General features: G+C 50.3%; 2 protein-coding genes across 10 annotated transcripts in view; both read right to left on the bottom strand.

The window, feature by feature from the left end:
* Nucleotides 1-14,530: 14,530 nt before the first annotated feature.
* TNK1 (tyrosine kinase non receptor 1) lies at nucleotides 14,531-99,089 on the bottom strand. 4 transcript variants are annotated; one of them, XM_083185881.1, is made up of 15 exons: nucleotides 68,354-68,369; nucleotides 68,201-68,302; nucleotides 25,686-25,856; nucleotides 22,460-22,530; nucleotides 21,485-21,694; nucleotides 21,042-21,194; nucleotides 20,664-20,941; nucleotides 20,122-20,248; nucleotides 19,893-20,039; nucleotides 18,645-18,739; nucleotides 18,325-18,489; nucleotides 18,119-18,240; nucleotides 17,521-17,921; nucleotides 17,320-17,415; nucleotides 14,531-16,502 (listed from the first exon to the last, which is right to left on the bottom strand). In XM_083185881.1, exons 3-15 carry the CDS (start codon nucleotides 25,846-25,848, stop codon nucleotides 16,380-16,382), a joined length of 2,151 nt encoding a protein of 716 aa, XP_083042007.1. In that variant the 5' UTR covers nucleotides 25,849-25,856; nucleotides 68,201-68,302; nucleotides 68,354-68,369; the 3' UTR covers nucleotides 14,531-16,379. The 4 variants fall into 4 exon arrangements, with proteins under 4 accessions (XP_083042007.1, XP_083042008.1, XP_083042011.1 ...); XM_083185882.1 differs by lacking the exons at nucleotides 68,201-68,302; nucleotides 68,354-68,369 and adding an exon at nucleotides 98,910-99,089; XM_083185885.1 differs by having other exon boundaries at nucleotides 68,201-68,564.
* Nucleotides 99,090-121,686: 22,597 nt separating this feature from the next.
* TMEM95 (transmembrane protein 95) overlaps nucleotides 121,687-144,179 on the bottom strand; it is a 72,119-nt gene continuing 49,626 nt past the window's right edge. The window contains exons 3-8 of one of the 6 annotated variants that reach the window (XM_083185889.1): nucleotides 141,751-141,807; nucleotides 136,009-136,089; nucleotides 134,727-134,747; nucleotides 133,901-133,981; nucleotides 123,688-123,775; nucleotides 121,687-121,790 (exon numbers count right to left, since the gene is read on the bottom strand). In XM_083185889.1, the coding sequence (XP_083042015.1) occupies nucleotides 121,736-121,790; nucleotides 123,688-123,775; nucleotides 133,901-133,981; nucleotides 134,727-134,747; nucleotides 136,009-136,089; nucleotides 141,751-141,807 (383 nt within the window). In that variant the 3' untranslated portion in view covers nucleotides 121,687-121,735. Of the gene's footprint in view, nucleotides 121,791-123,687; nucleotides 123,776-133,900; nucleotides 133,982-134,726; nucleotides 134,748-135,073; nucleotides 135,095-136,008; nucleotides 136,090-141,750; nucleotides 141,808-144,179 lie in introns of all 6 variants that reach the window. The other 5 variants (XM_083185888.1, XM_083185891.1, XM_083185890.1 and 2 more) reach the window with 5 other exon arrangements.

Raw genomic sequence — 144,179 nt, forward strand, 5'->3', positions numbered from 1 at the left:
AGTGACTGCATGTTTATCAGCCCGGCCCAGCCTCATGTTTGTGCTGTACCGGAGAGCTGTTGTCTAGTGTGTGATTGGGAGATGCGGGGACATGTGACAGGTGACCGGGCTCTCCTGTCCTGCTCCCAGTGACTGCATGTTTATCAGCCCGGCCCGGCCTCATGTTTGTGCTGTACCGGAGAGCTGCTGTCTAGTGTGTGATTGGGAGATGTGGGGACATGTAAGTGACAGGTGACCGGGCTCTCCTGTCCTGCTCCCAGTGACTGCATGTTTATCAGCCCGGCCCGGCCTCATGTTTGTGCTGTACCGGAGAGCTGCTGTCTAGTGTGTGATTGGGAGATGTGGGGACATGTAAGTGACAGGTGACCGGGCTCTCCTGTCCTGCTGCCAGTGACTGCATGTTTATCAGCCCGGCCCAGCCTCATGTTAGTGCTGTACCGGAGAGCTGCTGTCTAGTGTGTGATTGGGAGATGTGGGGACATGTGACAGGTGACCGGGCTCTCCTGTCCTGCTCCCAGTGACTGCATGTTTATCAGTCCGGCCCGGCCTCATGTTTGTGCTGTACCGGAGAGCTGCTGTCTAGTGTGTGATTGGGAGATGTGGGGACATGTAAGTGACAGGTGACCGGGCTCTCCTGTCCTGCTCCCAGTGACTGCATGTTTATCAGCCCGGCCCAGCCTCATGTTTGTGCTGTACCGGAGAGCTGCTGTCTAGTGTGTGATTGGGAGATGCGGGGACATGTGACAGGTGACCGGGCTCTCCTGTCCTGCTCCCAGTGACTGCATGTTTATCAGCCCGGCCCAGCCTCATGTTTGTGCTGTACCGGAGAGCTGTTGTCTAGTGTGTGATTGGGAGATGCGGGGACATGTGACAGGTGACCGGGCTCTCCTGTCCTGCTCCCAGTGACTGCATGTTTATCAGCCCGGCCCGGCCTCATGTTTGTGCTGTACCGGAGAGCTGCTGTCTAGTGTGTGATTGGGAGATGTGGGGACATGTAAGTGACAGGTGACCGGGCTCTCCTGTCCTGCTCCCAGTGACTGCATGTTTATCAGCCCGGCCCAGCCTCATGTTTGTGCTGTACCGGAGAGCTGCTGTCTAGTGTGTGATTGGGAGATGTGGGGACATGTAAGTGACAGGTGACCGGGCTCTCCTGTCCTGCTCCCAGTGACTGCATGTTTATCAGCCCGGCCCGGCCTCATGTTTGTGCTGTACCGGAGAGCTGTTGTCTAGTGTGTGATTGGGAGATGTGGGGACATGTAAGTCCCTCGCACAACGCCTGGCGGATACTGGAATGTGGGCCCGATATATGATATCATCAATCACTAATTGTAATGTCAAACGCATTGACAAATTGTCGACATTTCGATAGGGCGACATACAGTTATTAGCGTCACCATAGAAATAAACGACAAACTGCAATGAGAAACCTAATTCTAAGCCTAGCAGCATGCAAGTAGCAGAGTCAGGGTACACAGTCAGTGGTCAGTGCAGGCAGCATACAAGTAGCAGAGTCAGGGTACACAGTCAGTGGTCAGTGCAGGCAGCATACAAGTAGCAGGGTCAGGGTATACAGTCAGTGGTCAGTGCAGGAAGCATACAAGTAGCAGCGTCAGGGTACACAGGCAGTGGTCAGTGCAGGCAGCATACAAGTAGCAGGGTCAGGGTACACAGTCAGTGGTCAGTGCTGGCAGCATACAAGTAGCAGCGTCAGGGTATACAGTCAGTGGTCAGTGCAGGAAGCATACAAGTAGCAGGGTCAGGGTACATAGTCAGTGGTCAGTGCAGGCAGCATACAAGTAGCAGAGTCAGGGTACACAGTCAGTGGTCAGTGCAGGCAGCATACAAGTAGCAGGGTCAGGGTACACAGTCAGTGGTCAGTGCTGGCAGCATACAAGTAGCAGGGTCAGGGTACACAGTCAGTGGTCAGTGCAGGCAGCATACAAGTAGCAGCGTCAGGGTATACAGTCAGTGGTCAGTGCAGGAAGCATACAAGTAGCAGGGTCAGGGTACATAGTCAGTGGTCAGTGCAGGCAGCATACAAGTAGCAGAGTCAGGGTACACAGTCAGTGGTCAGTGCAGGCAGCATACAAGTAGCAGGGTCAGGGTACACAGTCAGTGGTCAGTGCTGGCAGCATACAAGTAGCAGGGTCAGGGTACACAGTCAGTGGTCAGTGCTGGCAGCATACAAGTAGCAGAGTCAGGGTACACAGTCAGTGGTCAGTGCTGGCAGCATACAAGTAGCAGAGTCAGGGTACACAGTCAGTGGTCAGTGCTGGCAGCATACAAGTAGCAGAGTCAGGGTACATAGTCAGTGGTCAGTGCAGGCAGCATACAAGTAGCAGGGTCAGGGTACACAGTCAGCGGTCAGTGCAGGCAGCATACAAGTATCAGTGTCAGGGTACACAGTCAGTGGTCAGTGCAGGCAGCATACAAGTAGCAGAGTCAGGGTACACAGTCAGTGGTCAGTGCAGGCAGCATACAAGTAGCAGAGTCAGGGTACACAGTCAGTGGTCAGTGCAGGCAGCATGCAAGTAGCAGAGTCAGGGTACACAGTCAGAGGTCAGTGCAGGCAGCATACAAGTAGCAGAGTCAGGGTACACAGTCAGTGGTCAGTGCTGGCAGCATACAAGTAGCAGAGTTAGGGTACACAGTCAGTGGTCAGTGCAGGCAGCATACAAGTAGCAGAGTCAGGGTACACAGTCAGTGGTCAGTGCTGGCAGCATACAAGTATCAGAGTCAGGGTACACAGTCAGTGGTCAGTGCTGGCAGCATACAAGTAGCAGGGTCAGGGTACACAGTCAGTGGTCAGTGCAGGCAGCATACAAGTAGCAGAGTCAGGGTACACAGTCAGTGGTCAGTGCAGGCAGCATACAAGTAGCAGAGTCAGGGTACACAGTCAGTGGTCAGTGCAGGTAGCATACAAGTAGCAGAGTCAGGGTACACAGTCAGTGGTCAGTGCAGGCAGCATACAAGTAGCAGAGTCAGGGTACACAGTCAGTGGTCAGTGCTGGCAGCATACAAGTAGCAGGGTCAGGGTACACAGTCAGTGGTCAGTGCTGGCAGCATACAAGTAGCAGGGTCAGGGTACACAGTCAGTGGTCAGTGCTGGCAGCATACAAGTAGAGGGTCAGGGTACATAGTCAGTGGTCAGTGCAGGCAGCATACAAGTAGCAGAGTCCGGGTACACAGTCAGTGGTCAGTGCTGGCAGCATGCAAGTAGCAGAGTCAGGGTACACAGTCAGTGGTCAGTGCAGGCAGCATACACGTAGCAGAGTCAGGGTACACAGGCAGTGGTCAGTGCTGGCAGCATACAAGTAGCAGAGTCAGGGTACACAGTCAGTGGTCAGTGCAGGCAGCATACAAGTAGCAGAGTCAGGGTACACAGTCAGTGGTCAGTGCAGGTAGCATACAAGTAGCAGAGTCAGGGTACACAGTCAGTGGTCAGTGCAGGCAGCATACAAGTAGCAGAGTCAGGGTACACAGTCAGTGGTCAGTGCTGGCAGCATACAAGTAGCAGGGTCAGGGTACACAGTCAGTGGTCAGTGCTGGCAGCATACAAGTAGCAGGGTCAGGGTACACAGTCAGTGGTCAGTGCTGGCAGCATACAAGTAGAGGGTCAGGGTACATAGTCAGTGGTCAGTGCAGGCAGCATACAAGTAGCAGAGTCCGGGTACACAGTCAGTGGTCAGTGCTGGCAGCATGCAAGTAGCAGAGTCAGGGTACACAGTCAGTGGTCAGTGCAGGCAGCATACACGTAGCAGAGTCAGGGTACACAGGCAGTGGTCAGTGCTGGCAGCATACAAGTAGCAGGGTCAGGGTACACAGTCAGTGGTCAGTGCTGGCAGCATACAAGTAGCAGAGTCAGGGTACACAGTCAGTGGTCAGTGAAGGCAGCATACAAGTAGCAGAGTCAGGGTACACAGTCAGTGGTTAGTGCTGGCAGCATACAAGTAGCAGAGTCGGGGTACACAGGCAGTGGTCAGTGAAGGCAGCATACAAGTAGCAGGGTCAGGGTACACAGTCAGTGGTCAGTGCTGGCAGCATACAAGTAGCAGAGTAATTGTACATAGTCAGTGGTCAGTGCAGGCAGCATACAAGTAGCAGGGTCAGGGTACACAGTCAGTGGTCAGTGCAGGCAGCATACAAGTAGCAGAGTCATTGTACATAGTCAGTGGTCAGTGCAGGCAGCATACAAGTAGCAGGGTCAGGGTACACAGTCAGTGGTCAGTGCAGGCAGCATACAAGTAGCAGAGTCAGGGTACACAGTCAGTGGTCAGTGCAGGCAGCATGCAAGTAGCAGGGTCAGGGTACACAGTCAGTAGTCAGTGCAGGCAGCATACAAGTAGCAGGGTCAGGGTACACAGTCAGTGGTCAGTGCAGGCAGCATACAAGTAGCAGAGTCAGGGTACACAGTCAGTGGTCAGTGCAGGCAGCATACAAGTAGCAGAGTCAGGGTACACAGTCAGTGGTCAGTGCAGGCAGCATACAAGTAGCAGAGTCAGGGTACACAGTCAGTGGTCAGTGCAGGCAGCATACAAGTAGCAGAGTCAGGGTACACAGTCAGTGGTCAGTGCTGGCAGCATACAAGTAGCAGAGTCAGGGTACACAGTCAGTGGTCAGTGCAGGCAGCATACAAGTAGCAGAGTCAGGGTACACAGTCAGTGGTCAGTGCTGGCAGCATACAAGTAGCAGGGTCAGGGTACACAGTCAGTGGTCAGTGCTGGCAGCATACAAGTAGTAGAGTCAGGGTACACAGTCAGTGGTCAGTGCAGGCAGCATACAAGTAGCAGGGTCAGGGTACACAGTCAGTATTCAGTGCAGGCAGCATACAAGTAGCAGAGTCAGGGTACACAGTCAGTGGTCAGTGCAGGCAGCATACAAGTAGCAGGGTCAGGGTACATAGTCAGTATTCAATGCAGGCAGCATACAAGTAGCAGAGTCAGGGAACACAGTCAGTGGTCAGTGCTGGCAGCATACAAGTAGCAGGGTCAGGGTACACAGTCAGTGGTCAGTGCTGGCAGCATACAAGTAGCAGAGTCAGGGTACACAGTCAGTGGTCAGTGCTGGCAGCATACAAGTAGCAGAGTCAGGGTACACAGTCAGTGGTCAGTGAAGGCAGCATACAAGTAGCAGAGTCAGGGTACACAGTCAGTGGTTAGTGCTGGCAGCATACAAGTAGCAGAGTCAGGGTACACAGTCAGTGGTCAGTGAAGGCAGCATACAAGTAGCAGAGTCAGGGTACACAGTCAGTGGTTAGTGCTGGCAGCATACAAGTAGCAGAGTCAGGGTACACAGGCAGTGGTCAGTGAAGGCAGCATACAAGTAGCAGGGTCAGGGTACACAGTCAGTGGTCAGTGCTGGCAGCATACAAGTAGCAGAGTAATTGTACATAGTCAGTGGTCAGTGCAGGCAGCATACAAGTAGCAGGGTCAGGGTACACAGTCAGTGGTCAGTGCAGGCAGCATACAAGTAGCAGAGTCATTGTACATAGTCAGTGGTCAGTGCAGGCAGCATACAAGTAGCAGGGTCAGGGTACACAGTCAGTGGTCAGTGCAGGCAGCATACAAGTAGCAGAGTCAGGGTACACAGTCAGTGGTCAGTGCAGGCAGCATGCAAGTAGCAGGGTCAGGGTACACAGTCAGTAGTCAGTGCAGGCAGCATACAAGTAGCAGGGTCAGGGTACACAGTCAGTGGTCAGTGCAGGCAGCATACAAGTAGCAGAGTCAGGGTACACAGTCAGTGGTCAGTGCAGGCAGCATACAAGTAGCAGAGTCAGGGTACACAGTCAGTGGTCAGTGCTGGCAGCATACAAGTAGCAGAGTCAGGGTACACAGTCAGTGGTCAGTGCAGGCAGCATACAAGTAGCAGAGTCAGGGTACACAGTCAGTGGTCAGTGCTGGCAGCATACAAGTAGCAGGGTCAGGGTACACAGTCAGTGGTCAGTTCAGGCAGCATACAAGTATCAGGGTCAGGGTACACAGTCAGTGGTCAGTGCTGGCAGCATACAAGTAGCAGAGTCAGGGTTCACAGTCAGTAGTCAGTGCAGGCAGCATACAAGTAGCAGAGTCAGGGTACACAGTCAGTGGTCAGTGCTGTCAGCATACAAGTAGCAGAGTAAGGGTACACAGTCAGTGGTCAGTGCTGGCAGCATACAAGTAGCAGAGTCAGGGTACACAGTCAGTGGTCAGTGCTGGCAGCATACAAGTAGCAGAGTCATTGTACACAGTCAGTGGTCAGTGCAGGCAGCATACAAGTAGCAGGGTCAGGGTACACAGTCAGGGGTTAGTGCTGGCAACATACAAGTAGCAGAGTCAGGGTACACAGTCAGTGGTCAGTGCAGGCAGCATACAAGTAGCAGAGTCAGGGTAATAGTCAGTGGTCAGTGCAGGCAGCATACAAGTAGCAGAGTCAGGGGGCGTGGCCTGGCCGGCGACGGGAGCGGGCGCCGAGGGTGAGAGCTCCTGCAAAATCATTTTATAATATCCTGCCTCGGGCCCCCTGGACACCTTACACTTACCCCCACCTGCTCCGAAGCTGCTCCTGCACCCCTTGCTTGACTGCCGCTGTTCCTGTGAGAGTGCCAGAGCTGTGTCTTGAACTGGGCCCGCTGTCGTCTGTGCCTTTTCTCCTCCAGCGCGGGCGCCATCTTGGATTCTCGGGCGGTGCTTGCTGGGCTCCGGCGATTCCGAGGTGGGATCCCGCTAGCTGGCTGCGCTGGTGTCCTGCCTGACGTCTGGGTGGGTGAGGAAGCCCGGTGACCCTCCGGAAATTGGCGGTTGGAAGCGGGAGACACCTCAACTGGGGTGCGCTGCTGTGCCGCACGGAGAAGCCGGCGCCATCTTGCCGATCGAGCGCCAGGGCTGGAACTCCTGTGCTGAACTCTACTCTGCATCCATTGAACTCCACAGACGCCCTGTTGTACCTGGGGACTGTGAGGTGAGGACTGAGCTGCTAAGCAGTGTGCTTCGTGTGTCAGTGTCCAGCCACCTGTTATACTACATTACAGTGGATCTGCCTGGCTATACTGGGGTTGGCTATACCCTGTGGATCTCTTGCTGGTGAACACATGTAGCAGTGAACTGCTCCATCTATCACCCCCATTTGAATATCCTGTTACCGGGGTGGTGTGTGTGGTGTGCTGGCCGCCACTATCCTATCCCCATAACCTCTTTGGAGCGAGCTCTCAGTATATTTCTCCAGTTATGTCTGACCCTTGGCTACAAATCCTGCAGGCCATTGACACTTCCACTCAGAGGATTCTGGCTGCTTTTGACGCTGACAGCACTACCCCCCTATATCCTGTGCCAGAGATACAGGCTGCCTCCACAAAGCCTCAGCCTCTGGACTCATCCTACCAAATAGTGGGCTCCCCTGGAAACCCTTCTGAATTCTCAGTTTCTATGTCGATCAAGATGAAGCCCCGGTTTACACCCCTACTACTGATGTTGTTGGCAGGGGACCCCTTTTCTGCTTGCCTCTCCCTATACATATCGATGGAGGAGTTGACCCTGGAATACGCATCCCTATGTAGCCAACTGCAGTTTATATGCTTGTGGACCTATGATGGTGGGACTTTTCTGCCTATAACTTTGGTTGGAGAGAGAGCCTGGCCGGATTGATGCCCTTTGGGTTCTATATTTGCTAACATTGATATGCCTTTTCGGGTTAACAACATTTTTGCATTCAGTACATCTCTCTCACTATCTGATGTGTGACGTTGCTCTACTATGTTGTTTTTTTCTTTTAATTTTTATTTTGGTGTTTCCCTATCTTCTCACTAGGATGTGGATAGGATATATTGCTGAGGCAACAGTGTTTTATGGATATATGCTTCCCCTTTCTGACGTATGTTTCAGTGAGTTATATGTTTCATACGGCAGGAAGAAATCTGCTGTCTCCGCAGGTGGGACAATTGGGTCATGATCCGATTGCGATTAGAATCTACAGGCCACTACCCCACTATTCATCCTGGGTAGTATACCCTGAAGTTTGATGGGGGGGAGGGGGGAGGGTAGTTAGCTGGGTTAGCTAGTGGGATAGTTACTATGAGGGTTTAGTGATAGTATGGTTACAGGGCTCCAGGTACACCTAAGTTGGGGATGGGCAGTACAGGGTGGGGGGTTATGTGGTGGGTTGTTTTGGGTCCTTTGGGTGGGATGTTTTTCTGTTTCTTTTTTTAGGGCACGTTTAGATAGCTAGGCAGCAACCCTCTTGCTAGTTGACTGTTCCTGTCTGACGTAGATCACTTATACGTAAAGAACTGTGTGATGCGACCAAGCGCTATTATCATCCTTTCATGTATTGGCTACTGGGGACCCGGATGGCGCCTCCGAGGTCCAAGCCAAATATATGCTTTCCTATCTCCTGTGTAGTAAGAGCCTACTTTGTATATGCTATGTCGGATATGAGTATATATGGTCATGCCCACTGTTATACATATATATGCTTGTTTGTACGATATCCTGTCTGCTATATCCTTTTGATATCTCTCTGTTGATCTACCGCTAAAATGCTGTACATAGGGTTGTATACCTGTTATTGTTATTTTAAAAGCAATAAAAATTACGCAATTAAAAAAAAAAAAAGTAGCAGAGTCAGGGTACACAGTCAGTGGTCAGTGCTGGCAGCATACAAGTAGCAGGGTCAGGGTACACAGTCAGTGGTCAGTGCAGGCAGCATACAAGTAGCAGAGTCAGGGTACACAGTCAGTGGTCAGTGCAGGCAACATACAAGTAGCAGAGTCATTGTACACAGTCAGTGGTCAGTGCAGGCAGCATACAAGTAGCAGAGTCAGGGTACACAGTCAGTGGTCAGTGCATGCAGCATACAAGTAGCAGAGTCAGGGTACACAGTCAGTGGTCAGTGCAGGCAGCATACAAGTAGCAGAGTCAGGTACACAGTCAGTGGTCAGTGCAGGCAGCATACAAGTAGCAGAGTCAGGGTACACCGTCAGTGGTCAGTGCTGGCAGCATACAAGTATCAGGGTCACGGTACACAGTCAGTGGTCAGTGCAGGCAGCATACAAGTAGCAGAGTCAGGGTACACAGTCAGCGGTCACTGCAGGCAGCATACAAGTAGCAGAGTCAGGGTACACAGTCAGTGGTCAGTGCTGGCAGCATACAAGTAGCAGAGTCAGGTACACAGTCAGTGGTCAGTGCAGGCAGCATACAAGTATCAGGGTCAGGGTACACAGTCAGTGGTCAGTGCAGGCAGCATACAAGTAGCAGAGTCAGGGTACACAGTCAGTGGTCAGTGCTGGCAGCATACAAGTATCAGGGTCAGGGTACACAGTCAGTGGTCAGTGCAGGCAGCATGCAAGTATCAGAGTCAGGGTACACAGTCAGTGGTCAGTGCAGGCAGCATACAAGTAGCAGAGTCAGGGTACACAGTCAGTGGTCAGTGCTGGCAGCATACAAGTAGCAGAGTCAGGGTACACAGTCAGTGGTCAGTGCAGGCAGCATACAAGTAGCAGAGTCAGGGTACATAGTCAGTGGTCAGTGCTGGCAGCATACAAGTAGCAGAGTCAGGGTACACAGTCAGTAGTCAGTGCTGGCAGCATACAAGTAGCAGAGTCAGGGTACACAGTCAGTGGTCAGTGCAGGCAGCATACAAGTAGCAGAGTCATTGTACATAGTCAGTGGTCAGTGCTGGCAGCATACAAGTAGCAGAGTCAGGGTACACAGTCAGTGGTCAGTGCAGGCAGCATACAAGTAGCAGGGTCAGGGTACACAGTCAGTGGTCAGTGCAGGCAGCATACAAGTAGCAGAGTCAGGGTACACAGTCAGTGGTCAGTGCAGGCAGCATACAAGTAGCAGAGTCAGGGTACACAGGCAGTGGTCAGTGCTGGCAGCATACAAGTAGCAGAGTCAGGGTACACAGTCAGTGGTCAGTGCAGGCAGCATACAAGTAGCAGAGTCAGGGTACACAGGCAGTGGTCACTGCTGGCAACATACACGTAGCAGAGTCAGGGTACACAGTAAGTGCTCAGTGCAGGCAGCATACAAGTAGCAGAGTCAGGGTACACAGTCAGTGGTCAGTGCTGGCAGCATACAAGTAGCAGGGTCAGGGTACACAGTCAGTGGTCAGTGCAGGCAGCATACAAGTAACAGGGTCAGGGTACACAGTCAGTGGTCAGTGCAGGCAGCATACAAGTAGCAGGGTCAGGGTACACAGTCAGTGGTCAGTGCATGCAGCATACAAGTATCAGGGTCAGGACACACACTCAGTGGTCAGTGCAGGCAGCATACAAGTAACAGGGTCAGGGTACACAGTCAGTGGTCAGTGCAGGCAGCATACAAGTAGCAGAGTCAGGGTACACAGTCAGTGGTCAGTGCATGCAGCATACAAGTAGCAGGGTCATTGTACACAGTCAGTGGTCAGTGCAGGCAGCATACAAGTAGCAGAGTCAGGGTACACAGTCAGTGGTCAGTGCATGCAGCATACAAGTATCAGGGTCAGGGTACACAGTCAGTGGTCAGTGCAGGCAGCATACAAGTAGCAGAGTCAGGGCACACAGTCAGTGGTCAGTGCAGGCAGCATACAAGTAGCAGAGTCAGGGTACACAGTCAGTGGTCAGTGCAGGCAGCATACAAGTAGCAGAGTCAGGGTACACAGTCAGTGGTCAGTGCTGGCAGCATACAAGTAGCAGGGTCAGGGTACACAGTCAGTGGTCAGTGCTGGCAGCATACAAGTAGCAGGGTCAGGGTACACGGTCAGTGCAGGCAGCATACAAGTAGCAGAGTCAGGGTACACAGTCAGTGGTCAGTGCAGGCAGCATACAAGTAGCAGAGTCAGGGTACACAGTCAGTAGTCAGTGCTGGCAGCATACAAGTAGCAGAGTCAGGTTACACAGTCAGTGGTCAGTGCAGGCAGCATACAAGTAGCAGAGTCATTGTACATAGTCAGTGGTCAGTGCTGGCAGCATACAAGTAGCAGAGTCAGGGTACACAGTCAGTGGTCAGTGCAGGCAGCATACAAGTAGCAGGGTCAGGGTACATAGTCAGTGGTCAGTGCAGGCAGCATACAAGTAGCAGAGTCAGGGTATACAGGCAGTGGTCACTGCTGGCAACATACACGTAGCAGAGTCAGGGTACACAGTAAGTGCTCAGTGCAGGCAGCATACAAGTAGCAGAGTCAGGGTACACAGTCAGTGGTCAGTGCTGGCAGCATACAAGTAGCAGGGTCAGGGTACACAGTCAGTGGTCAGTGCAGGCAGCATACAAGTAACAGGGTCAGGGTACACAGTCAGTGGTCAGTGCAGGCAGCATACAAGTAGCAGAGTCAGGGTACACAGTCAGTGGTCAGTGCATGCAGCATACAAGTATCAGGGTCAGGACACACACTCAGTGGTCAGTGCAGGCAGCATACAAGTAACAGGGTCAGGGTACACAGTCAGTGGTCAGTGCAGGCAGCATACAAGTAGCAGGGTCAGGGTACACAGGTAGTGGTCAGTGCTGGCAGCATACAAGTAGCAGGGTCAGCGTACACAGTCAGTGGTTAGTGCAGGCAGCATACAAGTAGCAGAGTCAGCGTACACAGTCAGTGGTCAGTGCAGGCAGCATACAGGTAGCAGAGTCAGGGTACACAGTCAGTGGTCAGTGCTGGCAGCATACAAGTAGCAGAGTCAGGGTACACAGTCAGTGGTCAGTGCATGCAGCATACAAGTATCAGGGTCAGGGTACACAGTCAGTGATCAGTGCTGGCGGCATACAAGTAGCAGGGTCAGGGTACACAGTCAGTGGTCAGTGCTGGCAGCATACAAGTAGCAGGGTCAGGGTACACAGTCAGTGGTCAGTGCAGGCAGCATACAAGTAGCAGAGTCATTGTACATAGTCAGTGGTCAGTGCAGGCAGCATACAAGTAGCAGAGTCAGGGTACACAGTCAGTGGTCAGTGCAGGCAGCATACAAGTAGCAGAGTCATTGTACATAGTCAGTGGTCAGTGCAGGCAGCATACAAGTAGCAGAGTCAGGGTACACAATCAGTGGTCAGTGCAGGCAGCATACAAGTAGCAGGGTCAGGGTACACAGTCAGTGGTCAGTGCAGGCAGCATACAAGTAGCAGAGTCAGGGTACATAGTCAGTGGTCAGTGCAGGCAGCATACAAGTAGCAGAGTCAGGGTACACAATCAGTGGTCAGTGCAGGCAGCATACAAGTAGCAGAGTCAGGGTACATAGTCAGTGGTCAGTGCAGGCAGCATACAAGTAGCAGGGTCAGGGTACACAGTCAGTGGTCAGTGCTGGCAGCATACAAGCAGCAGGGTCAGGGTACACAGTCAGTGGTCAGTGCAGGCAGCATACAAGTAGCAGGGTCAGGGTACACAGGTAATGGTCAGTGCTGGCAGCATACAAGTAGCAGAGTCAGGGTACACAGTCAGTGGTCAGTGCAGGCAGCATACAAGTAGCAGGGTCAGGGTACACAGTCAGTGGTCAGTGCTGGCAGCATACAAGCAGCAGGGTCAGGGTACACAGTCAGTGGTCAGTGCAGGCAGCATACAAGTAGCAGAGTCAGGGTACACAGTCAGTGGTCAGTGCAGGCAGCATACAAGTAGCAGAGTCAGGGTACACAGTCAGTGGTCAGTGCTGGCAGCATACAAGTAGCAGGGTCAGGGTACACAGTCAGTGGTCAGTGCTGGCAGCATACAAGTAGCAGGGTCAGGGTACACAGTCAGTGGTCAGTGCAGGCAGCATACAAGTAGCAGAGTCAGGGTACATAGTCAGTGGTCAGTGCAGGAAGCATACAAGTAGCAGGGTCAGGGTACACAGTCAGTGGTCAGTGCTGGCAGCATACAAGTAGCAGGGTCAGGGTACACAGTCAGTGGTCAGTGCAGGCAGCATACAAGTAGCAGAGTCAGGGTACACAGTCAGTGGTCAGTGCAGGCAGCATACAAGTAGCAGGGTCAGGGTACACAGTCAGTGGTCAGTGCTGGCAGCATACAAGTAGCAGGGTCAGGGTACACAGTCAGTGGTCAGTGCAGGCAGCATACAAGTAGCAGAGTCAGGTACACAGTCAGTGGTCAGTTCAGGAAGCATACAAGTAGCAGAGTCAGGGTACACAGTCAGAGGTCAGTGCAGGCAGCATACAAGTAGCAGGGTCAGGGTACACAGTCAGTGGTCAGTGCAGGCAGCATACAAGTAGCAGGGTCAGGGTACACAGTCAGTGGTCAGTGCTGGCAGCATACAAGTAGCAGGGTCAGGGTACACAGTCAGTGGTCAGTGCAGGCAGCATACAAGTAGCAGAGTCAGGGTACACAGTCAGTGGTCAGTGCTGGCAGCATACAGGTAGCAGAGTCAGGGTACACAGTCAGTGGTCAGTGCAGGCAGCATACAAGTAGCAGAGTCAGGGTACATAGTCAGTGGTCAGTGCAGGAAGCATACAAGTAGCAGGGTCAGGGTACACAGTCAGTGGTCAGTGCTGGCAGCATACAAGTAGCAGGGTCAGGGTACACAGTCAGTGGTCAGTGCAGGCAGCATACAAGTAGCAGGGTCAGGGTACACAGTCAGTGGTCAGTGCAGGCAGCATACAAGTAGCAGGGTCAGGGTAATAGTCAGTGGTGGCAGCATACAAGTAGCAGGGTCAGGGTACACAGTCAGTGGTCAGTGCTGGCAACATACACGTAGCAGAGACTGGCAGATAGCGCTACAAGCTCCCAGCCCCCGAAGCCCAGATTCCTGCTGCCTGGACGACGATACTGCAGCACATAGGTGCGTGGTTGGGGCCCATAATTTATTTTGACCAGGGGCCCTCTCTAATGTTAAGACAGCCCTGGGAAGAACAATGTGCCCCTGAGACTGCAGCTAATCCTCAGGAACTACCACCTCCTGTGCACTGTGACATGTCACTAAATAAATGGACACAACAAGCGCTGTTCCTCCACTCGATACAAGACAAGATACTTTTCCTTCAGTGGGCAGAACGGGCCTTTATGTTGTATTCCTCCCAGACAGGCAATCCGTGATACTCGTCCATATAGATTTAGTATTTTATTGGAGATCACATATACACAGTATCACAAAAAGCAATAAACATATATACAAAAATTATTTTTCTTTCTGGCACTTTGTCCCTCTTTGTCCTCTTCCGGATGAGGTATTGAGGGTGCTCCTACTTTTTCATTGAGTTTTTTACATATGTATATGTGATCTCCAATAAAATACTTAATATGGACGGGTTTTACGGGAGGAATACTGAAGGACTGCTAAAGAAACCTCTATGTACATATAGGGCCTTGTCCCTAGGCGAGTTATCCGTTTTATGGGAGTAACGTTTGGCGGAAGTTCCCATTGTGAATTACTGATAGAGAAATTCCTGGATAAAGAAACCCCTATGGGGTTGGACTAGGTGGCAAAAAGGGGCCTCATGAAAGAAACCCTTATGTGTCCATAGGGCTCTGACCTAAGGTCAGTTCTTTCCTACCTATTGCCTCGTCTAGACCAGGGATTCACCCACTGAAGGAATTGTGCTCTCCTTTGTCCCTGTTTTATCGGTCACCCACTTGCTCATCATTTCCCCAACAATAACGAGATGCGGAATATTGTAAAATCTTTATTACTTCTCAGCAGTAACAGTATAAAGTGTAATAATGTACAATATATATTCACAGCCCTATACACATATATACACCTGTACACACACTGGGTAGGTGTGTACATACCGGATGGAGTCAGACCGGTTTTTGGAGATAACAGACAGATGGGAACGTCACACTGCAGTTCCCCTGAAGGTTCTAGAACTGGTCTATCATGTCTGGCAGTAACAGCGATATAGAGACCTCACCTCTCTCGTACCCTCAGAGCAAACTTAAAACACTATTGATATGAAGAACAAGAACCATCCTGAAAGTACCACCATGGACCATAAGCCACGGACCATAAACCACGGACCATAAACCATGAACCATAAGCCACGGACCATAAACCACGGACCATAAGCCACGGACCATAAACCACGGACCATAAGCCACTGACAATAAACCATGAACCATAAACCACGGACCATAAACCATGAACCATAAGCCACGGACCATAAACCACGGCTATTATGTTCACTGCTCCTTAATAATAACAAAATATTCAAATACTGTTTTGCAGTGTAAATTTATAGGTGATATATGTAACCCAATGACTCTCATTCATCACTGTAACAGTCTCTTCTCCGCAAAATAAAATCATCCCACCAAACTCCAACATGACCGCTCTCATATCTCCCAAACTGATCCCACCAAACTCCAACATGGCCGCTCTTATATCTCCCTGAATAATCCCACCAAACTTCAACATGGCCGCTCTCATATCTCCCCGAATAATCCCACCAAACTCCAACATTGCCGCTCTCAAATATCCCCGAATAATCCCACCAAACTCCACCATGGCCGCTCTCATATCACCCAGACTGATCCCACCAAACTCCAACATGGCCGCTCTCATTCCTCCCAGACTGATCCTACCAAACTCCACCATGGCCGCTCTCATATCACCCAGACTGATCCCACCAAACTCCAACATGGCCGCTCTTATATCTCCCTGAATAATCCCACCAAACTTCAACATGGCCGCTCTCATATCTCCCCGAATAATCCCACCAAACTCCAACATTGCCGCTCTCAAATATCCCCGAATAATCCCACCAAACTCCACCATGGCCGCTCTCATATCACCCAGACTGATCCCACCAAACTCCAACATGGCCGCTCTCATTCCTCCCAGACTGATCCTACCAAACTCCACCATGGCCGCTCTCATATCACCCAGACTGATCCCACCAAACTCCAACATGGCCGCTCTCATTCCTCCCAGACTGATCCCACCAAACTCCAACATGGCCGCTCTCATATCTCCCCGAATAATCCCACCAAACTCCACCATGGCCACTATCAATCCTCACAGAGGCATCTCATAAAACTCCACCATGGCCTCTCCCATGGATCTCAGGGATGTCCAGCATCCACTACAATCAGATAATTGTTGCCAGTAAGTATTGTGACATTGACAATACAAGCATTATGCCAGTCCCACAATGGTGGGCCTCATGTAAAGGAGTACCCCCACTGTTTGCTATATCCTCTGCCTTTTGATCATTATTCAGGTTTCGGGTCCCAGAGTTCATCATTAGAGTAAAAATTCTGTTGAACACCCGAGACTTTCTGTGCATGTGATTGGAGGGAAGAGACGACCAGCGCCCCAAGACTTCCAACCATTCTGTAGATAGACTTCAACTTGAGGTTTCCTATGCGCCCATTATCATAGTCCTGTAAATGGCGCAAACATTCCGCAATCCGAACACGGAGCTGCAGCACTTGGCCAATCCTCAGTCTCCTCATAATGGAAGCTTTGTTCAGCCACCAAGGAAATAATCTTCTATTGGAAAATGTCAATGATCCCATCACAACGGAAGCACGCGTCGTAGGACATAGCGGGAAGCAGCCTCCAGGTTCCACTGGCACTTTTCCAGGATTCGGCGGCATTCCTCCTTACTGTGGCGGCTCACATTGTACAGCTGCTCCACCTAGGGGGGAGAGAGGGTATTATAGGAGGCCATACGCAAAAACACATAGCAGATGACACAGGGCACTGTTATTCCCCTTTCATATCGCTACGCTGGGTCAGACACAGGATCTAGATCCCGGGTTCGACCCGGCCACATACAGAGTATGACCCAGGTTTAACCCTTCTTATAACCCAGGTCAAATTGGCGGGATGGTCAGCCCGGGTTATAATCTTTGGCGCTACTATTATGGCGTCAATATGCTCAACCACGTCAATATCAGCATTTCACATGGACCATGCGAGGCTCTAAAACTGGATCTGGTACACAAAAGCTGCCAAATGAGAGGTTTCACCATACTGGGTGAAAGAAGTGGAATATGTAAAACATGTCTCGTTCATATAAAAAAGGAGATGTTGGGTTTAGACAATGTGTAGGTAGTCAGTCAATAGGTCAACAGACACTAAAGGTCAACAAGTACAAACACGTGGTATATAAAAGGTCGATGGGTAAAAAAGGTCAATAGGATTGACATGAGAATGGTCAATACAAAAATAGTCAATGTTTTTTTTTTTTAGGCCACATCATGTATATTCCATGTTAAGTGACCACCAACAGTGCGAACGTCTACCCTTGCCACGCTACGGCCAAGGTTACTATTCCCAATAGATATAATATATAATAATATAGATCCCGCAGATGCTGGTATAACATGTGTCACGTTGACCTCTTGAAACTGCTGACCATCTGTACTTTCGGTGTAGACCTATTGATTGTATTTACTTAGACACCTGAGATCTATGGTCCACATACCCGGGGACCAGATATATGTCCTCACCTTTAGAGCGTGGACAGCACGTGTGATGTCTCCGGAATAAGTGCGCAGAGCGTCCCTGCACTCGTCTGTCGTTACGCCGTGCACTCGCTCCTCTACCTGTAACGTGGACACATAAAGTCATACAGAGAACATACGGACTAAATCACTAGTCATCATACATGTCAGATCCTCAGCTGTCTTGACCACTATTCATGTTCTCACCTCCTTGACCTTTCTCTGTGTATCGCTCTCTCCTGCTCCTCTCTGTCCTGTCGTTTTCCCGTCCTGTGCTAAGCGAGGGACTAGGCCGGCATCCCCACCACATAAAACTGGGGTGGAAGAGAACTTCTCTTTGTTGGACCGGGACACCTGCTGAGCAGGGTAGTCCATGTTTGGCAGGTGAAGGAACCTTTCCTTAGGAGCTGGCGGTTTTGGTTTCGGAAGAATCTGGGGGCGAAGATTTGCAAGAATCCGGCGTGGGGGAAGGTCGCTCATTCTTCTTGGGGATGGGTCACGGGGTGGTGAACTCTCTAGATCTCGCCCGCGGCTTCTGGCCGGTGGAGGATTTTGTGGGCTGCTTTGAGGACCAAAGTTAGAGAGGGATTCAAGGCTCTTGGAGAGACCTGGGGTGGGAAGAGATAGAGTTGTGAGGTGAGAGAAAGCCAAGAAAACCCAGTGGACAAAGACATGTAAAATATTACTATAAGTTCTGCTAAAGAAACAGTTGGATCTATGAAGGAAAGGAGCATATGTCTAATATATAAGGAACCGAGGAAGCCACCACATTGGTGAGAGACCGTATAGTCACGCCAACACTCACGTTGCATACGGAGCAGTTTCACTCCTCCACTCCCAGATCCTCCATTCCCAGCTCCTCCATTCCCAGCTCCTCCACTCCCAGCTCCACCTTTCCGCACAACTTCCTTAACTCTGTTCCGTCTCCTGAAAGAAACACAAATTCATGAGCTCGGTGGTGGAGCATGAGGTGCTATCACCATTGTATCTATGGGGTAACAAGACACTTACTCGCTGTCCGCTTCCACATCGCCAAGAGACAACTTCCCCAGATTGCTGGACAAATGAACTGAGCTCCGAGACTGGGCTAAGTCCTCTGGGCAGACAACAGAAGGAGGAAACTGCCCCACCTTCAGAGTCCGGCGGTTCTGCCCTCTCCACAACTGAGAGTCTGGCCTATAAGACAAGAGAAAATCAGGGGTAAGAAGACCGATTCCTTGATGAGAAGGAGCTGCCTCAATGCATTCTAGACCTCACAGGATTGTAATGGGGAACTAATGACATCCTTCTGCTGGATATATAGGACCTTCCCAGAGATAATGAGTACTTACCCAGCATCTATGACCGTAACAATGTCCCCGACATCTAGTCGCAGCAATGCAGGGTCAGTCACCTCTTGCTGTACTCGGACCTCTAGCGGTCTCACCTGTAACAGGAGAAAATAAGTGAAGTGAGCAAAAGATAGTGATATAGTAGCATCAGTTCAGGGAAGAAGGGATAGATAAACAGTTTAGTACCCACTAGACCAGGGGTGGGCAAACTACGGCCCGCAACCCGATCTTGACTGGCCCGCGGTGTCGCTGAGGACATGTTTTTCACTCCACATGGGAAGCCACTGGCTCCGCACAGCAGTGCAGGGCAGCTGAGCGACGGCTCTGCTGTCCCGTAATCTGCTAGGTAGATGCCAGAGGCTCAGTGATTGGCTGAGCCACGGGCTGTGCAGGACTGCAGGAGGCGGGATCCCAGGCAGCGTGCGCCCTGTGGATGGAGGCTGCTTGGAGGAAAGACAGAGAGAGAGTATCTGCTCTCCTCTTGTCTCAGTGCTACGGGATGGCTGCTCCCTACAAAACAAGTAAGACGGCCTGTTTTTCTATATATAGAATTTTAGCTCATACCGTGTGGAGTAATATGAATTTTGTGTGCGGCCCGTGAATATTTACTGAAATTGTTATGTAGCCCCCAGCCAAAGTAATTGTCCCCCCTGCACTAGACCCTTTGGACATGAGAGACACTAGGAAGAAGGTGGCCATGAAAAACTCATCCCACACACATCAGCAGTAGAACGTAGGAAGAATGTGGCCACGAGAGAGGTCTCCTAGATCAAAAGAGGAAGGTGGCCATGAGTGACGCATCCCAGACATATCAGGAGGACAGTGTAGGAAGAAGGTGGCCATGAGATATATCCCAGACACATCAGAAGAAGGTGTCCATGAGATAGATCCAATACACATCAGTAGAAGGAGGCCATGAGAGAGATCCCAGACACATAAGAAGAACTTAGGAAGAAGGTGGACATGAGATAGATCCCAGACACATCAGAAGAAGGTGGACATGAGATACATCCCAGACACATCAGAAGAAGGTGGACATGAGATAGATCCCAGACACATCAGAAGAAGGTGGCCATGAGATAGATCCCAGACACATCAGAAGAAGGTGGACATGAGATAGATCCCAGACACATCAGAAGCAGGTGGACATGAGATAGATCCCAGACACATCAGAAGAAGGTGGACATGAGATAGATCCCAGACACATCAGAAGAAGGTGCGATGAGAGAGATCAGACTGCTCCCTCACCTCTTGTAGAAGGGTCATCAGACTGCTAAAGTTTGGGCGGTGCTCCGGTTTTCCCGCCCAGCACTTCATTATGACAGAATAAAAGGCTTGGGGACAATCATCCGGCCGTTCCAGCCGCTCGCCCTCTCGGTCAATCTTACTCAATATCTGTTGAGACAGAGAATGTTACAAGTCTATCCCGGCTTTGGACACAGGTTGTTCATGATAATGCTAATTTTCAACAATTTACCTGTCGCCCGCTCAGGCCCAGCCATGGCTCCTGCCCATATGTAAACATCTCCCATAGGGTGACTCCAAACATCCAGACATCAGATGGGTGAGAGAACGTGCCAATTTTTAAGCTTTCTGGTGAACACCTAAAAGGTAAATGGAATTTTGTTTGTCAGTGATCCCTGAACAATAGGTGATCCCTCTCCCTCTGGGAACAACCCACCCCCTGTGATTCTTGAGACATCGGTGATCCCTCTCCCTCTGGGAACAACCCACCCCCTGTGATTCCAGAGTCACCGGTGATCCCTCTCCCTCTGGGAATAACCCACCCCCTGTGATTCTTGAGACACCGGTGATCCCTCTCCCTCTGGGAACAACCCACCCCCTGTGATTCCAGAGTCACCGGTGATCCCTCTCCCTCTGGGAACAACCCACCCCCTGTGATTCTTGAGACACCGGTGATCCCTCTCCCTCTGGGAATAACCCACCCCCTGTGATTCCCGAGTCACTGATGATCCCTCTGGGAATTAACCCACCCTCTCTTATTCCTGATTCACTCACCATGCAAAGGGTATTTTTCGGTGGGCAGACATGATGTAATGGTCATTGTGACCTGCCAGCGCCCTCATCAGGCCGAAATCTCCAATCTTTACCACCTCTTCACTGGTCATTAAAATGTTTCGAGCTGCCAGGTCCCGGTGAATGAACTTGTGGGACTCCAGGTAGCTCATCCCCGATGCAATCTGCATGGAGTATGACCACAGGAGTGGCAGAGGGAACGCGCCGTATCGAGAACGCAGGGTATCGTGCAGGGATCCAAGGGGTGCCAGCTCCGTGACCTGAGGAAGAGAGAGAAAGGGTGAGTTCCAAATGAAAAGCCCTTTCCTTTCAGTCACCCACAGTACCGGCCAATCAGCTCCTAGCTGCCCTCCTACTCACCATTTTCAGTGGCTGGGCCAGGACGACGCCGTACAGGCGGATGAGATGCGGGTGGTCCAAGGCGTACATGGAATTTACTTCCTGCAGGAAATCTACCAGAGCGTCTGGGTCCGAGCTGGCGTCAGTGCGGAGGGATTTCACTGCGACATTCACCTGATGGGATACAGGAACATGCATATTATACACTGGGCTCCTCTACAATCGCCAACACCTATAGTCAATGACCTGTGTCTGGGGGTGCTCAGAGGTACGGGGTTTCCCTTGCCTCACGCTAATGTCCTATAACTAAGGGAACGCATTAGTGAATCATTTCCTAAATAAATACATTAAGTATCAGACACTTTTCCAGAGCGTTGAAATATTGTATCCACTTGTAACTGTAATTGCGTAGGCTGCAGAGCTAACACTCAACCCCCCCCTTCCCCATTCCCAGGGATACTTACAATCCTGCCGCTTGGTATCCTCCACTCCCCTCTCCTGACCACCCCGAAGCAGCCGTCCCCCAACCGCTCATACAGGTTCAGATCCCGCTCATTGATCAGGCACTTCAGGGAGCAGTCGGGGTCCCCTCGGGAGAAGCCGGGTGGTGGGGACGTTGAGGTTATGGAGTCCGTGGGGGAGTCGGGACTGTCCGGGCCTCTGGCGGAGAACATCTGTGAAGAAAGAGAAGTTGAGCGTTAGTCTGATATGGCGGTTGTGGTGCACGCCTGGGCACATTGGTGCCACCACAAAAACACCAGTAGGGTGGCAGATTCGTGGCTCATTCTTACATCTAATAAACAGCTGATATATGGCACAAGACATAAAGCAGTCCTCATTTTATTCGTTGTGATGAATGACTGACAGCTGGTCACGTAGATCTGAAGTAGCCAATCACAGACCACCTTACTGATCTTATGTCCACACCGATGTAATCCTCTCACAATGAACCTCATTGTTCTGTGCAACAATACTCTATGCCCCCCCCCATCATCAGGCCAAGGACAACCTGGCAAGGCCCCCAACGCACACTGCGCCGCCCACCCTGGTATAGAGGATGGACCAATCCCATGTGAGCTTAATAATCATTGTGTTACTAATAATGAATAAACACCAGGTATGTTCAATTATAACCAGTGAAATAGCTCCACCCGGAACCTCACCTGCGGCCGTGTGACTCACCGGTGGACAGGTGCCAAACTTCATTTACAGTAGCTCGTAAGACTTGTTACATTTCAGGCAGAGCACACAACAAGGCTCTGTCATCAGTATCATCGCTGTGTGGCCAGATGAACACACACTCATAATGCACTATACAAAGGGCAGATGTGTGGGCCCTCGTTCACCTTCAGCCCGTAAATCCCACCCAGAGCACAGTATCTATCCCCAGGAACAGGACACATATGACCGGCTGTGCGGCCCTACAACAGGCTTCCTACCTTGTACATCCAGGACTTGGGCCGCACCGGAGGCTTCCTCCGCTTTAGAGCTTCAAAAAGTCTTCTCTGGCCTGAAATACAGAAACATGGCGGAAGGATGAGGAGAGGCGCGCAATGCAGTATCTAGGGGAGGAGAACATTGTTCTATGGTGGAATCCACACAAGGGAGACAGAGATTATTACCTCCTCTGGAAATGAAATATATTATTACAAGATGTTTATAATAACGAGTCCAGAGTCCCCTGGGGGAGATTTACTAAGCCTTGGAGAGAGATAAAGTGGACAGAGATAAATAACTGGCCAATTAGTTCCTAAGTCAGGAGCTTATGGCTGTTACTTTATCTCCTCCTACTTCATCTTTCTCCAAGACTTAGTACATCTGGCCTTGGTGAGATGAGAAGGTAGGGAGCAGACCCTAAGGTCATTAGGGGGGGGGGGCAATAGAGGGGGATGAGCGGAGCCAGAGCTGAACCCTAAAGGTGGCCATACACACGCAGATTTATCTTCAGATCTGGCTGGTTGGAACAAAAACCTGGTTATGGATGAGAGCAAATGACAGTTGACCATTTGCTTGGAAATGCTGGAAAACTGACAAACTGTCACTCATCCATAACCAGCCAGATCTGAAGATAAATCTTACTAGTGTATGGGCACCTCTGGCTCCACTCATCTCACTCCCCCTTTGTTTCCCCCAATGACCTTAGGGTCTGCTCCTACCTTCTCATCTAACCAAGGCCAGATGTACTAAAGTATTGGAGAAAGATAAAGGTGATGAAGATAAATTGGCAGCTAGGAGCTGATTGACCAGTACTTTATCTCCACCTACTTCATCTCCTATGGGGGGATAAGCATGATCTATTGCCTGCTGATGTCTTAAGGTGCCCATACACTAGTAAGATTAATCTTCAGATCTGGCTGGTTGGAACAAAAACATGGTTATGGATGAGTGACAGTTTGTCAGGTTTCCAGCATATCCAAGCAATTGGTCAACTGTCATTTGCTCTCATCCATAACCAGGTTTTTGTTCCAACCAGCCAGATCTGAAGATAAATCTGCGTGTGTATGGCCACCTGACTCTGGGGCAGATGTATTAAGCCTTACCAAGAGATAAATGCAAGGGTGATAAGGAGAGATAAACGTCCAGCCAATCACCTGCCAACTGCCATGTTACAGGCTGTGTTTGAAAAAAGTCAGTAAGGAGGTGATTGGCTGGACGTTTATCTCTCCTTATCACCCCGGCATTGATCTTGTTAAGGCTTAATACATCTGCCCCATAGGCAGGCAATAGGTCTTGTATAGCTTGTGCAGAATAACAGAACATAAGGTGGCACCACCTTGTGTTTAGGTGGGCTGGAGAGCTAGGTCAGAAGATGGCAAATGGGATGAGACGTGATCTCCGGTGACTCAAAAGTTTTTTTCCATAATAAAAATTGTTTACAGATATGGGCATAGTTGCAATACGAATGGAAGTGTGCAGAGTTTCGGCACATGGGCCTATGAAATGCTGGAATGAATGACTGAGGTATTACATATACTCATCAACTACGGTGACCTCATTTTACCGTGAGATAAGGTCAGGTGGTGGTGAGACATGGGAAGTAAAGACACGTGACACGCAAGAGGTGGCAGGACAGGGAAGAACACAAACAAGGGAGAGTAAAGTCACTTTCCATTAGGAAGCGTGTGTCCCGTTTCCACTTGATAATTCCCCCACTCCACCCCACTCCCCACACCACCACCACTATCTGAACATAGACAGAACAATGAGGGAACACTGAAAATGGCAGTTAAAGAACATTTTATTATATTGTATAAACATTAATTATACATAGCGGTGACTATAATTGCCTAGGAATTGCTGGCATCTGGAAAATATGGGTGATGTACCTGTTTGGTTTTGGGATCTCTTATTTATTAATATCAGGATATAAGACAGACCCCGCTATCAAGGTTTGTACCCCACTATTGCAATCTGGCCAAACAATAAAATTCTACGATCAAAGATTATAATCTCCAGTACAGTATTAAAGATAAATTGCTAAAGTCCCACTATCCAACAATCATGGTAAGACAGATAGTGATCAGACGCCAGTATCCAAGAGTAGGCTGCATACAATAAGTAAATATTGGAATTGGCTTCAGGTAAAACTATTGCTATAGTACATACACATAAAAATATAATGATTACATAATTAAATCAAAATCATTACCAATTTAATATTTTTAATTAAATAAAAAATAAATATGTTTTACACAGTATTATTTAATTAATGGGTCATAAAATAAGATAAAATGGTTAAAATAATAAACTAGCAGAAATATTAGGGAAAGTTTATAAGGCAAGGAAGAGATCCAAATGTCTGATACTATATAATTTTATGGTACAATAATTATATTTTACTCTTCACAATATATAGTAATAATGAATTTTATTTTATTTAGTAAAAACTAAAAATTATATTTTACTTTATTAATAATAATAATAATAATAATAATAATAATAATAATAGCAATATTTTGTTAATTGTGCATTTTATTTAATTAATTCATTTATTTTATTATAATTGATATTTTATTTTATAGTGCAAACATTATATTGTTGTGTTTACAATAAATGTCAATAATGTCTTTTTTTATGCAAAAGTGTAATTATTTTCACAATATATATTAATAATGTATTGTATTTCATGTATTGATTTATTTTATTGATATTTTATTTTATAATGCAAAAATGATATTTCAATGTTTGTAAATAATTAATCTTATTCAATATATTAATGTTATTTATAATTATTCATATTATAGTTTATGCTGTAAACATAATATATAATATTACAATTATTACATAATAATACAATATTTTTTGCAATATAATATGAAAAATAATAATAACAATAAAATATTGTGAATATAATAATAATAATAATAATAATAATAATAATAATAATAATAATAATAATAATAAATTACTAAATTGATATTTTAGTAAAAAATATTAATTTATTTAACTAAAATTTACTTTGTGGGGTAAAAATATATTTTGTTCTCAATATATATTCTTAATATATTTTGACTTCATTTACAAATTTATTTAAATGAATATTAATATTGTGGTCAGTTCCCATGTATCTCCAATACCTAGTAATGGTTTTCTCTGAAGCCAACCAATTCATACATGGAAGTTGTCTTTTGTCTGAATAATGTGTACACATTGAGTATATCTTACCTGGTCTTCCCATTCCAATCTGATCCAAATCAAAAGGTTTCACAAAATCAAAATGTCCCGGTCGGGTTACGTTCAACTCATCTCGGATCTTGGGGTAAAACTGGTCCAGTTGCAGCTCCCGCAGGAGGGACGGAAGCCACTCGGTACCCTCCTCAGTCACCATCTCAGCGCCTGGTGCCAGGGAGAAGACAGTGAGGGGCTGGCGGGAATATGTGTCCAGGTAATATGGCAAGATGTGGCAGATAACACTATGGTGCTCACTCTCTGTGTCTCTGAGATGGACTGTCAGGATTCCTGTGTGAGCAGTGCCTAATATAACCCTCTATAACCACATGTGTACAGTCAACACATCCGCTCCAGTGTATACACACAATACAGCATGTAAAACATCCTGTGCAATAGGCGTGTGGCTCAGCCCTACTGCCACCAGCACAGAACACGCCACGCCTGCTCCCTGTACTGCACTGCATGTTCATACTCACGTGTGGGAAACAGCATGTTCTGACACGGGAGGAATGAGGAACACACAGGCGGAAATCAACATGTACAGTGTGAGATAATCGCAAGAAGTAAACAGCACTGATTACACAAAAGCTTCATAAACCACCACACACAGGTACACATCCTACAGTAGTCCTGCACATATCCTACAGGAGTCCCTACAGTAGTCCTATACACATCCTACAGTGGTCCTGCACATATCCTACAGGAGTCCCTACAGTAGTCCTATACACATCCTACAGGAGTCCTGAACATATCCTACAGGAGTCCCTACAGTAGTCCTATACACATCCTACAGGAGTCCCTACAGCAGTCCTATACAAATCCTACAGTAGTCCTGAACATATCCTACAGGAGTCCCTACAGTAGTCCTATACACATCCTACAGGAGTCCCTACATCAGTCCTATACACATCCTACAGGAGTCCTGAACATATCCTACAGGAGTCCCTACAGTAGTCCTATACACATCCTACAGTAGTCCTGAACATATCCTACAGGAGTCCCTACAGTAGTCCTATACACATCCTACAGGAGTCCCTACAGCAGTCCTATACACATCCTACAGGAGTCCCTACAGCAGTCCTATACACATCCTACAGGAGTCCTATACACATCCTACAGGAGTCCTATACACATCCTACAGGAGTCCTATACACATCCTACAGGAGTCCTATACACATCCTACAGGAGTCCTGAACATATCCTACAGGAGTCCCTACAGCAGTCCTATACACATCCTACAGCAGTCCCTACAGTAGTCCTATACACATCCTACAGTAGTCCTGAACATATCCTACAGGAGTCCCTACAGTAGTCCTATACACATCCTACAGGAGTCCCTACAGCAGTCCTATACACATCCTACAGGAGTCCCTACAGCAGTCCTATACACATCCTACAGGAGTCCCTACAGCAGTCCTATACACATCCTACAGGAGTCCCTACAGCAGTCCTATACACATCCTACAGGAGTCCCTACAGCAGTCCTATACACATCCTACAGGAGTCCTATACACATCCTACAGGAGTCCCTACAGCAGTCCTATACACATCCTACAGGAGTCCTATACACATCCTACAGCAGTCCCTACAGAAGCCCTATACACATCCTACAGGAGTCCTGAACATATCCTACAGGAGTCCCTACAGCAGTCCTATACACATCCTACAGCAGTCCCTACAGTAGTCCTGAACATATCCTACAGTAGTCCTATACACATCCTACAGGAGTCCCTACAGCAGTCCTATACACATCCTACAGGAGTCCCTACAGCAGTCCTATACACATCCTACAGCAGTCCCTACAGAAGCCCTATACACATCCTACAGGAGTCCTGAACATATCCTACAGGAGTCCCTACAGCAGTCCTATACACATCCTACAGCAGTCCCTACAGTAGTCCTATACACATCCTACAGTAGTCCTGAACATATCCTACAGGAGTCCCTACAGTAGTCCTATACACATCCTACAGGAGTCCCTACAGCAGTCCTATACACATCCTACAGGAGTCCTATACACATCCTACAGCAGTCCCTACAGAAGCCCTATACACATCCTACAGGAGTCCCTACAGCAGTCCTATACACATCCTACATCAGTCCTATACACATCCTACAGCAGTCCCTACAGCAGTCCTATACACATCCTACAGCAGTCCCTACAGTAGTCCTATACACATCCTACAGTAGTCCTGAACATATCCTACAGGAGTCCCTACAGTAGTCCTATACACATCCTACAGGAGTCCCTACAGCAGTCCTCTACACATCCGACAGGAGTCCCTACAGAAGCCCTATACACATCCTACAGGAGTCCTATACACATCCTACAGGAGTCCCTACAGCAGTCCTATACACATCCTACAGGAGTCCCTACAGCAGTCCTATACACATCCTACAGGAGTCCCTACAGCAGTCCTATGCACATCCTACAGGAGTCCCTACAGCAGTCCTATACACATCCTACAGGAGTCCCTACAGCAGTCCTATACACATCCTACAGGAGTCCCTACAGCAGTCCTATACACATCCTACAGGAGTCCCTACAGCAGTCCTATGCACATCCTACAGGAGTCCCTACAGCAGTCCTATACACATCCTACAGGAGTCCCTACAGCAGTCCTATGCACATCCTACAGGAGTCCCTACAGCAGTCCTATAGTAGTAGTAGTAGTAGTACGTTTATTTATAAGGTGCCGCAAAGTGTCCGCAGCGCCGTACATAGCAAACAAAAAACAAATGACAAGGTAACGTACAGGGTGTGGTGATAAAATACAGTATGAATAGGGGTATAGCTGGTAGAACTAAAATCAGCATCAGTTCAGAAGTAGGTGTGGAAATTGTCGAGGAGACTGAAGATGAAGTAGAGGAAGGGAAGAACAGGACAGGAGCACAGGGGAGGTAATGAGGTAGGGTGAGTACGTGAGGAAGGAGGGCCCTGCTCATAAGAGTTACCAGACTAAAAGGAGGTGGGTGGACGAACGAAAACCAACAGGATAAGTAGGAATGGAGGGGAACGGAGGCAGGATAGGAGGATCAAAAGAGGTTCCCTACAGCAGTCCTATACACATCCTACAGCAGTCCCTACAGCAGTGCTATACACATCCTACAGGAGTCCCTACAGCAGTCCTATACACATCCTACAGGAGTCCCTACAGCAGTCCTATGCACATCCTACAGCAGTCCCTACAGCAGTCCTATACACATCCTACAGGAGTCCCTACAGCAGTCCTATACACATCCTACAGGAGTCCCTACAGCAGTCCTATACACATCCTACAGGAGTCCCTACAGCAGTCCTATACACATCCTACAGGAGTCCCTACAGCAGTCCTATGCACATCCTACAGCAGTCCCTACAGCAGTCCTATGCACATCCTACAGCAGTCCCTACAGCAGTCCTATACACATCCTACAGGAGTCCCTACAGCAGTCCTATACACATCCTACAGCAGTCCCTACAGCAGTCCTATACACATCCTACAGGAGTCCTATACACATCCTACAGGAGTCCCTACATCAGTCCTATACACATCCTACAGGAGTCCCTACAGCAGTCCTATACACATCCTACACGAGTCCCTACATCAGTCCTATACACATCCTACACGAGTCCCTACAGCAGTCCTATACACATCCTACAGGAGTCCCTACAGCAGTCCTATGCACATCCTACAGCAGTCCCTACAGCAGTCCTATACACATCCTACAGGAGTCCCTACATCAGTCCTATACACATCCTACAGGAGTCCCTACAGCAGTCCTATACACATCCTACACGAGTCCCTACATCAGTCCTATACACATCCTACACGAGTCCCTACATCAGTCCTATACACATCCTACAGGAGTCCCTACAGCAGTCCTATACACATCCTACAGCAGTCCCTACAGCAGTCCTATACACATCCTACAGGAGTCCCTACAGCAGTCCTATACACATCCTACAGGAGTCCCTACAGAAGCCCTATACACATCCTACAGGAGTCCTATACACATCCTACAGGAGTCCCTACAGCAGTCCTATACACATCCTACAGCAGTCCCTACAGCAGTCCTATGCACATCCTACAGCAGTCCCTACAGCAGTCCTATACACATCCTACAGGAGTCCCTACATCAGTCCTATACACATCCTACAGGAGTCCCTACAGCAGTCCTATACACATCCTACACGAGTCCCTACATCAGTCCTATACACATCCTACACGAGTCCCTACATCAGTCCTATACACATCCTACAGGAGTCCCTACAGCAGTCCTATACACATCCTACAGCAGTCCCTACAGCAGTCCTATACACATCCTACAGGAGTCCCTACAGCAGTCCTATACACATCCTACAGGAGTCCCTACAGAAGCCCTATACACATCCTACAGGAGTCCCTACAGAAGCCCTATACACATCCTACAGGAGTCCCTACAGAAGCCCTATACACATCCTACAGCAGTCCTATACACATCCTACAGGAGTCCCTACAGAAGCCCTATACACATCCTACAGGAGTCCCTACAGCAGTCCTATAGTAGTAGTAGTACGTTTATTTATAAGGCGCCGCAAAGTGTCCGCAGCTCCGTACATAGCAAACAAAAAACAAATGACAAGGTAACGTACAGGGTGTGTTGATAAAATACAGTATGAATAGGGGTATAGCTGGTAGAACTAAAATCAGCATCAGTTCAGAAGTAGGTGTGGAAATTGTCGAGGAGACTGAAGATGAAGTAGAGGAAGGGAAGAACAGGACAGGAGCACAGGTGAGGTAATGAGGTAGGGTGAGTACGTGAGGAAGCAGGGCCCTGCTCATAAGAGTTACCAGACTAAAAGGAGGTGGGTGGACGAACGAAAAACAACAGGATAAGTAGGAATGGAGGGGAACGGAGGCAGGATAGGAGGATCAAAAGAGGTTCCCTACAGCAGTCCTATACACATCCTACAGCAGTCCCTACAGCAGTCCTATACACATCCTACAGGAGTCCCTACAGCAGTCCTATACACATCCTACAGGAGTCCCTACAGCAGTCCTATGCACATCCTACAGCAGTCCCTACAGCAGTCCTATACACATCCTACAGGAGTCCCTACAGCAGTCCTATACACATCCTACAGGAGTCCCTACAGCAGTCCTATACACATCCTACAGGAGTCCCTAGATCAGTCCTATACACATCCTACAGTAGTCCCTACAGCAGTCCTATACACATCCTACAGGAGTCCCTACAGCAGTCCTATACACATCCTACAGGAGTCCCTACAGCAGTCCTATACATATCCTACAGGAGTCCTATACACATCCTACAGGAGTCCTATACACATCCTACAGGAGTCCCTACAGCAGTCCTATACACATCCTACAGGAGTCCTATACACATCCTACAGGAGTCCCTACAGCAGTGCTATACACATCCTACAGCAGTCCTATACACATCCTACAGGAGTCCTATACACATCCTACAGCAGTCCCTACAGCAGTCCTATACACATCCTACAGGAGTCCTATACACATCCTACAGGAGTCCTATACACATCCTACAGGAGTCCCTACAGCAGTCCCTACAGCAGTCCTATACACATCCTACAGGAGTCCTATACACATCCTACAGGAGTCCTATACACATCTTACAGGAGTCCCTACAGCAGTCCTATACACATCCTACAGCAGTCCTGAACATATACTACAGGAGTCCCTACAGCAGTCCTATACACATCCTACAGGAGTCAATACAGCAGTCCTATACACATCCTACAGGAGTCCCTACATCAGTCCTATACACATCCTACAGGAGTCCCTACAGCAGTCCTATACACATCCTACAGGAGTCCCTACATCAGTCCTATACACATCCTACAGGAGTCCCTACATCAGTCCTATACACATCCTACAGGAGTCCCTACAGCAGTCCTATACACATCCTACAGGAGTCCTGAACATATCCTACAGGAGTCCCTACAGTAGTCCTATACACATCCTACAGGAGTCCCTACAGCAGTCCTATACACATCCTACAGGAGTCCCTACATCAGTCCTATACACATCCTACAGGAGTCCCTACAGCAGTCCTATACACATCCTACACGAGTCCCTACATCAGTCCTATACACATCCTACAGGAGTCCCTACATCAGTCCTATACACATCCTACAGGAGTCCTGAACATATCCTACAGGAGTCCCTACAGTAGTCCTATACACATCCTACAGGAGTCCCTACAGCAGTCCTATACACATCCTACAGGAGTCCCTACAGCAGTCCTATACACATCCTACAGGAGTCCCTACAGCAGTCCTATACACATCCTACAGGAGTCCCTACAGCAGTCCTATACACATCCTACAGCAGTCCTATACACATCCTACAGCAGTCCCTACAGCAGTCCTATGCACATCCTACAGCAGTCCCTACAGCAGTCCTATACACATCCTACAGCAGTCCCTACAGAAGCCCTATACACATCCTACAGGAGTCCCTACAGCAGTCCTATAGTAGTAGTAGTACGTTTATTTATAAGGCGCCGCAAAGTGTCCGCAGCGCCGTACATAGCAAACAAAAAACAAATGACAAGGTAACGTACAGGGTGTGGTGATAAAATACAGTATAAATAGGGGTATAGCTGGTAGAACTAAAATCAGCATCAGTTCAGAAGTAGGTGTCAAAATTGTCAAGGAGACTGAAGATGAAGTAGAGGAAGGGAAGAACAGGACAGGAGCACAGGTGAGGTAAAGAGGTAGGGTGAGTACGTGAGGAAGGAGGGCCCTGCTCATAAGAGTTATCAGACTAAAAATAGGTGGGTGGACGAACGAAATACAATAGGATAAGTAGGAACAGAGGGGAACGGAGGCAGGATAGGGGGATCAAAAGAGGTTCCCTACAGCAGTCCTATACACATCCTACAGCAGTCCCTACAGCAGTCCTATACACATCCTACAGGAGTCCCTACAGCAGTCCTATGCACATCCTACAGCAGTCCCTACAGCAGTCCTATACACATCCTACAGGAGTCCCTACAGCAGTCCTATACACATCCTACAGGAGTCCCTACAGCAGTCCTATACACATCCTACAGGAGTCCCTACAGCAGTCCTATACACATCCTACAGGAGTCCCAACATCAGTCCTATACACATCCTACAGTAGTCCCTACAGCAGTCCTATACACATCCTACAGGAGTCCCTACAGCAGTCCTATACACATCCTACAGTAGTCCCTACAGCAGTCCTATACACATCCTACAGGAGTCCTATACACATCCTACAGGAGTCCTATACACATCCTACAGGAGTCCCTACAGCAGTCCTATACACATCCTACAGGAGTCCTATACACATCCTACTAGGAGTCCCTACAGCAGTGCTATACACATCCTACAGCAGTCCTATACACATCCTACAGCAGTCCTATACACATCCTACAGCAGTCCTATACACATCCTACAGTAGTCCTATACACATCCTACAGCAGTCCTATACACATCCTACAGCAGTCCTATACACATCCTACAGTAGTCCCTACAGCAGTCCCTACAGCAGTCCTATACACATCCTACAGGAGTCCCAACATCAGTCCTATACACATCCTACAGTAGTCCCTACAGCAGTCCTATACACATCCTACAGGAGTCCCTACAGCAGTCCTATACACATCCTACAGTAGTCCCTACAGCAGTCCTATACACATCCTACAGGAGTCCTATACACATCCTACAGGAGTCCTATACACATCCTACAGGAGTCCCTACAGCAGTCCTATACACATCCTACAGGAGTCCTATACACATCCTACTAGGAGTCCCTACAGCAGTGCTATACACATCCTACAGCAGTCCTATACACATCCTACAGCAGTCCTATACACATCCTACAGCAGTCCTATACACATCCTACAGGAGTCCTATACACATCCTACAGCAGTCCTATACACATCCTACAGCAGTCCTATACACATCCTACAGCAGTCCTATACACATCCTACAGTAGTCCCTACAGCAGTCCTATACACATCCTACAGGAGTCCTATACACATCCTACAGGAGTCCCTACAGCAGTCCTATACACATCCTACAGCAGTCCTATACACATCCTACAGGAGTCCCTACAGTAGTCCTATACACATCCTACAGGAGTCCCTACAGCAGTCCTATACACATCCTACAGGAGTCCCTACATCAGTCCTATACACATCCTACAGGAGTCCCTACAGCAGTCCTATACACATCCTACAGGAGTCAATACAGCAGTCCTATACACATCCTACAGGAGTCCCTACAGCAGTCCTATACACATCCTACAGGAGTCCCTACAGCAGTCCTCTACACATCCGACAGGAGTCCTATACACATCCTACAGGAGTCCTATACACATCCTACAGGAGTCCCTACAGCAGTCCTCTACACATCCGACAGGAGTCCTATACACATCCTACAGCAGTCCCTACAGCAGTCCTAAACACCTCCTACAGGAGTCCCTACAGCAGTCCTATACACATCCTACAGCAGTCCCTACAGCAGTCCTAAACACCTCCTACAGGAGTCCCTACAGCAGTCCTATACACATCCTACAGCAGTCCCTACAGCAGTCCTATACACATCCTACAGTAGTCCCTTCAGCAGTCATATACACATCCTACAGGAGTCCCTACAGCAGTCCTATACACATCCTACAGGAGTCCTATACACATCCTACAGGAGTCCCTACAGCAGTCCTATACACATCCTACAGCAGTCCTATACACATCCTACAGGAGTCCTATACACATCCTACAGGAGTCCCTACAGCAGTCCTCTACACATCCGACAGGAGTCATATACACATCCTACAGCAGTCCCTACAGCAGTCCTAAACACCTCCTACAGGAGTCCCTACAGCAGTCCTATACACATCCTACAGCAGTCCCTACAGCAGTCCTAAACACCTCCTACAGGAGTCCCTACAGCAGTCCTATACACATCCTACAGCAGTCCCTACAGCAGTCCTATACACATCCTACAGGAGTCCTATACACATCCTACAGGAGTCCCTACAGAAGCCCTATACACATCCTACAGAAGTCCTATACACATCCTACAGCAGTCCCTACAGCAGTCCTATACACATCCTACAGCAGTCCTATACACATCCGACAGAAGTCCTATACACATCCTACAGGAGTCCCTACAGCAGTCCTATACACATCCTACAGCAGTCCCTACAGAAGCCCTAAACACATCCTACAGAAGTCCTATACACATCCTACAGCAGTCCCTACAGAAGCCCTATACACATCCTACAGCAGTCCTATACACATCCGACAGAAGTCCTATACACATCCTACAGGAGTCCCTACAGCAGTCCTATACACATCCTACAGGAGTCCTATACACATCCTACAGGAGTCCTATACACATCCTACAGGAGTCCTATACACATCCTACAGGAGTCCCTACAGCAGTCCTATACACATCCTACAGGAGTCCCTACAGCAGTGCTATACACATCCTAAAGCAGTCCCTACAGCAGTCCTATACACATCCTACAGCAGTCCCTACAGCAGTCCTATACACATCCTACAGCAGTCCTTACAGCAGTCCTATACACATCCTACAGGAGTCCTGCATGCGCACAGCGTCTATTCTCACATGAAAATGAGGTTGCGGCTAATTAGCATAAGCCGCGCCCTCATTTGCATACACCCACCCCCTTTTCAGACAGGGTCAGTTACGTGGTGAGGGCCAGGACTCCCTTAGGGTCAGTTACGTGGTGAGGGCCAGGACTCCCTTAGGGTCAGTTACGTGGTGAGGGCCAGGACATCCTTAGGGTCAGTTACCTGGTGAGGGCCAGGACTCCCTTAGGGTCAGTTACGTGGTGAGGGCCAGGACACCCTTAGGGTCAGTTATGTGGTGAGGGCCAGGACACCCTTAGGGTCAGTTATGTGGTGAGGGCCAGGACTCCCTTAGGGTCAGTTACGTGGTGAGGGCCAGGACTCCCTTAGGGTCAGTTACGTGGTGAGGGCCAGGACTCCCTTAGGGTCAGTTACGTGGTGAGGGCCAGGACTCCCTTAGGGTCAGTTATGTGGTGAGGGCCAGGACACCCTTAGGGTCAGTTATGTGGTGAGGGCCAGGACTCCCTTAGGGTCAGTTATGTGGTGAGGGCCAGGACTCCCTTAGGGTCAGTCGCGTGGTGAGGGCCAGGACTCCCTTAGGGTCAGTTATGTGGTGAGGGCCAGGACTCCCTTAGGGTCAGTTACGTGGTGAGGGCCAGGACTCCCTTAGGGTCAGTTCCGTGGTGAGGGCCAGGACTCCCTTATGGTCAGTTACGTGTGAGGGCCAGGACTCCCTTAGGGTCAGTTACGTGGTGAGGGCCAGGACTCCCTTAGGGTCAGTTATGTGGTGAGGGCCAGGACTTCCTTAGGGTCAGTTACGTGGTGAGGGCCAGGACTCCCTTAGGGTCAGTTACGTGGTGAGGGCCAGGACTCCCTTAGGGTCAGTTATGTGGTGAGGGCCAGGACTCCCTTAGGGTCAGTCGCGTGGTGAGGGCCAGGACTCCCTTAGGGTCAGTTACGTGGTGAGGGCCAGGACTCCCTTAGGGTCAGTTACGTGGTGAGGGCCAGGACACCCTTAGGGTCAGTTATGTGGTGAGGGCCAGGACACCCTTAGGGTCAGTTATGTGGTGAGGGCCAGGACTCCCTTAGGGTCAGTTATGTGGTGAGGGCCAGGACTCCCTTAGGGTCAGTTACGTGGTGAGGGCCAGGACTCCCTTAGGGTCAGTTCCGTGGTGAGGGCCAGGACTCCCTTATGGTCAGTTACGTGTGAGGGCCAGGACTCCCTTAGGGTCAGTTACGTGGTGAGGGCCAGGACTCCCTTAGGGTCAGTTACGTAGTGAGGGCCAGGACTCCCTTAGGGTCAGTTACGTGGTGAGGGCCAGGACTCCCTTAGGGTCAGTTACGTGGTGAGGGCCAGGACTCCCTTAGGGTCAGTTATGTGGTGAGGGCCAGGACTCCCTTAGGGTCAGTCGCGTGGTGAGGGCCAGGACTCCCTTAGGGTCAGTTACGTGGTGAGGGCCAGGACTCCCTTAGGGTCAGTTACGTGGTGAGGGCCAGGACACCCTTAGGGTCAGTTATGTGGTGAGGGCCAGGACACCCTTAGGGTCAGTTATGTGGTGAGGGCCAGGACTCCCTTAGGGTCAGTTATGTGGTGAGGGCCAGGACTCCCTTAGGGTCAGTTACGTGGTGAGGGCCAGGACTCCCTTAGGGTCAGTTATGTGGTGAGGCCCAGGACTCCCTTAGGGTCAGTTATGTGGTGAGGGCCAGGACTCCCTTAGGGTCAGTTGCGTGGTGAGGGCCAGGACTCCCTTAGGGTCAGTTATGTGGTGAGGGCCAGGACTCCCTTAGGGTCAGTTACGTGGTGAGGGCCAGGACTCCCTTAGGGTCAGTTACGTGGTGAGGGCCAGGACTCCCTTAGGGTCAGTTATGTGGTGAGGGCCAGGACTCCCTTAGGGTCAGTTACGTGGTGAGGGCCAGGATTCCCTTAGGGTCAGTTACGTGGTGAGGGCCAGGACTCCCTTAGGGTCAGTTACGTGGTGAGGGCCAGGATTCCCTTAGGGTCAGTTACGTGGTGAGGGACAGGACTCCCTTAGGGTCAGTTATGTGGTGAGGGCCAGGACTCCCTTAGGGTCAGTTACGTGGTGAGGGCCAGGACTCCCTTAGGGTCAGTTACGTGGTGAGGGCCAGGACTCCCTTAGGGTCAGTTACGTGGTGAGGGCCAGGACTCCCTTAGGGTCAGTTACGTGGTGAGGGCCAGGACTCCCTTAGGGTCAGTTACGTGGTGAGGGCCAGGACTCCCTTAGGGTCAGTTACGTGGTGAGGGCCAGGACTCCCTTAGGGTCAGTTACGTGGTGAGGGCCAGGACTCCCTTAGGGTCAGTTACGTGGTGAGGGCCAGGACTCCCTTAGGGTCAGTTACGTGGTGAGGGCCAGGACTCCCTTAGGGTCAGTTACGTGGTGAGGGCCAGGACTCCCTTAGGGTCAGTTACGTGTGAGGGCCAGGACTCCCTTAGGGTCAGTTACGTGGTGAGGGCCAGGACTCCCTTAGGGTCAGTTACGTGGTGAGGGCCAGGACTCCCTTAGGGTCAGTTATGTGGTGAGGGCCAGGACTCCCTTAGGGTCAGTTACGTGGTGATTGCCAGGACTCCCTTAGGGTCAGTTACGTGGTGAGGGCCAGGACTCCCTTAGGGTCAGTTACGTGGTGAGGGCCAGGACTCCCTTAGGGTCAGTTACGTGGTGAGGGCCAGGACTCCCTTAGGGTCAGTTACGTGGTGATTGCCAGGACTCCCTTAGGGTCAGTTACGTGGTGAGGGCCAGGACTCCCTTAGGGTCAGTTATGTGGTGAGGGCCAGGACTCCCTTAGGGTCAGTTACGTGGTGAGGGCCAGGACTCCCTTAGGGTCAGTTACGTGGTGAGGGACAGGACTCCCTTAGGGTCAGTTACCTGGTGAGGGATTTTATTAACAGTTTCTTATATAGCGCACACAAATTCCGCAGCGCTTTACAGAGCATAGTTATAATCAAAAACACATAACAAATTACAGTACAAGACAGTTTAGGACAAGTACATGGTTAATATGGATAGTTGCACCAGGGGACAGGACACTGAAGCAATCATCAGGGTGGCAGAGGTTTATATATTCTAAGAAAGGCACATGGAGGAGAGAGGGCCCTGCTCGTGAGAGCTTACATTCTCTTACATTCTTGCTGGTTCCAGTTACGCAACATTGCTCGCATCAGGCCCTTTCTCTCACAGAGTGCAACTAAGCTGATCATCCACTCATTGGTCATCTCACGGCTTGACTACTGCAATGTTCTCCTCACCGGACTCGCTCGATCCCAACTGGCTCCTCTCCAATCTGTCCTCAATGCTGCAGCCAGGCTCATCTTCCTCTCCCGCCGCTCTAACTCTGCCACTCCCCTTCAACAAAATCTGCACTGGCTTCCATTCCCCTACAGAATCCTCTTCAAACACCTCACACTCACATACAGGGCCATCTCTAATTCCATTGCTCCATATATCTCTAACCTCCTCTCCATTCATACACCCTCCCGCCCTCTACGGTCAGCTGACGACTGTCGTCTCTCCAGGGCTGCCAAGAGAAATCCTGGGCCCCGGTACATCAACTTCCAGGGGCCCCCATGGGGGGGGGGGGTTGTGACCACGGCATGTTAAGGGCGTGTTTAGCACATGAGAAGAACCCACTCACAGAAGTGTGGCATGCATGCCTCCCAGCAGCTGGGTCATAAGTAATATATATATATATATATATATATATATATATATATATATATATATATATATATATATATATATATATATATCTCTATCTATCTTAAGGCTGGGGTAGCCAACTCCAGTCCTCGAGAGCTACCAACAGTTAATGTTTTCCAGCTCTCCTCACAGAATCACAAGTGAAGTACTTACTTACCTCCACCTGTGGATCTTTTAAAATGTTTCAGCTAGTAATGAGTGCACCTTTGCAGCAGCTAGGTTGTCTGGAAAATGGGCACTGTTGGTAGCTCTCGAGGACCGTGGTTGGCTACCACTGGCTTAAGGGGATGCGGCGGCACTCAGAATGAAGACACAGCAGGCCACCAACAGTTTCAAAGCCACAAGGCTCCTTTATCAAGGTGCTTCAGAGAACACACACACACATATATATATATATATATATATATATATATATATATATATATATATATATATATATATATATATATATATATATATATATATATATATATATATATATATATATATATATAAAATCCTCCAAAGATGGCAGCACTCGGTCAGACTTCTTTAAAAATGTCCCTTATTGCTGCTGTCTTTGGATGGAAATATTTTATATTTGTATATACAGCATATATACATACAGATCCTTTTTACTGTAGATTTTTGTGCAGCCTACAAAACTATACAAAATGCCTTTGCCTTTGCTTTATATCATATACTGGATATATATATATATATATTTATAGATATATATATATATATATATATCTATATATATATATATAGTGTGTGGGTGGCCCGGCACTCCCAACAAAATTAACAGCGATTCCGGTGCCCTCACTAAAACAATTTGCATACGCTGTAGGACGCTGTTTGCACTCAGGACAAAATATGCGCTGACACTTGGAGACGTATTCTCGTAGTCTCCAAGTGTCAGCGCATATTTTGTCCTGAGTGAGTCCACTATTATGTCGGCACTCCACCTTTCCAAGGTAGTGGAACAGGTGTACTACAGAAGTCTGTACAGGTAATCCAATGAAGGAGGCACTGGCACACAAGGAATTATGCAGAAATTACTGTATTAGCGCCTAGCCAGCGCCTTTCAGGGTCTCTCTTGTCCTCAGGGCGATACAGAATAAATATACACACAAAAAGATATTCACTTACCCCTATAAATACCCCCACTGTAGTCCCATCTCTCCATCCCCGCCAGGCTCCCGGGTCCGACCTACCGGAAGTGCTTTGCACCGTACTTCCAATAGGAAGTAAGGACACACTCACCCGAGTTCCACTGATCACCCTCCGCGTTCCACAGGCCGGCAGTACCAAGCTACATCATAAAAGTGGATCCACGGCACTCATTCAATGGGGTTTAAAATCACCTCTTCTGTTACAGCTGGGTGCCGTGGATCCGCCTGTCATGAGCTGGGTACTGCCAGCCAGTGGAACGCGGAGGGGGAGCAGTGGAATGAATGCGAGTGTGCCCTGACTTCCTACTGTGCGCGATACGGGAAGTATGGTGCCAAGTACTTTTAGTATGATGGACCCAGGTGCCCAGCGGAGACTACAGTGCGGGTATTTATATGGGAAATGTAATGTCTTTTTGAGTGTATACAGTATTTATGCTGTATCGCCCTGAGGACGGGGGAGACCCTGCAAGTGCTAGGTGCTAATACAGTCATTTCTGCATAATTGCTAGTGTGCTTTCTTCATTGAATTATCAATATATAGATATATATCTATATCTATAGATATATATCTATAGATATATATAATTTGAGATATATTGATATATATAGATATACTGTATATCTATATATATATAGATATATATCTATAGATATATATCTATATATTGATGATCCAATGATGAAGGCACATATATACATATATATGGAGAACAATTTAGTATTGACAGGCAGGGCAGAAAAGAATTGCACTTACAGGGCAGGACTCGAGTGAGACAGTAGATTCAGGATCTCTTCCGGCTACAGCCTCCCTGACACATGCCGCGCTTCGTGCACCTGACCTTTGACCTTCCCCTCGCTCTCACATCAAGTGTTGTGAAAGCAGCTGCAGTCTGCAGACACACAGAGTTTCTCTGCAGACGCTCCGCAGCAGTGGAGTGGATGGGGCCTCTGTCACTGTCTGCAGACTGCAGCACACTCCACACACAGTGAGTGAAAGTGACACAGGCTGCCGCTGCTGATCCGCTCTCACCGGCCAGCCGCCACCAACCCTTCTCCCGCCCACGCTGCTGCTACACCGCTGCCATTAAAAAAAATTGTAAGTGTGACTATCCCCTGGCCCGGGCCCCCCTGACAGGCCCGGGCCCAGGTAAAATGTACCCGCCCCCCCTGCCTCTCGGCGGCCCTGCGTCTCTCCTCCACCCTGATCACTGCTTCCCATGCTAGAGTACAGGACTTTGCCCGTGCTGCACCCCTTCAGTGGAACGCACTCCCTCGCTCCATTAGACTCTCCCCGACCTTGCAAAGCTTCAATCGGGCACTGAAAACTCACCTATTCATCAAAGCGTACCCTTCCACTGCATAAACCAGATGGTTCTCCGACCCCTTGCCTGTTTACATCCTGCTATCTAACCACCACCCACTCGCTTGCACCTCTTGTAATCGGTCTGTCTCCCCTTCCTACTAGATTGTAAGCTCCTCCGAGCAGGGCCCTCTTCCCTCCTGTTGTCAAAGCCCACTTCTCTTCACATGTCACTCACAGCTCTCCTATACTCCAACACTCAGTGACCATCTTCGTCTGCATACTCATCTCCATCATTGGCTTCTAGCCTCTAGTTGTATGTTGATTGGGTCCTCACTACTTATATCCAAGCTGTAATGTGTATTGATCTGTGGTGCTCTTTATTTGTACTGTATTTTTGTTATTTATTCAATGTTATGCCAAGTTTTATCTCCCTGTATTGTTCCTTTGTACGGCGCTGCGAAACACTTGTGGCGCCTTATAAATAAAATTATAATAATAATAATAATAATAAAGGGGAGGGTAAGACAGACAGGGGTGACACAGAAGGGGGAGAAGTGAGCTTAAACAGGTTAGGTTGAGAGATTGTCAGGTTTTATGCAGGAGGGTGGGAAGAGGTCAGCTTAGTCTTTAATATTTTAAGTCTAAAAAAGCGCTGGGTCATCCAGGAGTAGACAGCAGAGAGACAGATGGAGATATGAGTGAGGACAGAGGGAGAGAGATCAGGAGAGGTAGATTACAGTATTATCGGCATAGAGGTGATAGTGGAAGTTAAGTGAGCAAATAAGCTCACCCAGAGAGGACGTATAGAGATAGAGAAGAAGAGGGACAAGAATAAAAGTCTAGGCTGACAGTATGCGGTTGTATATTCCTACTTAGAATCTTCCTACTTTGAATTCTGACAAAATTTCTAAAGCCAGATTTCTATAGCCAGCCAAGGCTTAAGGACAAGTCGCCCCCGACTTCCCCCTGAGCTTCCCCGGCTGCTCCCCGGGGAAGCTTGATTAGATTGGCACTTGATGTGCCATTTTTTACATGTGATAAATCGTCTCGATTTATCACATGTAAAAAACCCGGGGAGCAGGGGGGGGGGGGGGGGGGGGGGCTACAGAGCAGGGCTGCTGGTGGGAGCAGGGGGGGCTGGGGACGCTGCGGGGGACGCAGGCGGCATAGAGCCGGGCAGAGGGAGCCGGGAGCTGTCAGTGCTAGAAAAAAAAGCCTATACAATGAATGGGCAGCCTGTGATTGGCTGAGCGCTCTCTCAGCCAATTGCTGACTGGCTGAGAGAGCGCTCAGCCAATCACAGGCCGCCCATTCATTGTATGGGCTTTTTTTTTTTATTCAGTGCTGACAGCTCCCGGCTCCCCCTGCCCGGCTCTATGCCGCCTGTGTCCCCCGCAGCGTCCCCAGCCCCCCCTACTCTCTCCACCGCCGCGCCGCCCCACTAGGTCCCAAGTCGGGTGGTCGGACGTGCAGCAGGTCCGACCACCCGACGCAGATCCGATGCGCACGGACCGCGCATCGGATCTGAGGGGACATCAAAAGTAGCCGATTTTGGTCCGATTTTGGCCAGATCCGACTGATCTGGCCGAAATCTGACCAAAATCGGCTAGTGTATGGGGGCCTTAAGAGGTGCGTGAGAGATACACGAGATACCGCCTCATGTGTGACCGTTATCATGTGTGACCGTCGTCATGTGTGACCGTCGTCATGTGCGACACTTGATAAAATGTTACTTATCACCTATTCTGTAGAAAGGACAGGATGATGAATCTTGTGCTGTATACGCCGTATATCCAGCACATGCCTCCACCTAATCTAAGATCTATCCTAATATTCAGCACGTATGACCTGCATTACACGTGCACATGTATGTAGAAGGCACCTGCACATGTGTATTGCAGGCTGTGTAATGACATGCATGGTGTAACCGTGATCGCAGCAGCGCCTCAGCTATAAATATATAGTAGGAGTGAGGATTAGTGTGTGCCACACCCCGCGTCTGGTGGGTGGGCCTGGCAGCGTGCCCGGGATGGCACATGTGGCTCTGCCCTCGGTGAGTCTCTCCACGTGTGTACTGGTCCCAGTCACAAGAGACACTTCCTACCAGCGCGGAGGACACGATGTCTGATGTGGGGAAATCTACACAAATATGTACCACCGACAGTATGCGGGGAGGAAGTGTGACAGCGTGTTATTGTGTGTCCCAGGGACCGGTACTATCTGTTACTGACACATTACAGAGTGTTACTGACACATTACAGAGTGTTACTGATGTCCGCACACCGCGCACCCGGGGACTGGTACTATCTGTTACTGACACATTGCAGAGTGTTACTGACACATTACAGAGTGTTACTGATGTCCGCACACCGCGCACCCGGGGACCGGTACTATCTGTTACTGACACATTGCAGAGTGTTACTGACACATTACAGAGTGTTACTGATGTCCGCACACCGCGCACCCGGGGACTGGTACTATCTGTTACTGACACATTGCAGAGTGTTACTGACACATTACAGAGTGTTACTGATGTCCGCACACCGCGCACCCGGGGACTGGCACTATCTGTTACTGACACATTACAGAGTGTTACTGACACATTACAGAGTGTTACTGATGTCCGCACACCGCGCACCCGGGGACTGGCACTATCTGTTACTGACACATTACAGAGTGTTACTGACACATTGCAGAGTGTTACTGATGTCCGCACACCGCGCACCCGGGGACTGGCACTATCTGTTACTGACACATTGCAGAGTGTTACTGACACATTACAGAGTGTTACTGATGTCCGCACACCGCGCACCCGGGGACTGGCACTATCTGTTACTGACACATTACAGAGTGTTACTGACACATTACAGAGTGTTACTGATGTCCGCACACCGCGCACCCGGGGACTGGCACTATCTGTTACTGACACATTACAGAGTGTTACTGACACATTACAGAGTGTTACTGATGTCCGCACACCGCGCACCCGGGGACCGGTACTATCTGTTACTGACACATTGCAGAGTATTACTGACACATTAGAGAGTGTTACTGATGTCCGCACACCGCGCACCCGGGGACTGGCACTATCTGTTACTGACACATTGCAGAGTGTTACTGACACATTACAGAGTGTTACTGATGTCCGCACACCGCGCACCCGGGGACTGGCACTATCTGTTACTGACACATTACAGAGTGTTACTGACACATTACAGAGAGTTACTGATGTCCGCACACCGCGCACCCGGGGACTGGCACTATCTGTTACTGACACATTGCAGAGTGTTACTGACACATTACAGAGTGTTACTGATGTCCGCACACCGCGCACCCGGGGACCGGTACTATCTGTTACTGACACATTACAGAGTGTTACTGACACATTACAGAGTGTTACTGATGTCCGCACACCGCGCACCCGGGGACCGGTACTATCTGTTACTGACACATTACAGAGTGTTACTGACACATTACAGAGTGTTACTGATGTCCGCACACCGCGCACCCAGGGACTGGCACTATCTGTTACTGACACATTGCAGAGTGTTACTGACACATTACAGAGTGTTACTGATGTCCGCACACCGCGCACCCAGGGACTGGCACTATCTGTTACTGACACATTACAGAGTGTTACTGACACATTACAGAGTGTTACTGATGTCCGCACACCGCGCACTGGCACTATCTGTTACTGACACATTACAGAGTGTTACTGACACATTACAGAGTGTTACTGATGTCCGCACACCGCGCTCCCGGGGACTGGCACTATCTGTTACTGACACATTGCAGAGTGTTACTGACACATTACAGAGTGTTACTGATGTCCGCACACCGCGCACCCGGGGACTGGCACTATCTGTTACTGACACATTGCAGAGTGTTACTGACACATTACAGAGTGTTACTGATGTCCGCACACCGCGCACCCGGGGACTGGCACTATCTGTTACTGACACATTGCAGAGTGTTACTGACACATTGCAGAGTGTTACTGATGTCCGCACACCGAGCACCCGGGGACTGGCACTATCTGTTACTGACACATTGCAGAGTGTTACTGACACATTACAGAGTGTTACTGATGTCCGCACACCGCGCACCCGGGGACTGGCACTATCTGTTACTGACACATTGCAGAGTGTTACTGACACATTACAGAGTGTTACTGATGTCCGCACACCGCGCACCCGGGGACCGGTACTATCTGTTACTGACACATTGCAGAGTGTTACTGACACATTGCAGAGTGTTACTGATGTACGCACACCGCGCACCCGGGGACCGGTACTATCTGTTACTGACACATTGCAGAGTGTTACTGATGTCCGCACACCGCGCACCCGGGGACTGGCACTATCTGTTACTGACACATTGCAGAGTGTTACTGACACATTACAGAGTGTTACTGATGTCCGCACACCGCGCACCCGGGGACTGGCACTATCTGTTACTGACACATTGCAGAGTGTTACTGACACATTGCAGAGTGTTACTGATGTCCGCACACCGAGCACCCGGGGACTGGCACTATCTGTTACTGACACATTGCAGAGTGTTACTGACACATTACAGAGTGTTACTGATGTCCGCACACCGCGCACCCGGGGACTGGCACTATCTGTTACTGACACATTGCAGAGTGTTACTGACACATTACAGAGTGTTACTGATGTCCGCACACCGCGCACCCGGGGACCGGTACTATCTGTTACTGACACATTGCAGAGTGTTACTGACACATTGCAGAGTGTTACTGATGTACGCACACCGCGCACCCGGGGACCGGTACTATCTGTTACTGACACATTGCAGAGTGTTACTGATGTCCGCACACCGCGCACCCGGGGACTGGCACTATCTGTTACTGACACATTGCAGAGTGTTACTGACACATTACAGAGTGTTACTGATGTACGCACACCGCGCACCCGGGGACTGGCACTATCTGTTACTGACATATTACAGAGTGTTACTGACATATTACAGAGTGTTACTGATGTACGCACACCGCGCACCCGGGGACTGGCACTATCTGTTACTGACACATTGCAGAGTGTTACTGACACATTACAGAGTGTTACTGATGTACGCACACCGCGCACCCGGGGACTGGCACTATCTGTTACTGACACATTGCAGAGTGTTACTGACACATTACAGAGTGTTACTGATGTCCGCGCACCCGGGGACCGGTACTATCTGTTACTGACACATTACAGAGTGTTACTGACACATTACAGAGTGTTACTGATGTCCGCACACCGCGCACCCGGGGACTGGCACTATCTGTTACTGACACATTACAGAGTGTTACTGATATCCGCACACCGCGCACCCGGGGACTGGCACTATCTGTTACTGACACATTGCAGAGTGTTACTGACACATTACAGAGTGTTACTGATGTCCGCACACCGCGCACCCGGGGACTGGCACTATCTGTTACTGACACATTGCAGAGTGTTACTGACACATTACAGAGTGTTACTGAAGTCCGCACACCGCGCACCCGGGGACTGGCACTATCTGTTACTGACACATTACAGAGTGTTACTGATGTCCGCACACCGCGCACCCGGGGACTGGCAATATCTGTTACTGACACATTGCAGAGTGTTACTGACACATTACAGAGTGTTACTGATGTCCGCACACCGCGCACCCGGGGACTGGCACTATCTGTTACTGACACATTGCAGAGTGTTACTGACACATTGCAGAGTGTTACTGATGTCCGCACACCGCGCACCCGGGGACTGGCACTATCTGTTACTGACACATTGCAGAGTGTTACTGATGTCCGCACACCGCGCACCCGGGGACTGGCACTATCTGTTACTGACACATTGCAGAGTGTTACTGACACATTACAGAGTGTTACTGATGTCCGCACACCGCGCACCCGGGGACTGGCACTATCTGTTACTGACACATTGCAGAGTGTTACTGATGTCCGCACACCGCGCACCCGGGGACTGGCACTATCTGTTACTGACACATTGCAGAGTGTTACTGACACATTACAGAGTGTTACTGATGTCCGCACACCGCGCACCCGGGGACTGGCACTATCTGTTACTGACACATTACAGAGTGTTACTGATGTCCGCACACCGCGCACCCGGGGACTGGCACTATCTGTTACTGACACATTACAGAGTGTTACTGATGTCCGCGCACCCGGGGACTGGCACTATCTGTTACTGACACATTACAGAGTGTTACTGATGTCCGCACACCGCGCACCCGGGGACCGGTACTATCTGTTACTGACACATTGCAGAGTGTTACTGACACATTACAGAGTGTTACTGATGTCCGCACACCGCGCACCCGGGGACCGGTACTATCTGTTACTGACACATTGCAGAGTGTTACTGATGTCCGCACACCGCGCACCCGGGGACTGGCACTATCTGTTACTGACACATTACAGAGTGTTACTGACACATTACAGAGTGTTACTGATGTCCGCACACCGCGCACCCGGGGACTGGCACTATCTGTTACTGACACATTACAGAGTGTTACTGACACATTACAGAGTGTTACTGATGTCCGCACACCGCGCACCCGGGACTGACACTATCTGTTACTGACACATTACAGAGTGTTACTGACACATTACAGAGTGTTACTGATGTCCGCACACCGCGCACCCGGGGACTGGCACTATCTGTTACTGACACATTACAGAGTGTTACTGATGTCCGCACACAGCGCACCCGGGGACCGGTACTATCTGTTACTGACACATTGCAGAGTGTTACTGACACATTACAGAGTGTTACTGATGTCCGCACACCGCGCACCCGGGGACTGGCACTATCTGTTACTGACACATTGCAGAGTGTTACTGACACATTACAGAGTGTTACTGATGTCCGCACACCGCGCACCCAGGGACTGGCACTATCTGTTACTGACACATTACAGAGTGTTACTGATGTCCGCACACCGCGCACCCGGGGACCGGTACTATCTGTTACTGACACATTACAGAGTGTTACTGACACATTACAGAGTTTTACTAAAAACCGCACACCGCGCACCCGGGGACCGGTACTATCTGTTACTGACACATTGCAGAGTGTTACTGACACATTACAGAGTGTTACTGATGTCCGCACACCGCGCACCCGGGGACTGGCACTATCTGTTACTGACACATTGCAGAGTGTTACTGACACATTACAGAGTGTTACTGATGTCCGCACACCGCGCACCCGGGGACTGGCACTATCTGTTACTGACACATTACAGAGTGTTACTGATGTCCGCACACCGCGCACCCGGGGACTGGCACTATCTGTTACTGACACATTACAGAGTGTTACTGATGTCCGCACACAGCGCACCCGGGGACCGGTACTATCTGTTACTGACACATTGCAGAGTGTTACTGACACATTACAGAGTGTTACTGATGTCCGCACACCGCGCACCCGGGGACTGGCACTATCTGTTACTGACACATTGCAGAGTGTTACTGACACATTACAGAGTGTTACTGACACATTACAGAGTGTTACTGATGTCCGCACACCGCGCACCCGGGGACTGGCACTATCTGTTACTGACACATTACAGAGTGTTACTGACACATTGCAAAGTGTTACTGACACATTACAGAGTGTTACTGATGTCCGCACACCGCGCACCCGGGGACTGGCACTATCTGTTACTGACACATTACAGAGTGTTACTGATGTCCGCACACCGCGCACCTGGGGGCCGGTACTATCTGTTACTGACACATTACAGAGTGTTACTGACACATTACAGAGTGTTACTGATGTCCGCACACCGCGCACCCGGGGACCGGTACTATCTTTTACTGACACATTGCAGAGTGTTACTGACACATTACAGAGTGTTACTGATGTCCGCACACCGCGCACCTGGGGACCGGTACTATCTGTTACTGACACATTGCAGAGTGTTACTGACACATTACAGAGTGTTACTGATGTCCGCACACCGCGCACCCGGGGACTGGCACTATCTGTTACTGACACATTGCAAAGTGTTACTGACACATTACAGAGTGTTACTGATGTCCGCACACCGCGCACCCGGGGACTGGCACTATCTGTTACTGACACATTGCAGAGTGTTACTGACACATTACAGAGTGTTACTGACACATTACAGAGTGTTACTGATGTCCGCACACCGCGCACCCGGGGACTGGCACTATCTGTTACTGACACATTACAGAGTGTTACTGATGTCCGCACACAGCGCACCCGGGGACCGGTACTATCTGTTACTGACACATTGCAGAGTGTTACTGACACATTACAGAGTGTTACTGATGTCCGCACACCGCGCACCCGGGGACTGGCACTATCTGTTACTGACACATTGCGGAGTGTTACTGACACATTACAGAGTGTTACTGATGTCCGCACACCGCGCACCCGGGGACTGGCACTATCTGTTACTGACACATTACAGAGTGTTACTGATGTCCGCACACCGCGCACCCGGGGACTGGCACTATCTGTTACTGACACATTACAGAGTGTTACTGATGTCCGCACACCGCGCACCTGGGGGCCGGTACTATCTGTTACTGACACATTACAGAGTGTTACTGATGTCCGCACACCGCGCACCTGGGGACCGGTACTATCTGTTACTGACACATTACAGAGTGTTACTGACACATTACAGAGTGTTACTGATGTCCGCACACCGCGCACCTGGGGGCCGGTACTATCTGTTACTGACACATTGCAGAGTGTTACTGACACATTACAGAGTGTTACTGATGTCCGCACACCGCGCACCTGGGGACCGGTACTATCTGTTACTGACACATTGCAGAGTGTTACTGACACATTACAGAGTGTTACTGATGTCCGCACACCGCGCACCCGGGGACTGGCACTATCTGTTACTGACACATTACAGAGTGTTACTGACACATTACAGAGTGTTACTGACACATTACAGAGTGTTACTGACACATTGCAAAGTGTTACTGACACATTACAGAGTGTTACTGATGTCCGCACACCGCGCACCCGGGGACTGGCACTATCTGTTACTGACACATTGCAGAGTGTTACTGACACATTACAGAGTGTTACTGACACATTACAGAGTGTTACTGATGTCCGCACACCGCGCACCCGGGGACTGGCACTATCTGTTACTGACACATTGCAGAGTGTTACTGACACATTACAGAGTGTTACTGATGTCCGCACACCGCGCACCCGGGGACTGGCACTATCTGTTACTGACACATTGCAGAGTGTTACTGACACATTACAGAGTGTTACTGATGTCCGCACACCGCACACCCGGGGACTGGCACTATCTGTTACTGACACATTGCAGAGTGTTACTGACACATTACAGAGTGTTACTGACACATTACAGAGTGTTACTGATGTCCGCACACCGCGCACCCGGGGACTGGCACTATCTGTTACTGACACATTGCAGAGTGTTACTGACACATTACAGAGTGTTACTGATGTCCGCACACCGCACACCCGGGGACTGGCACTATCTGTTACTGACACATTGCAGAGTGTTACTGACACATTACAGAGTGTTACTGATGTCCGCACACCGCGCACCCGGGGACTGGCACTATCTGTTACTGACACATTACAGAGTGTTACTGATGTCCGCACACCGCGCACCCGGGGACTGGCACTATCTGTTACTGACACATTGCAGAGTGTTACTGACACATTACAGAGTGTTACTGATGTCCGCACACCGCGCACCCGGGGACTGGCACTATCTGTTACTGACACATTGCAGAGTGTTACTGACACATTGCAGAGTGTTACTGATGTCCGCACACCGCACACCCGGGGACTGGCACTATCTGTTACTGACACATTGCAGAGTGTTACTGACATATTACAGAGTGTTACTGACACATTACAGAGTGTTACTGATGTCCGCACACCGCGCACCCGGGGACTGGCACTATCTGTTACTGACACATTGCAGAGTGTTACTGATGTCCGCACACCGCGCCTCAGGGGACCGGTACTATCTGTTACGGACACATTGCAGAGTGTTACTGACACATTACAGAGTGTTACTGATGTCCGCACACCGCGCACCCGGGGACTGGCACTATCTGTTACTGACACATTACAGAGTGTTACTGATGTCCGCACACCGCGCACCCGGGGACTGGCACTATCTGTTACTGACACATTGCAGAGTGTTACTGACACATTACAGAGTGTTACTGATGTCCGCACACCGCGCACCCGGGGACTGGCACTATCTGTTACTGACACATTGCAGAGTGTTACTGACACATTACAGAGTGTTACTGATGTCCGCACACCGCACACCCGGGGACTGGCACTATCTGTTACTGACACATTGCAGAGTGTTACTGACACATTACAGAGTGTTACTGACACATTACAGAGTGTTACTGATGTCCGCACACCGCGCACCCGGGGACTGGCACTATCTGTTACTGACACATTGCAGAGTGTTACTGATGTCCGCACACCGCGCCTCAGGGGACCGGTACTATCTGTTACGGACACATTGCAGAGTGTTACTGACACATTACAGAGTGTTACTGATGTCCGCACACCGCGCACCCGGGGACTGGCACTATCTGTTACTGACACATTGCAGAGTGTTACTGACACATTACAGAGTGTTACTGATGTCCGCACACCGCGCACCAGGGGACTGGTACTATCTGTTACTGACACATTACAGAGTGTTACTGATGTCCGCACACCGCGCACCTGGGGGCCGGTACTATCTGTTACTGACACATTACAGAGTGTTACTGACACATTACAGAGTGTTACTGATGTCCGCACACCGCGCACCCGGGGACTGGCACTATCTGTTACTGACACATTGCAGAGTGTTACTGACACATTACAGAGTGTTACTGATGTCCGCACACCGCGCACCTGGGGACCGGTACTATCTGTTACTGACACATTACAGAGTGTTACTGACACATTACAGAGTGTTACTGATGTCCGCACACCGCGCACCTGGGGGCCGGTACTATCTGTTACTGACACATTGCAGAGTGTTACTGACACATTACAGAGTGTTACTGATGTCCGCACACCGCGCACCTGGGGACCGGTACTATCTGTTACTGACACATTGCAGAGTGTTACTGACACATTACAGAGTGTTACTGATGTCCGCACACCGCGCACCCGGGGACTGGCACTATCTGTTACTGACACATTGCAAAGTGTTACTGACACATTACAGAGTGTTACTGATGTCCGCACACCGCGCACCCGGGGACTGGCACTATCTGTTACTGACACATTGCAGAGTGTTACTGACACATTACAGAGTGTTACTGACACATTACAGAGTGTTACTGATGTCCGCACACCGCGCACCCGGGGACTGGCACTATCTGTTACTGACACATTACAGAGTGTTACTGATGTCCGCACACAGCGCACCCGGGGACCGGTACTATCTGTTACTGACACATTGCAGAGTGTTACTGACACATTACAGAGTGTTACTGATGTCCGCACACCGCGCACCCGGGGACTGGCACTATCTGTTACTGACACATTGCAGAGTGTTACTGACACATTACAGAGTGTTACTGATGTCCGCACACCGCGCACCCGGGGACTGGCACTATCTGTTACTGACACATTACAGAGTGTTACTGATGTCCGCACACCGCGCACCCGGGGACTGGCACTATCTGTTACTGACACATTACAGAGTGTTACTGATGTCCGCACACCGCGCACCTGGGGGCCGGTACTATCTGTTACTGACACATTACAGAGTGTTACTGATGTCCGCACACCGCGCACCTGGGGACCGGTACTATCTGTTACTGACACATTACAGAGTGTTACTGACACATTACAGAGTGTTACTGATGTCCGCACACCGCGCACCTGGGGGCCGGTACTATCTGTTACTGACACATTGCAGAGTGTTACTGACACATTACAGAGTGTTACTGATGTCCGCACACCGCGCACCTGGGGACCGGTACTATCTGTTACTGACACATTGCAGAGTGTTACTGACACATTACAGAGTGTTACTGATGTCCGCACACCGCGCACCCGGGGACTGGCACTATCTGTTACTGACACATTACAGAGTGTTACTGACACATTACAGAGTGTTACTGACACATTACAGAGTGTTACTGACACATTGCAAAGTGTTACTGACACATTACAGAGTGTTACTGATGTCCGCACACCGCGCACCCGGGGACTGGCACTATCTGTTACTGACACATTGCAGAGTGTTACTGACACATTGCAGAGTGTTACTGACACATTACAGAGTGTTACTGATGTCCGCACACCGCGCACCCGGGGACTGGCACTATCTGTTACTGACACATTGCAGAGTGTTACTGACACATTACAGAGTGTTACTGATGTCCGCACACCGCACACCCGGGGACTGGCACTATCTGTTACTGACACATTGCAGAGTGTTACTGACACATTACAGAGTGTTACTGACACATTACAGAGTGTTACTGATGTCCGCACACCGCGCACCCGGGGACTGGCACTATCTGTTACTGACACATTGCAGAGTGTTACTGACACATTACAGAGTGTTACTGATGTCCGCACACCGCGCACCCGGGGACTGGCACTATCTGTTACTGACACATTACAGAGTGTTACTGACACATTACAGAGTGTTACTGACACATTACAGAGTGTTACTGACACATTGCAAAGTGTTACTGACACATTACAGAGTGTTACTGATGTCCGCACACCGCGCACCCGGGGACTGGCACTATCTGTTACTGACACATTGCAGAGTGTTACTGACACATTGCAGAGTGTTACTGACACATTACAGAGTGTTACTGATGTCCGCACACCGCGCACCCGGGGACTGGCACTATCTGTTACTGACACATTGCAGAGTGTTACTGACACATTACAGAGTGTTACTGATGTCCGCACACCGCACACCCGGGGACTGGCACTATCTGTTACTGACACATTGCAGAGTGTTACTGACACATTACAGAGTGTTACTGACACATTACAGAGTGTTACTGATGTCCGCACACCGCGCACCTGGGGACCGGTACTATCTGTTACTGACACATTGCAGAGTGTTACTGACACATTACAGAGTGTTACTGATGTCCGCACACCGCGCACCCGGGGACTGGCACTATCTGTTACTGACACATTACAGAGTGTTACTGACACATTACAGAGTGTTACTGACACATTACAGAGTGTTACTGACACATTGCAAAGTGTTACTGACACATTACAGAGTGTTACTGATGTCCGCACACCGCGCACCCGGGGACTGGCACTATCTGTTACTGACACATTGCAGAGTGTTACTGACACATTGCAGAGTGTTACTGACACATTACAGAGTGTTACTGATGTCCGCACACCGCGCACCCGGGGACTGGCACTATCTGTTACTGACACATTGCAGAGTGTTACTGACACATTACAGAGTGTTACTGATGTCCGCACACCGCACACCCGGGGACTGGCACTATCTGTTACTGACACATTGCAGAGTGTTACTGACACATTACAGAGTGTTACTGACACATTACAGAGTGTTACTGATGTCCGCACACCGCGCACCCGGGGACTGGCACTATCTGTTACTGACACATTGCAGAGTGTTACTGATGTCCGCACACCGCGCCTCAGGGGACCGGTACTATCTGTTACGGACACATTGCAGAGTGTTACTGACACATTACAGAGTGTTACTGATGTCCGCACACCGCGCACCCGGGGACTGGCACTATCTGTTACTGACACATTACAGAGTGTTACTGATGTCCGCACACCGCGCACCCGGGGACTGGCACTATCTGTTACTGACACATTGCAGAGTGTTACTGACACATTACAGAGTGTTACTGATGTCCGCACACCGCACACCCGGGGACTGGCACTATCTGTTACTGACACATTGCAGAGTGTTACTGACATATTACAGAGTGTTACTGACACATTACAGAGTGTTACTGATGTCCGCACACCGCGCACCCGGGGACTGGCACTATCTGTTACTGACACATTGCAGAGTGTTACTGATGTCCGCACACCGCGCCTCAGGGGACCGGTACTATCTGTTACGGACACATTGCAGAGTGTTACTGACACATTACAGAGTGTTACTGATGTCCGCACACCGCGCACCCGGGGACTGGCACTATCTGTTACTGACACATTACAGAGTGTTACTGACACATTACAGAGTGTTACTGATGTCCGCACACCGCGCACCCGGGGACTGGCACTATCTGTTACTGACACATTGCAGAGTGTTACTGACACATTACAGAGTGTTACTGATGTCCGCACACCGCACACCCGGGGACTGGCACTATCTGTTACTGACACATTGCAGAGTGTTACTGACACATTGCAGAGTGTTACTGATGTCCGCACACCGCGCCTCAGGGGACCGGTACTATCTGTTACGGACACATTGCAGAGTGTTACTGACACATTACAGAGTGTTACTGATGTCCGCACACCGCGCACCCGGGGACTGGCACTATCTGTTACTGACACATTACAGAGTGTTACTGACATATTACAGAGTGTTACTGATGTCCGCACACCGCGCACCCGGGGACTGGCACTATCTGTTACTGACACATTGCAGAGTGTTACTGACACATTACAGAGTGTTACTGATGTCCGCACACCGCGCACCCGGGGACTGGCACTATCTGTTACTGACACATTGCAGAGTGTTACTGACACATTACAGAGTGTTACTGATGTCCGCACACCGCACACCCGGGGACTGGCACTATCTGTTACTGACACATTGCAGAGTGTTACTGACATATTACAGAGTGTTACTGACACATTACAGAGTGTTACTGATGTCCGCACACCGCGCACCCGGGGACTGGCACTATCTGTTACTGACACATTGCAGAGTGTTACTGATGTCCGCACACCGCGCCTCAGGGGACCGGTACTATCTGTTACGGACACATTGCAGAGTGTTACTGACACATTACAGAGTGTTACTGATGTCCGCACACCGCGCACCCGGGGACTGGCACTATCTGTTACTGACACATTACAGAGTGTTACTGATGTCCGCACACCGCGCACCCGGGGACTGGCACTATCTGTTACTGACACATTGCAGAGTGTTACTGACACATTACAGAGTGTTACTGATGTCCGCACACCGCGCACCCGGGGACTGGCACTATCTGTTACTGACACATTGCAGAGTGTTACTGACACATTACAGAGTGTTACTGATGTCCGCACACCGCACACCCGGGGACTGGCACTATCTGTTACTGACACATTGCAGAGTGTTACTGACACATTACAGAGTGTTACTGACACATTACAGAGTGTTACTGATGTCCGCACACCGCGCACCCGGGGACTGGCACTATCTGTTACTGACACATTGCAGAGTGTTACTGATGTCCGCACACCGCGCCTCAGGGGACCGGTACTATCTGTTACGGACACATTGCAGAGTGTTACTGACACATTACAGAGTGTTACTGATGTCCGCACACCGCGCACCCGGGGACTGGCACTATCTGTTACTGACACATTGCAGAGTGTTACTGACACATTACAGAGTGTTACTGATGTCCGCACACCGCGCACCTGGGGGCCGGTACTATCTGTTACTGACACATTACAGAGTGTTACTGACACATTACAGAGTGTTACTGATGTCCGCACACCGCGCACCCGGGGACTGGCACTATCTGTTACTGACACATTGCAGAGTGTTACTGACACATTACAGAGTGTTACTGATGTCCGCACACCGCGCACCTGGGGACCGGTACTATCTGTTACTGACATATTACAGAGTGTTACTGACACATTACAGAGTGTTACTGATGTCCGCACACCGCGCACCTGGGGGCCGGTACTATCTGTTACTGACACATTGCAGAGTGTTACTGACACATTACAGAGTGTTACTGATGTCCGCACACCGCGCACCTGGGGACCGGTACTATCTGTTACTGACACATTGCAGAGTGTTACTGACACATTACAGAGTGTTACTGATGTCCGCACACCGCGCACCCGGGGACTGGCACTATCTGTTACTGACACATTGCAGAGTGTTACTGACACATTACAGAGTGTTACTGACACATTACAGAGTGTTACTGATGTCCGCACACCGCGCACCCGGGGACTGGCACTATCTGTTACTGACACATTGCAGAGTGTTACTGACACATTACAGAGTGTTACTGACACATTACAGAGTGTTACTGATGTCCGCACACCGCGCACCCGGGGACCGGTACTATCTGTTACTGACACATTGCAGAGTGTTACTGACACATTACAGAGTGTTACTGATGTCCGCACACCGCGCACCCAGGGACCGGTACTATCTGTTACGGACACATTGCAGAGTGTTACTGACACATTACAGAGTGTTACTGATGTCCGCACACCGCGCACCCGGGGACTGGCACTATCTGTTACTGACACATTACAGAGTGTTACTGATGTCCGCACACCGCGCACCCGGGGACTGGCACTATCTGTTACTGACACATTGCAGAGTGTTACTGACACATTACAGAGTGTTACTGATGTCCGCACACCGCGCACCCGGGGACTGGCACTATCTGTTACTGACACATTGCAGAGTGTTACTGACACATTACAGAGTGTTACTGATGTCCGCACACCGCACACCCGGGGACTGGCACTATCTGTTACTGACACATTGCAGAGTGTTACTGACATATTACAGAGTGTTACTGACACATTACAGAGTGTTACTGATGTCCGCACACCGCGCCTCAGGGGACCGGTACTATCTGTTACGGACACATTGCAGAGTGTTACTGACACATTACAGAGTGTTACTGATGTCCGCACACCGCGCACCCGGGGACTGGCACTATCTGTTACTGACACATTGCAGAGTGTTACTGACACATTACAGAGTGTTACTGATGTCCGCACACCGCGCACCCGGGGACCGGTACTATCTGTTACTGACACATTACAGAGTGTTACTGACACATTACAGAGTGTTACTGATGTCCGCACACCACGCACCCACCCGGGGACCGGTACTATCAGTTACTGACACATTGCAGAGTGTTACTGACACATTGCAGAAAGTTACTGACACATTACAGAGTGTTACTGATGTCCGCACACCGCGCACCCGGGGACCGGTACTATCTGTTACTGACACATGGCAATGTGTAATTGTGTGTCCGCAGGCTTCTGATTGGCCGCTAGGCCGCAAGTGATATTCGGGGAGCGGAGCTGCATGATGTAACTCAGGGTTGCCGACTTTTATATTCTCCTCTCCGGGAGAAGCCCGGACAGGAGACTTTCAGCAGCCGTTCAGGGGGCGGGGCTTGGTGTGATGTCATCAAGCCCAGCCCCTTTATGTAAAATAGCTGGACTCACAGATTTCTGTGGAGGGGGCGGGGGTTTGTGCAGTTGTGCAGTTTTAGCTCCGCCCCCTCCTCTGGAACCCACGGACTGCGGCATTTTAATGCCGAAGTAGGGATAAGATGGCCGTGATCGGGGGGGGGGGGGGCGCAGTGGGGGTCCCCCAGAATCCGGGAGGGTTGCCCACCTTTCCGGGGGGCCGGGAGGGGGACACGATTTTCGGGAAGCTCCCGGCCATTCCGGGAGGGTAGGCAACCCTGATGTAAACAAAGACAGCGTGCGGCTCCTGCTCAGTTCGTCCTGGTCGCGCTCTCGGTACGTGGATGCCTACAGGGAAAGAAGAGGAGCGGTCCAGGCCTAGGAGATGTACTTATGCTTCGCCTCCACAGGTTCCCGTACTGGCATCCTACAGGACAAGGGGACCGATCTTCAACCAACATACAGTAGGTAAGTATCAGGATGATTCCCAGCAAGCCCATTAATGGGCCGCAGCCCAGGAGTACCGGGGACAGCACCAGGCTTCAGCCTGGGCAGGTAAGTTCTGGAGGGGGGACCCCTTTATTGGGGGGGTCCCAACTTCCCCAGGACCCCTGTCCAGGCTGACCAGTCAGGGGATTAATCCTTTGGCTGTGGCATTACCCTGCTGGCTGGTTTGGCCTGGGGCTGGTTTTCAAAATATGGGGGACCCTACTCAGTTTGTCCCCCGTATTTTGGGAACCAGAACCGGCCCTGGGGACTGGTGCTGGTTGTAAATAATCAGTGAAACTCTATGCAAATTGTTTCCTGTTTTTTTTTACAACAAGGACCTGCTCTTTGAGCCTGCTGCTGGTTACGGCCGTTGTGGGGGGGGGGGGACCCCACGCCTTTTAAAAAAATATATATTTATTTTTCTATTTTCTTTCAATGAAGCCGATACGAATTCATATTTTAAAATACAAATTCGTATTGGCTACAATACAAATGGATGCGCCATCGGAAACCTACGAATCAAATACGACTGATTAGTAAATTTTCCTTCGGAATACGGATTTGCTTACGGCTAAAACAGCCGTATCCATTGGTATCCATACGAATAGGATTTTTTGTATTCTTAGTAAATTTCCCCTCCGTGTTCCTGTGATAGAACTAAGAAGATTTTCATATACATTTCAGTCTTCTGTTTAAGAGCCAAGCACCAGAATCAACTTCTTTTTTTGGCAATTTTTTTTTTTTTAAATGATAAAAATAAAAAAAAAATGACATTTGGTGAATATAAAGCAGAAAAAAAAAATTGATTTTGGGGTCATTTGAGGTCGTTCCCCCCCCCCCCCCCAAATGACTTTTAATCATTGCACTAATTAAGCTAATTGTAATCTTAGCTGTTCTCCACATTTCCTGACAGCTTACCTGTCACCTCAGTGAGGTGCGAGGTGCCGCGTTTCCTGGCCTGGGTCAGTGCAAGCTTCTCGTTGGAGAGGTTATGACACCTCGCACCTCAATCTAATCACCCACTTCCCCTGTCATATCCAGCAGGTAACGCTGTACCACACAAGGATCCCATCCATACAATACAAGGAGGAGGTGTGAGGCATGAGGCACATTCATATAATAATGAGACACAGTAGGCAAAACCCCCTCAGGCACTATCATTACGAGACTTCCTATAGATACTGATAGCTATATCCTCCCGGGGTTATCCCATACCTACTGCCATATACCAGGCCTATGGGACTGATTCAGTCCTGTTCATTCGGGACCGATGGTGGTGGGTTTTTGCACATCCTAGGAGCGATCTGTACAGATAGGAAAGGAGGTCTGGGGGTGGGCAGGGGGCAACAGCAGGGGAACCATAGGCATGCACAAAGGGGGTGTTGGATATGCCCAGGCACACCCTTCTGCCCAACATACCCACACCCCGCCGCTGCCGTCCTGGTGGAGACACACTACTAGAGGTATTGCCTGACCCATGGTGGTCTCCATCTCACTCACACCCATACTTGCCTACTCTCCGGGAGAAGACAACACGTCAGAGGGGCGAAGGCAAGGCTGACATCACTTGGCTTAAATGACGCGAAATGCCACGATCACGTCATTTAAGCCCCGCCCCCTCACCGCGGACCCGCAATTTGCAGTAATTAAACCAGCGGGCAGGGGTTGAGCGGGTGCTATGAACAGAAAGCGGGAGACTTATCCACCTTCCCGAGGGGATGGGAGGCGGACCCGATTTTCGGGAGGCTCCCGGCCATTCCGGCAGGCTAGGCAAGCCTGCTCAGACCTCTAGGCCAGATAACAGTAACATGGACACACAGTCATACACAGCCTCTCCGGCAGCATAACTCCGAGGCACCTATGTATTATACAGCTTCCCTTCCGGACCTACAAGCTATGCTATTACTGGTGCCTGTCCTTGTGTTTCCCTCCTATGTCCCTATAGATTGTAAGCTTGCGAGCAGGGCCCTCCTACCTCCAAGTCTGTCTGTTGTTACCCAGTTTGTTTTATCACTGTCTACTATTGTAAAGCGCAATGGAATCTGCAGCGCTATATAAGACGCTGTTATGGAATCTGCTGCGCTATATAAGACGCTGTAACGGAATCTGCTGCGTTATATAAGACACTGTAACGGAATCTGCTGCGCTATATAAGACGCTGTAACGGACTCTGCTGCGCTATATAAGACACTGTAACGGAATCTGCTGCGCTGTATAAGACACTGTAACGGAATCTGCTGCGCTATATAAGACACTATAACGGAATCTGCTGCGCTATATAAGACACTGTAATGGAATCTGCTGCGCTATATAAGACACTGTAACGGAATCTGCTGCGCTATATAAGACACTGTAACAGAATCTGCTGCGCTACATAAGACACTGTAACGGAATCTGCTGCGCTATATAAGACACTGTAACGGAATCTGCTGCGCTATATAAGACGCTGTAACAGAATCTGCTGCACTATATAAGACGCTGTAAAGGAATCTGCTGCGCTATATAAGACGCTGTAACAGAATCTGCTGCGCTATATAAGACGCTTGTACGGAATCTGCTGCGCTATATAAGATGCTGTAACGGAATCTGCTGCACTGTATAAGACACTGTAACGGAATCTGCTGCGCTATATAATACACTGTAACGGAATCTGCTGCGCTATATAAGACACTAACGGAATCTGCTGCGCTATATAAGACACTGTAACGGAACCTGCTGCACTATATAAGACGCTGTAACGGAATCTGCTGCGCTATATAAGACACTGTAACTGAATCTGCTGCGCTATATAAGACGCTGTAACGGAATCTGCTGCGCTATATAAGATGCTGTAACGGAATCTGCTGCGCTATATAAGTCGCTGTAACGGAATCTGCTGCGCTATATAAGTCGCTGTAACGGAATCTGCTGCGCTATATAAGACCCTGTAACGGAATCTGCTGCGCTATATAAGACGTTGTAACGGAATCTGCTGCGCTATATAAGTCGCTGTAACTGAATCTGCTGCGCTATATAAGACGCTGTAACGGAATCTGCTGCGCTATATAAGACGCTGTAACGGAATCTGCTGCGCTATATAAGACGCTGTAACGGAATCTGCTGCGCTATATAAGTCGCTGTAACGGAATCTGCTGCGCTATATAAGTCGCTGTAACGGAATCTGCTGCGCTATATAAGACCCTGTAACGGAATCTGCTGCACTATATAAGACGTTGTAACGGAATCTGCTGCGCTATATAAGTCACTGTAACGGAATCTGCTGCGCTATATAAGTCGCTGTAACGGAATCTGCTGCGCTATATAAGTCGCTGTAACGGAATCTGCTGCGCTATATAAGTCGCTGTAACGGAATCTGCTGCGCTATATAAGACCCTGTAACGGAATCTGCTGCACTATATAAGACGTTGTAACGGAATCTGCTGCGCTATATAAGTCGCTGTAACGGAATCTGCTGCGCTATATAAGTCGCTGTAACGGAATCTGCTGCGCTATATAAGTCGCTGTAACGGAATCTGCTGCGCTATATAAGACGCTGTAACGGAATCTGCTGCGCTATATAAGACGCTGTAACGGAATCTGCTGCGCTATCTAAGACACTGTAACTGAATCTGCTGCGCTATATAAGACGCTGTAACGGAATCTGCTGCGCTATATAAGACGCTGTAACGGAATCTGCTGCGCTATATAAGACACTGTAACGGAATCTGCTGCGCTATATAAGACGCTGTAACGGAATCTGCTGCGCTATATAAGACGCTGTAACAGAATCTGCTGCGCTATATAAGTCACTGTAACGGAATCTGCTGCGCTATATAAGTCACTGTAACGGAATCTGCTGCGCTATATAAGTCGCTGTAACAGAATCTGCTGCGCTATATAAGTCGCTGTAACGGAATCTGCTGCGCTATATAAGACACTGTAACAGAATCTGCTGCGCTATATAAGTCACTGTAACGGAATCTGCTGCGCTATATAAGTCACTGTAACGGAATCTGCTGCGCTATATAAGTCGCTGTAACAGAATCTGCTGCGCTATATAAGTCGCTGTAACGGAATCTGCTGCGCTATATAAGACACTGTAACGGAATCTGCTGCGCTATATAAAACACTGTAACGGAATCTGCTGCGCTATTTAAGACACTGTAACGGAATCTGCTGAGCTATATAAGTCGCTGTAACAGAATCTGCTGCGCTATATAAGTCGCTGTAACGGAATCTGCTGCGCTATATAAGACACTGTAACGGAATCTGCTGCGCTATATAAAACACTGTAACGGAATCTGCTGCGCTATTTAAGACACTGTAACGGAATCTGCTGCGCTATATAAGACGTTGTAACGGAATCTGCTGCGCTATATAAGTCACTGTAACGGAATCTGCTGCGCTATATAAGTCGCTGTAACGGAATCTGCTGCGCTATATAAGTCGCTGTAACGGAATCTGCTGCGCTATATAAGACACTGTAACGGAATCTGCTGCGCTATATAAGTCACTGTAACGGAATCTGCTGCGCTATATAAGTCGCTGTAACGGAATCTGCTGCGCTATATAAGTCGCTGTAACGGAATCTGCTGCGCTATATAAGACGCTGTAACGGAATCTGCTGCGCTATATAAGACTGCGCTATATAAGACACTGTAACGGAATCTGCTGCGCTATATAAAACACTGTAACGGAATCTGCTGCGCTATTTAAGACACTGTAACGGAATCTGCTGCGCTATATAAGACACTGTAACGGAATCTGCTGCGCTATATAAGACGCTGTAATGGAATCTGCTGCGCTATATAAGACACTGTAACGGAATCTGCTGCGCTACATAAGACACTGTAATGGAATCTGCTGCGCTATATAAGACACTGTAACCGAACCTGCTGCGCTATATAAGACGCTGTAATGGAATCTGCTGCGCTATATAAGACACTGTAACGGAATCTGCTGCGCTATATAAAACACTGTAACGGAATCTGCTGCGCTATTTAAGACACTGTAACGGAATCTGCTGCGCTACATAAGACACTGTAACGGAATCTGCTGCGCTATATAAAACACTGTAACGGGATCTGCTGCGCTATATAAGACACTGTAACGGAATCTGCTGCGCTATATAAGACACTGTAACGGAATCTGCTGCGCTATATAAGACACTGTAACGGAATCTGCTTCGCTATATAAGACGCTGTAATGGAATCTGCTGCGCTATATAAGACGCTGTAACGGAATCTGCTGCGCTATATAAGCCCTATTGTGGCCGTGTCCCTATCACAGCCTTAGTCCCTATTGTGGCCCGTGGCCCTATCACAGCCTTAGTCCCTATTGTGTCCCTATCACAGCCTTAGTCCCTATCGTGGCCCGTGACCCTATCCCAGCCTTAGTCCCTATTGTGGCCGTGGCCCTATCCCAGCCTTAGTCCCTATTGTGGCCGTGGCCCTATCCCAGCCTTAGTCCCTATTGTGGCCGTGGCCCTATCCCAGCCTTAGTCACCAGCTGACCCAAACTTTCCTTTAAAATGGGACATTTGGAGAAGCCTGGCCAAGGCTTGCCTGGCATCATCGGAAGCAAGTCATCGAAAGCAAGCAATAAGTTAGAACTGGAGTTTGGACTGGATTTGGACATAAACCGAAACACTGCCATGTTTTATTTTTGCTTTTCCCAAGATACCATCTATCTCAGCCTCTGAGGAAAGCTATGTATTACTCTTTGTTTTACTGTTTCTTTACCATGATCATCATCATATACCTCTGCCCCCACTGTATGCAAAGCCTGTATGCTGTACATTCGCTGGTTGCACACCCCGCCAGCAACAAGCTGGCAGGGTGTGCCAGCTTTGGAAGAAAAGTGCTACATAAATACAAATATTTTTACTGCTGCCTCTGAGCAGCATGATCAAGATGGCACCACTGATGGCTGCCTAGGAGCTGTGCAGCTCAGCCAAATATGTTCCCTGTGTGATAACTGTACTGTCTCTGCTTGTATTGTTACCTACCTGGCTGTTTCGGCGACCAGTGGCGCAGCTGATGGCTGCCTAGGCGCTGTGCACCTCGGTGGGTATGTGTTCCCCACATGTAATGTCTTAATGTAATGTATGTAATGCCTTCTCCCCCTGCCCCCCCCCCCCCCCCCCCCCCTTCATCCCTGCTTGATGCTGCACTGTAAATCCACAAAAAATTCCTAGTGTGCGCAAGCATACATGGCCAATAAAGTTGATTCTATTCTCTAATGTATTCTATTCTATTCTAGTCCCTATTGTGGCCGTGGCCCTATCCCAGCCTTAGTCCCTATTGTGGCCGTGGCCTTGCAGTAGATATAAGTGGCCTCCATAAATACTGTAAGTGATAGCGGGAACAATGAGGGGTTATTCAGACCTGTTCGCAGACTAGATAATAGGTAAACGCCACCTCTCCTCCGCCCACCCGCCACAGGAATCCCTCACATGCCGCTGAAATCATCCGATGGTCACTCACCATCCAATGGTCGCTCACCATCGAATGATTTCTGCAGCCTTCAGCCTTTTCACAGGCGCAAGACCCTAACATCGAAAACAAGGCTGAATCAGGCCCAATATGCGTTGGTAATACACCGGTGTAGAAACATAGAAACATAGAATGTGACGGCAGATAAGAACCACTTGGCCCATCTAGTCTGCCCCTTTATTAAACATGTTACCTCAAACCATATCTGATCCTTATTTCTGTGTACGGATATCACTATGCCTATCCCCAGCATGTTTACATTGTACTACTGTATTTGCGTCTACCACCTCTGATGGGAGGCTATTCCACTTATCTACTACTCTTTCTGTGAAGTAATTCGGTACTTGTGGATTATCACGGCTCCCATTGCATGCCATATATAGTGGCATGCGATGGGATGCGATTTTGGCAGTTTTAAAAAAAAAAACCGCATGCCATCACATGCGATCTCCAACAGAAAAGCATCCAAACGCATCGAAACCAGCATGAAACATGCCCAATGGCCCCCAAACGGCATCCCGAGGCCGCACCACCCCACCACCAACGCGAACCCGAAGCGTGGCGAGCGCAGGGAGCCCACGAGGGGCGGCGGTACGCGTCCCACGACCCCCCCACACCCCCACCATCCACTATATGTACACACACACCTATATATACACACACACACACACACACACACACACACACATACATACACACACACATACATACATACACACACACACTTCCAAACAAAAGGCTGCGTCACTCCAGGGGACTTTTGAAACGTTTTTTCAGGGTTGCCCGACCCTCCCGAAATTTCCGGGAGTCTCCCGAAAATCGGGGCTCCCTCCTGGCCCCCCGGAAGGGTGGGCAACCCTCCCGGATTCAGGGGGGACCCCCCCTGTCCCCCGGATCGCGGCATTAAAATGCCGCAATCCTCGGGTCTCAGAGGAGTGGGCGGAGCTAAAATGACACAATCGCGTCATTTTAGCCCCGCCCCCTCCACGGAGATCACTGAATTTGCTGGTTTAACAGCATGGGGGCGGGGCTTAGTGATGTCACGCTTAAGCCCCGCCCCCTGAGTGGCTACTGAATCTCTCCTCTCCAGGCTTCTCCCGGAGAGGAGAAAAAGAAAGTCGGCAACCCTGCGTTTTTTAGTGCAATACAATGTGCGTAATGCGCAGGTTTCCATCTTGGTCACGGCCACATGTATCCTCAGTGCATGTAACCTGGACTGACGCAGCCTTTTGTCTGGTAGTATGTGTATTCACCTGAAGGCACCCGGGACAAGCTGTACGGTACTTGTGTATTATCACGGCGCCCGCGATGTGCCTCGTAGGGCATCTTATCGCATCGCATGCCATATAGCGCCATACAATGCATGCGATGCGATGGTATCCAATTTTTCATTGTAGAAGCATCCTGATGGGTCCTTACAATGTGAAATGCCCCCCCATTGTCAATGCCACCCCCAGTATCAACGCCAACCTGAAGCGTGGCGAGCGCAGCGAGGGGCGGCGGTACGCGTCCTCCGACCTTTTCATACCCCCACTATCCACGTCGGCGTGGAGTTGATTTTATATAGTGTGGCGAGCACAGCGAGGGGCGGAGGTACGCGTCCTCCGACCTTTTCATACCCCCACTATCCACGTCGGCGTGGAGTGGATTTTAGATAGTGTGCCGAGCGCAGCGAGCCCCGCGTGGGGGCGCGCAATACATGTAAAGTAATACGCGTCCCCTCGCGGGGCTCTCACCACACTATCTAAAATCAACTCAACGCCGACATGGATAGTGGGGGTATGAAAAGGTCGGAGGACGCGTACCGCTACGCTCGCCATGCTTCCGGTTGGCGTTGATAGTGGGGGTGGCGTCGACAATGGGGGTGCATTTAACATTGTAAGCACCCATCAGGGTGCTTGTACAATTAAAAATCGCATCGCATCGCATTGTATACCATATTTAGTGGTATGGTATATGATGCGATGGGTGCCGTGATAATACACAAGTGGCCTGTGCTGTACATAGAGGCTCTGGCGGGGTCCCACGTACACAGCGATGTACAGGCACTACAACCCCCATCCGGACACAAATGCTGTAAGTCCAGATATTAGGCAGGGTGACTGCTGGTACCTGCAGGGGGATATCCTGGGGCCCTGGCATGCTGCTGATCACATGACCTATAGCTGGATTTCTGTAGGGAATGTGGGAACCAGCCGCGACGTCAGCATTATCCACAACAGGCAGCAGCTATAGTATCACAGTCCTGCCAGGCTGATTTACTGACACTCAGCAGTGTGACTACAAGTCAGTAAGGGGACCCCTCCCCCATTACAGAAACTTACAGGGTGTATAATATCATATATGGTCCTTATATATAAATATATGACAGTATGACACCGTCTGAGTCACCGTACCTGCGCTCACTTCTGCTTCCCGATCCTCTGCTGTCCCTTTCTCCACCTTACACTTTCTCCACAGATAAATCCGGTTTTCCAAAGTCACCGCCTGTCTCTGTCCTGGTGCAAAGTGTCTGTCCCAGTCCTGCGCTCTCTCCGCCTGTCTCTGACCAAGGCTGCTTTCTCTCTCTCCGCCTGTCCTTGGCCTGCACTCTCTCCGCCTGTCTCTGTTCCTCCCTTGGCCTGCACTCTTTCCGCCTGTCTCTTGGTTTCTGTGCCCTTGGCCGGCACTCTCTCCGCCTGTCTCTGTCCCTGGCCGGCACTCTCTCCGCCTGTCTCTGTCCCTGGCCTGCACTCTCTCCGCCTGACTCTTGGTTTCTGTGCCCCTGGCCCCTCTCTCTCTGTTTGTCTAGTTACCTGAGGTGTGTACCTGTCCCTCCCTGTAATGTGACACTGGCCCCAGCCCCCGGCCAGATAACTACAGTGCTCAGACCATCCCCATAGTCACACTGCTGGCAGGCCGGCCTAGATTGTCAGCTTCCTGGCCAAGAGTGCTTCATAGTAGATTTCATAAGCCCACTCACCTGTCACACCTGTACTGTGCCCATTACCCTCTGCTACATGTGTTACTACATGCTACATGCTACAGCCCAATGCTCAGTCCCTCGCAGCAGCTACATATGTCACTACATGCTACAGCCCAATGCTCAGTCCCTCGCAGCAGCTACATATGTCACTACATGCTACATGCTACAGCCCAATGCTCTGTCCCTCGCAGCAGCTACATATGTCACTACATGCTACATGCTACAGCCCAATGCTCAGTCCCTCGCAGCAGCTACATATGTCACTACATGCTACATGCTACAGCCCAATGCTCAGTCCCTCGCAGCAGCCACATATGTCACTACATGCTACACGCTACAGCCCAATGCTCAGTCCCTCACAGCAGCCACATGTCACTACATGCTACAGCCCAATGCTCAGTCCCTCGCAGCAGCTACAAGTGTCACTACACGCTACAGCCCCATGCTCAGTCCCTCGCAGCAGCTACATATGTCACTACATGCTACATGCTACAGCCCCATGCTCAGTCCCTCGCAGCAGCTACATATGTCACTACATGCTACACGCTACAGCCCAATGCTCAGTCCCTCACAGCAGCCACATATGTCACTACATGCTACAGCCCAATGCTCAGTCTCTCGCAGCAGCTACATGTGTCACTACACGCTACAGCCCCATGCTCAGTCCCTCGCAGCAGCTACATATGTCACTACATGCTACAGCCCAATGCTCAGTCCCTCGCAGCAGCTACATATGTCACTACATGCTACATGCTACAGCCCAATGCTCAGTCCCTCGCAGCAGCTACATATGTCACTACATGCTACAGCCCAATGCTCAGTCCCTCGCAGCAGCTACATATGTCACTACATGCTACATGCTACAGCCAAATGCTCTGTCCCTCGCAGCAGCTACATGTGTCACTACATGCTACAGCCCAATGCTCAGTCCCTTGCAGCAGCTACATATGTCACTACATGCTACATGCTACAGCCCAATGCTCAGTCCCTCGCAGCAGCTACATATGTCACTACATGCTACATGCTACAGCCCCATGCTCAGTCCCTCGCAGCAGCTACATATGTCACTACACGCTACATGCTACAGCCCAATGCTCAGTCCATCACAGCAGCTACATATGTCACTACATGCTACATGCTACAGCCCCATGCTCAGTCCCTCGCAGCAGCTACATATGTCACTACATGCTACATGCTACAGCCCCATGCTCAGTCCCTCGCAGCAGCTACATATGTCAATACATGCTACATGCTACAGCCAATGCTCAGTCCCTCACAGCAGCCTACATATGTCACTACATGCTACATGCTACAGCCCAATGCTCAGTCCCTCACAGCAGCTACATATGTCACTACATGCTACATGCTACAGCCCCATGCTCAGTCCCTCGCAGCAGCTACATATGTCACTACATGCTACATGCTACAGCCCATGCTCAGTCCCTCGCAGCAGCTACATATGTCACTACATGCTACACGCTACAGCCCAATGCTCAGTCCCTCACAGCAGCCACATATGTCATCACATGCTACAGCCCAATGCTCAGTCTCTCGCAGCAGCTACATGTGTCACTACACGCTACAGCCCCATGCTCAGTCCCTCGCAGCAGCTACATATGTCACTACATGCTACAGCCCAATGCTCAGTCCCTCGCAGCAGCTACATATGTCACTACATGCTACATGCTACAGCCCAATGCTCAGTCCCTCGCAGCAGCTACATATGTCACTACATGCTACAGCCCAATGCTCAGTCCCTCGCAGCAGCTACATATGTCACTACATGCTACATGCTACAGCCAAATGCTCTGTCCCTCGCAGCAGCTACATGTGTCACTACATGCTACAGCCCAATGCTCAGTCCCTTGCAGCAGCTACATATGTCACTACATGCTACATGCTACAGCCCAATGCTCAGTCCCTCGCAGCAGCTACATATGTCACTACATGCTACATGCTACAGCCCCATGCTCAGTCCCTCGCAGCAGCTACATATGTCACTACACGCTACATGCTACAGCCCAATGCTCAGTCCCTCACAGCAGCTACATATGTCCACTACATGCTACATGCTACAGCCCCATGCTCAGTCCCTCGCAGCAGCTACATATGTCACTACATGCTACATGCTACAGCCCCATGCTCAGTCCCTCGCAGCAGCTACATATGTCACTACATGCTACATGCTACAGCCCAATGCTCAGTCCCTCACAGCAGCTACATATGTCACTACATGCTACATGCTACAGCCCAATGCTCAGTCCCTCACAGCAGCTACATATGTCACTACATGCTACATGCTACAGCCCCATGCTCTGTGCCTCGCAGCAGCTACATATATTACTACATGCTACATGCTACAGCCCAATGCTCAGTCCCTCGCAGCAGCTACATATGTCACTACATGCTACATGCTACAGCCCAATGCTCAGTCCCTCGCAGCAGCTACATATGTCACTACATGCTACATGCTACAGCCCCATGCTCTGTCCCTCGCAGCAGCTACATATGTCACTACATGCTACATGCTACAGCCCAATGCTCAGTCCCTCGCAGCAGCTACATATGTCACTACATGCTACATGCTACAGCCCAATGCTCAGTCCCTCGCAGCAGCTACATATGTCACTACATGCTACACGCTACAGCCCAATGCTCAGTCCCTCGCAGCAGCTACATATGTCACTACATGCTACATGCTACAGCCCCATGCTCAGTCCCTCGCAGCAGCTACATATGTCACTACATGCTACATGCTACAGCCCCATGCTCAGTCCTCGCAGCAGCTACATATGTCACTACATGCTACATGCTACAGCCCCATGCTCAGTCCCTCGCAGCAGCTACATATGTCACTACATGCTACACGCTACAGCCCAATGCTCAGTCCCTCACAGCAGCTACATATGTCACTACATGCTACATGCTACAGCCCCATGCTCAGTCCCTCGCAGCAGCTACATATGTCACTACATGCTACATGCTACAGCCCAATGCTCAATCCCTCGCAGCAGCTACATATGTCACTACATGCTACATGCTACAGCCCAATGCAGCAGCTACATATGTCACTACATGCTACAGCCCCATGCTCAGTCCCTCGCAGCAGCTACATATGTCACTACATGCTACATCCCAATGCAGCAGCTACATATGTCACTACATGCTACATGCTACAGCCCAATGCTCAGTCCCTTGCAGCAACTACATATGTCACTACATGCTACATGCTACAGCCCATGCTCAGTCCCTCGCAGCAGCTACATATGTCACTACATGCTACATGCTACAGCCCAATGCTCAGTCCCTCACAGCAGCTACATATGTCACTACATGCTACATGCTACAGCCCAATGCTCAGTCCCTCACAGCAGCTACATATGTCACTACATGCTACATGCTACAGCCCCATGCTCTGTGCCTCGCAGCAGCTACATATGTCACTACATGCTACATGCTACAGCCCAATGCTCAGTCCCTCGCAGCAGCTACATATGTCACTACATGCTACATGCTACAGCCCAATGCTCAGTCCCTCGCAGCAGCTACATATGTCACTACATGCTACATGCTACAGCCCCATGCTCTGTCCCTCGCAGCAGCTACATATGTCACTACATGCTACATGCTACAGCCCAATGCTCAGTCCCTCGCAGCAGCTACATATGTCACTACATGCTACATGCTACAGCCCAATGCTCAGTCCCTCGCAGCAGCTACATATGTCACTACATGCTACACGCTACAGCCCAATGCTCAGTCCCTCGCAGCAGCTACATATGTCACTACATGCTACATGCTACAGCCCCATGCTCAGTCCCTCGCAGCAGCTACATATGTCACTACATGCTACATGCTACAGCCCCATGCTCAGTCCCTCGCAGCAGCTACATATGTCACTACATGCTACATGCTACAGCCCCATGCTCAGTCCCTCGCAGCAGCTACATATGTCACTACATGCTACACGCTACAGCCCAATGCTCAGTCCCTCACAGCAGCTACATATGTCACTACATGCTACATGCTACAGCCCCATGCTCAGTCCCTCGCAGCAGCTACATATGTCACTACATGCTACATGCTACAGCCCAATGCTCAATCCCTCGCAGCAGCTACATATGTCACTACATGCTACATGCTACAGCCCAATGCAGCAGCTACATATGTCACTACATGCTACATGCTACAGCCCCATGCTCAGTCCCTCGCAGCAGCTACATATGTCACTACATGCTACATCCCAATGCAGCAGCTACATATGTCACTACATGCTACATGCTACAGCCCAATGCTCAGTCCCTTGCAGCAACTACATATGTCACTACATGCTACAGCCCTATGCTCTGTCCCTCGCAGCAGCTACATATGTCACAACATGCTACATGCTACAGCCCCATGCTCAGTCCCTCGCAGCAGCTACATATGTCACTACATGCTACAGCCCTATGCAGCAGCTACATATGTCACTACATGCTACATGCTAGAGCCTTATACTCAGTCCCTCGCAGCAGCTACATATGTCTCTACATGCTACATGCTACAGCCCAATGCTCAGTCCCTCGCAGCAGCTACATATGTCACTACATGCTACATGCTACAGCCCCATGCTCAGTCCCTCGCAGCAGCTACATATGTCACTACATGCTACACGCTACAGCCCAATGCTCAGTCCCTCGCAGCAGCTACATATGTCACTACATGCTACATGCTACAGCCCCATGCTCAGTCCCTCGCAGCAGCTACATATGTCACTACATGCTACACGCTACAGCCCAATGCTCAGTCGCTCGCAGCAGCTACATATGTCACTACATGCTACACGCCACAGCCCAATGCTAAGTCCCTCGCAGCAGCTACATATGTCACTACATGCTACACGCTACAGCCCAATGCTCAGTCCCTCACAGCAGCTACATATGTCACTACATGCTACGTGCTACAGCCCCGTGCTCAGTCCCTCGCAGCAGCTACATATGTCACTACATGCTCCATGCTACAGCCCAATGCTCAATCCCTCGCAGCAGCTACATATGTCACTACATGCTACAGCCCAATGCAGCAGCTACAGATGTCACTACATGCTACATGCTAGAGCCTTATACTCAGTCCCTCGCAGCAGCTACATATGTCACTACATGCTACATGCTACAGCCCCATGCTCAGTCCCTCGCAGCAGCTACATATGTCACTAAATGCTACATGCTACAGCCCCATGCTCAGTCCCTCGCAGCAGCTACATATGTCACTACATGCTACATGCTACAGCCCAATGCAGCAGCTACATATGTCACTACATGCTACATGCTAGAGCCTTATACTCAGTCCCTCGCAGCAGCTACATATGTCACTACATGCTACATGCTACAGCCCCATGCTCAGTCCCTCGCAGCAGCTACATATGTCACTACATGCTACAGCCCAATGCTCAGTCCCTCGCAGCAGCTACATATGTCACTACATGCTACATGCTACAGCCCAATGCTCAGTCCCTCGCAGCAGCTACATATGTCACTACATGCTACATTCTACAGCCCCATGCTCAGTCCCTCGCAGAAGCTACATATGTCACTACATGCTACACGCTACAGCCCAATGCTCAGTCCCTCACAGCAGCTACATATGTCACTACATGCTACATGCTACAGCCCAATGCTCAGTCCCTCGCAGCAGCTACATATGTCACTACATGCTACAAGCTACAGCCCAATGCTCAGTCCCTCGCAGCAGCTACATATGTCACTACATGCTACATGCTAGAGCCTTATATTCAGTCCCTCGCAGCAGCTACATATGTCACTACATGCTACATGCTACAGCCCCATGCTCAGTCCCTCGCAGCAGCTACATATGTCACTACATGCTACATGCTACAGCCCAATGCAGCAGCTACATATGTCACTACATGCTACATGCTAGAGCCTTATACTCAGTCCCTCGCAGCAGCTACATATGTCACTACATGCTACATGCTACAGCCCCATGCTCAGTCCCTCGCAGCAGCTACATATGTCACTACATGCTACAGCCCCATGGTCAGTCCCTCGCAGCAGCTACATATGTCACTACACGCTACAGCCCAATGCTCAGTCCCTCACAGCAGCTACATATGTCACTACATGCTACATGCTACAGCCCAATGCTCAGTCCCTCGCAGCAGCTACATATGTCACTACATGCTACATTCTACAGCCCCATGCTCAGTCCCTCGCAGCAGCTACATATGTCACTACATGCTACACGCTACAGCCCAATGCTCAGTCCCTCACAGCAGCTACATATGTCACTACATGCTACATGCTACAGCCCAATGCTCAGTCCCTCGCAGCAGCTACATATGTCACTACATGCTACATGCTACAGCCCAATGCTCAGTCCCTCGCAGCAGCTACATATGTCACTACATGCTACATGCTAGAGCCTTATATTCAGTCCCTCGCAGCAGCTACATATGTCACTACATGCTACATGCTACAGCCCCATGCTCAGTCCCTCGCAGCAGCTACATATGTCACTACATGCTACATGCTACAGCCCAATGCAGCAGCTACATATGTCACTACATGCTACATGCTAGAGCTGTATACTCAGTCCTTCGCAGCAGCTACATATGTCACAACATGCTACACGCTACAGCCCCATGCTCAGTCCCTCGCAGCAGCTACATATGTCACTACATGCTACATGCTACAGCCCAATGCTCAGTCCCTCCCAGCAGCTACATGTGTCACTAAATGCTACAGCCGAATGCTCAGTCCCTCGCAGCAGCTACATATGTCACAACATGCTACATGCTACAGCCCCATGCTCAGTCCCTCGCAGCAGCTACATATGTCACTACATGCTACATGCTACAGCCCAATGCAGCAGCTACATATGTCACTACATGCTACATGCTAGAGCCTTATACTCAGTCCCTCGCAGCAGCTACATATGTCACTACATGCTACATGCTACAGCCCCATGCTCAGTCCCTCGCAGCAGCTACATATGTCACTACATGCTACATGCTACATCCCCATGCTCAGTCCCTCGCAGCAGCTACATATGTCACTACATGCTACACGCTACAGCCCAATGCTCAGTCCCTCGCAGCAGCTACATATGTCACTACATGCTACACGCTACAGCCCAATGCTCAGTCCCTCACAGCAGCTACATATGTCACTACATGCTACAGCCCCGTGCTCAGTCCCTCGCAGCAGCTACATATGTCACTACATGCTACATGCTACAGCCCAATGCTCAATCCCTCGCAGCAGCTACAAATGTCACTACATGCTACATGCTACAGCCCAATGCAGCAGCTACATATGTCACTACATGCTACATGCTAGAGCCTTATACTCAGTCCCTCGCAGCAGCTACATATGTCACTACATGCTACATGCTACAGCCCCATGCTCAGTCCCTCGCAGCAGCTACATATGTCACTACATGCTACATGCTACAGCCCCATGCTCAGTCCCTCGCAGCAGCTACATGTCACTACATGCTACATGCTACAGCCCAATGCAGCAGCTACATATGTCACTACATGCTACATGCTAGAGCCTTATACTCAGTCCCTCGCAGCAGCTACATATGTCACTACATGCTACATGCTACAGCCCCATGCTCAGTCCCTCGCAGCAGCTACATATGTCACTACATGCTACAGCCCAATGCTCAGTCCCTCGCAGCAGCTACATATGTCACTACATGCTACATGCTACAGCCCAATGCTCAGTCCCTCGCAGCAGCTACATATGTCACTACATGCTACATTCTACAGCCCCATGCTCAGTCCCTCGCAGCAGCTACATATGTCACTACATGCTACACGCTACAGCCCAATGCTCAGTCCCTCACAGCAGCTACATATGTCACTACATGCTACATGCTACAGCCCAATGCTCAGTCCCTCGCAGCAGCTACATATGTCACTACATGCTACAAGCTACAGCCCAATGCTCAGTCCCTCGCAGCAGCTACATATGTCACTACATGCTACATGCTAGAGCCTTATATTCAGTCCCTCGCAGCAGCTACATATGTCACTACATGCTACAGCCCCATGCTCAGTCCCTCGCAGCAGCTACATATGTCACTACATGCTACATGCTACAGCCCAATGCAGCAGCTACATATGTCACTACATGCTACATGCTAGAGCCTTATACTCAGTCCCTCGCAGCAGCTACATATGTCACTACATGCTACAGCCCCATGCTCAGTCCCTCGCAGCAGCTACATATGTCACTACATGCTACAGCCCCATGCTCAGTCCCTCGCAGCAGCTACATATGTCACTACACGCTACAGCCCAATGCTCAGTCCCTCGCAGCAGCTACATATGTCACTACATGCTACATGATACAGCCCCATGCTCAGTCCCTCGCAGCAGCTACATATGTCACTACATGCTACATGCTACAGCCCTATGCTCAGTCCCTCGCAGCAGCTACATATGTCACTACATGCTACATGCTAGAGCCTTATACTCAGTCCCTCGCAGCAGCTACATATGTCACTACATGCTACATGCTACAGCCCCATGCTCAGTCCCTCGCAGCAGCTACATATGTCACTACATGCTACATGCTACAGCCCAATTCAGCAGCTACATATGTCACTACATGCTACATGCTAGAGCCTTATACTCAGTCCCTCACAGCAGCTACATATGTCACTACATGCTACATGCTACAGACCCATGCTAAGTCCCTCGCAACAGCTACAGATGTCACTACATGCTACATGCTACAGCCCAATGCTCAATCCCTCGCAGCAGCTACATATGTCACTACATGCTACATGCTACAGCCCAATGCAGCAGCTACATATGTCACTACATGCTACACGCTACAGCCCCATGCTCAGTCCCTCGCAGCAGCTACATGTCACTACACGCTACAGCCCCATGCTCAGTCCCTCGCAGCAGCTACATGTCACTACACGCTACAGCCCCATGCTCAGTCCCTCGCAGCAGCTACATATGTCACTACACGCTAGAGCCCCATGCTCAGTCCCTCGCAGCAGCTACATGTCACTACACGCTACAGCCCCATGCTCAGTCCCTCGCAGCAGCTACATGTCACTACACTCTACAGCCCCATGCTCAGTCCCTCACAGCAGCTACATACGTCACTACATGCTACATGCTACAGCCCAATGCTCAGTCCCTCGCAGCAGCTACATATGTCACTACATGCTACATGCTAGAGCCTTATACTCAGTCCCTCGCAGCAGCTACATATGTCACTACATGCTACATGCTACAGCCCCATGCTCAGTCCCTCGCAGCAGCTACATATGTCACTACATGCTACATGCTACAGCCCAATGCTCAGTCCCTCGCAGGAGCTACATATGTCACTACATGCTACATGCTACAGCCCCATGCTCAGTCCCTCGCAGCAGCTACATATGTCACTACATGCTACATGCTACAGCCCAATGCTCAGTCCCTCGCAGCAGCTACATGTGTCACTACATGCTACATCCGAATGCTCAGTCCCTCGCAGCAGCTACATATGTCACTACATGCTACATGCTACAGCCCCATGCTCAGTCCCTCGCAGCGGCTACATATGTCACTACATGCTACACGCTACAGCCCAATGCTCAGTCCCTCACAGCAGCTACATATGTCACTACATGCTACCTGCTACAGCCCAATGCTCAGTCCCTCGCAGCAGCTACATATGTCACTACATGCTACATGCTAGAGCCTTATACTCAGTCCCTCGCAGCAGCTACATATGTCACTACATGCTACATGCTACAGCCCAATGCTCAGTCCCTCGCAGCAGCTACATATGTCACTACATGCTACATGCTACAGCCCCATGCTCAGTCCCTCGCAGCAGCTACATATGTCACTACATGCTACTTGCTACAGCCCAATGCTCAGTCCCTCGCAGCAGCTACATATGTCACTACATGCTACATGCTAGAGCCTTATACTCAGTCCCTCGCAGCAGCTACATATGTCACTACATGCTACATGCTACAGCCCCATGCTCAGTCCCTCGCAGCAGCTACATATGTCACTACATGCTACATGCTACAGCCCAATTCAGCAGCTACATATGTCACTACATGCTACATGCTAGAGCCTTATACTCAGTCCCTCACAGCAGCTACATATGTCACTACATGCTACATGCTACAGACCCATGCTAAGTCCCTCGCAACAGCTACAGATGTCACTACATGCTACATGCTACAGCCCAATGCTCAATCCCTCGCAGCAGCTACATATGTCACTACATGCTACATGCTACAGCCCAATGCAGCAGCTACATATGTCACTACATGCTACACGCTACAGCCCCATGCTCAGTCCCTCGCAGCAGCTACATGTCACTACACGCTACAGCCCCATGCTCAGTCCCTCGCAGCAGCTACATGTCACTACACGCTACAGCCCCATGCTCAGTCCCTCGCAGCAGCTACATATGTCACTACACGCTAGAGCCCCATGCTCAGTCCCTCGCAGCAGCTACATGTCACTACACGCTACAGCCCCATGCTCAGTCCCTCGCAGCAGCTACATGTCACTACACTCTACAGCCCCATGCTCAGTCCCTTACAGCAGCTACATACGTCACTACATGCTACATGCTACAGCCCAATGCTCAGTCCCTCGCAGCAGCTACATATGTCACTACATGCTACATGATACAGCCCCATGCTCAGTCCCTCGCAGCAGCTACATATGTCACTACATGCTACATGCTACAGCCCTATGCTCTGTCCCTCGCAGCAGCTACATATGTCACAACATGCTACATGCTACAGCCCCATGCTCAGTCCCTCGCAGCAGCTACATATGTCACTACATGCTACATGCTACAGCCCAATGCTCAGTCCCTCGCAGGAGCTACATATGTCACTACATGCTACATGCTACAGCCCCATGCTCAGTCCCTCGCAGCAGCTACATATGTCACTACATGCTACATGCTACAGCCCAATGCTCAGTCCCTCGCAGCAGCTACATGTGTCACTACATGCTACATCCGAATGCTCAGTCCCTCGCAGCAGCTACATATGTCACTACATGCTACATGCTACAGCCCCATGCTCAGTCCCTCGCAGCGGCTACATATGTCACTACATGCTACACGCTACAGCCCAATGCTCAGTCCCTCACAGCAGCTACATATGTCACTACATGCTACCTGCTACAGCCCAATGCTCAGTCCCTCGCAGCAGCTACATATGTCACTACATGCTACATGCTAGAGCCTTATACTCAGTCCCTCGCAGCAGCTACATATGTCACTACATGCTACATGCTACAGCCCAATGCTCAGTCCCTCGCAGCAGCTACATATGTCACTACATGCTACATGCTACAGCCCCATGCTCAGTCCCTCGCAGCAGCTACATATGTCACTACATGCTACTTGCTACAGCCCAATGCTCAGTCCCTCGCAGCAGCTACATATGTCACTACATGCTACATGCTAGAGCCTTATACTCAGTCCCTCGCAGCAGCTACATATGTCACTACATGCTACATGCTACAGCCCCATGCTCAGTCCCTCGCAGCAGCTACATATGTCACTACATGCTACATGCTACAGCCCAATTCAGCAGCTACATATGTCACTACATGCTACATGCTAGAGCCTTATACTCAGTCCCTCACAGCAGCTACATATGTCACTACATGCTACATGCTACAGACCCATGCTAAGTCCCTCGCAACAGCTACAGATGTCACTACATGCTACATGCTACAGCCCAATGCTCAATCCCTCGCAGCAGCTACATATGTCACTACATGCTACATGCTACAGCCCAATGCAGCAGCTACATATGTCACTACATGCTACACGCTACAGCCCCATGCTCAGTCCCTCGCAGCAGCTACATGTCACTACACGCTACAGCCCCATGCTCACTCCCTCGCAGCAGCTACATGTCACTACACGCTACAGCCCCATGCTCAGTCCCTCGCAGCAGCTACATATGTCACTACACGCTAGAGCCCCATGCTCAGTCCCTCGCAGCAGCTACATGTCACTACACGCTACAGCCCCATGCTCAGTCCCTCGCAGCAGCTACATGTCACTACCCTCTACAGCCCCATGCTCAGTCCCTCACAGCAGCTACATACGTCACTACATGCTACATGCTACAGCCCAATGCTCAGTCCCTCGCAGCAGCTACATATGTCACTACATGCTACATGCTAGAGCCTTATACTCAGTCCCTCGCAGCAGCTACATATGTCACTACATGCTACATGATACAGCCCCATGCTCAGTCCCTCGCAGCAGCTACATATGTCACTACATGCTACATGCTACAGCCCTATGCTCTGTCCCTCGCAGCAGCTACATATGTCACAACATGCTACATGCTACAGCCCCATGCTCAGTCCCTCGCAGCAGCTACATATGTCACTACATGCTACATGCTACAGCCCAATGCTCAGTCCCTCGCAGGAGCTACATATGTCACTACATGCTACATGCTACAGCCCCATGCTCAGTCCCTCGCAGCAGCTACATATGTCACTACATGCTACATGCTACAGCCCAATGCTCAGTCCCTCGCAGCAGCTACATGTGTCACTACATGCTACATCCGAATGCTCAGTCCCTCGCAGCAGCTACTTATGTCACTACATGCTACATGCTACAGCCCCATGCTCAGTCCCTCGCAGCGGCTACATATGTCACTACATGCTACACGCTACAGCCCAATGCTCAGTCCCTCACAGCAGCTACATATGTCACTACATGCTACCTGCTACAGCCCAATGCTCAGTCCCTCGCAGCAGCTACATATGTCACTACATGCTACATGCTAGAGCCTTATACTCAGTCCCTCGCAGCAGCTACATATGTCACTACATGCTACATGCTACAGCCCAATGCTCAGTCCCTCGCAGCAGCTACATATGTCACTACATGCTACATGCTACAGCCCCATGCTCAGTCCCTCGCAGCAGCTACATATGTCACTACATGCTACTTGCTACAGCCCAATGCTCAGTCCCTCGCAGCAGCTACATATGTCACTACATGCTACATGCTAGAGCCTTATACTCAGTCCCTCGCAGCAGCTACATATGTCACTACATGCTACATGCTACAGCCCCATGCTCAGTCCCTCGCAGCAGCTACATATGTCACTACATGCTACATGCTACAGCCCAATTCAGCAGCTACATATGTCACTACATGCTACATGCTAGAGCCTTATACTCAGTCCCTCACAGCAGCTACATATGTCACTTCATGCTACATGCTACAGACCCATGCTAAGTCCCTCGCAACAGCTACAGATGTCACTACATGCTACATGCTACAGCCCAATGCTCAATCCCTCGCAGCAGCTACATATGTCACTACATGCTACATGCTACAGCCCAATGCAGCAGCTACATATGTCACTACATGCTACACGCTACAGCCCCATGCTCAGTCCCTCGCAGCAGCTAAATGTCACTACACGCTACAGCCCCATGCTCAGTCCCTCGCAGCAGCTACATGTCACTACACGCTACAGCCCCATGCTCAGTCCCTCGCAGCAGCTACATATGTCACTACACGCTAGAGCCCCATGCTCAGTCCCTCGCAGCAGCTACATGTCACTACACGCTACAGCCCCATGCTCAGTCCCTCGCAGCAGCTACATGTCACTACACTCTACAGCCCCATGCTCAGTCCCTTACAGCAGCTACATACGTCACTACATGCTACATGCTACAGCCCAATGCTCAATCCCTTATACTCAGTCCCTCACAGCAGCTACATATGTCACTTCATGCTACATGCTACAGACCCATGCTAAGTCCCTCGCAACAGCTACAGATGTCACTACATGCTACATGCTACAGCCCAATGCTCAATCCCTCGCAGCAGCTACATATGTCACTACATGCTACATGCTACAGCCCAATGCAGCAGCTACATATGTCACTACATGCTACACGCTACAGCCCCATGCTCAGTCCCTCGCAGCAGCTAAATGTCACTACACGCTACAGCCCCATGCTCAGTCCCTCGCAGCAGCTACATGTCACTACACGCTACAGCCCCATGCTCAGTCCCTCGCAGCAGCTACATATGTCACTACACGCTAGAGCCCCATGCTCAGTCCCTCGCAGCAGCTACATGTCACTACACGCTACAGCCCCATGCTCAGTCCCTCGCAGCAGCTACATGTCACTACACTCTACAGCCCCATGCTCAGTCCCTTACAGCAGCTACATACGTCACTACATGCTACATGCTACAGCCCAATGCTCAGTCCCTCGCAGCAGCTACATATGTCACTACATGCTACATGCTAGAGCCTTATACTCAGTCCCTCGCAGCAGCTACATATGTCACTACATGCTACATGCTACAGCCCCATGCTCAGTCCCTCGCAGCAGCTACATATGTCACTACATGCTACATGCTACATCCCAATGCTCAGTCCCTCGCAGCAGCTACATATGTCACTACATGCTACATGCTACATCCCAATGCTCAGTCCCTCGCAGCAGCTACATATGTCACTACATGCTACATGCTAGAGCCTTATACTCAGTCCCTCGCAGCAGCTACATATGTCACTACACGCTAAAGCCCCATGCTCAGTCCCTCGCAGCATCTACATGTCACTACACGCTACAGCCCCATGCTCAGTCCCTCGCAGCAGCTACATGTCACTACATGCTAGAACCCCATGCTTAGTCCCTCGCAGCAGCAACATATGTCACTACACGCTAGAGCCCCATGCTCAGTCCCTCGCAGCAGCTACATATGTCACTACACGCTAGATCCCCATGCTCAGTCCCTCGCAGCAGCTACATGTCACTACACGCTACAGCCCCATGCTCAGTCCCTCGCAGCAGCTACATGTCACTACACGCTACAGCACCATGCTCAGTCCCTCGCAGCAGCTACATGTCACTACACGCTACAGCCCCATGCTCAGTCCCTCGCAGCAGCTACATATATCAGTACACGCTAGAGCCCCATGCTCAGTCCCTCGCAGCAGCTACATATGTCACTACACGCTAGAGCCCCATGCTCAGTCCCTCGCATCAGCTACATATGTCACTACACACTAGAGCCCCATGCTCAGTGCCTCGTAGCAGCTACATATGTCACTACACGCTAGAGCCCCATGCTCAGTCCCTTGCAGCAGCTACATGTCACTACACGCTACAGCCCCATGCTCAGTCCCTCGCAGCAGCTACATGTCACTACACGCTAGAGCCGCATGCTCAGTCCCTCGCAGCAGCTACATATGTCACTACACGCTAGAGCCCCATGCTCAGTCCCTCACAGCAGCTACATGTCACTACACGCTACAGCCCCATGCTTAGTCCCTCGCAGCAGCTACATATGTCACTACACGCTAGAGCCCCATGCTCAGTCCCTCGCAGCAGCTACATGTCACTATACGCTACAGCCCCATGCTCAGTCCCTCGCAGCAGCTACATATGACTACATGCTAGAGCCCCATGCTCAGTCACAACGGCATCCCTCTCTACAGCGCAAGGGGTCACAACGGCGTCTCTCTCTACGGCGCAAGGGGTCACAGCGGCATCTCTCTTTACAGCACAGTGGGTCACAGCGGCATCTCTCTCTACAGCACAGGGGGTCACAGAGGCATCTCTCTCTACAGCGCAGGGGGTCACAGCGGCATCTCTCTCTATAGCACAGGGGGTCACAGCAGCATCTCTCCTTACAGCACAGGGTGTCACGGCGGCATCTCTCTCTACAGCACCGCGGGTCACAGCGGAATCTCTCTCTACAGCACAGGGGTCACAGCGGCATCTCTCTTTACAGCGCAGCGGGTCACAGTGGAATCTCTCTGTACAGCACAGGGGGTCACAGCGGCATCTCTCTCTACAGCACAGGGGGTCACAGCGGCATATCTCTCTACAGCACAGGGGTCACAGCGGCATCTCTCTGTACAGCGCAGGGGGTCACAGCAGCATCTCTCCTTACAGCACAGGTGTCACAGCGGCATCTCTCTTTACAGCACAGGGGGTCACAGCGGCATCTCTCTCTACAGCACCGCGGGTCACAGCGGCATCTCTCTCTACAGCACAGGGGTCACAGCGGCATCTCTCTCTACAGCACAGGGGGTCACAGCGGCATCTCTCTGTACAGCGCAGGGGGTCACAGCAGCATCTCTCTCTACAGCACAGGGGGTCACAGCGGCATCTCTCTCTACAGCACAGGGGTCACAGCGGCATCTCTCTTTACAGCACAGGGGGTCACAGCGGCATCTCTCTCTACAGCACCGCGGGTCACAGCGGCATCTCTCTCTACAGCACAGGGGTCACAGCGGCATCTCTCTTTACAGCGCAGCGGGTCACAGTGGAATCTCTCTTTACAGCACAGGGGTCACAGCAGCATCTCTCTCTACAGCACAGGGGGTCACAGCGGCATCTCTCTGTACAGCGCAGGGGGTCACAGCAGCATCTCTCCTTACAGCACAGGTGTCACAGTGGCATCTCTCTCTACAGCACAGCGGGTCACAGCGGCATCTCTCTACAGCACAGCGGGTCACAGCGGCATCTCTCTACAGCACAGGTGTCACAGCAGCATCTCTCTCTACAGCACAGGGGGTCACAGCGGCATCTCTCTGTACAGCACAGCGGGTCACAGCGGAATCTCTCTTTACAGCGCAGGGGGTCACAGCGGCATCTCTCTGTACAGCGCAGGGGGTCACAGCGGCATCTCTCCTTACAGCACAGGTGTCACAGCGGCATGTCTCTTTACAGCACAGGGGGTCACAGCAGCATCTCTCTCTCTACAGCACAGCGGGTCACAGCGGCATCTCTCTCTACAGCGCAGGGGGTCACAGCGGCATCTCTCTCTACAGCACAGGGGGTCACAGCAGCATCTCTCTCTACAGCACAGGAGGTCACAGCAGCATCTCTCCTTACAGCACAGGGGTTCACTGCGGCATCTCTCCTTGCAGCTCAGGGGGTCACAGCGGCATCTCTCTTTACAGCGCAGGGGGTCACAGCGGCATCTCTCTCTACAGCACAGGAGGTCACAGCAGCATCTCTCTCTACAGCACAGGGGGTCACAGTGGCATCTCTCTTTACAGCACAGGGGGTCACAGCGGCATCTCTCGCTACAGCACGGGGGGTCACAGCGGCATCTCTCTCTACAGCACAGGGGGTCACAGCGGCATGTCTCTGTACAGCACAGGGGTCACAGCGGCATCTCTCTCTACAGTGCAGGGGTCACAGCGGCATCTCTCTGTACAGCACAGGGGTCACAGCGGCATGTCTCTGTACAGCAGAAGGGTCACAGCGGCATCTCTCTTTACAGCACAGGGGGTCACAGCGGCATCTCTCTGTACAGCACAGGGGTCACAGCGGCATTGCCACATTTTGACACAAATTGATTACATTTTTATGGTGTCAGTTTGCAGATTCCATCATTGGACCCCAAATAGCTCCCCGCATCCGCTGACATGATTCAACCAGAACATAGGGCCCCATTTATCATTGATCAAATTTACAATGGGATCTGGGCGGAATACGTCGCCCAGGATCACATCGTAAAATGCGATCATTTCGCCCCAATGTATCACCTGCTAGGCGCAGTGACGGGGGTTCCGGAGCCAGAAGCCGGGGGGCCCGTGCGGTTACACGCTGACCCCCCCCCCCCCCGATGACTGCACTACCACTCAGGCAGTGCGATGTGTAGCCATAGGCTACAATGGGTTATCGCCATATGACAATGGCGATAGCCCAGGGGTGCGATGCCGGGTTGCCCGATGTTCATACATCGGGCAGCTTCGCACCAACCATAGAAACCTATGGGGGATGCGGCCGGCGGCACTGCAGGGGGGGACCACAGCAGGGATCGGAGATCCCCTGTGATACATTAGGGGGATACTTAATATTTGCGGCTAACCCCCGAAAACGTGTGTCTTCTGGGATTTAGCCGCAAATATTACTTAAAAAATGCGGCCGATAGCCCCGTCAGTCAGTACCTCTCTCCCCGAGGGTTAGTACATAGCCCGTCAGTCAGTACCTCTCTCCCCGAGGATTAGTACATAGCCCCATCAGTCAGTACCTCTCTCCCCGAGGATTAGTACATAGCCCCGTCAGTCAGTACCTCTCTCCCCGAGGATTAGTACATAGCGCGTCAGTCAGTACCTCTCCCCCCGAGGATTAGTACATAGCCCCATCAGTCAGTACCTCTCTCCCCGAGGATTAGTACATAGCCCCGTCAGTCAGTACCTCTCTCCCCAAAGATTAGTACATAGCCCCATCAGTCAGTACCCCTCTCCCCGAGGATTAGTACATAGCCCCGTCAGTCAGTACATCTCTCCCCGAGGATTAGTACATAGCCCGTCAGTCAGGACCCCTCTCCCCGAGGATTAGTACATAGCCCCGTCAGTCAGTACCTCTCTCCCCGAGGATTAGTACATAGCCCCGTCAGTCAGTACCTCTCTCCCCAAAGATTAGTACATAGCCCCATCAGTCAGTACCCTTCTCCCCGAGGATTAGTACATAGCCCCATCAGTCAGTACCTCTCTCCCTGAGGATTAGTACATAGCCCCATCAGTCAGTACCTCTCTCCCCGAGGATTAGTACATAGCCCCGTCAGTCAGTACCTCTCTCCCCGAGGATTAGTACATAGCCCCATCAGTCAGTACCTCTCTCCCTGAGGATTAGTACATAGCCCCGTCAGTCAGTACCCCTCTCCCCGAGGCTTAGTACATAGCCCCATCAGTCAGTACCTCTCTCCCCGAGGCTTAGTACATAGCCCCGTCAGTCAGTACCTCTCTCCCCGAGGCTTAGTACATAGCCCCGTCAGTCAGTACCTCTCTCCCCGAGGCTTAGTACATAGCCTGTCAGTCAGTACCTCTCTCCCCGAGGATTAGTACATAGCTCCGTCAGTCAGTACCCCTCTCCCCGAGGATTAGTACATAGCCCGTCAGTCAGTACCTCTCTCCCCGAGGATTAGTACATAGCCCGTCAGTCAGTACCTCTCTCCCCGAGGATTAGTACATAGCCCGTCAGTCAGTACCTCTCTCCCTGAGGCTTAGTACATAGCCCCGTTAGTCAGTACCTCTCTCCCCGAGGCTTAGTACATAGCCCCGTCAGTCAGTACCTCTCTCCCCAGGATTAGTACATAGCCCCGTCAGTCAGTACCTCTCTCCCCGAGGATTAGTACATAGCCCGTCAGTCAGTACCTCTCTCCCCGAGGATTAGTACATAGCCCCGTCAGTCAGTACCTCTATCCCCGAGGATTAGTACATAGCCCCGTCAGTCAGTACCCCTCTCCCCGAGGATTAGTACATAGCCCCGTCAGTCAGTACCCCTCTCCCCGAGGATTAGTACATAGCCCCGTCAGTCAGTACCTCTCTCCCCGAGGATTAGTACATAGCTCCGTCAGTCAGTACCTCTCTCCCCGAGGATTAGTACATAGCCCCGTCAGTCAGTACCTCTCTCCCCGAGGCTTAGTACATAGCACCGTCAGTCAGTACCTCTCTCCCCGAGGCTTAGTACGTAGCCCCGTCAGTCAGTACCTCTCTCCCCGAGGATTAGTACGTAGCCCCGTCAGTCAGTACCTCTCTCCCCGAGGATTAGTACATAGCCCCGTCAGTCAGTACCTCTCTCCCCGAGGATTAGTACATAGCCCCGTCAGTCAGTACCTCTCTCCCCGAGGATTAGTACATAGCCCCGTCAGTCAGTACCTCTCTCCCCGAGGATTAGTACATAGCCCCGTCAGTCAGTACCTCTCTCCCCGAGGATTAGTACATAGCCCCGTCAGTCAGTACCTCTCTCCCCGAGGATTAGTACATAGCCCCGTCAGTCAGTACCTCTCTCCCCGAGGATTAGTACATAGCCCCGTCAGTCAGTACCTCTCTCCCCGAGGATTAGTACATAGCCCCATCAGTCAGTACATCTCTCCCCGAGGATTAGTACATAGCCCCGTCAGTCAGTACCTCTCTCCCCGAGGATTAGTACATAGCCCCGTCAGTCAGTACCCCTCTCCCCGAGGATTAGTACATAGCCCCGTCAGTCAGTACCTCTCTCCCCGAGGCTTAGTACATAGCACCGTCAGTCAGTACCTCTCTCCCCGAGGCTTAGTACGTAGCCCCGTCAGTCAGTACCTCTCTCCCCGAGGATTAGTACATAGCCCCGTCAGTCAGTACCTCTCTCCCCGAGGATTAGTACATAGCCCCATCAGTCAGTACCTCTCTCCCCGAGGATTAGTACATAGCCCCGTCAGTCAGTACCTCTCTCCCCGAGGCTTAGTACATAGCACCGTCAGTCATTACCTGTCTCTCCCCGAGGATTAGTACATAGCCCCTTCAGTCAGTACCCCTCTCCCCGAGGCTTAGTACATAGCACCGTCAGTCAGTACCTCTCTCCCCGAGGCTTAGTACATAGCCCCGTCAGTCAGTACCTCTCTCCCCGAGGATTAGTACATAGCCCCGTCAGTCAGTACCTCTCCCCCCGAGGATTAGTACATAGCCCCGTCAGTCAGTACATCTCTCCCCGAGTATTAGTAAGTAGTACCGTCAGTCAGTACCTCTCTCCCCGAGGATTAGTACATAGCCCCGTCAGTCGGTACCTCTCTCCCCGAGGATTAGTACTTAGCCCCGTCAGTCAGTACCTCTCTCCCCGAGGATTAGTACATAGCACCGCCAGTCATTACCTGTCTCCCCCCGAGGATTAGTACATAGCCCTGTCAGTCAGTACCTCTCTCCCCGAGGATTAGTACATAGCCCCATCAGTCAGTACCTCTCTCCCCGAGGATTAGTACATAGCCCCGTCAGTCTGTACATCTCTCCCCGAGGATTAGTACATAGCCCCGTCAGTCTGTACATCTCTCCCCGAGGATTAGTACATAGCCCCGTCAGTCTGTACATCTCTCCCCGAGGCTTAGTACATAGCCCCGTCAGTCAGTACCTCTCTCCCCGAGGCTTAGTACATAGCCCCGTCAGTCAGTACCTCTCTCCCCGAGGCTTAGTACATAGCCCCGTCAGTCAGTACCTCTCTCCCCGAGGATTAGTACATAGCCCGTCAGTCAGTACCTCTCTCCCCGAGGCTAAGTACATAGCCCCGTCAGTCAGTACCTCTCTCCCCGAGGATTAGTACATAGCCCCGTCAGTCAGTACCTCTCCCCCCGAGGATTAGTACATAGCCCCGTCAGTCAGTACCTCTCCCCCCGAGGATTAGTACATAGCCCCGTCAGTCAGTACCTCTCCCCCCGAGGATTAGTACATAGCCCCGTCAGTCAGTACCTCTCTCCCCAGGATTAGTACATAGCCCCGTTAGTACCTCTCGCCCCGAGGATTAGTACATAGCCCAGTCAGTCAGTACCTCTATCCCCGAGGATTAGTACATAGCCCTGTCAGTCAGTACCTCTCTCCCCAAGGCTAAGTACATACCTCTGTGTGTAGTACAGCAGGTACAGTACATATGTGAGTACAGTGAGTACAGTACAGGTGTAATTACCTGGTGTAACCGGTGCAGTAATTTCTGGCACATTCTGTTCATTCACTTTCAGTCATCACTGAGTTTCCTGCTTCTGTGGTTATTGTGATTTCATAATGTGCGGTTACAGCAATCACAGGCGGCTTATAACTTCCTGTCATTACCATATCTGTCACTGATCACTGCCGACGCCCACGGCCGAGGCACAGGGAGGCTGGGTGTATGAGGCACCTCATGGTACTGAGGCTGGATGTACAGGTTGAGTATCCCTTATCCAAAATGCTCGGGACAAGGAGAATTTTGGATAACGGATTATTCCGTATTTCGGAATATTTTAATTATGTATTTTGAAGTATCTTGCATGTATGCTGTATATCACATAAAATACACATAAATATATTTTATTACCACATAAAATACACACAAAAATATTTTATTTGTTCAAAAAGAAGGTTTCAAAACATGAAACAAAATTTGTGTTCTATCTCAGATATTGAATTTGAATGCCAAGCAATTATTTTCTTGTACATATATAGTGCCAGTTACATATCATGTCCTCAGTAGTGCTGTTACAAATGTCCCCAGTGAGTTTTTAGCAAAAAAAAATATTATTTTTTTTCACTTTCTGGAATGTATGGTTTTCGGAATAATTCGGATAACGGATACTCGGATACGGGATACTCAACCTGTATGAGGTATCGCACGCTGCATGGTGTACTGAGGCTGGGTGTATGAGGCACCTCATGGTGTACTGAGGCTGGATGTATGAGGTATATCACGCTGCACGGTGTACTGAGGCTGGATGTATGAGGTATATTACCCTGCACGGTGTACTGAGGCTGGATGTATGAGGTATATCACGCTGCACGGTGTACTGAGGCCGGATGTATGAGGTATATCACGCTGCATGGTGTACTGAGGCTGGATGTATGAGGTATATTACGCTGCATGGTGTACTGAGGCTGGATGTATGAGGTATATCACGCTGCACGGTGTACTGAGGCTGGATGTATGAGGTATATCACGCTGCACGGTGTACTGAGGCTGGATGTATGAGGTATATCACGCTGCACGGTGTACTGAGGCTGGATGTATGAGGTATATCACACTGCACGGTGTACTGAGGCTCGATGTATGAGGTATATCACGCTGCATGGTGTACTGAGGCTGGATGTATGAGGCATATCCCGCTGCATGGTGTACTGAGGCTGGATGTATGAGGTATATCACGCTGCACGGTGTACTGAGGCTGGGTGTATGAGGTATATCACGCTGCATGGTGTACTGAGGCTGGATGTATGAGGTATATCACGTTGCACGGTGTACTGAGGCTGGATGTATGAGGTATATCACGCTGCATGGTGTACTGAGGCTGGGTGTATGAGGTATATCTCGCTGCATGGTGTACTGAGGCTGGATGTATGAGGTATATCACGCTGCACGGTGTACTGAGACTGGATGTATGAGGTATATCACACTGCATGGTGTACTGAGGCTGGATGTATGAGGTATATCACGCTGCATGGTGTACTGAGGCTGGATGTATGATGTATATCACGCTCACGGTGCACTGAGGCTGGATGTATGAGGTATATCACGCTGCACGGTGTACTGAGGCTGGATGTATGAGGTATATCACGCTGCATGGTGTACTGAGGCTGGATGTATGATGTATATCACACTGCATGGTGTACTGAGGCTGGATGTATGAGGTATATCACGCTGCACGGTGTACTGAGGCTGGATGTATGAGGTATATCACGCTGCACGGTGTACTGAGGCTGGATGTATGAGGTATATCACACTGCACGGTGTACTGAGGCTGGATGTATGAGGTATATCACACTGCACGGTGTACTGAGGCTGGATGTATGATGTATATCACGCTCACGGTGCACTGAGGCTGGATGTATGAGGTATATCACGCTGCACGGTGTACTGAGGCTGGATGTATGAGGTATATCACGCTGCATGGTGTACTGAGGCTGGATGTATGAGGTATATCACACTGCATGGTGTACTGAGGCTGGGTGTATGAGGTATATCACGCTGCACGGTGTACTGAGGCTGGATGTATGAGGTATATCACGCTGCATGGTGTACTGAGGGCGGATGTATGAGGTATATCACGCTGCATGGTGTACTGAGGCTGGATGTAGGAGGTATATCTCGCTGCATGGTGTACTGAGGCTGGATGTATGAGGTATATCACGCTGCACGGTGTACTGAGGCTGGATGTATGAGGTATATCACGCTGCACGGTGTACGGAGGCTGGATGTATGAGGTATCTCACGCTGCTTGGTGTACTGAGGCTGGATGTATGAGGTATATCACGCTGCACGGTGTACTGAGGCTGGATGTATGAGGTATATCACACTGCACGATTTACTGAGGCTGGATGTATGAGGTATATCACGCTGCATGGTGTACTGAGGCTGGATGTATGCGGTATATCACGCTGCATGGTGTACTGAGGCTGGATGTATGAGGTATATCACGCTGCATAGTGTACTGAGGCTTGATATATGAGGTATATCACGCTGCACGGTGTACTGAGGCTGGATATATGAGGTATATCACGCTGCACGGTGTACTGAGGCTGTATGTATGAGGTATATCACGCTGCATGGTGTACTGAGGCTGGATGTATGAGGTATATCACGCTGCACGGTGTACTGAGGCTAGATGTATGAGGTATATCACGCTGCACGGTCTCCTGAGGCTGGATGTATGAGGTGTATCACGCTGCACGGTGTACTGAGGCTGGATGGGATGTATGAGGTATATCACGCTGCATGGTGTAGTGAGGCTGGATGTTTGGGGTATCTCCCGCTGCATGGTGTACTGAGGCTGGATGTATGAGGTATATCACGCTGCACGTGTACTGAGGCTGGATGTATGAGGTATATCACGCTGCACGGTTTACTGAGGCTGGATGTATGAGGTAATGCTTCTTTTATTGAAAATTACATCCATTTTATACAAAAATATATACATATATACATCCTTTTTACATATATAGAATCAAACCAGAAAACCCTCCCCCCACCCCGCCCCCCTCCCCACCAACCTTCACCATCCCTCTTCAATAACATTCCTGTAACTATGGTTTAGACCTACCATCTACTACCTCCCGATCCGGGAAATGAGAACTGTATCCTTACTCCATCCAAAACCATTCAAACCCTTCCATACCCTTACTCCCCTATTCATTCCACCTGCCACACCACACTATACCAACCATCATTCTCACTTATCCTTACACTCTTCCCAATCACTCACTCTCTCATCATTCATACCTATCACTCATCCCCATCACCCTCACCCTAACCCATCACCTTTAACACATAAAACACATTCTTTACCCATACTCACAAAACCTCATATATCATTTCTACCACTCCCCCCTTACTTCCATTCCAACCGACATTAATTAAGGAAAAAATCAGATATTGACAAAGCATGCATGTAAACCTTTCTTTTAGCATTCCTCAACTTTCCCCTCTATGAGTGTCAGAAAATAGCAAAGAATCCAGCATGTTCCAGGATCCACCTTCCGCCACCTACTAAGGAGGTTTCAGCTGACCCCACAAGCGGGACCAGCTGATGGCATCCAGCTTCTCCTTTTCCATCTCCATCATCACTTTCACCTCGTGTAAGACAAGACCCACCACCGTCCTAACAGGGAGGATTTTTTGTCTTAATGTAACCTGACACCGTGCATTCCACGTGTGGTACCTAACCGCTAAACTAACTATGAAAATCGTGCATAAATCAAAATTCCCATAACCTTTGAATGCCCCGTAGGCCCATTCCGGGTAACTCAGCCCCGAAAGACAAGGGATCCCCAGAGTCACTGAAACGTCCTTATAAACTGCTACATTAAAGGGACATTCAAGAAAGAAGTGGTCCATTGTCTCCACCTCCCCAGGACATTCCTCACGTGGGCAAACACGATCATTGGCACTTCTCATCCCGACATTCCCTCTAACGTAAAGTCTTCCTTGGAAAGAGAGCCAGGCAATATCTCTAAACTTCAGCGGGATCCTCTGATTATTAAGCAGTTTCAGCCCATCTGAACAGACAGTCCCTGGACAGTCACTTAGAGCCAATGGAGCATAAAAATAGGTCTGCAAGATCACCTTCCCCAACTCCTTCCTTGAAAGTTCTCTCACATCACCCACCTTCAGGCCCCACTTGGAAATCATCTTTATGGACTGAATCACGTAGATCGGGAGGTAACCTCGCCTGGTCCAGGGCTTTTTCATCTGACCTCCATCTATCCATGCTCTAATATAGGGAGACAACCACTCCATGAAACCATGTACCCATCGAGGAGGGTCGTCCAAAAACAGACTACCCATATTCAACTTCAAAAAAGTTGTTACAAAGAAAACTATAGGGTTGACCATCTCCTGGCCCCCTTCCTCCCTCGATCTGTACGTGATTCCTCTCTTGACTATGTTCATCTTGTTCCCCCAGAACATCTGGAAGAACAAGGAACACAATTTAGACCACAACGATTGAGGCAAAAAACAGACATAGCTGACGTACAAAAATATTGGTACCAAGTAGGTTTTGCATATGTCAACCCTTTCTCTTAGGGAGAACTTACACCCTTTCCAGGAGTTTACTTTCCTGGTGGCATCCTCCAGCTTCCTGTCCCAATTTAGTAAGGAGTAATCTCCGTGATCAAATTGGATGCCCAAAATTTTAATACTATTTTTAGGCCTGGGGAGAGTGTCCGGGAGGGGAAATTCTTTCCCTCCCTCCCCCATCCAGAAAACTTCACACTTGTCCTGATTTATCTTGGAACTTGAAGCCCCTGAAAAATCAGTTACTAGTTGGTTAATGTCTTCTGCCTCCTCCTCTGCTGACAATACCACTGTGACATCATCTGCATAGGCTACCACCTTTAAGGCAAACTCCGGCGCCAGCTGAACCCCCTTCAACCTGCCACTCTCAATCCTCCTTATGAAGGGATCAATTGCGAACACGTATAGAAGAGGGCTCAGAGGACATCCCTGTCGCACACCCGAGTCCACCTCAAACATGGGCCCAACCCAACCATTAACAAGTGGAAAGCTTTCGGCCTTTTTATAAAGAATCTTTAGCCAATTGATTATCTTTGGCGGGAAGCCATACCTTTCAAGCAATCTCCACAGATAATCCTGATTGACACGGTCAAAAGCCTTAGACTGGTCCAAAGCCAGCAGGAATTTTCCATCCTTCCCAGCCCTGCACCGCTCCACGGCTTCCCGGACACCAAGGACCGCACTAAAGGTGCTGCGCCCTTTCACTGTACAGTGCTGGGAGGGGGAAAGAAGCCTCTTAGAGAACTCCACAATTCTGTTGAAAAACACTTTTGCCAAAATCTTTCTATCCGTGTTGAGAAGAGCTATGGGGCGCCAATTCTCAACATGGGTTGGGTCTTTCCCTTTGGACAGTAGGATGAGAGCCGACCGTCTCATGGAGGGGGGCAGTTCCCCCTCTTCCAGGCTTGAGTTAAAAACCTCCGTGAGACGGGGAGCTAAGACATCAGAGAACTCTTTATAAAACTCCGATGTTAGGCCATCAGGCCCGGGTGACTTTTTTTACGTTAAACCGTCAATTGCTTCCCTAACTTCATCTACTCCGATCCTATTGTCCAAACAATCAAGAGAGCCATCTGGTTCCATCAGACCTGGTGTCCCCCTCAGAAACGTTTCCATCTTCTCTCTGATAGGTGCCTTCTCTGACAAGAGATCAGAATAATAAGCCCTAATGACTTCCAGGATGCCTTCCCTCTTCTCCTGAAGCACACCCCTTTCGTCATATAGGCCAGTAACTTCTCTTACCTCGATTGCTTTTCTACAACTCTGATAGGGATCTGGCGAGTGGTATGTACCATAATCCCTCTCCAGAATCAAAGATGCCAATCGGTCATACTGCAGATCCTTCATCTGAGACTTCACCCTGGAGATTTCCCCACCATCTCCACTCTCAGAGATCAAGAAATCCAGTTTCCTTTTAAGAACATGGTAGGCACTTTTCTTTTTCAAGCCTCTGTTTTTAACCAGTCTTTTGAAAAAACCCCGGACCTTCTTTTTCATCACCTCCCACCACTCAGATCTACTCCAACCTGCCTCCAACAGTGATTCATGGTCCTCAAAGAGATCCCTAAGAGACTGTTTCACACCCTCTTCCTTGAGAAGCTCAGAGTTCAGCCTCCACAGACCCCTCCCTTTCTGGATGGACTGCGAGGCATTCAATGAAAAACTAAAGAAGCAGTGATCAGAAAATTCTACCGGCTCCACCTTGGGAGGCAGAGTTTTTGAATTTTCTTTAACAAAAAATCTGTCTATCCTACTCTTCCTCTGACCATTATGATAGGTGAAACCCGTGAGGTCCGGATTATGTCTAATATGGACATCTACCAAACCAGCCTGTCTAGCCATTCTAACTAAAAATTTAGCATCATGGCCCAGGGTCCTACCGTTTCTGGCACCTCCTCTGTCTTTTGGTCTTACCACGGTGTTAAAGTCACCACCAAAAACGACCTGCTGGGCTGTGAATAAGAAAGGTTTTATCACCTCGAAGAGACATTTCCTATCCCAAGCTTTTTGGGGGCCATAGATATTAATCAGCCTTAGGTCCTGTCCCCTAAAGGTGATATCCAAAACCATACATCTTCCTACTTCAAGTTCTATGACTCTGTGCACAGTTACCATGTCGGAAAAAAGCACCGCCACCCCACTATACGGCTCGGCCGCAAGAGACCAGAATGAAGGGCCTCTCCTCCATTCCCTTTTGGCCCTATGCAGGGCCTCAAGGGTCCCCACTCTGGTCTCTTGGAGAAAAAAGATGTCAACCTCAACCGTGTTGAAAAAATCAAAGGCCATAAAACGAGCTCGTTCAGATAACACGGAAGCCACATTAATCGTGGCACATCGTATGGTTTGGGGATCCATGGAAAAAATCATAGAGTAGGGCCATATCTCACTTTTCCCTTATTTCACCTGACCCACCACCATCCTTGCATTCCCCTCCACCCAACACATCCTTACCATCAACCGACCTCTCAGACAAACCTACATCCCCTTTCCCAGGATCAGGAGGCCTAGCTGAAAAGCCTATCAACGTTTCCCTATTATCCTCAGGCTTTGCCTTGTCTATTCCTCCCCGTTCCTCTGCTTCCTCCCGTTCTACCTCCTTTCCCTCTCCCTCCCCTTTTCCTTTCTGACTGCTAATCTGCACTACTTTCCCTGTTTCCAAGGACAGTCTTTCCACTTTCTCTACCACCTCCTCCTCCCTTCTACTCTTTTTCCTGAGCTTTTTCCTTTTCCCTTCCTTGCTTGTGTTTCCTTTCTTTCTCCTCCCTCCATCAGCTATATTTTTTCTCAGGACTAAACTCTCCCCCTCCTTATAAATCTCCTCCTCTCCCTCCTCTTCACTTTCACTATCCTCCTCTTCTCCTGAAAAGGCTAAAAATCTATTGGCTAGACTTATCACCTCCTCCTCCCCTTTCCTCTTTGTGGCACTTTTGTTTCTCCTTACTTCCTGAAACTGTTCCTCCTTCCTCTGTTCCTGATCCTTCACCCATGTTACCACTGTCTGCCCCTCCAATACTACTTTCTTGAACTTACCCCCTGCTCCACCTTTAGGTGCTCTATCCGGATGGCGCATTGACTCTGGACACCTACTATAGGGATGCCCCTCAAGGCCACACAAATTACATTTCACTGTATTGCATGACCCCGAGAGGTGACCTGCCTCGTTGCAGAGAGAACACTTTACCACTCCACATTCACTGCTGGTATGTCCCTCCTCCCCGCAACGAAAGCAGGTCCTTGGTTGGCCCGGATAGAACACCTGAATGCGGTCCCTACCTATGTACGCAGCTGAAGGGAGATGCACTTTCCTCCCCCCAACCTGGTGCAGCCTAACCTGAATGGTCCATGCACCTCCCCATACCCCCAACGTGTGATCTACTTTCTGCAGGTCCCCTTGCAAGCTGCACTGCCTACTCAACCAGTATTTGATATCGTTGGCTGGGATAGTTTCGTCCCGCACTAGAATTCGGACCCTAACATTTTCCACTCTGGACTTTGATGAAATGAGGTACCCTTTGTATGCTACCTCGTGCCTCTTTACTCCCCATTGCTCCACCACTTCATTCATTTTATCCTCCCGCAAGAAACTCAAATCAAAGATTGGGGATCTTTCCGGATGGATACAGGCTGTCAAGTCACGGGCACAACAATTTAATGTAAATATCATATTTAAAAACTTTTCCTTTGGGGGTACCGGATCTGTATCCACCCATTTAAACTGAACAACATGCCTCCGTCTCCCATTTACCTCCTGGCCCGTGACCTGACTCTGCCTGTCCATATTGTTGCTACCTGTCTGTTTCAGCACATTTGCATATGATACAGGTGATACATTGCAGACAGGGTCAGACACATTACCCCCAGCAGCAGCAGGTAACGGCACCTTTTTGCTTTGGATACTCTGAGCAATGATTTTAAGCGCTGCCCCTGCCCTTTCTGGGACCATCATATCCCCATACACTGTCTCCATGACCTGCCTTTCCCCAGGCAACAACTTATCAGTGTCCAGGCACTTCTGGCCCTGAGTCATTTTACTCTCAGATGCAATATTAGCAGTTCCTCCAGCCTTCTCCACAAGGCTCTGACCAGGCTTGTGGCCACCATCCACCACCACACTGACCTCTGAGCAGTCCATATTGTGTGCAATGTCATTGTTATTATCAGTTCCTCCAGCCTTCTTCACAAGGCTCTGTCCAGGCTTCTGGCCACCATCCTTCACCACACTGACCTCTGAGCAGTCCATACTGTGTGCAATGTCTTCTGGCTGGCCTGGACTCAGCTTCTCATCAGCCAGTGTCATCTGCCCATCCCCCGGCTCTGGATTCTCCCTCTCAGCTGGAGTCTGGTCTGACCTCTCTCTGACCTCTCTGCAGCCGGCCACTCCCTGTTCTGGATCTGCAGGCTCCTGCACCTGGCTCTCAGCAACAGGGAAATCCTGCAGTGACTGGGTTGCAATTAACCCCTGCTCTGCTGGTTTCACATTTACACAGTCTTTTTGTTTCCTTTTCTTAGCAATGTGACTTTTCAGCTTACTTATAGTATTAGTGCATAATGTCATGCGGTCTCTCCACATCTGGCGCTCCCAACTGCGGCAGGAGTTTCTTTGCTTCTTTGCATTATACATTCTGCAACACACTTTCTTAACTTCTGCACTTAGCTCCTGCAGGGTCATCTTAGCAAAAGCTTCATTTTCACTTTCTTCTTCACTGGAGTCATCTTCTTCCAGTTCCATATCATCATCATCCTCATTCTCAGACAGCGAATCTGGTCCCCCCACGGTAGCTGTTATGCCGCCGCCGGCGTTGGCCTCCCCGCCGGGTTCCTCCATCACTTCCCCCCGTAGCTGGCTTGCTACAGCATACCCTCCAACTGTACCGTTTTAGCCGGTACAGTACCGTTTTTTAACGGCCTGTACCGGCTAAAAATCCTTGTACCGATTGTACCGTTTTTTTCATTTTTAATACAGTAGCACTGCGCTTCCTCCCCCGAGGTGGCCAAGGGGACTCTGGGAGATGTAGTTTCCTACACCGCCGGCTGCTTATTGGGTAGCGTGAGGGGTAGCCAGCTGATATGACTACAACTCCCGAGGTGCACCACCTCGGGGGGGAGAAGGGACGGAGGCGGAGCGTGCCGCGAGCCAATCACATGGCAACAAACTGAGAGGTGGGAGAGCATCGGCGGGTGCCGGGTTAATGAAAATGTGCAGCGCGTAGCGTCTGTGTTTGCTCCAATTCTGCTGCCCATGTGGAGTCAGTGCTATCAGGTATAGTGGTTGCTGCTCTGTGCTATACTCAGACCCCGGTTGCCGCGTGTGCTGATGTGAGCGGGCCAATGCGGGGACACTGTACCACAGCAGCATTAGTATAATTTTATGTTCCACTCCAGTACCATTGAAAGTATAGAAAACGAGGTATGACCACACCCCCTTCCCATGGCCACACCCCCTTTTCCCAGTTGTACCGATTTCACCCCTTCAAATGTTGGAGGGTATGCTACAGGGGTACCTCCGGATTCATCCGGGGGGACTTTCCTTCTGCCATCTTTGGGATCTTTATCAGAGGCTCCTGCTGCAGATGTTGAGGCAGCAGCAGGGATTTTCTTCCTCTGGGGCTTGTTCCCGATAGCCCGTCCTTTGCCTTTCACCATTGCTGGTTGTAGCAGGCGCAAAGCACCAGGGCTTGCCCGAATGCTTCCCCCACCTGGGTCCCCTGGCTTGGGGATACCTGGAGGAGGAGCCACTGCTAGAGTACAGATTCTCTACCTTCTCAGGAGCTACAGCACACACACCCTCCTCCTGCACTGAGGCTGGATGTATGAGGTATATTACGCTGCATGTGTACTGAGGCTGGATGTATGAGGTATATCACTCTGCACGGTGTACTGAGGCTGGATGTATGAGGTATATCACGCTGCACGGTGTACTGAGGCTGGATGTATGAGGTATATCACGCTGCACGGTGTACTGAGGCTGGATGTATGAGGTATATCACGCTGCATGGTGTACTGAGGCCGGGTGTATGAGGTATATCACGCTGCACAGTGTACTGAGGCTGGATGTATGAGGTATATCACGCTGCACGGTGTACTGAGGCTGGATGTATGAGGTATATCACGCTGCATGGTGTACTGAGGCTGGATGTATGAGGTATATCACTCTGCATGGTGTACTGAGGCTGGATGTATGAGGTATATCACACTGCACGGTGTACTGAGGCTGGATGTATGAGGTATATCACGCTGCACAGTGTACTGAGGCTGGATGTATGAGGTATATCACGCTGCACGGTGTACTGAGGCTGGATGTATGAGGTATATCACGCTGCACAGTGTACTGAGGCTGGATGTATGAGGTATATCACGCTGCACGGTGTACTGAGGCTGGATGTAGGAGGTATATCACGCTGCACGGTGTACTGAGGCTGGATGTATGAGGTATATCACGCTGCATGGTGTACTGAGGCTGGATGTATGAGGTATATCACGCTGCATGGTGTACTGAGGCTGGATGTATGAGGTATATCACGCTGCACGGTGTACTGAGGCTGGATGTATGAGGTATATCACGCTGCATGGTGTACTAAGGCTGGATGTATGAGGTATATCACGCTGCATGGTGTACTGAGGCTGGATGTATGAGGTATATCACGCTGCATGGTGTACTGAGGCTGGATGTATGAGGTATATCACACTGCATGGTGTACTGAGGCTGGATGTATGAGGTATATCACGCTGCACGGTGTACTGAGGCTGGATGTATGAGGTATATCACGCTGCATGGTGTACTGAGGCTGGATGTATGAGGCACTGCATGGTGTACTGAGGCTGGATGTATGAGGTATATCACGCTGCACGGTGTACTGAGGCTGGATGTATGAGGTATAACACGCTGCATGGTGTACTGAGGCTGGATGTATGAGGTATATCACGCTTCACGGTGTGCTGAGGCTGGATGTATGAGGTATATCACGCTGCATGGTGTACTGAGGCTGGATGTATGAGGTATATCACACTGCATGGTGTACTAAGGCTGTATTTATGAGGTATATCACGCTGCACGGTGTACTGAGGCTGGATGTATGATGTATATCACGCTGCACGGTGTACTGAGGCTGGATGTATGAGTTATATCACGCTGCACGGTGTACTGAGGCTGGATGTATGAGGTATATCACGCTGCACGGTGTACTGAGGCTGGATGTATGAGGTATATCACGCTGCACGGTGTACTGAGGCTGGATGTATGAGGTATATCACGCTGCACGGTGTACTGAGGTTGGATGTATGAGGTATATCACGCTGCACGGTGTACTGAGGCTGGATGTATGAGGTGTATCACGCTGCACGGTGTACTGAGGCTGGATGTATGAGGTATATCACGCTGCATGGTGTACTGAGGCTGGGTGTATGAGGTATATCACGCTGCATGGTGTACTAAGGCTGTATTTATGAGGTATATCACGCTGCACGGTGTACTGAGGCTGGATGTATGATGTATATCACGCTGCACGGTGTACTGAGGCTGGATGTATGAGGTGTATCACGCTGCACGGTGTACTGAGGCTGGATGTATGAGTTATATCACGCTGCACGGTGTACTGAGGCTGGGTGTATGAGGTACAGTATATCACGCTGCACGGTGTACTGAGGCTGGATGTATGAGGTATATCACGCTGCACGGTGTACTGAGGCTGGATGTATGAGGTATATCACGCTGCATGGTGTACTGAGGCTGGATGTATGAGGTATTTCATTTTGTAGCTGAGGACCAGGGCTTTCCAATGAGCCCAGCCCCGTGTCTCTAGCCCCCCTGGCAAAGCTGTAACGTTTTTTCCCCATAGGATAATATGGGACCCGTCAATTCCGACCCCCACCCGGTTCCGACGGCTGCCAGTTCCCGCCCTGGCATCACAGAAGCTTGTGGTTGATATTATTCAATTTCAAATCGCTGGGCCTTCAATATGATACCAGGCTGGTCCATAACAGTCAATCGGTTCCAGAGATATTGCGTGTAAACCGATTTTTTTTATTTTTGAAATGTAATTTCATGGCTGTTCATGTTCTTTGAGGGCAGATTACTCTGGAACCAAACCTTTCAGTTTCACTGGACCAAAATCATTCAAAGCCCACTCAAAAGTTCTTCAATATGATACTTGTCTCTTGTAAATGGGTCAGTTGGTTCCGAAGATATAGCCGGTTAAATTAGATAACTGGTTAAAGGGGGGGAGGGGTGGTTTTCTCTCCCCCTCACACCAGATAATGCAGGGACTAGGCTGGTGTAAAAGGGGCCAACCTGGGAATGCATTTTCTGGTGTGAAAGGGGTATTACTGTATTTCAAATAGCCGGGACCTGCAGTGCTCTGAATACAGCCAGGCTCTGCCACTGTCAGTGGCTATCACTTCTGCCTGGCGGCGGCTGTCCCCCATTTACCGCGAGCATGTATTCCCCCTTGGCAACGAGCATGGAACCTCTGGCAATGAGCATGGAACCCTTGGCAATAAGCATGTAGATAAGCAGCACTTATGTAGCATAATTTTTAATAGGCATTATGGTGTTTGGCATAACACATAATGGACATAATGGCGTGTAACTTAATGTGTAATAGACATTATGGTGTAAATGTTTAATGCACGCCTTTGGTGGACAATGTCCCTGTTTATGAAGCGTATTGTGAATTTTGGCTTAATCTGTGTGGCATTATGTGAATTCTGGCTCAATCCGTGTGGCATTATGTGAATTTTGGCTCAATATATGTGGCATTATGTGAATTTTGGCTCAATTCGTGTGGCAGTATGTGAATTTTGACACAATCCATGTGGCATTATGTGAATTTTGGCTCAATCCGTGTGCTATTATGTAAATTTTGGTTCAATCCGTGTGGCATTATGTGAATTTTGTCTCAATCTGTGTGGCATTATGTGAATTTTGGCTCAATCCGTGTGGCATTATGTGAATTTTGGCTCAATCCATTTGGCATTATGTAAATTTTGGCTCAATCCGTGTGGCATTATGTGAATTTTGACACAATCCATGTGGCATTATTTGAATTTTGGCTCAATCCATGTGGAATTATGTGAATTTAGTTTCATTCCATTTGGCATCATGTGTAACGGGGAAGTATAAAGGGGTCTAGTATTTTGTTACATAATGTGTAGAAGTTGTATATGGTGTTGTAGACTACACTCAAGGACACACCTTTGTTGAGTGGCCACACCCCTTTTCCGGAGCGCGCCTTCGGCGTGCGTACAACTACATCCTTTGCTTTTGTCGCCATGGTGGGCCTGCGTACTTTAAATGCCAGCGCCTATTTTTAATCCCATTCCCACCCTCTCTCTGCCGCTCTCTTAGCATGTACACTGGCACCACTAACACCGCCCCTCCTCCACCTAAACCCTCTTTTATCATGGTGCCCCCCCTGTCATTTTATCCTGGATCCGCCCCTGGCTGGATGTATGAGGCATATCACGCTGCATGGTGTACTGAGGCTGGATGTATGAGGTATATCACGCTGCATGGTGTACTGAGGCTGGATGTATGAGGTATATCACGCTGCACGGTGTACTGAGGCTGGCTGTATGAGGTATATCACGCTGCACGGTGTACTGAGGCTGGATGTATGAGGTATATCACACTGCATGGTGTACTGAGGCTGGAGGTATGAGGCATTTCATGATTCAGAGCAAAACAGGGTTTTGCCAGTCGCACTGGAAAAGTTTTACAGTAATGTGATCTGAGAACCCCTTTATTATGAATAGTCAAATAATATTAAGGGAAAAATTCACTAAGAATATGAATACAAAATTTCGTATTCAGATTCTTAATACGAATGACTACGACCACATACGACTGTTTCAGCCATATGCAAAGTCGTGTTCCGGAGGGGAATTTACAAAACAGTCAAATACGACTGCTTTGTAACCCTCCGATGTCGAAATGATTCGTATTAGTGGCCATATATATGCCACCCCCCCGTAGGGCTTCGCTGATTTTTTTAAACCAGCACGAGGCTCCAGGTCCGGGGCTGGTTCCCAAAATACGGGGGACAAAATGACTAGGGGTCCCCCGTATTTTAAGAACCAGCCCCAGGCCAAACCAGCCAGCAGGGTAATGCCACAGCCGGGGGACACTTATTATATAAGGTCCCACGGCCAAAGCATTCACCCTACCGACCAGTCAGCCTGGCCAGGGGTCCTGGAGGAGTGGGGACCCCCCCAATAAAGGGGTCACCCCCAAAGTGGTGTAGCTAGGTGCCATAGTGCCCGGAGCAAGGGCATGTTTTGCGCCCCCCCCAATTTATAGTAGGTGGGGCTCTTGCGTGGTGAAAAGGGGGCACGGCCTATCATTATACCACACACCGTAATTGCCATTGCATATTTTTGGGAACTTTGTAATACCCATTACACATAAAGCCACACGCCGTAATGCCAATTACACATAAGGCCACACCTGATGCCCATTACATATTATATAACAAACCGTAATGCCCATTACACATTGGACACACAAGTGCCACTTAGCTACGTGCTCAATGCCAAGGGTCTCCATGCTTAATGCCATGAGGGGCTTCATGCTCGATGCCAAGCGGGACTGAAATTGCTCATTGCCAACGGCATACCCTCCAACATATGAAGGGCCAAAATCAGTACACACAAAGAAAGTGGGCGTGGTCATAAGCAAAGTGGGCGGGGCATATGTAAAGTGAGCATGGCCACCCACTTTCCGGGCATTTAAAATAAAAATTGAGCGCTTATAATATAAATATTTAAATATTACATCTCCAAACTTCTCTTGACTCTTATCCATCGTGACGCACCTGCTACAGGCTGCAGCAGGTGCGTCACGATGGATAAGAGTCAAGAGAAGTGTGGAGATTAATATTTAAAGTACTAGTACAGCCAGGCCTGAGCCACCTAAGTTTCTGCAGTGCACTTACAGTGTGTGCGGGTGGCAGGCTCCTCCGATATGGGTCCCGGCTGACCACTGGCAGAGATTGGCGCCGAAAGGGAGAGTAAGGCTGGAGGAGTTCTACTCCTCCCATGAGTGGTGCGCGGTGCCGGCGCGTGACGTCATGACGCACGGCACCGGCCCGCGCATTGCACTCTTGGGAACTCAGGCAGCACACGGAGCCAGGGCTTGAATTTACATATGCGGCGCCACGCATATGTAACTTCATGTGAGCCTGACTCTGACCGCTGAAAATGCGGTACATTCGGTACAATTGCAATTTGCCGGTACAGACTGTTACAAAACAGTACTGTACCGGTAAATTCGGTACAGTTGGAGGGTATGCAACGGGAGAGCAAAATCCTGATGCAGCTGCCTCCAACAGCTGTACTACCGCCATGTATACAGCTGCACTACCGCCATGTATACAGCTGCACTACTTCCATGTATACAGCTGCACTACTGCCATGTATACAGCTGCACTACTGAAATTGTATACAGCTGCACTACTGCCATGTATACAGCTGCACTGCTTCCATGTATACAGCTGCACTACTGCCATGTATACAGCTGCACTACTGAAATTGTATACAGCTGCACTACCGCCATGTATACAGCTGCACTACCGCCATGTATACAGCTGCACTACCGCCATGTATACAGCTGCACTACTGCCATGTATACAGCTGCACTACTGCCATGTATACAGCTGCACTACTGCCATGTATACAGCTGTACTACTGCCTTGTATACAGCTGCACTACCGCCATGTATACAGCTGCACTACCGCCATGTATACAGTTGCACAACCGCCATGTATACAGCTGCACTACCGCCTTGTATACAGCTGCACAACTACCATGTATACAGCTGCACTACCGCCATGTATACAGCTGCACAACCGCCATGTATACAGCTGCACTACCGCCATGTACACAGCTGCACTACCGCCATGTACACAGCTGCACTACCGCCATGTATACAGCTGCACTACTGCCATGTATACAGCTGCACCACTGCCATGTATACAGCTGCACCACTGCCATGTATACAGCTGCACCACTGCCATGTATACAGCTGCACCACTGCCATGTATACAGCTGCACTACTGCCATGTATACAGCTGCACTACTGCCATGTATACAGCTGCACTACTGCCATGTATACAGCTGCACTACTGCCATGTATACAGCTGCACTACTGCCATGTATACAGCTGCACTACTGCCATGTACACAGCTGCACTACTGCCATGTATACAGCTGCACTACAGCCATGTACACAGCTGCACTACCGCCATGTATACAGCTGCACTACTGCCATGTATACAGCTGCACTACTGCCATTTATACAGCTGCACTACTGCCATGTACACAGCTGCACTACTGCCATGTATACAGCTGCACTACAGCCATGTACACAGCTGCACTACCGCCATGTATACAGCTGCACTACTGCCATGTATACAGCTGCACTACTGCCATTTATACAGCTGCACTACTGCCATGTACACAGCTGCACTACTGCCATGTATACAGCTGCACTACTGCCATGTACACAGCTGCACTACTGCCATGTATACAGCTGCACTACAGCCATGTACACAGCTGCACTACCGCCATGTATACAGCTGCACTACTGCCATGTATACAGCTGCACTACTGCCATTTATACAGCTGCACTACTGCCATGTATACAGCTGCACTACTGCCATTTATACAGCTGCACTACTGCCATGTACACAGCTGCACTACTGCCATGTATACAGCTGCACTACTGCCATGTACACAGCTGCACTACTGCCATGTATACAGCTGCACTACAGCCATGTACACAGCTGCACTACCGCCATGTATACAGCTGCACTACTGCCATGTATACAGCTGCACTACTGCCATGTATACAGCTGCAGGAATCTTCTAGACAGTCTACACGGGGGGAAGGGGGTGATGCAGAGGGCAGTAACATAGAAGGGGGGAGAATAGGGTAGAGACAGCACAACCCCCCTTAGAAGGAGGGAACATAGGGCAGGAACACACATTCTCCCCTTCCCCTCCAGAGGTGCCAGCTTCATCACCCAAATCAAGAAAAAAAGTGCTCCATAAGACTTTACTTAAAAATCCACCTTGATGTGATGTGTGACAAACTGAGGAGGGCAGGAGGCACAGCAGGGCGGCAGCCAGCAGCAGTCAGCCTCCTCCCCAGGCTACAGCCAGCGCTTGGGACGGAGTGATGCTGCTGCCGCCAGGGAGGAGGGAGTGTAGCAAGTTACTTGCAGAGAGACTGAGGGTATAGGGAAGAGAGAGGACATCACACCTGTGCTGCTGGCTGCTAGTAAATGTGCTTAACGCTAAGATCAGGCTGCAGTTTAGCAGATCTGTTCTGTAAACTCTCAGACCCCACTCCCTCTGTGCCCGGCTTGTGCCGGAGCTACGTATGTGCAGTGTCTGGGAGATGGCTACAGGCACAGCAGCAGCTCTCCTGGGCACAGAATCCCGACCTCTAACAGTGGAGCCCAATAAAGCATAAAACAAGGGCTGGAGAGGTGTACAGATAAGGGGCGAGATGTACTAAAGGGAAAATGCGGTAAAACCCCTGTTTTACCGCATTTTCCTATGTACTGAAACCCGTTCGCAGCGATATCGCAGGGCAGGGTATCGCCACCTTTGGGTGGCGATACCCTATAGAAGCCTATGGGCTTCTTTTCGCCGCCCGCCGCGTCGCCGCAACCCCGCCGCCTTGCCGACCCCCCCCCCCTTCCCTTGGGCTTACCTTCTTGCAGGTCCTCCTGGACCCCGGAAGGTAAGCCCTTCCTCCCCCTAGTAGTAGTAGTAGTACGTTTATTTATAAGGCGCCACAAAGTGTCCGCAGCGCCGTACATAGCAAACAAAAAAAAAAAATTGTATACAGCTGCACTACCGCCATGTCGGGTTACCGTTACGGAGACCCCCGCGATACCTGTGATGTGGTCTTCGGGGGTCTCCGTCATATCCCGGCGGCTGCCAGCGTCCCCCTGCGTCTCCTCCTCCCCCCTGCACAGGGGCAAATGCAGGATTTTCAGAAGGGGGTTTCCTTCCGGCTGCAGGGGGGAGGAGGAGGCGCCGGGGACAGCTTGCTTAGCTGTCCCCGGCGTGAAAGCAACAGAAGCCGGCTGGGAGGTGACGGAGACCCCCCGCAGACCACAGTACAGGTATCGCGGGGGGCCTCCGTCACCGCATCGTGATGCCAGCCGCATATGTTAGTACATATGCGGCGGCATCGCGGCGGGGGCGCGAAGGGCGGCGATGTATTTTAATACATCCCGCCCAAGGATAGAGGAGGGAGGCAGTACCTTAAACCTTTCAGGGCAGGAAGCACTTCAAGCGCATAGCGATCACTTTGCAGTCGGCAGTATCAGACGGACTGCCCTGGCGGAGGAAGGAGGCGCATTGGCTGGTCCTCTTGCCCTGGCGGAGGCGCATTGGCTGGTCCTCTTGCCCTGGCGGAGGCGCATTGGCTGGTCCTCTTGCCCTGGCGGAGGAAGGAGGCGCATTGGCTGGTCCTCTTGCCCTGGCGGAGGAAGGAGGCGCATTGGCTGGTCCTCTTGCCCTGGCGGAGGCGCATTGGCTGGTCCTCTTGCCCTGGCGGAGGAAGGAGGCGCATTGGCTGGTCCTCTTGCCCTGGCGGAGGAAGGAGGCGCATTGGGCTGGTCCTCCTGCCCTGGCGGAGGAAGGAGGCGCATTGGCTGGTCCTCTTGCCCTGGCGGAGGCGCATTGGCTGGTCCTCTGTGTGACAATCTCCCTGCCAGGCAGTCAGTCCCCTCCTCAGTCCCCGACACTACTGCTCGTGTTCCAGTCTCTGCGCAGACTACAGAGAGCGGAAGCAGCCTTCCGCTGCAGGTCATTGGTCAGCAGCCTCCCCCTCCCAGTAATGCACTGCGGGTGACAGGCATTTATTATCAGGGAGGTGGGTACATACAGGGTGTGATGGGGGGGCGGTGGGCTTGCTCCGGCTGGCTCGTCATCACAGCCGACTGAGCCTGTCCGAGCAGCAGCAGCTTTAGACATGGGTATTGGAAGAAGATGATATAATTGCAGGGATCATTTGCGGAGGGGGGGGGGGGGGCGGGCCAGCGGCGCCAGTCCACCAATCGGCACCCGGAGCAGGAGCTCCGATGGCTCCGCCCTCCCTACGCCTCTGCACCCCCCTCCAGGACTTACCTGACAATGCTGAAGCCTGGTGCTGTCCCTGGTGGCCCTGGGCGGTGGTCACCGGGCTGATTGCAGTGTAAAAAATAGAATAATAAGCTATTGTTTAATACTGTGGAACTATGAGTCCCAGCAAGCCTCCCCCGCATGCTGGGACTTGGAGAACCACAAGTCCCAGCATGCTGGGCATTAAAGGGCCCGCTGGCACTTGTAGTTCCACAGTATGAAAAATAATCAAATAAACACACTAACAACCCAGAAAAATAAAAGTTTAATACATCTAAAGCCCATACATACTGATACTTACCTATCTTGATCCCGTCGGTAGGTCCTTGGTTCCTTGGTCCGGTGCCTTGGTTCCTTGGTCCGGGGCTGGTCTGGGGTCTGGGGCTCCAGGGCTTCAGGATCTTCAAGTAATCCATATGGGGACCTGTGGAAGGAATTCCTACTCACCAGGGGCGGGATGTATTAATATACATCGCCGCCGTTCGCCTGACAGCCGCCGTGGTGCTGCCGCATATGTACTAACATATGCGGCTAGCATCGGGTTACGGTTACGGAGACCTGCGCGATACCTGTGATGTGGTCTTTGGGGGTCTCCGTCATATCCCGGCGGCTGCCAGCGTCCCCCTGCGTCTCATCCTCCCCCCTGCACAGGGGCAAATGCAGGATTTTCAGAAGGGGGTTTCCAGAGGGGCGGAGCAAAGCTGGGTCAGTTAAAGTATTATAGATAGACCAAATGTATATAAATAATAATAATATTAAATATATATAGTGGAGTGTGCTTATTATTCATAATTTTCTGGTGGGAGGACAGCTTGCTTGACTGCAGATATCTCCAGTTCCCGGAAATAGATTTCTTAGATTTTAATGGAATTAAAAACTAGATAATCCCACCTACCAAATGGTTCTGGGGACTAGGGGATCAGAGTTCAGGAGGCAGAGCAATCTGCCAACGAGTATATAAAACTACCAGGTGTGTGGAGCTGGAGCAGTAACCAGCTGCTGGAAGGCTGATATCTCTGGTTCTGGGAACAGTAGAGACAAGCCGCTAGTGTCCATCAGAGGGGGAGAGTCCCAGCTTTTGGAATATTCCCTCAGAAAAACTCTAAGTCAGACAGAACCTGAAATATCTGACTGGGAAGGGCAATTAACAGGCTTGGATGGGGACCACTGCTTTGAAGTCAGATATCTCTGGTTCCCAAGGGCCGATTTTTAAAATTCTTGTACCCATGGAAAGAGGGGACCCTCTGCTTTCTGTCTAGGACCCTTAGACTCCTGGGGGGCTTTCTGGGTACTCAGAAACCCCCCCTGCGTGCACTACTGCCTGCAGCCGGATGTCCTCCCGGCTGTGACACCTGCTGGGGAGGGGGGGAGATCAAAGGAGGGGGGGCGCGCAGACGGTGGACGGTGATAGAAGCCCATAGGCTTCTATAGGGTATCGCCACCCAGAGGGTGGTGATACCCTGCCAGGCGGATACGGGGCGGACGGGTAATGGTACATAGGAAGATGTGGTAAAACCCCCGTCTTCCAGCATTTTCCCTTTAGTACATCCCGCCCCAGGTCCTCTGGCGAAGATCCAGTCTTCTTCTCTCTGCCGTAGTCCAAGTCGCGCATCACCCGGCCGGTACCCGCTCACGGACTGAGGAGAGACACAGAGATGTTTCATCTTCCGCGCCTCTCTTTCGAATAATTCTGGCGGCCAATCAGGAGCCGAGAAAGCAGGCTCCTGATAGTAAATCAGGAATCACCATTCTTTTGAAAGGTGATTTCTGTTGTACTCTATCGATGGTGTAATCATACGTACTTGTAAATACGAATGCCCCATGAATACGAAAATTCATATTTTTGGCATAGTAAATGCCAAAAATACGAATACGCCCCCTAAAAATCGTATTTTCGTATGAAATTTTTTTTTTTTTCCCACGCATTTATCTTAGTAAATTTCCCCCTAATTGTGGGGTACGCTGCCATTAGACAATGAATAAACCCTATTTATTGAAGAGAGAAAACATTGTCATAAATATGGCGCACCTGAAGAAGATAAGGACCAGTAATAAAATGTAACTTTTATTCTTTATATTTCTAAAAACTGCGACGTATAAAACACATGTAAGGGTGAAGGTACATACACACTGGGCGACTATGCCCAGCGTGTATGGACAGCGATGATAGCGGTCATCGCTGCAGGGAAAGCCGCTCAGTGCATACACACTGTGCGACTATGCCCACTGCCCGGCGCCATCAGCAGGAAGAGGATGGCGTTGCATAGCGCAGCACTATGCAAAGCCGGCCTGAAAGCTGCTCATCTGCTTGTATTACCAGCAGATGAACGGTTCTCCCGGCGATGTTGCGGGAGCGCGCAGCAGCGCTCATCGCCAGGCCATACACACTGGGCGGCTTTCCCCCTGCCCGGTGCCGTCGGAGGGGGCGTAGGAAGGTGTTGCATAGCGTAGCGCTATGCAAAACGCTCACCACTCATCGCCAGGCCATACACACTGGGCGGCTTTCCCCCTGCCCGGTGCCGACGGAGGGGGCGTAGGAAGGTGTTGCATAGCGTAGCGCTATGCAAAACGCTCACCACTCATCGCCAGGCCATACACACTGGGCGGCTTTGAGCTGAAAGCTGCTCAAACCTGCTGTTTTTAGCGACTTTCAGCTCAAAGTCGCCCAGTGTGTATGGTCTTTAAGACAAGGTAAGTATACTAAAAAGGATAATGATCCTAACGTAGTGGACCCTAAATGACAGTATGTCCTTTTATTAATTATCAGATTGGGTCAATGCGTCTTATATGTCCTACAGTGTGTGTCCACTCACATGTATCTGGGCAGATCGACAGATTGATCAGATAGTTTTTCCTTTATGTATCACTCGTATATTGATCCCTATCTGCTGCTATATTCACCTCTGAGCAGGATCGTTGCTAATGTACCCCTAACGTGATCGGCCGTATTAACGCGCCGGGGGTGCCACACTTAGCTTTCTGCTGCCGTATGGAGGGAGAGAGGTACAGTTGGTGTGTCACGGACCTCTCTCTGGGGCCCATTTATCAAGTAAGATTTGCGGCTAAATCTCCGAAAACACCCGTTTTCGTGGGTAAACCGCAAATATTATGTATCCCTGAAATGTAATAAAGGGGACCTCAGCAGGAAACTCCGATCCCTGCTGCGATACCCCCCTGCAGCACCACCGGCCGCATCCCCCATAGGTTTCTATGGGGGTTGCGAAGCTGCCCAATGTATCAATATCGGGCAGCCCAGCTACACACCCCATGGCTATCGCCATTCTGATATGGCGATAGCCTACTGTAGCCTATGGCTACACATCGCATTGCCCGAGCAGTGCAGTGCAGTCAGAGAGGTCGGCGGGGGTCAGTGCATAACCGCGCATGCGCTGACTCCCCGGCTTCTGGGTTAGGGCTTCGCAGGGACGGGCTCCTATCGGAGCCCTGTCCCTGCGCCCCCAGCATGATAAATTCCTGCGGTATCAGATGATATCGCAATGTGATGCCCGGCGTTGTCATCACGCCGGGATCGCTATAGAATGATAAATGCGCCCCTCTGTGTCACAGAGAAGAGAGCGCAGGATGCCGGTTACACGTGCACCACAGGTGCCGGGATCTGGAGAGATCGCAGTCACTATGTAATACCGTGACCGCTCACCTCTCTGCAGCCCAATACTGTGCACACTGAAAATAATTTTTACACATCAAAATGCATTCAAAACGGAGGGGACATGGCAGAGTTTTAACACACTCCGTGTGTTTGGTCGACGCGCGTGTCGCTACAGCTTCATCAGGACCAACCAGGTGGGTGCCTGGAAGTCCTTCTTATATCTGCACCCCTCATGAATATTCATGAGTTCAGTTGTGGGAGTGTTTACCTGTAATCGGCTTTCATTCCTGATAAAAATGTACTTTTAACAAATTTCTCATGATCCAACCTCATTGAGTTCGATTAATTAGTATAGGTAACGTTAGGGGTAATAAGTATAGGTAACATTGGGGGTAATTAGTATAGGTAACATTGGGGGTAATTAGTATAGGTAACATTGGGGGTAATTAGTATATGTAACGTTAGGGGTAATTAGTATAGGTAACGTTAGGGGTAATTAGTATAGGTAACGTTAGGGGTAATTAGTATAGGCAACGTTAGGGGTAATTAGTATAGGTAACGTTAGGGGTAATTAGTATAGGTAACATTAGGGGTAATTAGTATACTGTAGGTAACGTTAGGGGTAATTATTATAGGTAACGATAGGGGTAATTAGTATAGGTAACGTTAGGGGTAATTAGTATAGGTAACGTTAGGGGTAATTAGTATAGGTAACATTGGGGGTAATTAGTATAGGCAACGTTAGGGGTAATTAGTATAGGTAATGTTAGGGGTAATTAGTATAGGTAACATTAGGGGTAATTAGTATACTGTAGGTAACATTAGGGGTAATTAGTATAGGTAACGTTAGGGGTAATTAGTATAGGTAACGTTAGGGGTAATTAGTATAGGTAACATTGGGGGTAATTAGTATAGGTAACGTTAGGGGTAATTAGTATAGGTAACGTTAGGGGTAATTAGTTTAGGTAACGTTAGGGGTAATTAGTATAGGTAACATTGGGGGTAATTAGTATAGGTAACATTAGGGGTAATTAGTATAGGTAACGTTAGGGGTAATTAGTATAGGTAACGTTAGGGGTAATTAGTATAGGTAACATTGGGGGTAATTAGTATAGGTAACATTGGGGGTAATTAGTATAGGTAACATTGGGGGTAATTAGTATATGTAACGTTAGGGGTAATTAGTATAGGTAACGTTAGGGGTAATTAGTATAGGTAACGTTAGGGGTAATTAGTATAGGCAACGTTAGGGGTAATTAGTATAGGTAACGTTAGGGGTAATTAGTATAGGTAACATTAGGGGTAATTAGTATACTGTAGGTAACGTTAGGGGTAATTATTATAGGTAACGATAGGGGTAATTAGTATAGGTAACGTTAGGGGTAATTAGTATAGGTAACGTTAGGGGTAATTAGTATAGGTAACATTGGGGGTAATTAGTATAGGCAACGTTAGGGGTAATTAGTATAGGTAATGTTAGGGGTAATTAGTATAGGTAACATTAGGGGTAATTAGTATACTGTAGGTAACATTAGGGGTAATTAGTATAGGTAACGTTAGGGGTAATTAGTATAGGTAACATTAGGGGTAATTAGTATAGGTAACATTGGGGGTAATTAGTATAGGTAACGTTAGGGGTAATTAGTATAGGTAACGTTAGGGGTAATTAGTTTAGGTAACGTTAGGGGTAATTAGTATAGGTAACATTGGGGGTAATTAGTATAGGTAACATTAGGGGTAATTAGTATAGGTAACGTTAGGGGTAATTAGTATAGGTAACGTTAGGGGTAATTAGTATAGGTAACATTGGGGGTAATTAGTATAGGCAACGTTAGGGGTAATTAGTATAGGTAACGTTAGGGGTAATTAGTATAGGTAACGTTAGGGGTAATTAGTTTATGTAACGTTAGGGGTAATTAGTATAGGTAACGTTAGGGGTAATTAGTATAGGTAACATTAGCGGTAATTAGTATAGGTAACATTAGGGGTAATTAGTATACTGTAGGTAACGTTAGGGGTAATTAGTATAGGTAACAATAGGGGTAATTAGTATAGGTAACATTAGGGGTAATTAGTATACTGTAGGTAACGTTAGGGGTAATTAGTATAGGTAATGTTAGGAGTAATTAGTATAGGTAACGTTAGGGGTGATTAGTATAGGTAACGTTAGGGGTAATTAGTATAGGTAACGTTAGGGGTAATTAGTATAGGTAACGTTAGGGGTAATTAGTATAGGTAACATTAGGGGTAATTAGTATAGGTAACGTTAGGGGTAATTAGTATAGGTAACATTAGGGATAATTAGTATAGGTAACGTTAGGGGTAATTAGTATAGGTAACGTTAGGGGTAATTAGTATACTGTAGGTAACGTTAGGGGTAAATAGTATAGGTAATGTTAGGAGTAATTAGTATAGGTAACGTTAGGGGTGATTAGTATAGGTAACATTGGGGGTAATTAGTATAGGTAACGTTAGGGGTAATTAGTATAGGTAACGTTAGGGGTAATTAGTATAGGTAACGTTAGGGGTAATTAGTATAGGTAACATTAGGGGTAATTAGTATAGGTAACGTTAGGGGTAATTAGTATAGGTAACGTTAGGGGTAATTAGTATAGGTAACGTTAGGGGTAATTAGTATAGGTAACGTTAGGGGTAATTAGTATAGGTAACGTTAGGGGTAATTAGTATAGGTAACGTTAGGGGTAATTAGTATAGGTAACGTTAGGGGTAATTAGTATAGGTAACGTTAGGGGTACATTCTACATTAGCAACGATCCTGCTCAGAGGTGAATATAACAGCAGATAGGGATTAATATACGAGTGATACATAAAGGAAAAACTATCTGATCAATCTGTCGATCTGCCCAGATACACGTGAGTGGACACACACTGTAGGACATATGATAAGACGCATTGACTGATAGATAATAAAGGGACACACTGACATTTGGGGTCCACTTCATTAGGATTATTATCCATTTTAATACTTTCCTTGTCTTACCCTTACATGTGTTTTATATCTCGCAGTTTTTAGAACCATAAAGAATAAAAGTTAAGTTTTATTACTGGTCCTTCTTTTATTTATGACAATGTTTTCTCTCTTCAATAAATCCAGCATTTTGTGATTCCCTGGGTTTCGGACTAGTCATCTATCACTGTGATATGGTATGTGCTGCTGTAGAGCTTACCCTATATGCCACCCTCTCGGTGCCATTACCACCAGCACCTGTCTGCCCCGTGCTGTACTTATCCCACTATTGCAGCCTCTGAACTGACCCCAAAGAGTCCTGTCCATCCTGACACTCTGCCCAGTACCAGGGCTGCTCGTAGTCAGCAACTGCAGGCAGTGGCCTGGGGCACCGGTAATTAGGGGGCAAGTGACTGCTGCACACAGATACACCACAATCCTGGTCTGGGGATGCCGTCCCGGTACGTGCCCCCAGCCAGCGATAAAACCCAGTTTTCGGGGGTTTTATCACATTTTCATATGCAGCAAAGCCCCACTGTCGGGGCTTCTCTGCGGGTGTCACACCAATTCTAGATGGTGTAACTCCATAGAAGCCTATGGGCTTCCCTTTCGTGCACCGCAAGCCCCCTGCTGATCCACGCCAACCCCCTCACCTGTGTCCGGGCAGCCTCCTGCTGTGCTGCCCGGACCAGTGACCTCCTCCTTCCTGCACCGCTTCCGAGGAGGAGGCAGAGCCCTGGCTGAGCAGCAGGGAGGGAGGTGGGACCCGCTGCACATCACCGGCCCCAACGCAAAGGACAGCCTTTGCGTTAATCGCATATGTTAGTGCATATGCGATTATTAGCAATGTGAATGCCGGCGATGTGCGGCGGAGGATGTTAGTGCATCCTGCCCCGTGTCCGCTGCGTGCACATACACGTATAGTGCCGGTTCTTTAATGCCGCCTGTTTATGCAGTGCTGTACAAATATAACACCTGCTGGTATGCTGTCAGTGAGGGAGGACACCAGTATACCCAGAGGAAACCGAGAACATACAAACTCAATATGGATGGAAGCAGGGCCGGTGCTAGGGTGTCCGCCGCCCTCCTGCAAACCATACATTTTGCGCCCTTTCACATTGCCATTGCAACAAGCTGCAGCCCGATTGTGGGAGTGTATGCAACATGCGATCCTATGGAGGATCTCAGGTGCATGTACATGTATGCATACACCATCTCAGTGCTGTGTCTGCAAAATGTTGCAGGCACTAAAGGTGCCCATAGACGCTGCAAGAATCACATACGTTATGTGCTAGATCGCATCGCACGGCATGCATGCAATGTGTGTGCAATGCGATCCGAAAGCAGTACAAAAAGTATGTGCAGCACATTGTACTGTGTGATGCGATGCCCGCAGGAGCGCACATCGCATCGCACGCTGCTATTGCAGCATGTAGGGCTACCTTTAGGCACATAACCCAGCAAATTATTTAAAAAGTGTCTAAATTAATATAAAAAAATCTACAATTATTAAAAAAATTGTTATCAACATGTGTAATAAAAGACTCACTGTTAATTTGCTGTTTAACTCTTGTGCAGTCCCTCCTCTTCTATCTGCGTAGGCAGGACGCTGAGGACGCCATTACACCCCTCTCGTGACTGAGGGGGAAAGGAGGGGAGAGAAGGAGGAGATGGAAGAAGAGGGGAGGAGATAGAGGGGCGGAGTGTTGAGGACTGGCAGCGGCACTGGCACAGCACACTGAGAAGAGGGAATGAAGGGGAGGCAGCGCTGCTTCCTGTTAGTCATTTGATTGACAGCTGACAGGCGCAGGGAGCAATGTGTAGGGGGTAAATCCAGACAGGACATGTCATCCAGGCATTCACAGACAGCGCTACATGTCTCAGCGCAAGTGTCCGTGAGGAAGAGGGGGCAGGTCGCAGGAGGAGGACAGTGTGTGCGCGGTGCAGGGAGCTGCTCAGCTTCTCCATACTGCCGCCCGCTGTCAGACAGGCGCTGCGAGCGGCGTGCAGGCTGTGTGCACTCGCGGTGCAGGGAGCAGTTCTTTATACTGCCGCCCGCTGTCAGACAGGCGCTGTGGGCGGCGTGCAGGAGGAAGTGACAGTGAGGGCTGAGGCAGCTTTAGCAGAGCAGGCAGGGAGACAGCGCCTTTTCAGCATGGTGGCTCCCTGCTTTGCAGGAGCTGCTGAGTGGGTAGCGCCGGCCCTGGATGGAAGCACTACTATCCACTATGCCACCAGGCTTCCATGTTTGTCTGCACATGTTAACCCTTCTCCTGCCAGAAACAAGTATACAGCACATTATTGCAGAATTAGACATTGGGGGGCTCCTTTATATAATACATGTGTGTATGTATACCACAGCCGGGGAGTAATGGGGTGGTCCTGGCTGCGCACAAGCTGGAACCCTCTTACCAGAGGCGCATTTCACCTACGTGTGGCCATAACCTACTTACCAGGAGTGCACCTACCTGTGGCTGGAAACCCCTGATCAGATGTGCGCTCCACCTACTTGTAGCCCTAGACCCCCTAACGGAGGCTTATTTCACCTACTTATAGCCGGAACCCCTAACGGAGGCTGATTTCACCTACTTCTAGCCGGAACCCCCTAACGGAGGCTCATTTCACCTACTTATAGCCGGAACCCCTAACGGAGGCTCATTTCACCTACTTATAGCCGGAACCCCTAACGGAGGCTCATTTCACCTACTTCTAGCCGGAACCCCCTAACGGAGGCTCATTTCACCTACTTCTAGCCGGAACCCCCTAACGGAGGCTCATTTCACCTACTTGTAGCCCTAGACCCCCTAACGGAGGCTGATTTCACCTACTTATAGCCGGAACCCTCTAACGGAGGCTCATTTCACCTACTTATAGCCGGAACCCCCAACGGAGGCTAATTTCACCTACTTATAGCCGGAACCCCTAACGGAGGCTGATTTCACCTACTTATAGCCGTAACCCCCTAACGGAGGCTGATTTCACCTACTTCTAGCCGGAACCCCCTAACGGAGGCTCATTTCACCTACTTATAGCCGGAACCCCTAACGGAGGCTCATTTCACCTACTTATAGCCGGAACCCCCTAACGGAGGCTCATTTCACCTACTTATAACCGGAACCCCCTAACGGAGGCTCATTTCACCTACTTATAGCCGGAACCCCTAACGGAGGCTCATTTCACCTACTTATAGCCGGAACCCCCTAACGGAGGCTCATTTCACCTACTTATAGCCGGAACCCCTAACGGAGGCTTATTTCACCTACTTATAGCCGGAACCCCCTAACGGAGGCTGATTTCACCTACTTATAGCCGGAACCCCCTAACGGAGGCTCATTTCACCTAATTATAGCCAGAACCCCTAACGGTGGCTGATTTCACCTACTTATAGCCGGAACCCCTAACGGAGGCTGATTTCACCTACTTATAGCCGGAACCCCTTACGGAGGCTGATTTCACCTACTTATAGCCGGAACCCCCTAACGGAGGCTGATTTCACCTACTTATAGCCGGAACCCCTAACGGAGGCTTATTTCACCTACTTATAGCCGGAACCCCCTAACGGAGGCTGATTTCACCTACTTATAGCCGGAACCCCCTAACGGAGGCTCATTTCACCTAATTATAGCCAGAACCCCTAACGGTGGCTGATTTCACCTACTTATAGCCGGAACCCCTAACGGAGGCTGATTTCACCTACTTATAGCCGGAACCCCCTAACGGAGGCTGATTTCACCTACTTATAGCCGGAACCCCCTAACGGAGGCTCATTTCACCTACTTATAGCCGGAACCCCTAACGGAGGCTGATTTCACCTACTTATAGCCGGAACCCCCTAACGGAGGCTGATTTCACCTACTTATAGCCGGAACCCCCAACGGAGGCTAATTTCACCTACTTATAGCCGGAACCCCTAACGGAGGCTGATTTCACCTACTTATAGCCGGAACCCCCTAATGGAGGCTTATTTCACCTACTTATAGCCGAAACCCTTAAGGAGGCTGATTTCACCTTCTTATAGCCGGAACCCTTAAGGAGGCTGATTTCACCTACTTATAGCCGGAACCCCCTTATGGAGGCTGATTTCACCTACTTATAGCCGGAACCCCCTAACGGAGGCTGATTTCACCTACTTATAGCCGGAACCCCCTAACGGAGGCTCATATCACCGACTTATAGCCGGAACCCCCTAACGGAGGCTCATATCACCTACTTATAGCCGGAACCCTAACGGAGGCTGATTTCACCTACTTATAGCCGGAACCCCCTAACGGAGGCTGATTTCACCTACTTATAGCCGGAACCCCTAACGGAGGCTGATTTCACCTACTTATAGCCGTAACCCCTAACGGAGGCTGATTTCACCTACTTATAGCCGTAACCCCCTAATGGAGGCTCATTTCACCTACTTATAGCCGGAACCCCTAACGGAGGCTTATTTCACCTACTTATAGCCGAAACCCTTAAGGAGGCTGATTTCACCTACTTATAGCCGGAACCCCCTAATGGAGGCTGATTTCACCTACTTATAGCCGGAACCCCCTAACGGAGGCTGATTTCACCTACTTATAGCCGGAACCCCCTAACGGAGGCTGATTTCACCTACTTATAGCCGGAACCCCCTAACGGAGGCTCATTTCACCTACTTATAGCTGGCACCCCCTAACGGAGGCTGATTACACCTACTTATAGCCGGAACCCCCTAACGGAGGCTGATTTCACCTACTTATAGCCGGAACCCCCTAACGGAGGCTTATTTCACCTACTTATAGCCGGAACCCCCTAACGGAGGCTGATTTCACCTACTTATAGCCGGAACCCCTTACGAAGGCTTATCTCACCTACTTATATCCGGAACCCCAAACGGAGGCTGATTTCACCTACTTATAGCCGGAACCCCCTAATGGAGGCTGGTTTCTCCTACTTATAGCCGGAACCCCCTAATGGAGGCTTATTTCACCTACTTATAGCCGGAACCCCTAACAGTGGCTTATTTCACCTACTCATAGCCGGAACCCTCTAACGGAGGCTAATTTGGCTACGTGTGGCTTGCCCTAGGCCAGTATATGCTGGGGTTCCGCACTTGGTATAGAGGTCCCCCCTGTCCTGTACAGGAGGTGACTATGCCGCTAGGTGACCCCGCCTGGCAGGAAACACACAAAGTCAATCAGAGGCAGAGAAATGCTAATAACTGGATCATGCTACATTTATTCCACAACTTTGTGTCCGTCGTCCAATCACATCGCAGCACAGCTGGTAGCCCTATCCTCAGATACCTTCTGCTTGTGATACCTGAGTAATAGTAATCATCATCAATACTGAGCATCATCATCAATAGTAATAGGACAGGGACAGGGTTACAGAGGAGGGACAGGGGAACAGAGGAGGGACAGGGTTAGAGGGCAGGGTCAGGGTTACAGGGCAGGGACAGGGTTACAGGGCAGGGACAGGGTTACAGGACAGGGACAGGGTTACAGGACAGGGACAGGGTTACAGGGCAGGGACAGGGTTACAGGGCAGGGACAGGGTTACAGGACAGGGTTAGGGTTACAGTACAGGGTCAGGGTTACAGTACAGGGTCAGGGTTACAGTACAGGGTTACAGTGCAGGGTCAGTGTTACAGTACAGGGTTACAGTCCAGGGTCAGTGTTACAGTACAAGGTCTTGGTTACAGTACAGGGTCAGTGTTACAGTACAGGGTCAGTGTTACAGTACAGGGACAGGGTTACAGTACAGGGACAGGGTTACAGTACAGGGACGGGGTTACAGGGCAGGGACAGGGTTACAGGGCAGGGACAGGGTTACAGGGCAGGGACAGGGTTACAGGGCAGGGTTACAGGACAGGGACAGGGTTACAGTACATGGACAGTGTTACAGTACAGGGACAGGGTTACAGTACAGGGTCAGGGTTACAGTACAGGGTCAGGGTTACAGTACAGGGTCAATGTTACAGTACAGGGTCAGTGTTACAGTACAGGGTTACAGTGCAGGGTCAGTGTTACAGTACAGGGTTACAGTCCAGGGTCAGTGTTACAGTACAAGGTCTTGGTTACAGTACAGGGTCGGTGTTATAGTACAGGATCAGTGTTACAGTACAGGGTCAGTGTTACAGTACAGGGTCAGTGTTACAGTACAGGGTTACAGTACAGGGACAGGGTTACAGTACAGGGACAGGGTTACAGGACAGGGACAGGGTTACAGGACAGGGTTACAGGACAGGGACAGGGTTACAGGGCAGGGACAGGGTTACAGGACAGGGTTACAGGACAGGGACAGGGTTACAGTACATGGACAGTGTTACAGTACAGGGACAGTGTTACAGTACAGGGTCAGGGTTACAGTACAGGGTCAGGGTTACAGTACAGGGTCAGGGTTACAGTACAGGGTCAATGTTACAGTACAGGGTCAATGTTACAGTACAGGGTTACAGTCCAGGGTCAGTGTTACAGTACAAGGTCTTGGTTACAGTACAGGGTCAGTGTTACAGTACAGGGTCAGTGTTACAGTACAGGGACAGGGTTACAGTACAGGGTCAGGGTTACAGTACAGGGACAGGGTTACAGTACAGGGTCAGGGTTACAGTACAGGATCACAGTACAGGTTCAGGGTTACAGTACAGGGTCAGTGTTACAGTACAGGGTTACAGTGCAGGGTCAGTGTTACAGTACAGGGTTACAGTGCAGGGTCAGTGTTACAGTACAGGGTTAAAGTCCAGGGTCAGTGTTACAGTACAAGGTCTTGGTTACAGTACAGGGTCAGTGTTACAGTACAAGGTCAGGATTACAGTACAGGGTCAGGGTTACAGTACAGGGACAGTGTTACGGGACAGGGTTACAGGACAGGGACAGGGTTACAGGACAGGGACAGGGTTACAGGACAGGGACAGGGTTACAGGACAGGGACAGGGTTACAGGGCAGGGACAGCATTACAGGACAGGGTTACAGGGTTACAGTACAGGGTCAGGGTTACAGTACAGGGTCAGTTACAGTACAGGGTTACAGTGCAGGGTCAGTGTTACAGTACAGGGTTACAGTGCAGGGTCAGTGTTACAGTGCAGGGTCAGGGTTACAGTACAAGGTCTTGGTTACAGTACAGGGTCAGTGTTACAGTACAAGGTCAGGATTACAGTACAGGGTCAGGGTTACAGTACAGGGACACTAGTGGATGGGAAATGACTACTGTACTCACTCATAGAAGAGGACGATGGTCCCCAGTATCATGCAGATCATCACGCAGTACACCACCATTACAATATGGTTATTCATGGCCATCGTGTCTGCCGAACAGAGATTATGTACAGTACAGTGTAAGGTGACTGGTGGTGCAGCGCCCTCTGCAGGCAGATACACCTCATATTACTGTATCTATGTTATATAATAGGGTGTTATACATTATACAGGAACACGCAGTACCGCTCTATAACACTACAGAGGGAAGCACATTATAGTGACTGTGGGAATATACCGCCATCATTAACCCCTTCCCTACCGCAGCACTGCAGTACATTACCACCATCATTAACCCCTTCCCTGCCGCAGCACTGCAGTACATTACACTATCATTAACCCCTTCCCTGCCGCAGCACTGCAATACATAACCACCATCATTAACCCCTTCCCTACCTCAGCACTGCAGTACATTACCACCATCATTAACCCCTTCCCTGCCTCAGCACTGCAGTATATTACTACCATCATTAACCCCTTCCCTACCGCAGCACTGCAGTACATTACACTATCATTAACCCCTTCCCTGTCGCAGCACTGCAGTATATTACTACCATCATTAACCCATTCCCTGCCGCAGCACTGCATTACATTACCACCATCATTAACCCCTTCCCTGCCGCAGCACTGCAGTACATTACCACCATCATTAACCCCTTCCCTGCCGCAGCACTGCAGTATATTACTACCATCATTAACCCCTTCCCTACCGCAGCACTGCAGTACATTACACTATCATTAACCCCTTCCCTGCCGCAGCACTGCAGTACATTACCATCATTAACCCCTTCCCTGCCGCAGCACTGCAGTATATTACTACCATCATTAACCCCTTCCCTACCGCAGCACTGCAGTACATTACACTATCATTAACCCCTTCCCTGCCGCAGCACTGCAGTATATTACTACCATCATTAACCCATTCCCTGCCGCAGCACTGCAGTACATTACCACCATCATTTACCCCTTCACTGCTGCAGCACTGCAGTACATTACACTATCATTAACCCCTTCCCTGCCGCAGCACTGCAGTATATTACTACCATCATTAACCCCTTCCCTGCCGCAGCACTGCAATACATAACCACCATCATTAACCCCTTCCCTACCTCATCACTGCAGTACATTACCACCATCATTAACCCCTTCCCTGCCTCAGCACTGCAGTACATTACACTATCATTAACCCCTTCCATACCGCAGCACTGCAATACATTACACTATCATTAACCCCTTCCCTGCCGCAGGACTGAAATACATTACCACCATCATTAACCCCTTCCCTGCCGCAGCACATTACCGCCATCATTAACCCCTTCCCTGCCGCAGCACTGCAGTATATTACCACCATCATTAACCCATTCCCTGCCGCAGCACTGCAGTACATTACAGCTATCATTAACCCCTTCCCTGCCGCAGCACTGCAGTACATTACACTATCATTAACCCCTTCCATACCGCAGCACTGCAATACATTACACTATCATTAACCCCTTCCCTGCCGCAGGACTGAAATACATTACCACCATCATTAACCCCTTCCCTGCTGCAGGACTGAAATACACCACCACCATCATTAACCCCTTCCCTGCCGCAGGACTGAAATACACTACCACCATCATTAACCCCTTCCCTGCTGCAGGACTGAAATACACTACCACCATCATTTACCCCTTCCATGCTACAGGACTGAAATACATTACCACCAGCATTAACCCCTTCCCTGCTGCAGGACTGCAATACATTACACTGTTATTAACCCCTTCCCTGCCGCATCACTGCTGTACATTACACTATCATTAACCCCTTCCATACCGCAGCACTGCAATACATTACACTGTTATTAACCCCTTCCCTGCTGCAGGACTGAAATACATTACCACCAGCATTAACCCCTTCCCTGCCGCAGCACTGCAATACATTACACTATCATTAACCCCTTCCCTGCCGCAGCACTGCAGTACATTACACTATCATTAACCCCTTCCCTGCCGCAGCACTGCAGTACATTACACTATCATTAACCCCTTCCCTGCTGCAGCACTGCAATACATTACCACCAGCATTAACCCCTTCCCTGACGCAGCACTGCAGTACATTACCGCCATCATTAACCCCTTCTCTGCTGCAGTACTGCAATACATTACCACCAGCATTAACCCCTTCCCTGCTGCAGGACTGAAAAACATTACCACCAGCATTAACCCCTTCCCTGCTGCAGGACTGAAATACATTACCACCAGCATTAACCCCTTCCCTGCTGCAGGACTGCAATACATTACCACCAGCATTAACCCCTTCCCTGCTGCAGTACTGCAATACATTACCGCCATCAGTAACCCCTTCCCTGCCGCAGCACTGCAGTACATTACAGCCATCAGTAACCCCTTCCCTGCCGCAGCACTGCAGTACATTACACTATCATTAACCCCTTCCCTACCGCAGCACTGCAGTACATTACACTATCATTAACCCCTTCCCTGCCGCAGCACTGCAATACATTACACTGTCATTAACCCCTTCTCTGCCGCAGCACTGCAGTACATTACCACCATCATTAACCCCTTCTCTGCCGCAGCACTGCAGTACATTACCACCATCATTAACCCCTTCCCTGCTGCAGTACTGCCATACATTACCGCCATCATTAACCCCTTCCCTGCCGCAGCACTGCAATACATTACACTGTCATTAACCCCTTCTCTGCCGCAGCACTGCAATACATTACAGCCATCATTAACCCCTTCCCTGCTGCAGCACTGCAGTACATTACTGCCATCATTAACCCCTTCCCTGCCGCAGCACTGCAGTACATTACACTATCATTAACCCCTTCCCTGCTGCAGTACTGCAATACATTACCGCCATCATTAACCCCTTCCCTGCCGCAGCACTGCAATACATTACACTGTCATTAACCCCTTCTCTGCCGCAGCACTGCAATACATTACACTGTCATTAACCCCTTCTCTGCCGCAGCACTGCAATACATTACAGCCATCATTAACCCCTTCCCTGCCGCAGCACTGCAGTACATTACAGCCATCATTAACCCCTTCCCTGCCGCAGCACTGCAGTACATTACACTATCATCAACCCCTTCCCTGCCGCAGCACATTACTCTATCATTAACCCCTTCAATGCCCCAGCACTGCAGTACATTACACTATCATTAACCCCTTCCCTGCCGCAGCACTGCAATACATTACCGCCATCATTATCCGCTTCCCTGACGCAGCACTGCATTACATTACTGCCATCATTAACCCCTTCCCTGCCGCAGCACTGCAGTACATTACAGCCATCATTAACCCATTCCCTGCCGCAGCACTGCAGTACATTACACTATCATTAACCCCTTCCCTGCCGCAGCACTGCAGTATATTGCCACCATCATTAACCCCTTCCCTGCCACAGCACTGCAGTACATTACACTATCATTAACCGCTTCCCTGACGCAGCACTGCAGTACATTACAGCCATCATTAACCCCTTCCCTGCCGCAGCACTGCAGTACATTACAGCCATCATTAACCCCTTCCCTGCCGCAGCACTGCAGTATATTGCCACCATCATTAACCCCTTACCTGCCACAGCACTGCAGTACATTACACTATCATTAACCGCTTCCCTGACGCAGCACTGCAATACATTACACTATCATTAACCCCTTCCCTGCCGCAGCACTGCAGTACATTACACTATCAGTAACCCCTTCCCCGCCGCAGCACTGCAATACATTACACTATCATTAACCCCTTCCCTGCCGCAGCACTGCAGTACATTACACTATCAGTAACCCCTTCCCCGCCGCAGCACTGCAATACATTACACTATCAGTAACCCCTTCCCTGCCGCAGCACTGCAATACATTACACTATCAGTAACCCCTTCCCCGCTGCAGCACTGCAATACATTATACTATCAGTAACCCCTTCCCTGCCGCAGCACTGCAATACATTACACTATCAGTAACCCCTTCTCCACTGAAGCACTGCAATACATTACACTATCATTAACCCCTTCCCTGCTGCAGGACTGCAGTACATTACACTATCATTAACCCCTTCCCTGCCGCAGCACTGCAATACATTACCACCAGCATTAACCCCTTCCCTGCTGCAGGACTGCAATACATTACCACCAGCATTAACCCCTTCCCTGCTGCAGTACATTACAGCCATCAGTAACCCCTTCCCTGCCGCAGCACTGCAGTACATTACACTATCATTAACCCCTTCCCTGCCGCAGCACTGCAATACATTACACTGTCATTAACCCCTTCTCTGCCGCAGCACTGCAGTATATTACCACCATCATTAACCCCTTCTCTGCCGCAGCACTGCAGTACATTACCACCATCATTAACCCCTTCCCTGCTACAGGACTGCAATACATTACTGCCATCATTAACCCCTTCCCTGCCGCAGCACTGCAATACATTACACTGTCATTAACCCCTTCTCTGCCGCAGCACTGCAATACATTACAGCCATCATTAACCCCTTCCCTGCCGCAGCACTGCAGTACATTACATTATCATTAACCCCTTCCCTGCTGCAGTACTGCAATACATTACCACCATCATTAACCCCTTCTCTGCCGCAGCACTGCAGTACATTACCACCATCATTAACCCCTTCCCTGCTACAGGACTGCAATACATTACTGCCATCATTAACCCCTTCTCTGCCGCAGCACTGCAATACATTACACTGTCATTAACCCCTTCTCTGCCGCAGCACTGCAATACATTACAGCCATCATTAACCCCTTCCCTGCCGCAGCACTGCAGTACATTACAGCCATCTGTAACCCCTTCCCTGCCGCAGCACTGCAGTACATTACACTATCATTAACCCCTTCCCTGCCGCAGCACTGCAGTACATTACTCTATCATTAACCCCTTCAATGCCCCAGCACTGCAGTACATTACACTATCATTCAACTCTTCCCTGCCGCAGCACTGCAGTACATTACCGCCATCATTATCCGCTTCCCTGACGCAGCACTGCATTACATTACTGCCATCATTAACCCCTTCCCTGCCGTACATTACAGCCATCATTAACCCCTTCCCTGCCGCAGCACTGCAGTACATTACACTATCATTAACCCCTTCCCTGCCGCAGCACTGCAGTACATTACACTATCAGTAACCCCTTCCCTGCCGCAGCACTGCAGTACATTACAGCCATCATTAACCCCTTCCCTGCCGCAGCACTGCAGTACATTACACTATCATTAACCCCTTCCCTGCCGCAGCACTGCAGTACATTACCGCCATCATTATCTGCTTCCCTGACGCAGCACTGCATTACATTACTGCCATCATTAACCCCTTCCCTGCCGCAGCACTGCAGTACATTACAGCCATCATTAACCCCTTCCCTGCCGCAGCACTGCAGTATATTGCCACCATCATTAACCCCTTCCCTGCCACAGCACTGCAGTACATTACACTATCATTAACCGCTTCCCTGACGCAGCACTGCAGTACATCACACTATCATTAACCCCTTCCCTGCCGCAGCACTGCAGTACATTACCACCATCATTAACCCCTTCCCTGCTGCAGCACTGCAGTACATTACACTATAAGTAACCCCTTCCCCGCCGCAGCACTGCAATACATTACACTATCAGTAACCCCTTCCCCGCTGCAGCACTGCAATACATTACACCAGGGGTTCTCAAACTATTTGCTCTGGGGCCCCGTCAGACAATAATTATTATTACAGGACCCCAGCAAGTTACCACAGAATGGCCGCCACAAATGTGGTGAGTGAAATAAAGTGACCGCTATTGTGACAGGGAGGCAGTGGGTAATGAGGGGATGGGAAAGGGGGTAGGGGGATAGAAGAGGGAAGCAGGGGGTGTTTACTTAATGACTTATCCCCTGTCCCCCTCAACAAACACATTAGTCTGATGGCCAGCAACATGGAGTCGTGACCCCATGCTGAGGTGGTCGGGACCCACAGTTAGAGAACCGCTGCATTACACCATCATTAACCCCTTCCCTGCTGCAGGACTGAACTACATTACCACCATCATTAACCCCTTCCCTGCTGCAGTACTGAACTACATTACCACCATCATTAACCCCTTCCCTGCTGCAGTACTGAACTACATTACCACCATCATTAACCCCTTCCCTGCTGCAGGACTGAACTACATTACCACCATCATTAACCCCTTCCCTGCTGCAGTACTGAACTACATTACCACCATCATTAACCCCTTCCCTGCTGCAGGGCTGAAATACATTACCACCATCATTAACCCCTTCCCTGCTGCAGTACTGAACTACATTACCACCATCATTAACCCCTTCCCTGCTGCAGGACTGAAATACATTACCACCATCATTAACCCCTTCCCTGCTGCAGGACTGAAATACACTACCAGCATCATTAACCCCTTCCCTGCTACAGGACTGAAATACATTACCACCATCATTAACCCCTTCCCTGCCGCAGGACTGAAATACACTACCACCATCATTAACCCCTTCCCTGCCGCAGCACTGCAGTACATTACCACCAGCATTAACCCCTTCCCTGCTGCAGGACTGAAATACACTACCACCATCATTAACCCCTTCCCTGCTGCAGGACTGAAATACACTACCACCATCATTAACCCCTTCCCTGCTCCAGGACTGGAATACATTACCACCATCATTAACCCCTTCCCTGCTGCAGGACTGAAATACATTACCACCGGCATTAACCCCTTCCCTGCCGCAGCACTGCAGTACATTACACTATCATTAACCCCTTCCCTGCCGCAGCACTGCAATACATTACCACCAGCATTAACCCCTTCCCTGCTGCAGGACTGAAAAACATTACCACCAGCATTAACCCCTTCCCTGCTGCAGGACTGAAATACATTACCACCAGCATTAACCCCTTCCCTGCTGCAGGACTGCAATACATTACCACCAGCATTAACCCCTTCCCTGCTGCAGTACTGCAGTACATTACAGCCATCAGTAACCCCTTCCCTGCCGCAGCACTGCAGTACATTACACTATCATTAACCCCTTCCCTGCCGCAGCACTGCAATACATTACACTGTCATTAACCCCTTCTCTGCCGCAGCACTGCAGTACATTACCACCATCATTAACCCCTTCTCTGCCGCAGCACTGCAGTACATTACCACCATCATTAACCCCTTCCCTGCTGCAGTACTGCAATGCATTACTGCCATCATTAACCCCTTCCCTGCCGCAGCACTGCAATACATTACACTGTCATTAACCCCTTCTCTGCCGCAGCACTGCAATACATTACAGCCATCATTAACCCCTTCCCTGCCGCAGCACTGCAGTACATTACAACCATCATTAACCCCTTCCCTGCCGCAGCACTGCAGTACATTACACTATCATTAACCCCTTCCCTGCTGCAGTACTGCAATACATTACCGCCATCATTAACCCCTTCCCTGCCGCAGCACTGCAATACATTACACTGTCATTAACCCCTTCTCTGCCGCAGCACTGCAATACATTACACTGTCATTAACCCCTTCTCTGCCGCAGCACTGCAATACATTACAGCCATCATTAACCCCTTCCCTGCCGCAGCACTGCAGTACATTACAGCCATCATTAACCCCTTCCCTGCCGCAGCACTGCAGTACATTACACTATCATTAACCCCTTCCCTGCCGCAGCACTGCAGTACATTACTCTATCATTAACCCCTTCAATGCCCCAGCACTGCAGTACATTACACTATCATTCAACCCTTCCCTGCCGCAGCACTGCAGTACTTTACCGCCATCATTATCCGCTTCCCTGACGCAGCACTGCATTACATTACTGCCATCATTAACCCCTTCCCTGCCGCAGCACTGCAGTACATTACAGCCATCATTAACCCCTTCCCTGCCGCAGCACTGCAGTACATTACACTATCATTAACCCCTTCCCTGCCGCAGCACTGCAGTACATTACACTATCAGTAACCCCTTCCCTGCCGCAGCACTGCAGTACATTACAGCCATCATTAACCCCTTCCCTGCCGCAGCACTGCAGTACATTACACTATCATTAACCCCTTCCCTGCCACAGCACTGCAGTACATTACCGCCATCATTATCCGCTTCCCTGACGCAGCACTGCATTACATTACTGCCATCATTAACCCCTTCCCTGCCGCAGCACTGCAGTACATTACAGCCATCATTAACCCCTTCCCTGCCGCAGCACTGCAGTATATTGCCACCATCATTAACCCCTTCCCTGCCACAGCACTGCAGTACATTACACTATCATTAACCGCTTCCCTGACGCAGCACTGCAGTACATCACACTATCATTAACCCCTTCCCTGCCGCAGCACTGCAGTACATTACCACCATCATTAACCCCTTCCCTGCTGCAGCACTGCAGTACATTACACTATAAGTAACCCCTTCCCCGCCGCAGCACTGCAATACATTACACTATCAGTAACCCCTTCCCCGCTGCAGCACTGCAATACATTACACCAGGGGTTCTCAAACTATTTGCTCTGGGGCCCCGTCAGACAATAATTATTATTACAGGACCCCAGCAAGTTACCACAGAATGGCCGCCACAAATGTGGTGAGTGAAATAAAGTGACCGCTATTGTGACAGGGAGGCAGTGGGTAATGAGGGGATGGGAAAGGGGGTAGGGGGATAGAAGAGGGAAGCAGGGGGTGTTTACTTAATGACTTATCCCCTGTCCCCCTCAACAAACACATTAGTCTGATGGCCAGCAACATGGAGTCGTGACCCCATGCTGAGGTGGTCGGGACCCACAGTTAGAGAACCGCTGCATTACACCATCATTAACCCCTTCCCTGCTGCAGGACTGAACTACATTACCACCATCATTAACCCCTTCCCTGCTGCAGTACTGAACTACATTACCACCATCATTAACCCCTTCCCTGCTGCAGTACTGAACTACATTACCACCATCATTAACCCCTTCCCTGCTGCAGGACTGAACTACATTACCACCATCATTAACCCCTTCCCTGCTGCAGTACTGCAGTACATTACCACCATCATTAACCCCTTCCCTGCTGCAGGACTGAACTACATTACCACCATCATTAACCCCTTCCCTGCTGCAGGACTGAAATACATTACCACCATCATTAACCCCTTCCCTGCTGCAGTACTGAACTACATTACCACCATCATTAACCCCTTCCCTGCTGCAGGACTGAAATACACTACCACCATCATTAACCCCTTCCCTGCTACAGGACTGAAATACATTACCACCATCATTAACCCCTTCCCTGCTGCAGTACTGAACTACATTACCACCATCATTAACCCCTTCCCTGCTGCAGTACTGAACTACATTACCACCATCATTAACCCCTTCCCTGCTGCAGGACTGAACTACATTACCACCATCATTAACCCCTTCCCTGCTGCAGTACTGAACTACATTACCACCATCATTAACCCCTTCCCTGCTGCAGGGCTGAAATACATTACCACCATCATTAACCCCTTCCCTGCTGCAGTACTGAACTACATTACCACCATCATTAACCCCTTCCCTGCTGCAGGACTGAAATACATTACCACCATCATTAACCCCTTCCCTGCTGCAGGACTGAAATACACTACCAGCATCATTAACCCCTTCCCTGCTACAGGACTGAAATACATTACCACCATCATTAACCCCTTCCCTGCCGCAGGACTGAAATACACTACCACCATCATTAACCCCTTCCCTGCCGCAGCACTGCAATACATTACCACCAGCATTAACCCCTTCCCTGCCGCAGCACTGCAGTACATTACCACCAGCATTAACCCCTTCCCTGCTGCAGGACTGAAATACATTACCACCAGCATTAACCCCTTCCCTGCTGCAGGACTGAAATACATTACCACCAGCATTAACCCCTTCCCTGCCGCAGGACTGAAATACATTACCACCAGCATTAACCCCTTCCCTGCCGCAGGACTGACATACATTACCACCATCATTAACCCCTTCCCTGCTGCAGGACTGAAATACATTACCACCATCATTAACCCCTTCCCTGCTGCAGCACTGCAGTACATTACACTATCATTAACCCCTTCCCTGCTGCAGCACTGCAACACATTACCACCAGCATTAACCCCTTCCCTGCCTCATGACTGGTATGATACAGATTACCTGGGTAACAGGTGTCTACGCTCCAGCACGGCATACTCCTGATCCTGCACAGGGTGCAGTTATACACATGAGCCGCCTCTCCTGCAATACAGACAGAGCGTACAGCAACAAGTATCTACCGGGGTCACACCATCTCCTCTGCCTGGGTCACACCGTCTCCTCTGCCTGGGTCACACCGTCTCCTCTGCCTGGGTCACACCGTCTCCTCCACAGGGATCACACGTCTCCTCTACCGGGGTGACACCGTCTCCTCTGCCTGGGTCACACCGTCTCCTCTGCCGGGGTCACACCGTCTCCTCTCCCTGGGTCACACCGTCTCCTCTCCCTGGGTCACACCGTCTCCTCCACAGGGGTCACACGTCTCCTCTACCGGGGTCACACCGTCTCCTCTGCCGGGGGGACACCGTCTCCTCTGCCGGGGGGACACCGTCTCCTCTACCGGGGTCACACCGTCTCCTCTACCGGGGTCACACAGTCTCCTCTACCGGGGTCACACCGTCTCCTGTACAGGGGTCAAACCGTATCCTGTACAGGGGTCAAACCGTATCCTCTGTTGGGGTCACACCGTATCCTGTACAGGGGTCAAACCGTATTCTCTGTTGGGGTCACACCGTATCCTGTACAGGGGTCCCGTCTTTGGCTGACGGTATATTGATCTGTACTTGTGTGTTCTGTTGGATTAATGTGGGATTCCCAGAGGAGAACGGGACATTTGTAGTCGTTACATCATAATATATTTACACCTAAATGTGAGGATCGATGTCATTGGTTGTTAGTGTCACACCCCCAACGGGGGCAGTGTGCACAGGACGGGGGCAATACTTACTGCAGACAGGGGGGCACAGAGCTGCAGGAAACAGATAGATTACCCTGGAGCCCCCATATAACTCATATCTACATGCCGAGGGGTTATTCACTAAGAGTGTCAACAGCAATCTAATGGGCAAAACTGTGCTGCAGGTGGGGGGGGGGGGGGGGGGGGGCAGATGTGACATGTGTGAATAGAGTTAGATTGTTTCTGTGCAGTGTAAATCACCCCCCAATCTAACAACCAATGTTTTGACTTTTGCACAAATATAACAGTATACAAAAAAAGGAAAGGATCGATGTCATTGGTTGTTAGTGTCACACCCCCAACGGGGGCAGTGTGCACAGGACAGGGGCAATACTTACTGCAGACAGGGGGGCACAGAGCTGCAGGAAACAGAGAGAGCAGAATTACTGACAATAAAGACATTTACTAGTTATAGACACTGGCGGGGCGACATTGCCTCCGTCACACCCTGCAGGCCACGCTCCTTCCGTTACACCCTGCGGGCCACGCTCCTTCCGTCACACCCTGCGGGCCACGCTCCTTCCGTCACACCCTGCGGGCCACGCTCCTTCTGTCACACCCTGCAGGCCACGCTCCTTCCATCACACCTTGAAGGCCATGCTACTTCCGTCACACCCTGCGGGCCATGCTCCCTCCATCACACCCTGCGGGCCATGCTCCTTCCGTCACACCCTGCGGGCCACGCTCCCTCCGTCACAACCTGCGGGCCACGCTACTTCTGTCACACCCTGCGGCCATGCTACCTCCGCCACACCCTGCAGGCCATGCTACCTCCGTCACACCCTGCGGGCCATGCTCCTTCTGTCACACCATGCAGGCCAAGCTCCCTCCGTCACACCCTGCGGGCCACACTCCCTCTTTCACACCCTGCGGCCTACGCTCCCTGGGTCACACCCTGCGGGCCACCCTCACTCGGTCACACCTTGCGGGCCATGCTCCCTCTGCCACACCCTGCGGGCCACACTCCCTCTGCCACACCCTGCAGGCCACGCTCCCTCTGCCACACCCTGCAGGCCACGCTCCCTCTGCCACACCCTGCAGGCCACGCTCCCTCTGCCACACCCTGCAGGCCACACTCCCTCCCGCAGGCCATTTCTTGGGAACTGTCCCACATCCCCCTCAGGGCCAACAGTGTCCTGCAGTGTGTGTGTTTGTGGGGGCAGTTTGGTTTCCCCAAACTCGCAGTGATGCCACAAGCCCCGCCCCCTCTAGGGTCTTGACCACCATTTGTATAATATTGGGAGGCATGATATGACACCAGTGACTGTGTTACCTGTGTGGGTGTACTCCGCCAGCTTCACCTCATGCAGCCAGTCCCAGTACGCTGCAATGCCCAGTCTGTCACGGGTGATCTCTGCAAGAAATAAAGCCATTACCCTGGAGACCCCCATATAACTCATATCTACATGCCGAGGGGTTATTCACTCAGAGTGTCAACAGCAATCTAATGGGCAAAACTGTGCTGCAGGTGGGGGGGGGGCAGATGTGACATGTGTGAATAGAGTTAGATTGTTTCTGTGCAGTGTAAATCACCCCCCAATCTAACAACCAATGTTTTGACTTTTGCACAAATATAATAGTATACACAAAAAGGAAAAAAGAGAAAAGGGTTGCAAGTGTTGTGCGCACACCTTGGTATACGGTAATTATACTAATACTAGGTGATTCATCGCGCCCTACGGGCGCTCTTCACACCGGCGTAAGGGGCTACGCCCCTTAATTTGTGAACATTTGTATTGTGAGAAATATGGTTAGAATTGTATGAAAGATGCCCTGTATTGCAGCTTCTGGCAGTGGGTGAGGGTCCAGCGTGGCAGCACAGGAGTACCGGACGGTGGCCCTGAGTCAGTGTCTCCTCCTACTGGGTGGGAGTTAGGGTGCATGAGAGCAGGAGGCTGGGATATGAGGCATGATAGGGGTATGTGGGCAACACAGCGTCAGCGATTACCCAGTGGTGGAAGTTACGGTTCAGGAGAGCAGGAAGCTGGGTAGTGATAGGGGTGTGTGGGCATACGGGGGAATAAAGAGGGTGGTGGACACTGTGCAGCTTCTGCCAGTGGGTGAGGGTCCAGCGTGGCAGCACAGAAATACAGGAGTCAGTGTCTCCTCCGACTGGGTGGGAGTTAGGGTGCATGAGAGCAGGAGGCTGGGCGGTAAAGCATGATAGGGGAATGTGGGCAACACAGGGTGAGCGGGTCTCCACTGGCGGAAGTTACGGGGCAGGAGAACAGGAGGCAGGGCAGTGTCCTCCTACATTGATGGCAAAAGTATTCAACATCGGCCATAAACCATCGATTATTTGAAAATCATTGATGGACAGTATGCAGCTCCCGGCAGTGGGTGAGCGTCCCCTCCCACTGGGAGGGAGTGAGCGTGCATGAGAGCAGGAGGCTGTATAATAGTGGTATGTGGGCAAGACATTGATAAAAAGTTGTGGCGCTGGTGCGAGGGCAGTGGGGAAACCTGCAGTGCGGCAGCCAGGGCCGGATTTCCACCTAGGGGCGGTACCTGCTTGTGGTGTACAGGATCCCCCATTGTCACGGGGGTACGTGAAATGCGGGTGCGGGGGCCGCGGTGGTCCGCTGGGGGGTGGAATTGCCGGAAGGGGTCCTGGGGGGTCTGCAAATTGCGGGAGGGGGGTGGTGTGTGGGGATCCGCGGTTAGCGGAGGGGGCGGGGGTCCGCAAATCGTGGGCGGGGGCGCGGGGGGGCTTGAATCGTGGGAAGGGGGGTCCGCAAATGCGGGAGGGGGGTTGTCGGGGTTAGTGAATTGCGGGAGGGGGGGTTGCGGAGGTCCGTGAATTGCGGGAGGGGCGCGTGGGGTGCCATGAGTCAAGGGGGGGTGGTGCGGGGGTCCGTGAATCACGGGAGGGGTCATGAATCGCAGGAGGGGGGGGTCGTGGGGGGCTGCGATTCGCAGGAGGGGGGGTGTGGGGGGTTGCCGGTGAATTGCATGAGGGGGGCGTGAATCAAGGGAGGGTGGGCGCAGGGGGGTGGTGCGGGGGTCCGTGAATCGCGGGAGGGGGCATGAATCGCGGGAGGGGGGGTCGTGGGGGGTTCCGAATCGCAGGAAGGGGGGTATGGGGGGTGCCGTGAATTGCGTGAGGGGGGCATGAATCGCGGGAGGGGGGGTCCCCGAATGTGTGAATTACGGGGCGGTCGCAAATCGCGAGAGGTGCCGAGGGGGCCCGCAAATCGCGGAGGGGGGCGCTACGGGTGGGTTTTGTGAATCGCGGGGGAGGGGGGGTCGTGGGGGGATCGCGACTTGCAGGAAGGGGGTGTTGGGGCGGCGTGAATTGCATGAGGGGGGCATGAATCGCGGGAGGTGGGGTCCCTGAATGTGTGAATTAGGGGGTGGTCGCGGGTCCTGCGAATCGCTGGAGGGGGCTCGCGGGAGGGAGGGGTCTCGCGGGAGGGGTCGCTGGGGTCCCGCGATTTGCGGGAGGGTCGCGGGGGTCCCGCGTTTCGCGGGAGGGGGTGGTCGCGGAGGTTCCAGCGAATCGCGGGAGGGGGTGGTCGGGTCTGGGACGGATATTAGACAGCACTTACATCGACAGCCATTACATCGACAACATTAGTTCGACAGCTCAATAGGTCGACATGGTTTTAGGTCGACATACCATTAGGTCGACATGTCATTATGTCGACAGCTCATTAGGTCGACAGCTCATTAGGTCAACAGCTCATTAGGTCGACATGTTTTAGGTCGACACTGCCATTAGGTCGACAGAGTCCTATGTCAGACAGTCAAAAGGTCGACATGGGTTTTTTTCACTGTTTTTTTTGGCCGAAATGTCGACACAGTCGACATGGACACAGTTTGAAGTGTACCGCAGCCGCTCGCTATGCCTTCGGGCACACTATTTTAATCTCCCACCACGCCCTAGTGGATAGTAGGGAATGAAATACCGCCTGTCGGCACATGTCGGCTCAATAAACAGTGAAAAAACCCATGTCGACCTTTTGACTGTCGACATAGACACTGTCGACCTAATGGCAGTGTCGACCTAAAACATGTCGACCTAATGAGCTGTCGACCTAATGAGCTGTCGACATAATGACATGTCGACCTAATGGTATGTCGACCTAAAACCATGTCGACCTATTGAGCTGTCGAACTAATGGTGTTGATGTAATGGCTGTCGATGTAAGTGCTGTCTAACAATAGTCCGGAGACCGGGGGTGGTCGCGGGGGTCCCGCGAATCGCGGGAGGGGGGTCGCGGGGGTCCGTGAATCGCGGGAGGGGGGGTTCGCGGGGGTCCCGCGAATCACGGGAGGCGGGGTCGCGGGTGTCCCGCGACTCGCGGGAGGGTGGGAAAGCGGGGGTCCCGCGAATCGCGGGAGGGGGGTGCGGGGTCCCGCGAATGGCGGGAGGGGGGTCACGGGGGTTCCGCAAATCGCGGGAGGGGGGGTCGGGGGTCCCGCGAATCGCGGGAGGGGGGGTCGCGGGGGTCCCGCGAATCGCGGGAGGGGGGTCGCGGGGTCCCGCGATTCGCGGGAGGGGGGGGCGCGGGGGTCCCGCGATTCGCAGGAGGGGGGGACGTGGGGGGTCCCGCGAATCGCGGGAGGGGGGGTCGCGGGGGGTCCCGCAAATCGCGGGAGGGGGGGGTCGCGGGGGGTCCCGCGAATCGCGGGAGGGGGGTCGCGGGGGTCCTGGCAGAGGGTAGGGATGTGCAGAGTAATGGTGGATGGTGGCTGTGGAGTAATGGTGGATGGTGGGCGTGTACTGTAGCCCTGGCTGGGCGGGGGGAGGTGATGTCAAGGGGTGGAACGTTAGACACATGAAAGTGAAACTGTTCTACACAGGAACGTTCTCCACAGGGGTTGAGTGACAGATCTGGCTAAATATATAAGAGATTAAAATTGTATTGGTTTTAATAAAAAAAATCTCTTTGTTCTCTTGTTGGAGCTTGAAAAAAGCCCTTATATGATGAAACACGTGTCGGGTGGCCTTGGTCTGCTGATGCCATATAATACATAGAAATATATAATAATTTATATGTGGTGAAACACGTGTCGGATGGCCTTGGTCTGCTGATGCCATATAATACATAGAAATATATAATGATTTCAATTAATTCAATGTGTGATTGAACTAGGGGGATTGATGCAGCACAATACAAGTTGGTGGTATTAGTGCGAGTAAATAGGACTAAGCTACCTAAATCTGAACATAGCCCCATGGGAGACCATAATCCATGGTTGACTGTCAGTCCAGGCAGGAACCATAGGACAAGAAAAACCCAGGGGGACACAGATCAGAATAGTGAAGCATATAGTAGTAGTAGTAGTAGTAGTAGTGTTTATTTATATATACTATAACCATACTTGCTTACCTGACCCTCTCCATGAGAAGGAAATGCTCTGTTTCTGGACTTCAGTGGTAATGTATGACTGCCATCACCTGCGGTGAAACATCTTTCTTTTCAATTACCTAGCTCCTCAAAGGTGCTGGCAATCCTAAATTACCAGGGAAGTCCAGGAACAGAGCATTTTCTTCCTCATGGAGAGGGGTCAGGTAGGCAAGTATGACTATAATCCTGTAAAGTAAATTCTTCATTCTCCTCCTCCACACAAAACAACTCCACCATACTGTATATCCTTTCATCTGACACCCTTTTAGATTTAAGGGGGGGGGGGGGGGGATTGAAACTTTAAAATTAAACTGTATTTATTTAAACACATTCTTCTTGGCTCAGTGCCAGGAATCCTGAGTGAATGAAAATTGCAACATACTGTAGCAATAAACTCAGGAGACATTGGGGCAGATGTATTAAGCAGCATTAAGTGCTTTTTCTGCACTAACGCTAGTAAAGATATGTTTTTTAGTGGCTTTTTAATGAATGAAAGGACACTTAACTGAGGCAGCCCTAAACTTACCGTCCAGGGGCTGTCCTCATGGTTTTTCTTGCTTTTTGCATCTCAGGCAATGTATTATTGCCTTCCCAGACATGAAGCCCGCTCTGTCCTTTTCTCCATCCCAGGGGCTGGCGTTGCAGTGATTATGAACCTCTTTTAAAGTTTTTTTTAAGGTTTTTTTTTTTTTTAAATTAATGATTTAAATGCAGTCGACCAGGGGATGGGGGCAGCTGTCGCAGGCAGGGGACAGGGCAGCTGCCTTGGCCAGGGAATCAGCTACTGCATCAGGGGGAAAGGAGAGGAGCTGCTGCGGGCAAGGGGGGCGGGATGCAGTGGCAGCGGCCGGGTGGCACAGGAAGCTGCTATTGTGGGCAGACAGACATGGACCAGAAGCAGGATGCAGCAGAGATACCGGGAGAAGAATGATGCTACATTACTGTGGGCAGGGAAGCAGCTGCCGCGGTTGGGGGAACGGGCAAGGGGGAGGTGGGATTCAGCAAAAACACGGGCCAGGATACAGTGAAAAACTGCCGCATCCAGGAGGACAGGGGAACATAAAGTAAATTCAAATTTTAACAATCAATTGAAAACTGAGAAAACCACAGGAATCATGGGGTTATTAACAAAAGGCATGTGCATTGCAGAAGGAAAGAAATGTAAAAAGAGAAACGCAAGGAGAAAGGACAGAGGTGAGTTAAAGACTAACTAGCTGCTGATACATTAAGGGGAAAAGGGTGCCCGCTTCTCTATGTTATGGCAGGAGAAGTGGGAAACGAAAATAACAAATGTTAAAGGAATGTTAATACATCTACCCCAATATGTGAGTGTGCAGACGGGATGCAGTTATATTCCTGGCGGTCGGAATCCCGGCGTTCAAAATCCTGACGCTGGTATCCTGACACTTTCTCCCCTCTATGCGTGTCCACGACACCCATAGAGGGAGAATAACTTAGTGTATGGGGTGTAGTGAGGCACCGGGCCCGCTGTGTGCGATCCACGTCCGTCCCCCCTTGTCGGGATTTCGGCGGTCGGGATTTTGAACACCGGGATTTCATATCAAATCCATGCAGACTAACAGAGGACAGTGATGAGGCGTTTATTAGCGGGAGTGGTCCAGACAATGCAGGTGTGTGTAGGGGCTGTAATCACTATTTACCAAGCACTCGGAATACACGATGAGTCTTCTGCGTGATGAAGAGGAGGGAGCCTTCATCTGTGAGAGAGGAGACAACAGCCAGCCAGAGACATTGTATATTAGATGGATATAGCAGGGGACATACAGAGACAGCAGCAGTAGAGGGATGGAGGTGTGGGAAAGATATATATATATATCGCTTATATATTTATCCAGATCTGTCACTCAAGGCAGTGTATATAACAGTGGGCGGGGTCCACGGGTGATTGACAGGCCCATCCACTGTTATCCACACTGCAATAACCTGCGACCTAACGCTCTACACAGCCTGCGTCCTACACACAAGCTCCCACACTATCCGCCCCCTCCTCTCCCACCACTCCCCATGTCCGCCCAAGTACGGCCAAACCCCGCCTCATGGCTAGACACCACGCCCCCGCCACACCATCTCTCTCCGGCCAGCCTCACCGCCGCTTGAAGACTCCGCCCAGCCTCAAGGCCCCTTCATCCCACACTCACATACAAGGCCCGTCTGCCCACACCCGCACGGATCAGCGTCAGCAGCTGCACAAAGTCTAGCGAACACCGCCAGCCGCTGCTTGCTGCCCCCAGCTGACACAGAAATCCATGCTCCCGGACACACCACCACCCGCCGCCTGTTTATTCCTCTGTGAGCGGAGCGCAGATCACCGGTGAGGAGGATCCGGCCAGGCAACAATGTAGAAGGATCCCAGGAGGACATCAAACAGCCTGGCAGCGGCAGGGGGGCATCAGGGGCCACGGTGAGCTGGGCAGGGAAGTCCAATGTCCCGCAGTCAGGATTTAACAGGAGCAGGAGCACAAGCATCCTGCGTCCTAACACTTACTCAGCCAAGCCCCGCCGCCCGCCTGTTTAGTCCTTGCCGCACTCCACTCTCTGAGACCTGCTGCCGCCGAGCACCACCCCTCCAGGACCTGCTGACACTGAGCGCCAGCCTCCAGGACCTGCTGCCACCGCACAACACCCTCCAGGACCTGCTGACAACAAGTGCCACCCTCCAGGACCTGCTGCTGCCAACCACAGCTGTCCCGGACCGCCTGCCGCAGACCACAACTCTACCCAACACATCTGTAAATACTACCCACCACCCCATACCACTACACCACCAACGATTCTCCAAACACAGCTCCCTTCCGTTTCAGGGCAGTACCTGCTGCGTGGCACCCAGCACCCCATACCAAACAATCTCAGGCCAGTACACCTCTTCAAACACAGATTAGGTTACATTTCTGTAAAAAACAATCTTCATAACACTATCACAGACTACACCCCGACTTCTCGCTCCTGATTGGCCAGAAATCATTCTGAGTAGAGACGCAGAGTAAGAAGGATCTCTGCATCTTCTAGTGTACAGCGGAGGCGGAGCGGGTACCAGTGCAGCCGGGAGCAGCGCGTCTTCAACAGCAGATGCCGGGGTGGTCGCCACAGGAGCAGGCGAGTAGGATTTCCTTCCCAGGTACCCCTTTGGAGTACTACGGATCCAGGACCCCGGACTCTTCAGCCCTGGAGCTCCGGACCCTGACCAGCCCCGGAACCAAGCCACCAGACCGGAACCCTGGGACCTACCTACGGGATCAAGATAGGTAAGTATCAGTGTGTTTGTGTAATGTATGTATTAAACTTTTATTTTTCTAATGTGTCAGTGTGTATTTATTTAAACTTTTTTTTTCTGTGGAACTACAAGTGCCAGCGGGCCCTTTAATGCCCCGCATGCTGGGACTTGTGGTTCTCCAAGTCCCAGCATGCGGGGGAGGCTTGCTGGGACTCATAGTTCCAAAGGAAAAGACAATATTTTTTAATTCTATTTTTTTTACACTGAATCAGCCCGGTGGCCACCGCAGAGGGCCACCGGGGACAGCACCAGGCTTTAGCCTGGTCAGGTAAGTCCTGGAGGGGGGGACCCCTTTATTGGGGGGGGGGTTCCCACTTCCCCAGGACCCCTGGCCAGGCTGACCGGTCAGAGGGCTGAAAGCTTTGGCCGCGGGACCTTATATAATAAGTGTCCCCCGGCTGTGGCATTACCCTGCTGGCTGGTTCTTAAAATACGGGGAACCAATGGTCATTTTGTCCCCCGTATTTTGGGAACCAGCCCGGACCTGGAGCCTGGGGCTGGTTTTAAAAAATCAGCGAAGCCCTATTTGTCGGGTTTCCTGATTTTTTAATACCAGCCCCGACTCTTTAGCCTGGTGCTGGTTACAGCTGTGGGGGGGACCCCACGCCGCTTTTTTTTTTAATAGGAGGGTGACTGCTATAATTATGCCCTAACCCAGCCCATTATGATAATTTTGGTCACATGTGACTTGTCAATAGCCCAAATCGAGACAGTGTGTACGGTGGTACAATGTTTTTATTGCGACTGTTTGGACGGGAGTACATCGGACGTCGCAAGTAAAATTGTACAGGTGTGTAC

This window comes from Crinia signifera, chromosome 4 (assembly GCF_055691185.1).
Source record: "Crinia signifera chromosome 4, ASM5569118v1, whole genome shotgun sequence".
Lineage (NCBI taxonomy): Eukaryota > Metazoa > Chordata > Amphibia > Anura > Myobatrachidae > Crinia > Crinia signifera.

Excerpts from the sequence above, each read along its gene's own strand:
- TNK1 (XM_083185882.1), bottom strand. The coding sequence starts at position 25,848 with ATGGTGACTGAGGAGGGTACCGAGTGGCTTCCGTCCCTCCTGCGGGAG. Across the intron at positions 20,249-20,663 it reads CGAAAAATACCCTTTGCATG|GTGTTCACCAGAAAGCTTAA; the intron begins GTGAGTGAATCA and ends TTTACCTTTTAG. Across the intron at positions 20,040-20,121 it reads TGGGCCTGAGCGGGCGACAG|ATATTGAGTAAGATTGACCG; the intron begins GTAAATTGTTGA and ends CTGTCTCAACAG.